This window comes from Zootermopsis nevadensis, unplaced genomic scaffold (genome assembly GCF_977971745.1).
Source record: "Zootermopsis nevadensis isolate Lab colony 2312 unplaced genomic scaffold, Znev_1.0 Znev_ptg000001l, whole genome shotgun sequence".
Lineage (NCBI taxonomy): Eukaryota > Metazoa > Arthropoda > Insecta > Blattodea > Termopsidae > Zootermopsis > Zootermopsis nevadensis.
Window position 1 is genome coordinate 6060244 of NW_028259133.1, and position 144179 is coordinate 6204422.

General features: G+C 37.5%; 4 protein-coding genes and 1 long non-coding RNA gene across 11 annotated transcripts; 2 read left to right on the plus strand and 3 right to left on the minus strand.

The window, feature by feature from the left end:
* Window positions 1–1139: 1139 nt before the first annotated feature.
* On the minus strand, window positions 1140–12899 carry LOC110829274 (uncharacterized). The gene is made up of 3 exons (XM_022062841.2): window positions 12423–12899; window positions 8634–9028; window positions 1140–2276 (listed from the first exon to the last, which is right to left on the minus strand). The coding sequence occupies exons 1-3, from the start codon at window positions 12750–12752 to the stop codon at window positions 1604–1606; spliced, it is 1398 nt and encodes a 465-aa protein (XP_021918533.1). The 5' UTR covers window positions 12753–12899; the 3' UTR covers window positions 1140–1603.
* Window positions 10952–16666, plus strand: LOC110829275 (uncharacterized). Its single transcript, XR_002542932.2, has 2 exons — window positions 10952–11233; window positions 11319–16666. It is a non-coding gene; the product is annotated as an uncharacterized LOC110829275 (long non-coding RNA).
* LOC110829261 (trypsin-1-like) lies at window positions 15378–33514 on the minus strand. The gene is made up of 6 exons (XM_022062816.2): window positions 33332–33514; window positions 27886–27998; window positions 25835–25941; window positions 23766–23911; window positions 21066–21346; window positions 15378–17271 (listed from the first exon to the last, which is right to left on the minus strand). The coding sequence occupies exons 1-6, from the start codon at window positions 33435–33437 to the stop codon at window positions 17107–17109; spliced, it is 918 nt and encodes a 305-aa protein (XP_021918508.1). The 5' UTR covers window positions 33438–33514; the 3' UTR covers window positions 15378–17106.
* Epg5 (ectopic P-granules autophagy protein 5) lies at window positions 27916–110733 on the minus strand. 7 transcript variants are annotated; one of them, XM_087358827.1, is made up of 36 exons: window positions 110532–110733; window positions 108474–110099; window positions 107067–107293; window positions 104946–105140; window positions 104361–104599; window positions 101959–102134; window positions 100100–100240; window positions 97926–98231; window positions 93692–94104; window positions 92200–92343; window positions 90032–90209; window positions 88874–88900; window positions 87657–87896; window positions 84782–84945; window positions 81546–81767; window positions 80588–80711; window positions 79006–79172; window positions 77517–77666; window positions 75075–75255; window positions 74573–74715; window positions 74309–74486; window positions 70469–70666; window positions 69966–70097; window positions 68344–68604; window positions 65835–66018; window positions 64743–64961; window positions 62401–62561; window positions 60017–60196; window positions 58553–58752; window positions 54326–54534; window positions 52181–52432; window positions 49285–49501; window positions 47468–47677; window positions 47121–47249; window positions 45189–45420; window positions 27916–27998 (listed from the first exon to the last, which is right to left on the minus strand). In XM_087358827.1, exons 1-36 carry the CDS (start codon window positions 110553–110555, stop codon window positions 27987–27989), a joined length of 8061 nt encoding a protein of 2686 aa, XP_087214953.1. In that variant the 5' UTR covers window positions 110556–110733; the 3' UTR covers window positions 27916–27986. The 7 variants fall into 7 exon arrangements, with proteins under 7 accessions (XP_087214953.1, XP_087214999.1, XP_021918511.1 ...); XM_087358873.1 differs by lacking the exon at window positions 27916–27998 and adding an exon at window positions 41315–41513; XM_022062819.2 differs by lacking the exon at window positions 27916–27998 and adding an exon at window positions 41315–42561.
* Window positions 39087–40738, plus strand: Lipt2 (Lipoyl(octanoyl) transferase 2). Its single transcript, XM_022062818.2, has 2 exons — window positions 39087–39534; window positions 39754–40738. The coding sequence occupies exon 2, from the start codon at window positions 39884–39886 to the stop codon at window positions 40601–40603; it is 720 nt and encodes a 239-aa protein (XP_021918510.1). The 5' UTR covers window positions 39087–39534; window positions 39754–39883; the 3' UTR covers window positions 40604–40738.
* Window positions 110734–144179: the final 33446 nt, after the last annotated feature.

A 144179-nucleotide genomic window follows, 5' to 3' on the forward strand; every position in this document is an offset into this window, starting at 1 on the left:
TTGCCCGATAAAATCTCAGTTTTACAACATCGTTGTGTTTGCAAATATTAACACGAAAGAGTTCTCGAGCATAATTTGTTGATACCGTCACTCTCCTTAAATTCAAAATTTTACAAACTCGGCCCTAGTAATTCACTGGTCATCGGCGTCAAACCGAAAGCTAAAAAAATACTTCGCTCGGACGTCTCTTTTTTTAAGATTGCATAAAAGAGTTACCTTAACAAAAGCTGAATATTCTTGGAGAATCTATTTTAACATAAAACGTTCATATTAAATTTCGTAAAAAATACATTAAGTGATTCAAAATTTATTTGGGACAGCTTTAGACACACGGAAATAAAGAAACCAAAAAAAACATTTCCACATGATGTAAGGGTTGCAAACTACAGATGGCGCTGAGTAAAATAAGTTTTACAAAATATGTAACAGGATCAAAATACGGGTTTCGTTACACAAATACGAAAAATGTGCCGGAATATCTGCAAAATATCCTTCTGCACTTTAGCAAACAGCAATGTATTTTGAAACATAGTCTCCTTCCAACTAACCATAGGCTTATTATACGAAGAACTCAATATTTGACATACGCAAGGGCAGATTGTTTATATCTTAACCCTGCTAACATTTTGAACACAAAAGTGTTACTTTCGTGGTTCAGTGGTAATCCATACACTGGGACATAGAAGAATCGATCAGGACCAGTCAGCCAAGCGTTGTTAGCCAGCTAATTGAGGCTTACACTCGTCTTCAGGTGACAGGCGAAATTAAGAGAGAAGCTATATAGGCTACTAGGGCTGGGGGAAGAGGAGGGAGGGACCACGTGACATTACAATCTAAGACAAACAAAACCCCACGAAACCCAAATCAGCCCCAATAAAAAAAGATGCTTCTTGTCTTTTGATGCAGTTCGCTGTAATATTTTTCAGGATTTTAACTGCGTAATCTTTGCTGTACGCATGTGCCGTATAATGACATGCGATTTTGAATAACTGAAAATGAAGTACGATGGTATACATCACGATCTCCCCCACCACCTCGTGATTTGGCTAACGCTTTTGAACAATTCACGCTCGGCTATTGCACGTACTTACAATTAGTTTTTAAACCTGTTGGATGAATAAATTTAAATGCAAAGCAAATGCTAGTAATTATGTTTATTTTCGTTTGCTGCTTGGCTATACAGAGAAATAATTGATTAGAATTGTATTTTCATGTAGCTTGGTAGAAGTTTACCATCGTTTTAGAAAAACTTGCTGCTTGCATCATTAGGAATCGCCGTGATGATTGAGGTAGCAAGGACCTAAAATGTGTCGGTTAATTTCTACCGCACTATACGGTTGTGTAACTTAGAAGACAGCCATCTTAAAATCATTGTTGGGCGCTCTTACATGAAGACGTGTTTGCATTACTGAGTTCCTGGACTTTGTCCATCGTCTGGTATCTGAAAATACACAACGTTTCGAGAACCGGATATGTCTTCGTCCGGTTCCCGATTGTTCTGTACATTTAGAATATCAGATGATGGATAAGTCAGCAAACTTAGTCAACCAGATTCCAATACATCATTGTCAGAAGCCTATATAATCGGAGGCGTATTTGTTCATCAACAAACATCACCAGATTTTATTTCATATCGAAACGTGGAAGGCACTAGGTTCTCAGACGACTCAGGACAATTTATAACCATTGTCAAAACAAATTCTGGTTCCTCATTCCGTCTTATTGAGAGATTGGAACTCGGTGACTTCTTCATGCAGTTATAGCGAAACTCAAAATTCGGTACATCAATATTTTCTATATACTCTATTGGAGCCAGCTCTATCGGACAATAAACTTCTATGTCAATACTTAAATCCGTAAGAGAGAGTTCTTGACATGATTCTAGGTCTGCGTAAAGATCATCATCATCGTCGTCGTCATCATCAACTTCATCATCATCATAATAATAATAATCAACAATATCATTGGAGGTCCAACTGTTGTTACGACGGAACTTGAAGTTAAAGGCAGGCTGGTTCATGGTGCCGTAGTAAAAACCACGGCCCGCGTGTTCGCCGTGGCCACGGTACGTGAACGCTTTTAACCTTGTCATGGTGGAAATGTCAGCTTTAGGAAGTATGAGTTCTCGTTCGTAGTGCTTCTGCTCCAGGGATATCTCGTTGTTTCTGGTTATAAGTCTGCGCAAGCGCAGATACATGGTCCTCTGTTCGTTATTCCACGTCGTCTCGCCGTTAGGCTTCGACGTCCCATAGCAGGTAAACCAACTCCGTCTCATCCTGAAAGTCAGAAACGCACAGAATAAACTAAAGACAATGCAGTCCAGCCAAAGGAATTATACTGACTGTGATGAACATATAGATTTGAAGGGCTATAACTCGGACGTGAAGCATTTCCAGACCTTTCTCCATACTTAGTAGAAAACTCTCCCAAAGTTTGGCCAGGCATATAAGGACCAACCTGTATAACCCCTCAAAAGCACAAGAACAAGATGCCAGCACCCAAAATCAGGTGGCCTCAGGAAAGCGGGTTGTCGGATTTGTTCGGACCCTGACAATTACCGTATGCTATTGAAGATTACAAAACGTCATAAATTGGTATAGCGTTGCAAAATAACAGAATATACTAAAACATGTTCAGCGACCCCCCCCCCCCACTTTCCACATAAGAACTGCAGACACGCTGATATATACGCCAATAACAATTAATAAATGGTCTTCTGGTTAAATAACCTTCACTTTCAAAGACATATACAGATGTTTCTCCGAAACGCTGGCATCTACTGACGAGACTACACGACGCCGAAACTCATCAGTGTCATCTAATAGGGCCTTAACAGCGTACCAGGTAAGATGAGAGCCGATGTAAACAAAGTCGCGTAAAGGGAAGGTCTCTTACCGCTTCCTAACCTTGTCCCTCATCCGGTGTCATTTCAAATCACTGTTCTTTTTTTAAAAAACGAATGCAATAGCAATTATATAATTCTTAGCAGTGATAACGGTTTGGAGCGTCATTTTGGTAAGAATTTATTACATAAATAGTGTTAAATGTTACAGTCATACATGCTGCTTAAGTTCTTTCTGTACAAACGATTTGGGGTGGGTGCATACCTATTGGAACAGCGCGTTGAACAGCCAGTTGACGGACTACCCATGAGGAAAACATTCTTTCCTTTTCCTGAGTTCTGTGACTTGTAACAGTGATTTTTGTGAGACCACAGTTATCAAGTAAGAGTTTATTTGTTCGCGAGGCCTAGTGACTGGTGTGTATAATATAAAGTTGCATTATATTTTAATGTAGTAGGCATAGAGCATTACAGTAATAGAGAAAGTACCACAATGATAGCAGCAGATGTTTGCAGGACAGACAGTAACATTGCTACCACGTGTTTCTAAAGGAGTGGGAGGAGAGGGGAATTGTTTTGACCGCCTCTCATCTTAGTTGGAATAGACCATAGTTAATAATATAAGGTCCTGACACCAGTACAAAATACGCGAAAAAGACACGAAAAGATTAAAACGCGTAACCTACTAACCACTTTGCTTTAGAATTAATAAACTGAATTAATCCTCGTCCGCTGGCGGCCATAAAATGGGAGCCAGCGGCTCTATTTGTCCTCTGGATACCTCACTCGGTCCCTGATAGGGACACCGACATAGGTTTAATGTAACGTAATATTACATAGAACAGGACACGTTTATCACCCTCTTGTCGTTAAAGTGCGAACAGTGAGCGATCAGTCGATATTTTTACTGCTAGATACATTATGCCTATCAGTTATCAGCTGAGAATCTTCAAGCACAGAAATGTGTACCCTGCTACTGTGGATAGTCATTCGGCGACGTGACAATTTTACTGGATTTTACGATAATATTGAACTGGAAGAACAAATACCAGCAGAAAGGCTTGACAGGTCCAACACCTAAAAATAAATACGAAAGAAGCTAAAAGTAATGTTATCACTGTACTCAACGTAGACTCCCGATTATCAGGAGGCGAATTTAGCGGGGTCTATCTGCTTTAACCGAAAATTAAAAATTTAGATAATCTGTTATAAAATAACTTTTAAAAAGGGTGGAATAAATACAAGAATGCCACATTATAACAAGTATTAACATAAATTAACTCTTGGTAAAAACTTAAGTTTACACAACAGAACATTATTAGTATCCTTTGGAAACTTTTGCATTTATACCTTCAGCATTATAAGAGGTTTGCGCTCTAAGCACCATCTGCTGGGCTTCACAGTTCTTTTTAATTTTGAAAATAGAGGATTTCAAAAATATTGTTCACTGCTGTGAATTTCCAAAATATCTGATTCGATCATAGGGTCTCGTGGAAACCCAAACATTTCTACCCCACCGTACTGTTGTTTCATAAAATTCGCATTACAAATAACACTGCAATGAAGTTTATCGGTACCATAACTGTACACAGCTTCATTGTAGTAATGAATTCTGGTCTATGGAGGATTCACTATAAAACACACAGATAAAATGGGCGAAGTGTCAGCTACATAAATTTAAGACTCTATACGTACTGATTACCTCTCGAAATGCCTTTTGCTAATAATATTTATAATCACGTTCCCAACTCTAAATTGTTATTGGCTAGACAGACGTTGCGCTCACTGGCGAAATTGCCTTCCTATCGTAAACATTTTTTCAGCTGGAGTCCAAACTGCTCATAAGCCCTGGCTTGTGCACCTTGTGTCTTGCCATTACGACATCGCTTTATTCCTATATACGAACTGAACGCCCTTTTCAAGTCTGTACAGTCAAACTCGGTTATAACGTCATCCAAGGTACCAGAGAAATTACGTAGTTAAAAACGAGTGTCGTACTAAATGATGAAGTGATTAATTAAATCACATTTCAAGAAGAAATACAGAGGATGATTTTTGTACAGAACTGAAGTTGACTCTAAATGTAAACTACATCTTATTTTCCATATGGTATGAATTTTCGAATTATGTAAACTTTATTCCTGGCACACATCAGCTCTTCCTTTCTACTCACAATTCGTTTCATCGCATTAACTTTAGCCTCTACACTGAACACTTATCGTTTCTTTGGCAACTTCAGCCATTCTGTCTCGTTCCGTAGCCTGTTTCTTTACTGTCCGTTTTATTCTTCCTGGGTGAGCCGTGGGTTTGGGCGAGTTCACATTCCGATATTGCTTCACAAAGGGGTTAGTTGTGATGTAGTTCTGCACACGTGAGGTTATATTACTGACACTGCCGAGTTGTGATACCAACGTAGAGACAAACATCTGATGCAGCTTATAGCCCGAGAATCTTTCATCAAACATTCGGTAGCCTCAGATGCCTCCTATTCGAATACTTTGGTGGAGTGAAAATGTCTTCTAGTGGTGTTGTTTTAGTTACATTGTAGTGTTATACAAATCCGGAGTTGTTTTCTGCATGTCTCAAATATTAGGTGCGTATGACAGATGTTTTTCATTGGACCAGTAGTTGCGGACCAGCCCGCTGCAGTGAAGTGCGTTGCTTGTGAGAAAGCTCCCCCATTCTACTTTCCCCTACATTCCCCTAACACGATGGCCAGAGGCCAGGAAGAATAACACGGATTATACTGAAGCTACGGTACCTTTTCCATGCATTTTCTGAGGGAATTGAGAAGTTGGATCACTCAAGGTCACGCGGCATTGTTTAAAACGGGTCGATGGTGATAGGAGAAAGTCCATTTACATTTTTCGCAGAGGTTCAGTGTGCATCCATGCAAAAAATGTTGTTATAAACGAAATGGTTTTTCCACGTATGACAGAAAAACATGCATTTATGGAGGTAAAATTAGTATATTCGGCGCAGTAGTTTTTGGCCGGTGGAGAAGCTGGCGGACGGGCCTTGTCTGTGTACCTGAGGTGGCACGGTCAGTGCATTTCTTTTGTTTGGGCGTTCAGTCCGATAAGCTCCTCCGTGCAGTCAGCATTATACTATCGCACAAGTGACTCGCTCCTAGCCTTCCCCTTGAAAATTCCACCGGCCAAAAACTACTGCGCCGACTATACCACAGAAACTGGCCTGAGTGGTCTAAGGCGTCGCTGTAACCGAAGTCACTATAATCAAGTTCGACTGCATATAAAAACAAAGAAATGTGATAATCGCAAAACACACAGGGGACATGGCGCTTAAGAAAATATTTCAACATAACAGGGATAAAGTGACAGGAGACTGGAGAAAACTGCGTAATGAGGAGCTTCGTCATTTGTACTCTTGATGAAATATTATTATGATGAACCAATCAAGGGGTATGTAGCTAGACGGTTGGAAAGTGTGTAGGAAAGACACCATGCGGAACACCTAAGCGTAAATCGAAGGATAAAAAATTGATCTTGGAAGCTGTAAATTGAATTAATCTAAATTGGGATAAGAACAGGTGTTGGGCTTTTGTGAACGCGGTAATGGACCTTCTGGTTATATAAACTACGGGGGATTTTTGACCAGCTGAGCTTTTCAAAGGCTTAGTTGCATGAGTCAGGTAGACCGTCATATAAACTTGAGGACAAATTTTACGTGAAACGAGTGGATCTGATGGGAAGGGCAGTGTGCTTATGAAGCAATGGAAAGGTGGACTCCAGTTCACAGCGGGGTAGCTAAACATCTTTATGTAGTTCCGAAATGCGTTCTTTGTAATAAAAATTACAGTGCGGTGACTTTTATATATTTTATAAATATTCTTCGTGTTCTTAAATCGCATGATATCGCTTCGAAATAGGTTTCGCCCCTGCACTTCGACAATATTCTTAATTTACCCCCCCCCCAAATGGTTGCTGTAGTTAATCATTTATCGCCAATAGTAGAAGGTATTGAATAAGATTGTCTGTCAATTACCTTTCCACAATTCTCACTTAAAATAATAATATCAGTATTACAATATCATTGGTTTTCCTGTGCTTATCAAGTCACCATTCAACACTCAACAAAATAATTATGTAAAGGCACAATTGAAGAACTGTTCACATAACTTACAATCATCTTCATTAGATGACATTCACCAAATCGAGTAATATTTTAAGTTAAAATTGTAGATGTTATTGAAATCTGTTTTATATACAAAGGAATCTGGAGAGTTCGATTTTAACTTCATATATCGTAGACTTATGACTTATATTTAATCGAACGGAATTTTCTCAGCAATTTATTATTGACTCCAATACCACATTTAATCGAAATCCACTGAGTAATTTTGGAGATGAAATTTACGAACCGACAGGCACCACTTCCTTTGCTGCCTTATGCTGTTTATGCACAGAACACTTAAACAATTAAGATATCTCTTTTCTGCCGATCCAGAAGGTGTCATACTTGAAATACAGTGTTACCGAAACAAAACAAAAATCTCCACACGGATAAAATTTTATTCTGTACGATTATTATCACTGGGGCGTTTTTTACTGGCCATCACATTAAAGATTCTAATATTCACGCGACAAAAGAGCAGCATTTTACGAGGGCAAGATATATTCAGATACCGATTTTCAGCCGGGTTACGCTGCATCATATTGGTAGTAAACAAACAGATCTAAGTTACTAAACAGAGGTTGGGCCAAGCATAGCTGACACAAAATGGCTGCGTGAACAGCGAACTCTGTTTTGATACGTCACATTCAGCAAGCACTCTCGTACAATTTTAATTGTCAACCTTAAAGGTAATTTCAAAGTACCCAATTCCATAACAAATTGTACGTACCAAAAAGTTATCTTCAACATTTAAACAACATATTTTCATAACTCAGACGCTACGTAACAGGTCGTAAGTTGTAAGTTACAAAAACATGATATATTTGCCGCCTACTCTATGATTTTGTGACATTTAACTTTCATTTCTGAAGATGGCCTGTTACGACAGAAACATGTAGCATGAAGTTTACTGCGGTAATAGAAGTTGTGTAGACTGCAGTTATATGCATAGGCCTATACATATAACAACTACACAAAAGGTTACAATCTGAAATTATTTATTTGTGCTTAAATAATAACTACAGATTAATAACAGACTGATTGGAAATTAATAAAAGTCACTGTCCAGTGACAGAGACTAGCTCTATCTAAGGGACCCAACAGAGTAGGTGCAGAACCAGCCTCCGAAACGTCGTGATTTTAAAGAACAGACGATGGAAAAAGTCCTGACAATGAATAATTTTAAGTGTAAGAATACAACTATATTATTTAGTGTTCTGTCTGACGACAGGTACATATGAACAGGATCCTTCCATCCTTTTCTCGGACTGGGACCTGTTCATATACGTTCTTGGCAGATGATCCAGAAGTGGTTTGCCATTGCCTTCTTCTGTGTGTGAATGGAGTAATTGTTGGATGCCACGGAGAAACCGGGGAAGCCCCCGGAGGAAAACTCCGTGTTGTCTAGACCACGGCCTTGCCCAACACAAGTTATAAATTCGGGCAACGACGGGAATCGAACCCGAGACCCCAGGATTACAAGGCCAGCGTTCTAACCGCTAGACCACCGTGGCTTCCTAAGAATACAACTACACAGCCAGAATTATTTTGCGAACCGAAGCAACATTGTTAAAACTCAATGTAGATCTGACGGAGTAGAAAAGTATCAAGAATAAGGGCGAGAAGGCATTTTCTTCATTAATGGACCTGTACGTACCTGTAATGAGCTATGATGTGGCATTTCGAACCGTCCAATGCTACAGCCTTTTCGTATGGCTTCACCGTCTTGTATTCAACTAAACAATCGAACAGGTCAACAATCTTCGACCCAGAGATCGAGTAATTGACGTTAAACTTCGTTTCTGTATTCTTCTCGAAGTCATCCATAAACCTTCTGCAGAGATCACGAAGGTGGCCAAAGTCGGAGAATTCATGATCTCGTTCATGAATGTTGATGGTCAACAGATACAAAGAGCCATGGCCCTGCCGTAACAGCCACATCTGCTGCAGGAACTTATCTATAAGTAATCCGCCGTAGAAGCAGGCGAGAGGTCCTGGGCCTTTGAAAGGGTTGCAGACGTATCGCCACGTGACTGCCCGAAGCATGCGGTACTGCAAGCAAACATGGGAACTGATGGCTATCGATATGAAAAAGCATGCAATTTTATCGATTTAAAATCGACATAGTTGCTAACGTAACGCCAGAAATTAAACCTGATATTAAAAATCAATTAAGCAAAGGCAGTGCTAAATAACCCATTAATTACGGATTGTGTTAAAAAATACTGTAATAGTATGTTTAATTTATTAGGATTTTTAATAAATTGCTATGGTGTTTAAATGATCTGTCCTCAAATAAACCTTGAGGCCCGCGAATCGATATGAAGGGCTGAATGTAGGGCCGTACTTAGACACAGCAGCATGAGGCGCCGGCCTGGGGCCCCGTAGATATAAGGGGACCCCAATAAAGTTAATTTTAACGAAAAGTAAAAGAAACAAGAATTTTACTACGTAAAAATTACAATGATAAATATCAGGGGCATGCAAAGGTACTTGAGGCCCTGGTGCAAGAAGAATTCGGGGCCCCCTTACTTATTTGAGATAAGAAAATATTAAACCAAGTCGGGAGACCGGGGCACGCCAACTACGAGGTGCGATCGAAAGGTTTCCAGACTGCGCGTGTAAAAACCCGTACACTTATCTCAGGTATTAAATTCATCCATCACCCTCGAAGTAGTTCCCCTGGGAGTGAACACAACGATCCCAGCGCCGCTGCCAAGCCTGGAAGCATCCCTGGAAATCTTTCTTTGTCAGCCTGTCAAGCACCATCTGCGATTCTGCCTGAATCTCTTCTATCGTCTCAAATCTCCTTCCCTTTAGCTGAATTTTCATCTTTGGGAAGAGGAAGAAGTCACACGGAGCTAAATCCGGCGATCCGGCAAGATCTTTGAGCTCCTGACAAACGAGAAGTCGATTCTGCTTCTGGTCCTCAGACAGGATGCGTCGCATGTGGAGTTCTTCCTTTAGAATCAGCTGACAGGTCCCATAGCCTATCCCAACAATGTCGCACAAGTCGTTGATGGTACGACGTCGATCTCCGTGAATGGCCTGCCGAATCTTCGTAACATTTTCGGGCGTTGTGCTCGAAGATGGTCGTCCAGAACGCTCGTCATCATCGACAGAGGTTCGGCCATTTTTAAAACGTGAATGCCACACAAAAGTTTGTGCACGACCCATTGCGGACTCCCCAAATGCTTGCTTTAGCATTTCATAGGTTTCCGTAGACGTTTTGGCGAGTCTTTGGCAAAATTTGATGCACACGCCATTCCGAAATCGCAGGAGGGTCGGTGTAATGCACTACCAAAACGACCGTAACTAAGAAACAAATTCTGATTCGATGATGCCGGCTGGCACACAGATTCACTATGAATGTAGGCCGCACCCCCTAGCGGCAGAAGGTCGTACTACATCCTGTTCGCCCTCTATTTACACAGTCTGGAAACTTTCCAATCGCACCTCGTATTTCCTTTCGTCTTATTGTCTGCAGGTTTCTATATTTCTGTGACAACCAATGACAAAATTATATTATTATGTCTAATTAAAAATATTAAACGTTATGTGCTTTATCGATCGGGGACCCCTAGATTCGGGGCCCCAGTGCGCCGCACTCAGCTGACCCCCCATTTTCACAGCCCTGATAAAGACGGTATTTTTTTCTGATTATATTATTTATGCATTTTTTTTACTGTGATATCTCTAAAGGGGGCCCCGCAAGTGCTTAGCGCCTCGGGCCCCGAGACGTGTAAGTACGGTCCTGACTGAATGTCGTCCCAAGTTTGGAAAAACCTGAGAATCGCTGCATGACAGCAGCACATAAATTAAAATGTGTCGAACTGAACAAGTTTCCTTGCCTCGTGCATGAAATGTGTATGACTTCCTACACGGTTATGGTCTCTCACCACAGTAAACCGATCACAAAAGAATTTAGGGATGAAAGGCGTTAAAACATTATATTGAAATCCTTTAAGTTATCACGCAACATGAACCAATCATGTTATCTCCTAATTTTCTTTAACTCTTTGCATTCCAGCCGGCCGATCCGTCGACCGAAGCAGTAGCTGATAAGCCACAAATTCGACTGATCCGTCGTTACCTGCTAAATCTGATGTTTCAATTACATACAAGGCTCCCAGATGGCAAAACAAGGCTGCATCCGATAGTTTATACCTAAGTTCATGTTTTGCTCTACAGATCGATCTTCTAGGCCAACAAAAAATATTTTGTTTGAACAAATGAAATTCGTTGAGCTCGAAAGTGGTGCGTGATTACAATGATTGCTTGGGAATTTCGCTGTATTTTTGTTAAAATGAGTGTTTTGTAAATGTGTGTTTTTTTATATTAGATTTCTCACTTCGGCAATGGCTGGTGCAAGTTCAAGAATGGATGGAGCCGATTATTCCGGAAAGTGTGTCTGAATGTACTGAAAGTGATTATGACTGTGCTGCAGAAAAAAAGGCACATCTGCTGACGCTATGTCCGGCATTGAATTTCCGTGTGCATTGTTTTACAAAAAGTATTGTAGTTCAGGAGCAGATAACAGTACAGGCACCAAACTCATATCTAATTATGCAGAAACAAATGTTCTTTCTTGCAGGACGAGTGGTGAAGGAGGAAGACAAAACACAATTTATGATTTTACCTCCTGAAAATGAATTTTTTTCTGTAAATATTATTTTTAAATTTTTCAAAATCGTTTGTAAGCTAATTATAACATTACGATATATGAGATATTTGTTTTCCTAATCTACAGTATTTAGTGTATAAGTGTGATTTTTTCACATGCATGTGTGTAAAATTCTTATCTTGGTGAATTTCTACATTTTAAGTTGTGAATACGTGAAAATTGGCCTGAGTTTTTTCAATAGGATTTTGCAAATAGGCTTTGGGGTTAAAAGGGTTAATTAGTTGGTTTCATCTGCAATGAATTCAACCTTCCTTCATTGTTGCATAAGGACAGTCTGTAGAGGTGTATAGTAAAAGCAATAGAACTCTAACGTAATTGCCAATTAGTTTTTAAATTACTGACCGTTTTGTTTTATCCACTAAAACGCACAACCTGGCTCCATTGTTGTTATAAACTATATATAGGCTTAAATTTGGGTTATTAATGTGTACAGCAGACCCACGCATAACGCGGTTTTCAAGTATCCGTCGATTTCAATTTGTACTCAGTTTTTTCAACAGTAGCGTTCAGAGGGCAGGTCTGCGATGGAATTCAAAACAAAATCACCAATGTCGCTCATTTTATATTTCCTACTGTGGAACATCAACTCGGTCAGGATGAGAGTCAACAGCGACCCTTGTTCCCCTAACCCCCACCTTACCACGAGGCCTCAGTCACGCTTAACGCGGTGTTTTCAAGAGCGTGACGAAATTTGTGTCGTCTTATAAAACAGGAGATACGTGCATATTTTAGAAACAGAATTGTTCTCCCTCACTCTCTTACCTGTGACTTCAGTGCCTCCAAAGCATTGAAAGCCCGAATCATTTTCACTTGTTCGTTTTCTGTTTGAGCCTTCATCACGCGAAATTCAACATCCACCATAGAGCGGTCGATCCTGGGGCCCAAGGTCGTGAACCCCGAATTAAGAACTATTGTTGCTATGTCACGGAATCGTTCACACGAGGGTCTCAACCGTTTAGCCACTTCATGGTAAGGGCAATACTGGAAGATGTTAACCAGAACTTCGGCTGGTAAATCTGTGATGTGCGGTGCAGAGGAACGCTGTTCCTGTTGACTGGAGGCTCTAGCATTACGACATCTTTCTTTCACCATGATGTACTCACAAGCCTAAAGATCGCGACGAATATTTTCTTCTCAGCAAATTCTTTACGGTAAAATGTAACTTGAGTAAAATAACAACACTTTACAATTAAACGCGTTTAATTATTATTTTCTCACAGGAAGTACGACTAAACTTGTTGAACTTCTTCGCCATACAATATATCAACAAACCGTTGTTACGAAACAGTTAACAACTCCCAACAATATGACACAGTCATCGTAGGTACAACAATGTACTGACGGCATGTCTCGCAGCTCAAACTTCCAACAATCACTATGCTCACCAGGTTTTTCACAGGTGCACCAAGTGTTGCAGTATTTGTCCTAGCAGTGTGCTAAGATTAAGTGTCCCATACGCAGTTATCGGGACAAAAAACCCTTTGCTGTGGTCTAGCGGTTAGAACGCTGGCCTTGTAATTCTGGGGTCCCGGGTTCGATTCCCGGCGGTGCCCGAATTTATAACTTGTGTTGGGCAAGGCCGTGGCCTAGGCAACACGGAGTTTTCCTCCGTGGCATCCCAACAATTACTCCATTCACACACAGAAGAAGGCAATGGCAAACCACTTCTGGATCATCTGCCAAGAACGTATATGAACAGGTCCCAGTCCGAGAAAAGGATGGAAGGATCCTGTTCTTGATCTTTCAAATACAATTAGGAGGAAATGAGTCATCGCCCTGATACTAAGAAATCCTACTTATATGTCACACATCCACCGCAGTGGCCTTGCTTTATTCTCTACCGAACGACAGGAAGCAGAAAGGCACCAATTATTACAGTACTGTGCGAATTAGTTGGGACAAAGGAAGGAATGCTAAGTCCAAGCCCTGCAATGGACACCCGCAAGTTTAGACTTATCTGTTGTGTTACTCTGGTATTATTTACACTTCCACTTTAGTCGGAATTAATATTTCATAGGCTGAGGACGTGATTAAGTAGTTCACAATTTTCATTGGAAACTTTTTTATTAAATACATCATCAGAGCCCGATGATGGAGGCAGTATGACCTCTGAAACGTTGGTAAACATCTACCAGACTACACAGCGCAACAACCCAGAAGACAGAAATCTTCATACTAAGAATCGTCCTGATGACGGAGGCAGTATGACCTCTGAAATGTTAGTAAACATCGACCACACTACACAGCGCACCAACCCAGAAGACAGAAATCTTCATACTAAGAATCGCCCTGATGACGGATTCAGTATGACCTCTGAAACGTTGGTAAACATCTACCAGACTACACAGCGCAACAACCCAGAAGACAGAAATCTTCATACTAAGAATCGCCCTGATGATGGAGGCTAAATGACCTTCAAAATGTTCGTTACCATCGACCAGACTACACAGCGCAACAACCCAGAAGGCGGAAATATTCATACTAAGAATCGCCCTGATGATGGAGGCAGTATGACCTCTGAAACGTTGGTTAACATCGACCAGACTACACAGCGCAACAACCCAGAAATCTTCATACTCACCGCCATGAAAACCTCAAATCTTACGATGAGATTCTTCATTGCCCATAAAATATAATGCTTACAACAGACTTCATCATTCCTTGAAATGTTTGTGACATTTTGGAAATCGTTCTTCTTTCCACATGTTTAGCCACTGCTTGAAAGGAGTAACAAGATATAAGCCTCTTCAAACACTGTACAGAACAGAACAGCTCACTTGCAAGTCCTCCATTTTAAAATACAAGACAGAAGGATGGGACTAGGGTGGAATGGGGCAGGTGCTCCCTTCCCCCATCACAACATTTGGACAGCCTACATGAAGTAGCATCAAAGGGGGTGGGCAAAGTGGGTCACGGCACAGGGCATTTCTGGCCTCACATATGTACTTGTACATATCAGAATTCTTTTATCCTTTCTCCTTATACCGTCTGCCTTACACACAAACTTTTATCTGAAACTGAGAAAGTTAAAGCCTTTGGAAAGTGAATAATAATTGTTGTTCCTTTTGTGTGTACACACATGTGCATGCATGCATGTACACAGTGGTGGCAAGGCAAGTCAGAAGGCTCTAGGCAAGATTGATTAGCAAGGCCCCCTTTTATTAAAAAGAAAAAAGTCATTTCAACTGATTCACGAAAATTTTCCTTTTTTCAGTTATAAACAATAACACAAGTAATTATTGCATTAACGACATATTTCAATAGAGATAATGTTACTGAACAGTGCATAATCACTCTACCGTGGGTTCTGGAGTTCGCAGGTATAGACGACGCAACTATAGCTCGCCGAGACCAGCTACGGCCACCGAACACGGGATCAATAGCTAAGCGCATCCTTTGAATAATAGCATCTACTGCAGTGTCACTTCGAATATTTTGTCAAATACCCTTTTCATTTTAATTCTGAATCCAGTTTGAACCATTTGACTAAATGTATTAATTTCCCTGATGCCACTGATGGTGACCTCTTGAGGTTGAAACGCGTATGGCAATAGTGTCTTATTATAGTGTTAATAGTTGTTGGTTTGCTTACTTTATATTCTAATACACTACACAGTATGCAAAGTTTTAAGATTATGAAGTGTATGACTTAAATTAATCTGATAAAGATAAAGTTTGCAAAGAAAGGACTGTCATTTGGATAAACAAACTCATTAATAAAATGACTCTTATATTATCATATATCTTGGCATTATTTAGCTTAAAGCCACATTATGAATAAGTTTACATACAATAAAGCATATTTTGCCCCATAACACATGGAATAATCACAGATTCAGTACGAACAAGTAATAGTTACTATAAAACAAAAACATAATAAGTCACACGAATGGCTTAAAATAAGCTGTCGTATTTTACAACGTATGCACGACATGCATGTTATAACTAATGTTCTGGAAGTTCATTCCCTGCAGAAACTCTTCCAAGCGTAACTCCTTAACAATAACCTACAAAAATTAGAATAATTACTTTTTATGGAAAAGCTATAAACCATTATCAAATTAGCACCATTATCTTCATCCCGTTCATAAACAGCTGTATACAATATGATGCAAAGGCATTAGAGATTTTGAAATGTGATCGTAACAAAGGCACAGTATGAGTAACAATAAGGATGAGCTATAAACTGAGATGACAGTAGAACTTAAATTTATGTTCAATGTCAGTGTTAAGCTTTACAGTGAGTACAATTTAAACAGTGCAGTTGCACATTTGTATGAATAAATGTGCCTACTAACATCAGATATCATTTTATTTTTATGTATAAAGTTATGTCAGCATGCACACTGAAAATGTGAGATTGCATTCTGGGAAAGATTATCTGCAAACAGAAAATTTTGTTTAAAAATTGTAGAAGAAAAATCAGAGAAGCAAACCGTACAATGTAAGTGTAACAAACTAAATTTCATAATTGTATTCATCTCAGCAAAAATTTTGATCATCAGACTATTCATTACAATTACAAGAATCCTATACAGGAATGCCTATATAAATGTCCTATTCCAACCATATCGACAATGAAAACTTTTCATGAAACTTATTATTACTATCTCAATTTCTAATTATATAAAATATTTAACAAAGTAAACTGAATATTCTTTTAGACATGGTTATTTCAAGGAGTTGTAAGCCCAAAAACAAAACACAAAAATCTATTTTTGTGGTGATAGTTCTCATCATCACCACTGCTGCAGTCTGATAGAGCTGACGGTATCAATCATGTGCAATACTCATTATCATATCACTCTACTGTGTATAAAGCACAGACATGCTGACACTACAGTTTATCCATATGTAGTGCTTATAGCATTTGTATGAAAGTTACAATTTAATGTATATAGAAGTAATGATGATTAATGAATGAAAATCAGAACTATGCAGTATTATTTTATTTGTGAGACAAGACCAAGGAAATGGTTTTTCTCACTGAGAATCAAAAAAAACAATTATTAAAACTTACCTGACAATGTTCCCGCTAATAGAACTAATTTACTTAACTTGTCTTCTGTACTTCTGAGCAGGATATTGACAAATAAAAGGGTATGTATAATAATGCTAAGAACTATCTTAAAGCCATCAATGTGCAATACAATGTTTAAAGGCAATATAGACTAATTGGAGACTTAGGTACAATGTGCTGCAAGTCTTCAGAAACTTCTTAGCCCTAAAAAGTTCATATATGACTTAGAATATGTCAACATCAAATTTAATACACTATATGCAATATTCAGCATTCCCGCTGACTTGGTTATGTCTTAAAAATCGCAAACACATTTCCTCATTATTTGGTACGTCACATATTGAAGGTCGAAGCAACGGTTATAGTCTAAATGACAGAAGTTTAAATTCTTCCTCCTGCTTTTCCTAAAATAGGCAGCCCTGTATGTCACTGTTGTTGAAGTTTATCTTTAATCCATGGTAGGTAAAATGACAGCCTTGTGTATACATCGGGATAACCAGGTTTGGCACAACCAGAACCAAACGAAGTAATGCCTGCAAGGTACCATCGCCCATCCATCATACTACACTGCAGTGGTCCACCCGAGTCGCCCTGATAGACAGAAGAGAAGAGACAGTGCTGGATCAAACAAAACACTTCACGAGCCTGGCATCATGGTCTATTAAGAGGTGTTTACTCAATAAACCATTCAACCATGCCTTAATACACTTAATGTTTCAACCCATTCCATAAGACATGTATGCACACACATGCTCATGCAAGTGCGCACACACAGACAAAAAAATATACCACATTATACTTGCCACAACACAAATTTATGATCACCACTTCAAAAGAACTCAAATAATTAAATTCTTAAATTAATTAATTAAATTCTTTATTTAATGTACTCACCAACAGCTGCTATAGCCAATTACAGGGCAACACAAACAAACAAACAATATACAAAGACAACACAGAAAAGGGAAGAAAAAAAAGACATTAAAAACTTAATAGATAACATAAAAAGCAAATTTAAAGTACAAAAGTAACCAATAAGATCCACTCTAGGTATTATCCCTTATGGAATAAGTGTCATCAAAAGAAACATTGATTATACCAAAAATGTCCAAGAATGTACAAACATAATTAGCAGCAATGACACACCTGGCTGAAGGACTGTGTCTAAGCGCACCGCACACGCAAAACGTAGAAAATTCTCTTATTTGCCTTGACGGCACACGAATACCAACAGTATCCATAATAGAATTGCAATTAATTTTGCCCTTAAAAACATTAATAAGAAATAAAGCATCGAGATGTTGCGCCTGGAATAAAGTGTTCTAAAATTTAACGTAGTTAAAATCAACTCATATTTACCTGAGGTATTAAACTGAAAAAACCGGTAATTGCACAAACTGGCAAATTTCCTTTGAATATTTTCTAATTTATTAGAATCAGTCTGTGTAAGATTATTCCAAGCGACAGAGGCATACTCAAGCTTTGGCCTAACTAAAGCATTATACAAAACAACAAGACTGTCTAAAGAGGACAAATTATATGTAATAAATCGAATAAGCCCTAATGTCCTAAGTGCCTGAGAATAAACAAAATTTACATGAGAGTGAAAGTAAAGTTTACTGTCTAATAGTACACCAAGATCTTTTATACAGTCAGTACGGGAAATTAAAATACCACTTACAAAGTAATTAAAGTAAATACTGTTGGTTTTCCGTGTGAACGATATAATTTTTGTTTTCTCAACATTAAGTTCCATAGAATTATCTTCACACCACTGATGTACAGAATCAATATCGGCTTGAAGAGATTTGCAGTCATCCACAGAATGTATGTCCCGATATAGTTTCAAGTCATCAGCAAATAAGAGAAATTTCGAGAACTTAATTTTGTCATCAATGTCATTGATAAAGATATTAAATAATAGAGGTCCCAAGGTAGAGCCTTGCGGGACTCCAGATAGCACCGAGTAAGGAGAGGAAGACTGCCCTAAAATACGAATAAAGGCCGATCTGGATGATAAATAACTTTGGACCCACTTGACGTACTGAGAGGATAGTCCAAAATGATTAAGCTTTCCTAAAAGAGAGAAATGAGGGACTGAATCAAAGGCCTGTCTGAGATCGAAGTATACAGAGTCAATCTGCCCCTGTGAGCAAACAGAAGGCTGAACATCAGTGAGGTAGGAGACTAAATTAGTTACCGTAGATTTAGATTTGATTACTATTATTAATACATTATTGATTTTTAATATTTAAAAAATAAAGAAAATACATGTTTTTATATGCTACCATTCAGAAGTTACATCTCTACATAAAAATAACAATATTTAAATCAGATTATTTTTAAAATACATAACCTGCTCATTTACATGTACACAGACAATAAAAACATTATTAATTTCCTTTAGCTGGCCACTCTGTGGCTGATACAGAAGAAACTGTCTGGAAAGGTACTGCCAGCATTCTAACATTGGCTTTAAAAGAGGACAAAACTCATACAAAATATGTTAATATACAGGGAGTCCCAGGAGGAAAGGTCAATATTCTGAACGGTTTCCAAGCTACAGCTATTTCACTGTACGGTTGCAAAATTGTTGATAAGAAAGAGATATTACGTACTGTTTCTAATACCAGTATTTATTGTTCAAGTGACAAAGTTGGTACAGTTTACCTAGTATAATACATTTTCGAAAATTCCACCATCAACATCAATGCACTTTGCAACTCGTGTGAGGACATGGTGCGTTGCTCACCTCAGTGCATCTTGACGTTCATAACATCCAATAGGGAAGGACAATATTAGGCGCCAAATCCAAACTACTGTACAGTGAAACAGCTCTGTCTCAGAAACTGTTCGGAATAGGAAACAGGTACATAAACACTTTTTTCTTAGAATGATTGATACTATGACCTCCCAGAATATTGACCTTTCCTCTGGGGACACTCTGTAGAGTGGACCGAACTTAAGATAACAGCATTTTAATAAGACTTGCCCTCCAGAGCTGGTGCATTCATGGGGAACATTCTGCTCATGAATCGAAATAACTTACTCCGTTTGTTTAATTTTAATGAATCTTGGTACAACTTCCTCATCCCACATTTTTTTTAAAATGAATCCTGCTGTGATAACAAAGGCTTGATGTGTGTCAAGTCTCATTAAAATGCTGTTCCCTTAGGTCTGGTCCACTCAGAATAAATGAATGTTCTGACATTCTACTTCCTTGATCACAAAACCAGCTCAGTTTAAGTGAACAGGCAGCCGCATTTCTCAAGCACTGTCGACCTATGTAGGTGCTGGGGTGGCTCAGTCAGTATAGTGACTGACTACGGACTGGACGACGAGGGTTCGATCCCCGATGGGGACAGAGAATTCTTCCTCTAACCTCTGTGTCCAAACCAGCGCTGGGGCCCGCCTAGCCTCCTATCCAGGGTCCTTCCCCAGGGATATTGGTTGGGAAGCCTGAAGGAAGGAGACTGCTGGGAAGTCCTAGGCATAGGTGGGTATATAACTGCCTTTTCAAAAAATTTCCTGCACCATACAGTGAGTGAGTGAGTGAACTAATGTTAAGCATTAACACATAAACATCTACTTTTGTGCACTGTATAATGTATAGTAAGCGACTGTAATCTTGAGACTTGCGGGGTGAGGAAGTGGGGTGAAGGAGGAAAGATAGCGTCTGCTATGCAGTTGCCTTTAACGCTTCGGACTTCCTGCATTCCTTGCAAGTGTCAAGATTACAGTCGCGAACTGTACACAGAAGGCCATGGATAAGTGAATAATCTTTTGTTTCAACGCTTTGCTACCATTCTGTGAATGTTGATAATATATGAGATTAGTGGTTATCATGGAATGTGAATTAATTTAAAGATTTCCACATTGTGTCCAAGAGCTCTTTAATTTGAAATCAACATGGTAACCTACATTAACATCTGATATATCATAGCCTTTTTTACACTGGGTGCATACATATATGTCTCCAAAAAAAATAATATCCTAATGTTGGTAGACTTTCAATTCCCATATAAATTTGTACTCCAACGTATGCATAAATTTCATCAGCACAGGTGTCTCCCAGTTTGAGTCAGGTATACCTGATGTTCTTTAACAAAGGGCAGCAGATTTATTGTTTCTTTTGCCACCATCTCACAGAAAAGTGTACCTACAATCAAACTGAACTAATCGTTTCAACACATTAAGTACATCATAGTACCTCATTTGTAGTCTATCCTGCTTTTACAGTATAGTGTCAGCATACTTGAGAGAAAATTGGTAAAATCTATCTCAACAAGTAAGCATTTTGATAAAGATACAAAGATCAGTATTATATCAATACTGAAGTGAATGCTAAATAAACAGCACAGACACAATTATCAGTTACCACTCACCACACATGTGCCTGTTGATCCATCAAGGTGTCCTGCACACAGATGTCCTGCCCGAATAGGCACTGAATTACCATATTTTGACCGACATACTGAATTCTCATGCAGAGGGATCCTGGCTTCCAGCAGCTTGGCCGTGAGCGAGCCAGTGCGACTGGCATGTCCCCAGCCAGTGGCTATGCACGATCCAGATATAGATGGCAACGCAGCAGCTTGTTCAGGCAGGCATATAGACTGCAATCGACTGCCAGCAGTCCTTGAGGTCTGTGACAGCTTTAGGAGTGCTGTCATAACATTAAAACAAAAAATTAAGATATATTTTACAGTGGTATTTTTCATTTATTGAAATACTCATATTCCCATTAACTGAAGTCAAATTCATGTTTGGAATGCATGAAATTGTGCTGCACATATTTCAAGTCACACAAATCTTCTGTGGTAAATTTCTTCCCAGGACTACTTGAACTTTTTTTGATGTTCTTCACACTTAGGCATATCTAACGGACATGTCCTGTGTGTCTGTTATGTCTTTCCTACATGATGATATCATATCACCCACAATGGGACAGACTTCCCATACATGCAAGGAACACTGATTCTCTGGTCAGTTATCGATCACTTAGCGGCAACAGTTGCGATTGAACCCAAGACCTTTTGAATGCCAGGGTTGTATGCTAACCACCAGAGCACTGGGAGACCATTTCATTACAGCCCTTCCTGTGTCTGTGGGGCAGATTTGACAAAGACCTTGGGCCCCTCTTAAGTGCTGCGACAGGCATGGAGACAGAAACAACAATAGAGGTGCAGGGTTATTCAAAAGTCAAAAAGTGTATGTGAGTTTGTATGCATAGAAACTTGAATCATCAAGTATTTCTAGTGGTAGTGGCAGCAGCAGTAGTATTGGCTTTACATTTCAACATAATCAAAGAATGCCTTTCAGCTAAGCAAGAGAGTATAAGAGCAGGTGAGATATTGGGATTTAAGTCCAAAAGGTGTTAACATATTGATAAAGGTGACACACTGTGTTTTATCTGTTGTACAGACTGAATTTTATGGATTCATCGATGTCAGAACCATGTCTATTCTGGTAAAGGAAGATTAGTGCTATTAATGTCATAACACACCCATCAGATGTGGCGTCAAGAACGCCTTTGGAAATTTTGTGTACACACTTTTCAAATCTTGTTCTCACAGAACACATCACAGCCACACTTTGCTTCTCTCTTCAACCCACTAGGCCTGAGTGCTACTAGCTGATTTTTGTGTGCGGTAATGGGAATCATAAATGTCAATCTACAAGTAAGCAAACAGGATAGAATTTGAGGAGATAATAAGAACAAAACTGAATTAAAGTATTAAAGGAAAGTGGTATTTTGTTACATTGAATGCAAGGAAATTTAACAATTCTACCAAATACAGAAGTTCTGTAGTATCAAATGAGAGATGTTAAGATGATACGAATTATTAGTTGAGATGTAAGGGAGAAATAGCAGTTATGACCTGTTTCAACCAACTATCCTGGATTTCACCTGAGAGGACTGCAGGAAATAATAAAACAAGACATTTAATCAGCAATACTGTGATATGCTGGTGGTAGTCACTACTGATGAACCATATTCTGTGCTACACCTCTTCAGCATAAACAGCCAAAAACCCTGCCACTGAACAACATACCACATCTCTAAATACAGATACCTACTTCACTGCAACTAAACGGGTGGCTATTACCAGTAATGGATATCACCTAATGATATGAAGGTAATTTAAAAATGACTGGTACTTGCCTGAAATACAGACTGTTATATTATGACAGTCACATAAAACACTTCAACATACTCCACATATTCCCCACTGAGGTCAATGCATCATCATTGCCATCTTTTTGCTACCTTCCTAACTAATGCAGAAAACCAGGCTTTGAGATAGTACACAATGTCTAGCAGACACCACTCTGCAAACTGTTGTTAAGGAAGAAATGAGGATGCCACAGTAAACAACACTGTCTTTTGTTGTCTCCCTGGAGAAAGAACTCCGCCATCAGATTTCCTCTGATTCCCAGAAGATCTTAGCCATCCACTCACCAACTGAGGGAGCTGTACAAAACTTCCTGGACCAAGGACTTCCATCATGCTTCCACTGTAAGGACTGCATTTACTTCTTATTGCATTTAAACCATGAACATGACTTATATCCTGTGACAATTCCCTAATAATGACAACTTTCATGATGGTGTCTGCGAGTTGGTGCATACTATCCCAAAGACCGCTCTAGCGAACAGGAAGTTACCAAAAAGATGTCATCAGTACACTGACCTGGGGAGTATGTGGATTGAGCTGAAGTGTGACTGTGTGGTTGTCATCAACTCTCAACAAGTATTCCAGATGAGTCCAAATCATTTCTGAATGACCCTCATACATCATGGGCAAAGAAGTTTCAGCACAGTCCTTAATAAATTGAAATATTTTATGTATGATTTGAGGTTTTCACAGCAGTGAGTATGAAGATTTCTGTCTTCTGGGTTGTTGCACTGTGTAGTCTGGTCGATGTTAACCAACGTTTCAGAGGTTATACTGCCTCCGTCATCAGGGCGGAGGCAGTATGACCTTTGAAACATTGGTAAACATCTACCAGACTACACAGCGCAACAACTCAGAAGACATAAATCTTATAATATTTTAGTTTTAGATTACATTTTATTTTTACCTATATCATGCTGGAAGTTGTGAAAATGCTCATGTACGAACACTTTCTCAATTGGAACTCGAAGTTCTGTATTTTCTTCAACCTCTCGATCCCACTCTCCCAGAACAGCAGTCCATAGAATGGCCAGCGGGAGGTTGAAGATTTCACTGTAACATGATACAGGCTGTGTCGGTGAATGCCAGCAAACTATATTAACAAGCAAGTAACTAACTCACACTGAAACAAAGTGACACCTTATCCTTCATGCAACCAAGCAGTTAAAGATGAGTTGTTTATATTTAGTCTTCCATGGATGGAGTTGGCTCAGGCTCATGTACAGCGGCAGGCTTTGGTTTCATCAGCATTGGACCTGCAGGTTCTGCTACCAGGGAGTTAGTTATGTATGAAGATTAAACCATTCCTAAAGCTGATTTATAATGACTAGAGAAAATATTCAGCCGCAAATAATATTTAAAAGTAAAAAGTAAAGCTGTCCCACTACATGCCTATGCAGGCACTTGGAGGGAGTGGAGGTATAGCTTCTACTCATTCTTGACCTCAGCACTAGATGGGGGTGAGTGGTATGCATCATGCTCTGGCCTCGCTTTACCCCCAGGAAAAGACCCTGGTACCCATTGGATAGGAGGTTGGGTGGCCCCAGAGCCAGTCTGGACGCAGATGCTAGAGGAAAAATCCTCTGCCCCCATTGGGGATTGAACCCCAGTCACTATACTGACTGAGCTATCCCAACTTCCAAATAATGTTTAGAGGATGGATACATTAAACCACATCCTTATCAATGCTTCAGATTACTGTGAAGTTATGTAATTGAAGTCCCTGCAGATTCTGACTGACAGTAAGAAGGGAGTTTATGTCACTGTTTGGGAAGGGTGAATAAGTATGAGCATGTCCGTTGGAACAACAGCTACACCTCTATCTCCATTTATGAACTTCTGATTCATAAGTTTTGTTATAATGTACCACGTATTTTTCAATTTACAAACATCATTCTTTCTAGAACAAAGAATTGACCATCCAAGGGCCGAGCATCCACTTCATAAGTAATGAATGTGAATGAAATACAGCAGTACACAATAAATGGAAAATTTGGGGCTGACTCCCTTCCTCAAGCCTCACTTCTCTTATTAGATGTACAGTAATTAAGCTTTTAATGAAGACAATTGTTTTATTCTTTGTTCACATAAGTTCTGATATTTGTTTTTAACTACAGTAATTGCTGTGCAATGTAAAAATTTGATGTAATACTTCAATATTGCTTCACAGTGTTAAATAGGTAATAGCTATTATAAAAAATAATACAGAGCTAGTCTGAATGATGTTCCCGATTTGAAAGACATGCTACACACGTTTAGTGAAATTCAGATGCACAAAATTGGTACCGATGGAAAGAGAAACTCTCCAAATTTTGTTTCAGTACATCACAGGTGTTCAATGTGAGCCCCCTTGGTAACTTGGCACACATCCAGCCTGCAGTCAAGTTCCTCCCAGACATGTTGCAGCATATCATGATCGACTTTTACAACGGCTGCTGTGATAAGTGCTCGCAGATCAAGCAAGGTCTGTGGTAAGGGTGGTACGAAGACTCTATCTTTGATGAACCCCCACAGAAATGCCGTTGCACACTATTAACGGACCGGTGAACATAGAAATCCAGGACACAAAAGGCTACCGTCTTCGATGGCAGCCATTCTGTCTCATATCGCCCCTGGCAGCGAACAGTGTTATTACGTGGCCGTGAAGTATACCAACATAAACTTGGAGAGTTTCTCTGTATGTGGTTACCAGCATCTAACAGAATTTTCACCTCTGCCTCACCCTGAAGATTGAAGATGAAGGTAAATACCATGACTAAATTCTTCATCATGATGAGAACCTCTAATTTCAGGTAGCATTATCATACTTACAACTTTAAATTGGCTCGCAAAGATCTCTGTATATTACACATGCTTTAAAATTGTTGCATTTTCCTGGACCAGTTTACTATAGCATGTTAGACTGTTCCAGATGATCTAATATTTTACTATAATGTAATAATAAAATGCTGAATCCACCACATGATCATCACTTACTTGTGAATGCAATGAGCTGCAGTAAGGATCCACTGCGGATCTATGAGAACACCTCCACACCAATGACCAATAAAACCAAACTTTGGATGAAGCAACTGCAGTGATACCTGTGACACAAATACACTCTGATATTCCTGAACACAAATAAAAGACCAAATTATATTTAATTGCATGTGTAAAACATCTCAGTTCTTGTAAGATGTGAGGTTTTCACAGCAGTTAGTATGAAGATTTATTCATCGCCCTGATGACGGAGGCAGTATGACCTCTGAAACGTTGGTTAACATCGACCAGACTACACAGCGCAACAACCCAGAAAACAGAAATCTTCATCTCAGTTCTTGCTACAGTGAATGCTAATTTGTTACACAAAACTGACTGGAGTTGTGTAAAATAAATTCAATTCTAAAGATGTGTGACAGCTGTGAAACTTTTTTTGGCATTATAAATTATCTGAACACTTAATTAAGAGTCTGGAAATGTGACCATGTGTGTAATGTGTGAACTAATCAGATAATACACATTTGAAAACATAAAATACTTCATTTTCAAATTCTGATACTTAAAAATACAACTTTTGCTATGCATAGCAGAACACAGTATATTTAAAAACCCTCTGTTGTTTAACATACTAAAACAGACTTTACAATGAGCATTAAACAAAATGTCTAATGTCACAGTGTCTATTGAATTAAAATGGCACTGCCAATGGCTATGTCCTTCCCTTCAGTAATAAACACATAAATGAAAATAAACATTTTGAAGCGTAGTAACAGCACCATAATTCTGAAATACTATGAACAACAAACTCATTACAAGATAAGGGAATCAAAATCATGTTGTTAAGCATGTATCAGATGTCCTATGGATAAGAGACAAATAATCTGACGAGCACATACTATGTAAATTATAAAATATTTTCTTCTACAGTCCTTGTCCCTAACCTATAGAATACCTCACCTACAAGAGTGTACAAGGATTACAAGAGGGACATGAAACATTTTGGACCACACATGATGATAAAGAAAATCTTATATTAACAAATTAAAAATAATAACTTTACTACTCTGACTTTTAATAATTATTGCCCTTAACTCTTAATTAAATTAGTTTTTCCTTTAATGATCCTTATTATATGATTATTTATTTACTCTTAATGTATATATTTCATATTTTTTGTAACTTAAATGCTTTAGTGCAATTCATTCTTTCTTCACCCCTCCATTTTACAACTCAGAAATAATGCATATAATGTTTAATTGGGCACTGGGCTTATTCAAATAAATAAAATCATACAGACATAAATAAAAAACAAATACAGCACTGAAGTGTTTAAATGAACAAATAAAAATTACTAACTTGGAAAAGCTAAAAACCACAGTTCTACATAATTTCCTTGGTTAAATGAATAGCATATAGGACTTGAGGTTTTTATGGCAGTGAGTCTGAAGATTGCTGTCTTCTGAGTTGATGTGCTGTGTAGTCTGGTAGAAGTTTACTGACATTTCAGAGGTCCTTGCTGCCAGGAAGCAAGGACCTCTGAAACGTTGATATACTTATACCAGCCTACATGGCGCAACAACCCAGAAGACGGCAATCTTCATATGAATAGTAATTTTGCTGTCACTACCAATCAGTTTAGTGATTTAATTCAGTTTCAAGCAACATGCACTGTCTTGGAAAAGATTTGTGATAACAGTACTACATAATACAGCACAATTACAATTTACTTTTATGGCAGTAAGACAATAAACCAACACTGCACATCAACATACTTGAATTCTCACAGGCATAATGTAGATTACAACTTTCTGGGTTGTGATGCCCAATAGTTTTCAAGGTATAACCCTGAAGATGGATGTGATATGTTCCTCCTGAACAGTGGTAACCACAAGACTGCATGGCATCACAACCTAGAAGATCATAATCTGTACCAGCAATATTATTTTTCATTTAGATACAGGTACGATAATTTTATTATGATACATTAATGCTATCTGTGTGTGGAGAAAAATACCACATTTATTCAAAATAATTTTTAATAAACTCACCTGCCATGGCCATGCCCCTCTGGGGCTCTCCTTGCCATTAATGATGCGACCCTGCTCGAGCAATGATAAATTCCGAGGCTGCCTATGATTAAAAGCACCACTCACACCACATTCTGAAATAAAAAAGAATCTATGACAATTACAGAGAATTTAAAATAATATTTCAAATAAGAACTGTAATAACATCATAACCATTGCACACAACACGAGCATAAAATATAACTTCATATGGGTGGTACTATTAGCTGTAATAACCCAGAGTCCATTCTCAATGCTGGATTCACCACAGTAAGAAAGAAATTCGTTTTTGTTCACAGATGGCATTACAATGCACTTAAAAATATTGGTATACATAATACACCATTGTTTGGTATGCTATATACATTAATAAACATTTCAGAACAGCATATCATAAAGACATGTTGATATGAGGATGAAAATAAAAAAGCACAGGAGGGACTATGGTCACCGGGAGAACATTCCTGTATTTTAAAGCCTTTTCTGGTTGCAGATACATTAGTCACTGCCAAACAGACATTAAATTTCAATATTAATACTGAATACGCTAACCATGCTTAATGAACAATGTTTTACAGCTTACAACTACTGTGACATAATTATAGAAGTAAATGTTAATTTTAATCTTCAGTTACTGATTGTACTATAGTAACAGTCACTGGATTCTGTGCCCCTGGTCAAAAGTCAAACTGCCATACATGTCAGTGGAAAGGGACTGACAAGTGACGTCAAACTCTCTGATGAGTTTGCAGACTTGAAGAACCATGTTTAAGAAAATTTACAAGACTTGCAATCCAGTGACACTCATACTCATACAGAATGAGGCAATCAGGTCAATGGTAGAAATGTTTCAAGGTGTTCTCAACTTCAGATACCAAGAGTACATACAGCTTTGCAGTGCTTTCAAACAATGCCAATGTTGAATCATTTTACACATACTCTGCGTCAGAAAACTGTATGGTTTCTGATAACTTTGCGATGAAAGATATGACAAGACACTTTTATGGCTATATTCTCACAATGAAAAACCTCTACATTGTCACAGAAGAAAAACTGACTTTCTATGGTTCGACTATAGTGTTCTGGGTTTGACACTGTATTTTTGTATGTGACTACCAATGTTTCAGATAAATTTATTTCCTCTCCATGTACCTAGAATATGGAGTAATAAATTCCTTCAAAATGTTGATAACCACCTAGGAGACTATATGACATCATAAATCTGAACACTGCAACCCAAATCAACACTGCTGTTCGAACCCCAACTCTTATAACACACTAAGAGTGTCAAAATTTTAGTTTAAAAACATACAACATACCATCTTGCAGGACTGGTGAAATCAGTTAACTCTCCTGTACAATGAGGAACAAAATCTATACAACCAATATAGTTTATTATATAAACATCACACACATCAAATCAGTATCAATACTTAATACCTATTGGCACTACTTATTTCCACTAAATATTTCCAGTCAAACCATCACCATGTCAACAGTACAAGGCTTTTAAGATCAAGAGATAAATCCAGTGGTGAACCCATCATTGTATTTACAACATAATAAAAATATTATGAATTTTAAAAATTTTCTTAACTAGCTACTGAGGTGAAAATGCATTTTTAATATAGGAGGAAATATAAAGGTTAGAAAAAATAGTATTATTAGATAAAGTAAACAGTTTTCTGGATATTATCCATCGTCCAATACTAAATAAAACCAATAAAATTCAGAAAACTGTTTACTTCAACAATGCACCATCATCACAAACTTTTAGAATTGTGTATTATTAGATGTCTTCCATGCATAAACGTTAAAAATTATAATTAAGAGTTCCTTCTTATTATATGTTTCATCTTGTATTTATAAACAAGTTTGAAAGTTGAAGTTAAAATTAAAAGATATCTTTTAAATATTAAAAGATATCTTTTAAATATTAAAAGTGTTTAAAGAAGATCAGTGATGGTTTTTGAATGTGGCACTTCAGACAGATTTCTGGAAGAATTATTTTCAGTATGATGGTTATTAACTGTCCAAACTTCATTAAAAACCAGTCATGCCACCAAATGACATCACCACATTCCATTCCTAATGCACATTTTCAAATAGAGGCACCACTTTAGACCTTCCAATGAAACAGGAAAATCCAACATGGGGTTACAAAAAACAACACCTACTACTTTCTACAGTTAAAGCCCCACGTGTAGTATTAAAGACAAAAGAAAAAGAATCCATACAATTCAAGAATAAATGTTATGTCAAAAAATAATTATTATTTTTAGAATCATCAACAGTCTTCCATTTAAAAACTTTTAATGTTCAGAAGATCTCTTAATTTCATATTTAACTTTTAATCATCTGTAAATGCAGAAGACAACATTTCAAATAAGAAGCAACCACTGAATTTTAATGTTAAATGTTTTTCACAGAAGACATTTAATACTACAATTTCTTGTAAAATATCTCTACCTAAATTAGAAATTTGTTTCTATGTCAATAGCTAACTAAGACAAATGTTAAAAAATACACAATATTTTTACTACATCATATATCTGGTGCTGATTCCACCACTGGAAATATCAATCCATTAATCATTAGCAATAATAGTTGTGAGCCTTGTAGTTTATGTACTGGCAGTTCATATGATGGTTTACTTGAACCAAACATGCAACAGAAATTAACAATATTACATATTACTTATTACCAACTATATTTGTGTGTTTGTTATATATTAATCCAACTTGGATATAACTTACATAAATGGAATGCAATCTATGAAAATGTTGGGGGGGAGGGGACAGGTTGGAGGAAATAAAATGATTGAACATTATCATGAACCACCTCAATCCAACCAACACCTAAGACTATTTGTCCCCACTGTCCAAGCTACATGTCCAGCCCACTCTTTGATTTAACTTTTTGCAGCATCTGCTGGAGTATAATCAGTAAAATTAAATAGCCCCTTCATGTACTAAAATGAGCAAGATAAATTTAACTGTTCCAACAGTATCTAGACAAAGTAAATATTAAATGGTATGGCAAATGGTTAACCATCTTAATATAACATCTTAATTTTAAAATTTACAAGTATAATTCATTATCCACTTATAATTTTTGGTACTTTGTATATAAAAATAAAGCAAAATGTTGGTAATTTTCACTCTTGGTAATGAATAACATTTTACTGTTCTTTCACATCAACGTATCAAGGCCACTTGCTTATAAGCCAATTATCCAACCTAACAGACCTTCCAAGAACAATGTTAACATACAATGAAATAATTCCACATATGCAAAATGGCTGGAAATTATACATCACCTAATTTTTGTTTTATACATTTGTTATAACATATCCACACCAATCACAATGGTCGTTCAGGTATTCTTCCTTGAGATCGTGGGTTTGAATCCCAAGCATCAGCCAACACAACTAAAAACTCCTTCACATTACAGTTTCTGTTATCTTCAGGGACTGTTATATTAGTGAAAATGTTTAGTTACATTGTCTGATAGAATATAATTTTATCTGAAGAATAATCATTGTGTACTTTAAGGTACTTAACTTCTGCATCACAAAATAACTGACAAAAACTACTTATACTGTGTGTGTCTCATAGATCAGTGTTGCATTACATAAGATCTTCAGACATGAGATATTCAAAGTAAAATTAGGACTCACAAATGACTGAAATAAAAATGTCATTTCATTGAAAACTCTGCTTATCTGTGCTCCAGAAAACGTCCATTTTGAAAGTCGTGTTACAGAGCGAAAATTCACTCAAGCTTAAAATTGTTCCACTGGAGAAAGGTCGAAACGTGTTAACATTTTACAAGGACAATAGAAATGGTTGGATGAGCAACAGTGAAAATTACAAATACGACATATTCAACGAAATAACGTACACATCTTCCAGATAAAAAAAAGATCCACAGAAAAGGAGTTTGTAAATGTTTTACATTTCAGTTAGGTTAGATTCCAGTACATTTTAGGATGCAATTAATCTCTATAAACAACCCGAAAAAGCGAAAGTGCGATTCGTAGCCTGCACACAACACTTCAACTGGTTCTGAGGCCAAGCTGTCAATGCCTGCGGGAGTCATTAAGAATGACTGAAGATCAGCGTAATCGAAAGTAGCGTGGCTACTCGGCCGCGAGGTACAAAAACGTAACCTTGTTAGAAGATTTTTAAGCCTACCGTTTCGAATTGGGTCATACGTGTTAGAGACGTTTTAGTAACGTAAACAATTTCCCATCACGAGATTATCTCCAAAACATCCTCAGTTATCGCCCAAACACCGAAAGCTTTATTTTTTCACATGTGGAAAAGCTGGCTTAAGTACTATTGCACCAGGCACAGGCAGGAGCTGCTAGTGCTTCCATGATCGTATCACTGGAAGCATGCATTTTAAAACGATTATGGGTGGTCCTCTTCTGGCCGCCTTCCACTCCTGAACAGAAATGTCTTCTAACCTGAACATAGACGCGACGCGTTCCTTTGAAACGACAGTACCAGTTACATCACTGTTCAGAAGAGCACGATCCACATTTCACGACCACGGAAACCTCTGGGTTACTGCAAAACCGCATGAACAATGTACCAAGTTACGAAGGACTATTTCATCCTATAAGGCCTGAAGTTCGTCTTAATAGTATTTACATTTCAGTTATCTCCGCAAAGAAAACACAACACATCTCCATTAAAAGGATAAATTGGTTAATGATATTTAAGTAAATGATTTATTTCCTTTTATAAATCAGGATTAAATAATAATAAATTTTAAAACAATTTTGAAAAGGATAATTTATTTATTAATATATTCCCCCGAGTTGAAATAATGTTATCTATACATTTTGTAGCCAGTGCAGGACCTAGAGATTTGAAAAAAAAATCACCACTTATTAATAATGCGTGCCAATTAACTTCGAAACATTTTACTTTCAATTCCTTGGCACAGAGCTATTCATGTTCTCAGAATATTGTTATCAAAGGTGAAAATATTTTTTAAAAATAATAGAAGACTAAACCACAGATCAATTACGGCCCCATGTTGTGGTCTTCTGTCCATTTCATAGTTCATACGATAAAGACTGACAAAGTTATTAATTATAATATGCCAAAATGAAACCCTTTTTTGTAAGATAATTCGTCATTTTACATATACAGCAGACAATGAACTATCACCTTCGCTATGAAAAGTCTCTGTACCGAATTAAGAATAAACAAATCTAAAAAATGAACGTCTTTATAAGATGAACAATGCTGATTATATGTGCACCAATTATTTTCTAAACAAGATCTCATAAATCATGAATGTGTGTGTATATATATATATATATATATACACATATTCATGATATATATATATACACATACACACACACAAATAATAGACTTTTTCAAGGTCCAAGTAAAGTGCAATTTATTACCTCGACTGCTCTGTGGAGATCCCAAGGGAAAACAGAAAACCGCCAGTAGTAGTACACACACTAAATAATAATTACCGTTACAAATGTCTGCGTCATATGTAATCATAGCGATCACTTCCCGAAAATTAGCAAAAATGAGCGGTACTGAATGAACAGCTCCATCTGTTCATGAACATTTTTGTTCAAACAACGCACACACGGCACAAAAGAAACACTTCTAAGACGTGGGGGGAAAAGGAAAAATGCACGTGTCACGTCAGGAATAAATGTTCACACTTTCATACCAAGTAACTGTCTGTCACAAGTAAGAGACGTACTGGTGATGCCGATGGTCACTTCGGTGCGACTGATCTTAAGATTATGCAGAGTGCACTGCACTCAAAAAGTCACTTGCTACCTAATAAAATTGTACACAACTGAAAATCTAGGGCACTAACCCACATTTAGGTCCTTGGATGAGGGTGGAGTGGGGGAGTAGAAAATCATGTAAGGTACATGACAGAATGTCAACAAATGCAGACGTGATCGTAATATCAGCAGAGCAAGTAGGCCTATCTCGTTTGTGGCTGCCATATATGCATTAGCTTACGATGAAGACGTAAGGGTGCACCCGTTTCTACGATCCTGCACGTAAAGGTATTTTATTTATTTTTGTTCTTTCGTTTCTATGAATCTCTCAGTATCCTAGTTCCACTTTCATCTTAACTTAGAAAACGATTCCATTTTACTTTCACTTCACGTTCTACTACGTGTGTTGAAAAACGAGACAATCTCAGTTTCTACCACAGTGAGTGTCATTTCAATTTGCCGGTCTTCCTTTCTTTTGTAACGTAGTACTGACGACAAATATTGTAATAGTCTGCGTACCTTATTTGTGGAAAATCTTCAGTTGACATATCTAATTATAAATTTAATCTGTACATCTATAATACAAAACAAGCTCGGAAGCCGTATTCCATACCGGAATACACACACCATCTTTATGCATTTCGAGAAATTAAATCGACAGTTCTCATTTTGACCACCAAATCGCAGCCATGTCTACCACACGACTTTCCTCATCCGTCATTTTATCAACGCTCGTGGGATATTTAAAAGTACAATTTTGAGATTGTGGAGAATAGCACATACTCCACATAAATTTTCATCCAAATCCGTCCAGTATTTCACGAGTAGAATCGACTGGGCAGGATAGACACGACCAGTCCATAATGCGTTCTCCCAACGCACTTCAAGCAAACAGCACATAATAAACTGCACTTTATAGTAATAAGTAACCTTTGCATCATTGGTTCTTCTTACGTGAAAGAAAATACAAAATGACTGTTCACGGCAAACCAAGACAACTGAAACTTCCAGCATGAATCTCGTAAACTTCACATCAATTGTATTATTCCACGTTATCAAAGAAAAAAACTTTTATTTTCCTATAATAAAACTGTTCGTATACGTATACAGGTGAATACTGTGCATTCCTTGGTCATTCAAATCGCTAATTTCAATTAAATATTTTGAGTCACCTTTTCAGGTCCTCACGGCAGAGTATAAAGATAACTGTTTTGAATCTGATGTATTAAGTGAAGCTTTGAATCTGTTGGTACAATGGGTACAACATTTACTGTCGGAAACCATGGGCATCTCAGTATTCACGAAGTTTAATTTCTCAACATGTGATTGTGATTTGCGTTACTCTATGTATGTTGTGTATGTTTTGACATGATTTCTGCTAGTGATTCTACCTCCTTCTTCGGTACTTACGAAAGCAGAATTGAAATGTTACCTTCTCCAATGCTATCTTAGGCCGGGCGCAAACGGAGCCACTAGTGGCCGCCACTTGTGGATAAGCACGACCACTAGTGGTCGCCACTTTATGCAGACATTTTCCCCAACCGCGCGTCAGTAGCACAATGGACTCCGATATGGAAGCATTGGTCGCAATACTAATAATACGACAACGCCGACGTAAACGACGACAAAGACAGCGCCGTTTTTGGATACATCCAATATTGCGAACTCGCAGCGAATACGGCCATTTTACTTTTTGAGGAGGTAACGAGGCACGAAGATAATTTTTTTAAGTATTTTCGAATGAGTTTGACAACATTCAATGAATTATTGTCCTTGTTACAAGATCGTTTAAAACGCCAAGATACCATGAGAGAAAGCATACACAGAACAGCAACTGACCTGACTGCCCTGCCAGCTGTGTTGAGGGTAGTGGGTGGGGAGCTAGGGTTTTTATGGCGGACGCTAGTGGCTACGTTTGCGCGGGATAAACAGTGGTCGGAGGCAGCCACAAGTAGCGAGACACGGCCACTACCGCAGCGAGTGGCCCGGTCGGGCCACTACGAACGCCGTGTCTGCGCTGAGTCTATTAAAACTCCATACAAAATACAGTCCGCAGCTTGTGGCGGCCACAAGTGGCTCCGTTTGCGCCCGGCCTTAGTCTTACATGTAGGGGAAGTGGGGGGAATCGCGCCACCTTAAGGGAAAATTCAATTTTCTTTCTTCTGTCAAAGCACGGATGGGATTCCTTACAACTTTAGCACCCTCAGGAAGAGGACGAAAATGGTTCTCGAAAGTGTTTTCTCCATTAAAACACCTTACATGGCTGGTAGCCCGAGAAGAATTCATTATACTTAGTTACCGTGAAAGGCTCAGATCACATTTCATCATGAAGACAACACACGGAGAATTTTGTATTATTTTCTGCTCTACATACGATTTTTTGACAAAATTTTGCAAAAGCACATTTGGTGAACTTTCCCCGATATACGGGGTAATTCTGCCACGTGCCTGGGGCAATACCACCCTATACAAATCCCATGAAGATAAAGACAATGCTTTAAGTTTACATTTTTTATTCATAGTATTTTGTATGGTTCTTTGAAGTTTTACAAAATATTACCACAAAATACAACTAGGAACTTCCATTTAGTTAGGATATATACAGGGAAAAAGAAATATGTGACAGCTCTAATCACATAGGTAACTCATAGCAAATTTCCCTGATAAAATCAACTACAGAATCTGCTTAACAGATCTTAATCCAGGGCTGATGAAGACTTTATGCTGGTACTGGGGCATCACCCTGATGACGGTAGCAGTATGACCTCTGAACGTTGGTAAACATCGACCAGACTACACAGCGCAACAACCCAGAAGACAGAAATCTTCATATTCAATGCTGTGAAAACCTCATATCTCACATTCAAATTCTTGTCACGAAAATCGTTCACAATCATCTTAATGAAAGTCACTAGGTGTCCATTGAAAATGATGTAATAACAACAGGAGTGAAGCAGTATTCAGGAAAGGCACTATGGACAGGAGAGTAGAACAACCAGAGCAGTCTGCTCTGCTCCAGCTCACCTTTTGCGTCTCAGAAACTATGCTCTGACTGGCAAGAGGATACCACTTCTACCTTCAAAATGATTGTCCCAAGTAAGTGGTTAGTACTACTTCATATTCATGTGGTCCCAGCTGTAAATCTTGGCATAGAAACTGCCTATCCTTTCTCACCAAGCAAATTCTGGGATAGTACCTTAAATTAGGCAATGACTGGTTCCTTCCACAACCTTTCCAGTTCATTATTCATGAATAATTTCCCAATCCAATGCTATATAGTTTTAACTACTGACACAGTCATCAAATAAATCACATATCAATTCTTCCCTGCAGTGTTCCACCTATTTATCATTATTGTGAAACAAGTGAAATTCGTTGGGTGATGAAAATTTTTTAAAATCACTATTTGCACTACTTAAACACTTTTAATATTTAATAATTCAGTCCATACTGCAAAGAACACTTCACCATTATAAGGTTAAATGGTTGATGCAGTTTAGGGAAATAATCATATTTTATTCTGAGAATCATACAAAACTACATAATGCAGTGTTACTGACATAGGAGTTGTTGGCCCAGGTCAAGGACCAATGGAGGGCTTTGGTTAATTTGATGATGAACCTTTGGGTTCCATAAGCTATCTAGTTAGTTAGTGTTACTGACTGTTAAATCAGATGGTACATACTGTTACCACTTGGCTGAAAAGGGTTAAACAGTATTATATTGTTTTTAAACAATTTAATAAAAAAGCATCTTTTCCTGTGTTTCTATATGGGGCCTATGAACTGTCCACACATGTTCTGCAGATTGGGTACTACTGTCCAACTTTTCAATCCATGTGATTTCTGGTCAGCATCCTGAGTATCATATACATATGTGTATAAATCTGGCCCTCAACAGTCTGGACATTAATCCTTCTGACTTCCTTCTTAAGGGATTGCATGAAGGTAAAACTATTTCCAAAGACATTGGTCTGACTGATACTGTTGGTCATCCAGCTGTGTCAAGAGATTACAGAAGATGTGCCATCAAGCGATCCACACATACTCATCCAACTTTTAGAAGTTGTACAGCAAAATGGCAATCACACTGAACCTGTACTCCATTAAGGATAAATCTCCATGTCTTGGTGTGTATGTTCATACCCAGATTTATTTATTTACAGTCTATTTAACAATGCTGTCAATAGAACAGACTATATAGTGTTGAATATAAGATGAGTAATTAATTCTAAAGGATTTGGATGTAAGCAATCATGGACTAAATGAAGGTATTATCTCAGAATTTCCCTGAAGGGACTGAGTAAAACCACAAAATCATGACAGCCAATCAATAGCGTGAAATTTTAATCCAGGAACTTCAAAACTTGAAGCAGGAGTGTTAACCACTCAGCTACAATGTCCAGTCATACAAAGATCTGTACCATAAGTAAGTGGGACCCTGTTCACCATGGCATGACATGTTGTCAGATTGTGGATGGAGGAAAAGGCCTCTAGATACAGAGTGTAACTGAGAATATATTGAATAAACAGTTGCAGACAACTGGCATGGGGCAGTCTTCCAGCTATGGGGTTGAGCAGGGGCTAACAAATTCTGAAAAAGCCTTCACGTTTCATAAAGAAGGCATGAATTTTCTCAACTAGCTAATCAGCTATCAGCTTCTCAAGATGTGAAAGTAAATTAATGTTAGTTTAAAAATGGGATCATTTTGTGCACAATCCTGTAGCTACTGCATGGCTCTGCATACTTCAGTGATGAAGCAAATAAATTAACCAAAACTACTATTGTGATAATGTAATGCAAAGAAAGTGAACAAAATACATGTTTTCAGTACTTCAGTATGATGTTTTGTACATTTCTGGGCCCCTTACCAAAATGTTCCTATTGTATATTAGAAAAATTAAGTACTATTAATTTGCCTTGGGTGTGACAACACCATGTGGCTAATACTGATAGTAGCTCTGGCTATATAGAGTTGAATAAAAGAATGAATAATAAATTAACTTAAATTATATGAAATTTAGAGGTTATGGCCTAATTTAATGTATTTGGTCAGGACATGCCTTGAGGGACTGATGAAAACCATGACAAATTAGTCACGACAGATGTTCTGTGGGTCAAAATTTGAGACTTTTATTTAATTAGGAAATGCCTCAGAAATGTGACAGATGGACATATACTTACATTTGTGCATATACAGGTTTCTTCCTTTTCCCTCTAACACAATGGATACCATGATGTTATAATATATATAAAACACGCAATATTTATGAATGCCCAATAGAAAAAATTATAGACAATTAAATTAATAAAATAACACTTTTACACTTTACTTCATATGTTAGAAATGAATCACTTTCAACCTCTAACCTATACACATACTAATGGCCAAAATGTACATTACCTGAAAAGTCAGTAATTATAAAATTTATTGTGAGATTAATTTTATAATGTAACAACCGGAAATACTTTTTAAACTTAAATGTCTTGGTGTAGGGTAAGGTAATATATTTTTACAAACTACGACTAAACACAAAATGGCTGCTTCTAGACTATGACCCAGTATGTAACCGGCCATATTGTGTACCAATCTAGCAGACAACAAACCTGCTGGTTTTATCGCCGATTCAAATCTGTATTGGGCTGCCAGAAATAGACTAATGGCAGAGAGGCTTAAGTCTGGCGTAGGATAAAAAAAACCCTACTGAAGGAAACAAATGGCATTACGAATGTGTAAAACAAACTGTACTGTTCCCAACTGGAAATGAGACTCAGTAAGAATTATCCTGTACGTGAAAGTGATTACAAATGTATCCAACCCAAAAGTTTCCTAACCTCTTCGGCAAGACAGAAATGTATGTAACCTTAAGTTGTATATTTGTATTTGTCTTTATGAAGCATGGTGATATGTTGTGCACTTGAAGTTGTGTAGTGTGATACAAGCTAGACTATTAATGTTAACAAAGTGTTTGTTTTATCAGAACTTGCATAACAAAGAGCTCATAGTCTTTTGTGAGACCTTGAACTATTTTCATGTGCTGTAACTTAATATCTGCATTCACTTTGTCATTCAGGCTTCACTGCTGGTGTATAATTATCTCAAAATGAAACCTCAGTGGCCTGACTAGCAATAAAGACTATCCAAAAGTTTTGTGGATTATTATCTACATCTGTGAAATAAGTTTCAGCAGTTTGTTAAGAAATATGGGTGTTATAGTTAGAGTGCTACAAGCTGGGAGAATGAGTTACATACCTGCCCTGAAACTTCAACAGTTATTGGAAGGTCATCATAAATCATCAAAGGAAGCTACTGCAATTAAAGATACGCTCATTTTGGTTGAACACTTTCCTGTGTACACTGTTGGAATCAGATCAAACGATTACTCCAAGGAAACTGAGGATAAACTAGTGTCACTGGGTGCAGATTTTCATCGTACTAACAGAGGTGGTCTCATAACCTTCCATGGGCCTGGTCAGCTTGTTGTATATCCAATTCTCAACCTCAAGAATTATAAACCTAGTGTACGGTGGTATGTTCATCAAATCGAACAAACTGTCATAGATGTATGCACTGAGATGGGGATAGAAGCAGAGACTTCACCTTATACTGGTGTATGGGTTGGTGGCCGCAAGATATGTGCAATTGGGATCCATGGTAGCAGGTTCATTACAACACATGGATTGGCCTTGAATTGTAACACAAATCTGGAATGGTTTTCACATATTGTGCCCTGTGGTATTAAAGGAAAAGAAGTTACTTCTTTGTCAAGAGAAATGGGAAGGGAATGTACAATTGAAGAAGTGTTACCAATCTTTCTAAATTCTTTTAGTAAATTGTTCGGATGTATTCTTTGTGATTTTAGTAAAGAAGACACTGATAAAATATTTAAAGATATTGGGAAAGATAACAGAACTTTAAATTAATGAAGGTTTAAAAATTCAAAAGTGGAAGTTAAGACAGTCTTCTTACAGGTAATATTATTTGTAATTTTTTGTTTCCTGGTGGAACTCAAGAAATGGGTAACTTAAAGAACATCAATAAATGTAGATTTATATGAATTTTTATGTTCCACATAATTGTTTCATACTCTGCAGATTTGACCTTTAGAATATGTGTGGGTCCATATGCAAATGTGATATGTGTTTAGTTACAATTGTCCCACCTCCGGAATGCTACATTTTTGTACCATTCACTGGGTGGCTGGTGTGTAGGTAGTCTGATACAACAAACACATTCTGTTGATGAAAGACTCTTGGGTCACAAGCCGCGTCAGGTGTCTGAAAGGTGAATAAACCATAACTTCTGCCAATGTTTTGAGAACAATATCTGTTCTCATCCTCAGGGCTGCTGGGTAACCAGTCCATTCCTTTGTTACGGAGCAGCCCTGAGGATGAGTGCAGAGATTGTTTTCAAAACATTGGCAGAAGATATGGTTTATTCACCTTTCAGCCACCTGATGCAACTTGAAACCCAAGAATCTTTCATTAACTTCAGTCGCCACGAAAGCTTCACTTTATAAAACACATTCTGTGTACTTTCAAGGTTAGTCACACAGTGGCAGCAGGAGTTTCACTGCTATGGATGTCACAATATAAACACTGCATGCTTATATTACAAGAACAGAAGAGACAGCCTGATATATTCACAGCTTATATTTGGCATTCAATAACAAAACCCTTATTTTAGTACTATGTCTCTGCATAACAGAAACAGATACAAGCAGGATCTTGATTACTGAGTCATTTGTGTGCAAATGCTTTCCATTCTAGATAGCTACTGACATTTCTGCCTGCCAAAAATGGGAAACATGTCGGCAGCAAGCATTTAATGGTTCTGCAAGAGACAGTGCAAAACCTGAGCTAGAAAACCAAAAACTCATCCATCAGCCAATAAACGAATCTGCACTATATAACAAACATCCAAAGTCACTTCCAAGATCACTCAATAAGACAGCAAACTAGCACTGATCTAAACCACGTGAATGAATGAATGAATGAACGAAGTTTGCTAATTTCTTTAAAAGACTGATTACATGTTCTATATTTACAAGTTTTGAACACAGAACTTCATGATGAATAACACTACAAACGTCACTGAACTTACAGTTAGGTGTCAATACATTTAGTTTATCTTGCAATTTTGTCACAAACGCACCTTTCTTTCTAAGTAATGCAATAGATCCACAAGCTGTTATACATATCAGTCTTGATAAAGAAAGTTCATACTTGTCCAAAAGTTCTTTCACACAGTTAAAGATATCTTTTCTACTTAAAGTATAAAGAAGGGCAATAATTTGAAGAAGTTATTCTGTTATTTTCATCATTTGTGTGACACCACCATTCCTTTCAGTGATGACAATGGAAAAAGTTTTAAAAAAGTTACACTTTTGACTTTAAAAAAGTTACACTTTTGACTTTAAATTGGTCACCTATCATTTGACATCCCATTTATCCTTTTTGCCATTGTTCTTTATGACAATGAAATGTCTAGTGCTTTCACTTTTTCAGGACATAAAACTTCAAATGTTCTTATCATATACTCCATTATAAATTCACCTCCAGTGAAAGGCCAGTTTGAATGCTGCACTATAAATTTTTATAGAATGTAAATGACTTCATCCATAGATTCATTTTCTTTATAAACATGAATAAAAATATGTTGTTTCTTACTACATGTGAACTTCAACACCTGCAGCTTTTCTTCTCCTGCCGTTCCTATCAATAAATTGTATCATGACTCAAATACTTTTATGCCTCTTAAATAATTTTACCTTTCACCTGAAATAAGATAGTTCCCATTTTTCCTAAAATGCACATCTATCCTCTTCAGTTTTCCAATTCTTGCCAGTACCTGGTTTCAATGACATTGTGATTCCATCTGACTTTATAACAGAACAAAACAATTAAGAAAACTGAAAGCAATCTTGTATTTGAGACCATCTGTACAGCAACTGAAATGAATCCATGGCTCACTCACCCTTTTCCAACCTCCAACTCTGTCATAGGTTATAAATCAGATTAAAGCCAGCCTAGATACAGTGAGAGAAGCATTACTGCCCCAAGTTCCCACTGTAATTTGTTACCAATAATCACTTGTAAAACAGACATTCTGCAACAGTGTAACATTTAGCTCATGCAAATCTATTCCTTACCTGAAAATTGGTGTTTATAATTCTTCCACCATAATTTACTATTACATTCATACCCGTGCTGTACGATAAGACATTCTGAGGCCAAACATGTATAATTCAAGAATGAGTTGCACTGCATAAAACATCAGAGAGGGCCACAGGTTTTACATGCAGTAACTAAACAGTTCAAAAGCCTGCACACCTATGGAGCAAAGTTTCCACTCTTATGCTCAGTGGGCATTATTATTTTATAAAGAAATTTGGTCTTTAATTTCTCTGAAGGCAACGTTGTCCCTGGTGGTTAACCTTGCAGACGTATGGGGCAGTGGAGGTAGAGCTTAAGAAAAGATGCATATTTTCTGAAAACCTATTACCACACAAAATTTAGGACCCTACATTATGTGACACTAACATAGCTCCTATCTCATAAATTTACACAACTACATGTTGGTATTATTGATGGCAGAAAATTAAATTAAAATGTACAAAGCTAGATGCCTCGATCCCATGATGTTAACCTTTAAAGACCCAATATGTCTTTTAAGACATGGAAGTGGTATCCCTATGTAGGATTTGAGGTTTTCACAGCTGTGAGTCTGAAGATGGTTGTCTTCTGGGTTGTTGTGCCATGTAGTCTGGTATAAATTTACTGTTTCAGAGGTCATGGAGGCAGCAAGGATGTCTGAAACATCAGTAAACTTCTACCAGACTACATGGCACAACAACCCAGAAGACAACCATCTTCAGTGTTATCCTTAGTTGGCCCATTGACTGTAAGACATGGCACACATTGATGCACATAAGATGGCTTTGTGATCTTTGTATTCGGTTCGAATACACAAAAATAATGTCAGTGTACTCTAGAAGACGACTGTACAAGCTTCATAAATTTTCTTGCCAAATAGACTCCTTTCCTTTCTTTCATAAATATTTTTACACAGCCTCCCTTAACAACACCTAACATTTGTAAGTGGGAATTCCTGCCTTATTTTCAGCTATACTCTGTAAATTTCAAATAAACACTGAGCACAAGGCTGTAAAATAACTCAATCTGAAAGACATAATCAAACTACTGATTTGACAATGATAAATGAACCAAAAATATTTTAATATAAGTTTATATTTAATTGTAGGTTGATTGTAATAAAATTTTTGCAGTGCACTTCCAAAGACATATTTGTGTAATCCATTTAATGATTCTATGCAATTAAATATTTTTGTTAGTAATACTGTACAGCTTTGGGTTTCATAGAAGCAATAAATTATAGAAGGGTTCACATCATTTACTGTCATGCTAATATGTGCCTGCTCAGTTTTCGTGGTTCATTTCATCATACCTTTATCATCGGTGTGGTCTACTGTTATGGTCAGATATTCACTGTATATTTGTGTTGGTCTTCTCATTTACATAACAAAATTTATTATAAAAATAAATAGCAGGTCCCTTGAAAGGTTGCTGTTTGGGTCAAGACAATATGGTACAAGGACTATATCTAGACCAATATTCAGGAGAGAAGCTTGTAGATGAGCCAACTGTTTGGAACATTTTTAATGATTCGAAAAAGAAGTGACCAGAATAGTTTGGAGATGACAGTACATGGAGCAGTAGTAGTAATAATTGGATTTTGTAGGGTTCTGACGGTGTGATAAAGTCGGTTTTATTGGGGTTTTGGACTTGTCCATCATCCAAGGTTTAAATGTATACATCATTTCAAAAACTGGATCTGATTTCATCCAGTGATTGAGACTAGCTCTTTCTATTGGACCCAACAGAGTAGATGCCCCCTGCCCCATACACCTGAAGATGAAAATGCATCCGGTTTTCGAAACGTCGTATACATTTTAACCTTGGACGATGGACAAAGTCTAAAAATCCAATAAAACTGAGTAGTAGTAACAGACAGGTAAAAGGATTTACAGAACCCAGTGTTTGGTTCACTTGTAATGCAGCACCTGATATCAAGGTTCATCCTTCTCCCATTGAATAGTCCAATCTCTTCTTCACATACTTTCTGGTGACATTATTATTGGAGGAATCAAATCTGTACTGCCATCAATAATACATCCTGCAGGCAACTAGCAGCCTACCACCACAGGACATCACAAGTAAAGAGATGAAAGTTTGCAATCTGCCTATTCTCTACTGGGGGGCACAAGAAGAGCTACTGGTGCACAACAAAGAGTACTAGACATCTTTATTGTCTAAAGGAATTATTCATGCTTCAATATTACGCTGTTAATATAACTATGGGTTTTAAATCAGGCCAGCAAGGAATATATAGATTTAAAAGCCTGGTACTTCAAAGGTTAATAGCAACTTATAATTCTGAGAGTTTCTGGCTTAGATAATAAGGTAAATTGAAAATTGTTAGCCTTACCTTTAAAACTGAAAGGTACTGCTCCTGGAACAGGTCTGTAGCCAGGACGCCCAGGACATATGAGGCATTATGGAGAGAGTTGCTTGGATCCGTCACAAGCTTAATAGCAAGGTCCACTGTACTCCGGAGACTTTGGTAATGTTTATTATTTAGAAGTGACTCCAAGTTGCTCAGTGCTTTCACAGCCTCAGTGCTCGGAAAAGGCGGATTTGTTCCATAAGTGGAACTACCCCTAGGCAGATAAAAAATTAGTCAGTAATCAGCACTGTAAGTTATTGAAATATGCATCTTCCTATTCCTAATGAACACATGTAGAGACACGGTGACCCTTGTAATACAATGCTCTAATATGCCGCCATTTTTGTTTTAATAATGATAAATTGGTGGTTGTTAATTTAGAGAACATCTACTGCTCAATCATATCAAAGTCAATGTACATTAACTTCTTCTCTGTGACAAATAGTTTTCAGTTTTGTCCAAGTAACATATTCTTGCTGCATATGAGTAAATAGAATTTAAAATCTGCAGTCTCATTATGCAGACTATATTTAATCTACTTTCCTAAACTTATTAATAATTCTACCTCACAATCCTTAAGAAAAAATATTCACATATCAAGGTTCAGGGCAGTTGTAGTTATTCTACTCAAACCTAAATAAAACAGTCACTGACAACAGTTCAGCACTGGAGGAGCCATTACAGCACTCCCTAATGAGAAAGACTGATACTACAGATGAAGTTTCTGTGTGGTATTAAGAACCAAAGACAAAGGTATAAACAATACAAGAAATGCTGATGAGATTAACTTTTATTGTCTTTGTGACGCAGGTTGTGTGGTCGAGCTGCCCATGGGTCACACTAGCATACCACCAAATTGCTAACCCCTGAGGTAAAGTCTAGCTGGAAATTCTGCAACACAGTGAATTAAATCCCCTGTTCCTGTATGATAAAGGTTAAAGTCTAAAGTCATAAAATGACTACCTTGGTGATAATATAAATGGATGAAGATGATGATGGACATTATTATTACATCAAAAAATTGTTGAGATATATGTCTGTCAAGACAGGATATCAAACTGAATTTTGGTATATAAAACACAATTCAATGTCCAAGTTCTGAGGTCCTATGAACATTTTATAACATGCTTGTTTTTTGTGGTCAGGAGCTCTTAGCTCCCAACCAATCCTCAAGCTGGAGAACCACCCCTCATCAGCTGTCTACAACTGTATATTCAATATATTCACAGCTACTGCACAAATCTTGAAGCGTCCTCCATCTGCAATGTCAAGACATGCCATGTTGTGGTGACAAAAGAGAATTATTTTCTTTATTTGCGGAGCAACTATTAGTTTCTGAATAAAAACTCTGATCCATATGGCTGGCTGGTTAGTTTGTTACTTGTCAGTTGAAACACAATTTAATAATTATTTACTAAATGTTGTGGTTGGCCCTTTGAAAACTAAACAGGTATATTTTAAACAGCACAAACATTCTCATTGTTGTTTCTCGGTTCTACAACCCTGTTGTGGGTTTTCGTCGCCTCCTTTTCGGAGGTTTCTTGGTCTTGGTCGTGAAGTGGTGAGTGACCAGCCCACTGACTCTGCACAATTCCTACTCAATCCTGATTTGACTGCCAGAGCCATCTAGCATTTGGGTGAGAAATGGCCGCTGAATTTTGCTTACAAAACATCTTGTATCATGCTTGTAAGGTTCTTTTACCTGTCATAAATCTACAACATGGGACCGCCAGCTTTAATTCCCCTCCGAAGGAAGTTGTGCTACCGATTTTTATCACCCTTAAAAATCCCTCAGCCGGGATTGAACCCGCGAACCTTGGGTCCACTGGCGAGCACGCTAACCACTAGACCACTGAGGGTGACACAAACATTCTCACACTTGTCTTTATTGCACTGTCTCACTATTATGCTCACCTGTTGGATGAAACTGAAGTCAAAAGTATCTCTCCAGGAGCATTAGGCACTGTTCTAACTTTTGGTGGCTCCCCTTCAGGTAGTTGTGCCATTATAAATACAGCTATGGCACGACTCAATAAGCGACACCTGTAACAAGTAAAGTCAAATGAATCACAAAAAATCAATTTTTTCACCCAAACCATAATACACCTCCTCAAAGATTGGACTATTAAAATATTTTATGATTAAAACTTTAAATATTCACTTATAATAAATTTCAAACCAATACACACATTAATTTCTACTGACAATGTTCATAAATATTTCTATGATTTTATAGCAGCATAATAATTCACTGTCCTAACCTGACAGAAAGAGGAGAAGGTTTGCACAGTCCAATGGCTCCAAGGATTCCCCAACCTCCACCTCTGTCTTCTGCTAACAGCATGAGAGACTGGACCAATTTTCGTAAACACCTCACTGCTGTATCACAATCACCAGAATAATCACACTGCCGCAGCGAAAGAACAAGAACTTTACCCCACAGCAATGGCAGTTTTGGCTCCAGATTCTCACTGCATTCCAGAATATAAACAGAAAGAATAATCAACTTCAACTTCTTGAGAAACAGGCACATTTTTTAAAACATGTTCTACTTGTGTATAAGAGAACATTTCAATGTTAGCATTCTGCTTGCTGTCAACATTAAATATGTGTACATTTGTATTTACAAAAAAATAAACTTGGGATTTTGTCATACACCTGCTCAGACATTTAAATTTACTTATATGATGGACAAACCTAATACTGAACTTCTATAAATTTAAGTCTAAAACAGAAGTTACAGGACATGAAAAGTAGAATTAATTTAGAGGAAAAGGCCTGCTCCCACTTTTCAACTTTCTCTGATACTCCTCATCATTAACAACATGTTTATATTTTTCTTGAACACATCATACTTTATTTATTCTTCAGTACATAACTAAGATTTTCATCACATTTCTGTAACAGGCACTGAGTATGATCATGACCTATGTGGGATTCAAACTCATGACTGAGCTAGCCAAAACTAAAGGTCCCATGGCCAAAACAGCAATTTGCTGTGTAAAGTTTGTAGCTGACTTTTGTTACTAATGTTAAATTACCAGAACATGATTACAGAATTTTAATGAGTTTAATAAATCTGATTTGTATTTGGAAGGTAACAAATTGAAATCCTGTAAGGTATCTGCTATCCTAAGATATGTCATAGTGTTCCTTAGTCATTCCTGGCAAATGCTGGGATAGTACAATGAAACAGCCACAAAGTGCTTCTTTCCCTATTCTTAATTTCTTCATAAATTACACACAGAACACTGGCCACATAGCTAGGATCATGTCTCTCCCATTATCAGAAAGGTCTCCATATTCTTGTTTGTATTATGGCATCCATTTTCATACACTTTTATATGTAGTTATTTTTCTTCTTCATGCTCTGGCATGAGATGTAATCACTTCAACAAGACCACCCGCCCTTCTCACCTACCACTGACTTTGTATTTTCACTTTCACCATCTAGATCAAATTTTGAAGTGAATTTATCATGGAGTTCAAGAACAAATTGTATGAACTGACAGTTTATTAGTACATGACATGTTTAGCCCTCTTTTATATGTTCTTTGGGACACAATTTAAATATCTCTATACTTTATTAAAACAAGTTTATAAAGCTTACAAATAAACCAATTGGAACATAGAGGTCTAGGCATATATTAAAATGGATTGTAAAGACATATGGTCCTATGATGTGGACTTGATTCATACAGTTCAGAACAAAGGCTAATGGACATGGTAATGAAACTTTGGGTTACATGAAAGCTGAGGAATTTATTAATGAGCTCAACAATTATTAGATTCTCAAAAAAGAATGCTCGACTTTTCAGCTGTTCTCATGTTACATAAATCATGCCTGTTTCATTCTCTGGTTATCACAAAGACTTCCTCTGAACAAGCAACTTACAATAACTTCTTATGGTGGAGATATTGGTACATTCAGATATATTTGCTGTCGACATATGGGGTACTCACCAGCTTCAGATATATCCTGTTTCCACTCAGGAATAGTTAAGAACTACTGAAGAATGAAAGATTATAATGTGCTAAATTCATGTTACAGACAAGTTAAAAAAAACACTTAACTTACACTGGCTTTATGTTCATAATCCAGTCCACTAGATTGCAGAGAACACTGGCCTCCTCACGTATATCCCTGCAGGTGGGTAGTCGTTTAAGTAGTAAAGCGTACAGGCTCAAAAGGTGACCATTGGTCAGCAAACACTCCTCTAGTGGGGACTGTTGTGGCACACACAGCTGCAAGAGTGCTACTGCCGTTTGCCATTCCGGAGTTGATCCTGTCGAAACTACAAAACAATCATGTGAATTTCACTCAGAAATGTTCTTGGGAGAATTTATAACATTTCAAATTCTGTCTTCTGAACAGACATAGCAAATTAACGCTTAAATTATTACAGAACCCAGGCATGAGCATCCTCTTTCAACTTTTGAAACACTGACTGATTTTCACAAAATATGGTATGGACGTTATGCCACTGGAGGCCACCTAAATTAAATGTACTATCTATATTCAGTAATAACAACATGTGAGGTTGGAGCAAAATTAGCATTACTTAACATAAGGCCCTGAAATGAAATATGGTGAAAGATATTTGAAAAATGTAACTTTTATTAAGGTATTTTTTAAGAATGTAAAATGACAACATAGCAACTATGCAAAAGTTTCATTTAACTTTCAATTTGACAGTGATAACTACTGGAGTATTTGAACTGTGGACATTAAATGTTGCATACAGTTTATAAATACCCCTACAAATATAGGGAAATTGTCAACTGAAAACAATGGGATATAAGAAATATTAATATTAGTCGTCTGTTTCAAATTAAAACTAAACATGGAAGCAGATTCAGTATGAAAGATAATCTTCAATACAGTCTTGTTTCATCTTAGCTCTAAGATCAAGAAATTGGCAGAAGCAAAACAAATGCAACATTCCCATTCAGCAGGGCCTCCCAGGTGAGTTTTCCATTTTGTATATTGTTGTACTTTCAAAGCCTTGTTATGAATAAGCAGAATATGGATATTATGTCTAGCCACATAACTTTACTTTGTATTGTTTTTTGTAAATATATGAACAAATTCTCACAAGTTTGAAGAACTTGCCATTTTCTTATGCATAGAGTAGCAGATTTAAATAACTATAAAAATAGGGCAACAGTTCAAAAATGGTTGAGAACCAATGCACTAGGGAGAAATAAGTGGTCAGTTTCATACTTTGGCTTACTTTATACCTGGAAAAGGAGTCCCTGAAATCAATTTGAATGGAAGATTGGAAGATGGTGACTGACCGTGCAATAACCAATTACTTGTGGAATTATGATGGAACACTTAGCTATGTATCTTCACTGATGCACAACAAGAACAGTTTAATGAATTTAATATGACATTAACATAGTGACTGGTTTTAATGCTGATATGTAAGGTTCCTTAAAAAGATGTAGATGTATGTGATTTTATCTACAGTTTTCAATCTATTTCAACTAATAATAACATCATGTCTTTTGATGACATGCAGCAAAAGTCACTTAAAACATTTTTAAGGAATGTGCTGTTAGAAACATCTGGAGATGAAAACTTTATATGTGGAAAAAAGAAATATGAATTTCTTTGTCTCTCTTTCATGTTTTGATTTACTGTTTAAGGTATACTTATCAATGTGGAAAAGAATAAAATTAATATTTTATTTCTAGGACTTACATTTACAAGATATAATTCCCTCAAACTAAAAATATGCAGCATCATGCTGAAAGTTAAAATCATATGTTCAACACTATTGAAAGTGCTGGACAAATCTTCCATACTGATTTACATTTTCTTCATTGACATGATAGTTTTTGACAATAATTGTATTTAGAGTTCATACTGATAATCCTGGTTGTTTCAGCAGAAGTTTCTTATTTACGAAATGGTTTTTATTTTCTTTTGTGTTGCCATCATGCCTTACCAAACACACAAATCCAAATAAAACAACTGCTATGCATTCAGCAGACTCAGCAAACAGATTAAATAAGGAGATGATGGAGGCAGCATGGACCTTTGAAACGTTAGTGGACATCTACCAGACTACACAGCACAACAACCCAGAAGACAGCAATCTTCAGACTCACCACTGTGAAAACCTCAAATCCTACATCAGTATTACTGTTCCTGTATTTTTAAAGTGAGACTCTCATGCTAACAGCTAACACCAAGCTAAGCAAGCTGTTGTTTGATGTCAAAGGGAAAAGCCTGTCCCAAGCTGCTCTTCAGTATGTATTTTGATTTCCCATGATAATATGGTCATGCAAGTTTATTCATTGTCTACTGTCCTGTCACTTCATGATATTTTAATAATCATTTATTGAATGACCAATTAGAATGAAATGGGAAGTTACAAATCATTAATTTTGGAAGACAAAACAGGATTTGGGATGTACCATGCAAAGTACGAGGACAGAATATGGAAACAAATCTACATTTCATAAAGTCCAAAGTGATATCTCAAGCTTATTATTAAAGATAGTGGGAGTGACAAAAAGCAAATGAGATAATGCTGTGAAAACTGTGGATATAGATGAAGCTGTATATGAGTAGCACAAGTAACAATGAGCTTTAGGTGTTCCTGTTAGGAAAGTTACAATTCAAGCAGTGTAAAATGATTTGCCAATCAACTGTCCCCACTATACTTATATGGCAAGTGCAAGTTGGTTAATAAGATTTAAGAAACATCATGGCAAACTGTTATAAGTCTCTAGTGAAGATTCAGTCAGTATTCCACCATTTAAAAGTAAGCTTAATAAAGTATTTAAAGATTCCAAACAAAAACAGCAATACAGTAGTACCATTATTCAGATGGAAATATGAGACTTTTTCAACAAAGACAACATGATTGTGTATGGACTATCTAAGTAAAGTAAAGCTCTGTCCCACTATGTGCCATGTAGGTGCTTGTGGGGAGTAACCCAAAATCAACAAAGAAACCTACTTGTTTGTTTGAAGAATGCTTGCAATGCTGCCTCAAGGATGGCTCCAAGGGCTTCAGATGACATAACAGTAGTGCCAACTACCTGTAGGAAAGCTTGCAGTACAACACTTGAGCAGTCTCTTGCTGCTAGCCAATGGACACAGCAGTCTACAGTGAGCTGTGCAATTTGGTTGCCAGTGGGTTGGTTCACAGCCACCAAGATTTCAGTGAGCAGCAGACCTACCTCCCCCACATGCTGTGTTGATGGGGTACCTGAAAACATGTAGCAAACACACAAGTACAGCAATTCTGAAACTATATGAGGAACAAGAAATAACAAGACTATAAAAACAAAAGTTAGGTATTTTACAGAAATCTTGATCCTCTTGAATCCCTTCTCTCATTACTCTAATTACTGAAGTGTTAAGAAGTGTTGGCAAACTTTTTTTAACCTCTGTGTGCGGGTATTTAATTCCACACCCTGTAGCCTGCTGTAGGACTAGTTTGCACTGATGGTGCTTACACTTCATTAGTATGAATGCAATTACCAATGACAAAGCACTCATATCAGAAGTCAGTGGCACAGATGATCCATATAAGAGGATGTCAGTACACAAGTACTTTAGTGGCAGGCCCATAGACTCATGAAAGTTCCTTTGAAACATTTACAAAAATGTAATTTCAACAAATCCATTCACACAGGGTGAAGCCGTTTTATGTACACCAGTGCAAAGTGACAATGTGCATTTTTCCTTAAATTTCAAAACCTATAGCTTATTTGTATTCAGAAAATTTGTGAAAAGAGAAAACTGTTACCCTTCAACACATTTATAAAAGTATTGTTATTATCACTCTATATTTCTGTATCCATCAATCACAATGAAACAATATAAATTTATATCAAATCTAAAAGTTTGTGATGATGGTGAGTTATTTAAATAAAAAGTTCTATGGATATTTTCCATCGTCTAATAAAATTGAACGACGTTTCAGAGATGGAGATATAGCCCCATCTCTGAAGTGTCGTTCAATTTTATTAGACGATGGAAAATATACAAAGAACTTTTTATTTAAATATAAATTTAAAGTGAATATATACAGGTAAACCTCGATTTACGCCGGGGATGCGTTCCTGGACGAACCGGTGTAAATTGAAACTCTTTTTATAATGTAAATCAATGGGAAGTCAATGACATGCGTTCCCGGCTCCCAAACATTGACGACTTAAGATCCTCAAAAACTGACTTTGCCTTATCCGTGATAGCAATTTCAGTCAACGGAATGTTTTTTCGATTCATGTCATCCAACCATAGCAATAGTAATTTCTCCATTCTTTATAAAAGTTTACTTCTGCTATAACTCACTTGCGTTGTACTTACTCTCGTAGCCTGTTGCATCGACTGTTTTATTTTACATGAATTTTTCATTATGGTAGTCACAGTGGAAGGAGGCAACTCCATACTTCTGCACACATTACGACGGGTATCACCACCTTCTATTCTATGAATTACGTCCATCTTATCTTCTAACGTAATAGACCTACGCAACTTTTTAGCAACACATTCACTTCTCTTACCAGACATGGTGGCTCTTCTACAATTTATAAATATAAAACAGTTGCTACTGCAGAATAGTGGTCGATAACAACACAAACACGTTTAGCACACAGTTTTCAGCACATCCAATGTGTCAAGAAGAAGCAAACTGAGCGCATTTTTCCTTATTCCCTTATCAGGCTGAACGCAAATGACTCACCATGAAGAGTGACCAATGCTCACGTGACTGTCGCGCAATGTTGGCGGATTTTTAGGAGATTATCTCGCAACTACTTAGCAATGAGTGCAGAGGTGACTGTATTTATAATATTTATTCAAAATCAGCGATGTAATAATTACGATTTAGTATAAGAATCAGTACAAGAAACATTGTTAAATGTTATAAATAATAGTAAAATAAATTTTATTCACTTTTTGACTTGCTGGTTTCAAAAGCAGCGTTATTCTGAATGGGCGCAAAATTGAAGCAGTGCAAATCGATGTTTACCTTTACAGGGAAAATTAGAGTATGCATTAATTCTCAGTGGTATGAAAGCAAGTAATTCATTATGGAAAGTAAAGGATTTTAACATGAAGTAATACAAGCGTTGCTAAGAGAACAAACACATACTTGCAAGCACAGCAGCTTCAGCATCATTCAGCAGCTTCTGAATTGCTACTCTAAACGCAAGTTCCCGCTTGCTGAGCAGAACCTTGTAGCGACTTGCACATGATATCAGCAACTTGACACAAGCACGTACAAACATTTGTCTCTTACGTGGTGTTGATGGGTGGAAACGCGTTACATGAGGCACGTGTGCACCTGCAACCTGAAGAAGCCTGCAAACACATATTTAACAAAATCATTTTCTAATACACACCTTGAAATTATGGCAACATAATCATACAAAGAACTGATTCCTCACCCTAAAGTTTTTGACAAAAAACATTACCACTACCACTACCAGTAGTCATACACTTTTAGTATCTTTATAGTAACTTCTTCCTTGAGAAGCTAATAGTATTATTGGCTTTGTACTTACTCAATTCTAAAGGGTTTTGACTTAAAATTATTCATTGTCCCTTTTTGCATCGTCTGTTCTTTAAAACAACCAGCCTCCGAAACGTCGTGGTTTTAAAGAACGCACGATGGAAAATGTCCTGACATTGAATAATTTTAAGTTTGTACTTATTGTAATATACCACTGTCAAAACCATTCAGAAGCTAATTATTGTTCAGGAAGTCAAGAAATTACCTTTTATGGAACCTGAAGGTCTGCTGCCATGTACATAACAGCCTGCAATTGGTCCCTAACCATAGTACCATGAATTCAGTCCACACCTTGCACCTGTTGCCTCTAACAACCATTTTAACATTATCCTTCCATCTATATCTAGATCTTTTCATGTCTTTCATGCTCCACCTAATTTATCCTCCTTGCCATTTATTATGTTATACTTAATACTTAAGTTTACTTTATAATTTTACTAACTTCTGTAAGACCTCTTCAAAAACACATTAAAGAAGCTGTTTACTTTCAAATAAACTTGTAAACTTCACCTCAAAATTCATACCCCATATAATGCAGCAGTAGACATGCTTGACTGTACATGCAATTTATATCCGCCTGTTCCAAAAACTGACATTACCCACACTTGTCATGTGAAAAACAGAACTATGAAAGAATACTTCCGTACTGTGACCACAGAAACAAATACTTTGTCCCCCCTCTAAACCAAATTGAAATTATGTACATTCTTCCTGTGCTTATGTAGATATATCTGCACAATTGAATTTTGTTTAATTTACCTACACCTCAAACATTTTACCTACAAGAAATTACACAAAATAATAGTCTCTCATATATTTTATCAAAGTAAGATACTGATGTGTAAATACTTTCCATATCTGCACTAATTTTTTGTATCTGTCCAAAGTAAACAAGGTTTAATCACCTCTAATGTAAATTTTCATTATCATCCTCATCCTGCCAGGTACTAGGCTGTGTGGACTGTTACTATTTCATGCAGTCCCTTCTGCAATGATCTTAACTTCTCTTCCTCCTAGACATGTATGCTATAACTTGTTTTTGTAATCTGTTGTCTTCCATTCTTCTTGAAAGTTGTTTCTAGTTAGTTTGGAAAGTTTTGTATAAATTTTATTGACTGAAATGTATGTGAATAAAAACTCAATAATGACATACACTATTTAATAACACATACCCAGCCTTCTTATGTTCTTAGCCTTGATCAAGAATTTAACTGCACAGAGAAATATATACAGAAATTCAAACATTTGATATTGACATCACTGCAGCCAGGATGTGTGTAATTCATTTAGTAAAAATAACATGCCCACCATAATACAAGTTTTTTTAAATATTTTTATCCATAATTAGGGTGTGACCTTGCATTCATGAGAGAAGAAACATACATAACAAGCTTGGAAAGTATATTCTGTGATGAAATACACATAATATCCTCATGTGTTCTTTGCAACATTCATTTAAAGGTATTAAATCCACCTTGTTTAATAGTTCCCATTTTTGCCATCAGATCACAGTACCTTAATGTCTACCTCACAACTTTACGCATCCTTCATTTTGTTATCACCATTTGTAGGACATATAAAGGTATGATTTTGGGGTCATGCAGAAGCACAACCTCCACATCAATTTTCATTCAAATCTGTCTAGTGGTTCTTGAGTTTAATAAAATGGACAGACAGACATGACCGGCCCATAATGCGTTCTCACCATGCACTTAATACAAAGACCCCATAACAATCATCAAAGTTCTACAGCGCGGTGTACAAAATATTTACCATTTTAAATCCTGCACAAAATCTATATTTCTTACAAAAGTGCTGCATATCACATACACGCCAAAGGATATAACCATGGAAAGTTGCTTTTAGTACAGAACATGTTCAATATGACTCCCATTCTGCCTCATCACTTCTTATAGATGAACTTCTATGTTTGTGATCACCTTATAGCACAAGTCTTCTGAAACTGTGTAGCACGGCTGGATAATCATGGCTCTGAGTTAAATTAATGAATCAGGTTTCCTTGAGTACAGTTTGTGCTTCATGAAGCCCCACAGAAAGAAACCACATGGATTAATGTCTGGGCTGTGGGGTGGTCAGACCTGTCCACAATCATGGCATCCAGGAAGATGATGAGAAATCACTCTGGGACCAAAACAGGATTTAAATGGGTAAACATTTTGTGCACCACTCTGTATGTTTTGGAGATGTGGCTCTGCTCTTCATACATATGCATTGCATTACATATACAGTAGGGACCAGATTACTTGCTAGCTGAGCTCCCTAGTGCTGTGGATAGTTGCATTCGGCACGGCCTGGTCGGTGCATGGAACGGCCGGGTAGAACGGATAGAAAAAACTTGGAGGTGCGCACGCAGTGCTTATCACCTTGCTCTTCACCCCCGCACTAAGAACACGCAAGTGCTCTGGTCCTTACTATACAATGCATTCACATGTCCAACAGCTTTGATGTTACTTAATCAAAGACAAAGCCTGAAGCATACGTATACTTTAGAAATATAGGGTGATTCAAAAAGGACTTTACAACTTTGAAACTGTATAGAAATTTATTCAGAAGGCTTACAGAATCGGTTGAGGTGTTATTTTGTAGCAAAACAAATCAAGTTTTACCTCAAACAGTCATTTTGGTTCAATGTGATTGCCATTGGTGATACTGCAGACATCCCACCTGAAATCAATTTCTTGCCAAACACAATCCAGCATATCCGGTGTCACTTCTGCAACTGCAGCGGTGATTCGAGCTTTGAGCTCAGTGAGATTGGCAGGTAAGGGTGGAACATACACACAATCTTTAATGAAACCCCATAAGAAAAAATCGAGAGGTGTCAAATCTGGAGAACGAGGTGGCCATGCTATCGACCCTGTTCGACCAATCCACCGACCTGGGAAACGGTTATTGAGGAAATCCCGGACTTCTGTGAGGTAGTGAGGTGGTGCGCCATCTTGCTGGAAGTGAATGCGTCCTTTTTGGTCATCTTCGTCTAACTGTGGTATGAGAACATTTTCGAGCCATTTTCAAATGCACTGCCGCTTGCGCTCGCAGTGACGGAATTCGGTACTACAGCACAACGTGAGTCAAACTTGATTTGTTTTGCTACAAAATGACACCTCAACTGATTCTGTAAGCCTTCTGAATAAATTTCTATATACTTTCAAAGTTGTAAAGTCCTTTTTGAATCACCTGGTATATTCAAACTAATAATCTATTGCATACCGAAATTTTGGAGCATACCACAGATGCAAAATTACACCTAATTTGTAGATTTGCAATGATCCTTTATTTTGTTTTGATTTTTAAAAACTTATGTTAAGGTAGAGTATATGGTACAAGTGGTTGAACTGAAAATTGACATATAACTGATGTTATTCATTTTAAAAACCCTACTTCAAGGCATTTATAACACTCAATGTACCTGCTAAACCAAAGTTTAACAATGCATATCATGTCAAAACTGCAGACTCTAGACATGCAAATTCATTCAATTTTTCTTACATACTGCAAATGTTAAATGTTGTGAATGGTGCAGCTGGCCTCCAGATATGGAGGTACATACATGCAATTGTTCTCCAGCTTGGGGGTTGGGCGGGATGCTAACAACTAATCACCATACAAACCAGCTTGTTATAAAATGTTACTGATACTCTTTCAAATAACCTAACCAACAGAACATGCACACAAGATTAGGAATTCAAAATGTCAGGTTCATTTCCACTGAAAAGTGGGAGTTTTCTTATATTTTAAGTTGTGTTATAGCCAGTTAAATAATCCACTGAAATTAACATAACTTACCATACAACAGCACAGTCAATTTGGCTTATTCCATTTTTTTTCTCTGAATTATCTGCTTCAGAAGAATCATCAGACCCTAGAATGACCCTGGGATCACAGCTCATGACAAACCAATTGACGACTTGCTCATATGCCACTGCATCTACAAGGTGCCATGCAAACTGCTGTGAATCCCGCAGAAGTGGAACAATTTTGGGAGACTGAAATTAATGTAACAACAACAAAAAATTAGCTTCAATGTCTCAATGTTAAATAGGCCCCACATTGTAAAGTCCAGTCACATTCCGAGTAAGGAAAAACAACACACAGATTTATGTAAATGGTCTCTCTGATGATGTATTTCAGAAGGCATCCACTTGTAACAAAAATCAGCTTCTCACAACAATGATATTACTGATAAGAGTTCGACAATACATATTTAATTGTATTCTACACAGTGCTGTCTATATAACTATAATGATCAATACCCCAAGTTATCTAAGGTCACTTTCTACTATTTGTAAAAAAAAAACTTCCTCATGATCACAGAACACAAACGACACTGCTGTTAGTGCAGGAACTTATGACATATGCTACAAAACCACAAAAGTCTTCCTAATACATTTGTAATGCTTTCCATAGCATGACTATGATTTTTTACCAACTGAAATAACTGAAGCCACCTTCAGACAGCTATCACACAAAGTAAACATAAGTCTCTATTCGATATTATATTTCTTACTTAGGAAAGTAATCAGCAGCCAAAATCAGAAACAACAAAGATGTTTCATTTTACATTGATGGGCTCAATTAACCTCATACACTATTCCATTACTACCAAATGGTTGAGGCATTAATATCAGTTTTTATTAAACTGTCCAGTAAGCAAGACTTCCTATCAGCACAATAATTTGAAACAGACTAACAAATGTGGATGGAACAACTGAAGGGTCCAGTGCAAAAATGGGGTGGCTCCAATTCTGGCTGATATTTTCTTTTGAACTGTTTCATATATCAAACGAATCACTCGCAGCACTGATGGAAGAATGTGCCTCAAGTCAACAGTGAAACCACAATACTCAAAATGGAGCCAGGCCATGCTGTGATTGAACACAAAAATAAGTTGGCTCCAGGCCTCATTTTTGCAGGAAGTAGATCAGTCTAACACGTGTCCAAATTTAAGAGATTTCACTGCTAAAATGAGGCAGTTCCTATTATTTCTTTGCATTTTTAACAATTAAAAATTACATTAAAATATGTGATGGCATAATTAGCACCTTCAGTTTGTTGTACAAGATATAAAAAATGGAAAAAAATACAATTTATTTATAATTTTTAAACTCCCCCCCCCCCAAAAAAAAAGGTTTGTTACAGTGGAACCATATCCTTTTTTGTAATGAACTTTCAAGTTTTCATATTCTGTATTTTGGCAATTTAGATCAAACTCCACAGACATGGCAATATGTGTAATGAGCTCATATTTACCTGTCTTACATTGGGCTCATTTGCAAGCTTGACCAAAAGGTGCAGTAGGCAGACATGTGTTCGTGAAGCTACTTGAGAAGGATACGATGTGAGGACATGCCCCACCCATGAATGCCAGCTTACTTCAATGAACACTCCACCCAAAAACACATGACAGTCTGGTAGATACTGGTCAACAACCTGAATCACATTAAATATTAGCAGTGTCAATATAATGATGATGGTGTTGGTTGTGATTACAAGTGGAGGGCCCTCACCCCAAAGTAACAAAAGTTTCATCCTTTCTTCAGTGTCACTGATAAATAGAACTGAATTACAAACGGTACAGAGTACAGTCAACACAAGATAATCATGCTCCTTCCAGTGCCATAGTTGCACAAAATGAGTCCCATTTGATGGAAAAGACTGGAAATGTCAGAAGTGGTATTGTTCTGCACAGAACTGGAGGGAATACTCAATTACTAAAAATTCCACAGATGTATAGTGCAATGACCACAAGTGTCAAATATCAGGGTAACTGTGGAAAATTTTCTGCTCATTGGAATAAATACATTTATTCACACCAAATTAACGTATTGTTCTTCAGTCATTCCCTCATGTAAAAGGCATGTTATCAGTACCACTTGAAACACATTATAAATTGAACTCTGATGACATAATGAAAAATTAATAAACAAGTACATTCTGTGCAACCTAAACCAAGCGCCTGAAATTTTATGTCCCAAACTGGAAGTGATGAAAGCATACAACTGACATGATAATTCCAGTCAATGTAATATCCTTGTATTTGTCCATGTACCTTTCCTTCAGAAAATAATGTATAATTGCTATTTGTCTGTAAACCACACACAGTCCTGTAACTATTTGTTAAAAGTAAGCAATTGTATTATCATTCACATTATCACTGTATTATCTGTGGTGCATCTGAGACTTAAGATCCAAAGGGAGGCAGATATTTATTTTATTTTCCCATGATTTATTGTTCATCATCATTTTGACCTAATGTTTCCGTATGGAATCTGATCATTAACAAACAATTTTATTTGCAAAATACATACTTGATAGAAACTTTTTCTTTTGTAAAGTATACCAATGACTTGTAAAAAGTGTTAATTACTGTGTTAGCCCTTAAAGGACTGTTTTCAAGGCATCGTACCTTTAATAATATGTCCTGAATCTTTTAGATTCAGCGCAGCTTTGTACACTGCAACTTTACACAGCTTACACATTGCACATACGTTACATCTGTTTGAAATGGAATGGGTTGCATTGGACTAGGTCAGGTTAGGTTTGGTTAAGTGATTTTTTTTTTGCAAATTTCGAAAATATTTTAATATTTAACATTTTTCTAAATATTTGTTACCTTTTTGCAAAATTTAAACGGTTTTAAGAAATGTTCACATTTAAAATTTTGACAATTTTGACACATTTTAAAAAACATAAAATGTTTATTTTTTTAAAAAAATTGATTTTTTTTTAAAACTTTAAATTTATTAAAAATTATCAAATGCTGATTTTTATTTTTTAATTCTTTACATTTTTTAATTTTAGAAATTTTAATTCTTTCAGTTATGAACACTTTCTGGATTTATTGAAGTTTTCATTTTTTAAATTTTTGAAATGCTTGAAACCTTCGAAATTTCTAAAACTATTTAAAATTTTTGTAATTCAAATTTTTAAATTTTTTTGAAAACACTCTACATCCCACAAAACAGTGGACTGTACAGCCAGTTTTGACTTAATTATCACATGGGGCAAAAATTAATAGACAGACAGGCTGTATTACTGACTGGTGTCTAGAAATCACAGAAATAGTACAGTGCAGAAGAGAGTTGTTACATTCAGTTAACCAGTGATGTAATTTCTGAAGTGTTAGAAAATGATCAGTTATACTCATATTAGCGTGAAATAAATCCACCTTGCATTAAGAACACACTGTATAATAATTTACTGTGTCACACTATGTTAGAACTTGTTGTTCCTACAACATTTAGAAAATGCTTTTATTTTAATTTTGACCCTCTGTTATAGCACACTGAAGAAAGGCAGATCATTCAAGAAATGAATAAGAAAATTTATTTCTTAAAATTGCTAAAATGAGTTAAATAACAGCACAGTATGTTTATGAAGCTGATATACAAAATACTAGTACTGCAATCAGTTTTATTGAAAAAAATATTAATATGAACCAAAACACAAATTTAATAATAGTGAAAAATTATGCAACAAATAAATTCATGTTTTGAGCATTCACTTAGCTGGGTGACATTTAACATACAACAGTAAAATATTTCACTCTCTGCATTATAAGACTACTGAACATGTGTAAATTACTTTATATGACTTTATCCATATCATGCATGCAAGATATAATATACTAGTACCTTTAGCATATATTCGAGATCCTGCATACTTGGCCAGAAGCGGTCCCATGGTAGACCAAGCAGACTGCCATGTACCACTCCAAGGATGTAGTCTTTGACAGATGAGTGAGCAAAATTGGCCACATAAAAGTGCCAAACAAAACACAGGATGTTGCTGCAGGCTGTGATAAAAGAAAAAAGTAATTTATTCATCAAATTAAGGGAAATGCTCAGTTGTTCTTAAGATTATTAGTAAACATTACACAAAAATACCTGTATCTGGTAATTAGTTTGCTAGATACTGACTAGCATTTTTTGTTTGTATTTTTCCAGATTACCAGCATTATAAAATATTTAAGATATAGTAGATTTTGTCCCTTAAATAATTCCACAAATTTCATTGGAAAGATCAATTAATTATCCACACTTTCAATAAATTAATAAATAAGAATAATAATTTGTTAAATGCAAAGGAGGAGATATGCCAAAAATGAGCCAAAAGTAAATATGCTGAAAACTATTGGTGTGAATCTCTCACACCAAATTTCACGTAAACCTATAAAAATAATATACTATATTCTCTGTACTAAATAAGACAGAAATCATCCATCAGTTAGTTCTACAACACATAATATAAATACAACACAAAATACCATAAAGAAATTAATTATGCCCTGATCTAATAAAGAGATATAATTGTCAAACATGAATGAAAATCAAATTCAACCAGTAACTTAAGAGCATGAACCTAAATTCAAAATTTGTTCAAACCCACTCAGAATATTAGGAGACAAAATATGGGCAGAGAGACAGGTGGAAACAATCTACTATACTTTGGGCTCCAAGGACAAGGAATATTAATTTAAAGTATGTTGTTTACACAGTAGCTCAAGTCTGAAAGTTTGTGATGATGGTACATTGTTGAAGCAAATTGTTTCCATTGTCCAAGATTAAATAAAAACCATGACGCTTCAGAGATGGGAGTCTACCTCCGTCTTCAGGTAAAACCTACTCTGTTGGGCCCAGAGATAGGGATTTGCTCTATCGATTGGGCCTGACAGAGATAGATTCCCATCTCTGAAATGTCATGATGTTTACACAGTGTTCACTCAAATAGTGACAGTAATTAACTCTTCCCATGCAAATTTTCTTCTTTCAGTATGACTAAAGGTTCGCACTGCAGTGAGTACAAGGACTATCAGACTACATGGCACTACAACCCAAAAGACAGCCATCATTTTTTTTTTGTCTATAAGTGGAATATTTTTTGTAGAAATTAATATTATAAAACATAAGACTGTTCAAAAGTATCAAAACTAGAAGGTAAGTCAACAGATGAGTTTCACATTGCAGGTGGTCTACCACCAGCACAAAAAAAACCCCTGTTGTAGCATGATGCAAAAATGTTAATGTAATAGTTCAGCGCAAAAACGACACATCTCAGTACACCCATAGCTAACATACTGCATGCAACAGAGTCCTCAAGCAGCTTACAGTCACCTCAGTTGGTCAAGAAATTTCTCACTCTTTACAGACCTCCAAAGGTTCATTACCATGTTCAGAAAAGCCGTCAACATCCCTAATCTGAGGCCGTCTGTAACATTTTGTGGCAAGCTTGATTTTATGGCAAGGAGATGTTAGTTAGCCCATAACCCAACCTCCAAGCTGGAGGACCACCCATTGTTGGCTGCCAGAGACTGCTTATTAACTATATTCGCAGCTACTCTAAATATCTGCAAGGTTTTACTCCATCCACAACCAGAGGACATGCCATGCCATGCCATGGTGACATAGTGATTGCACTCATTACATTAATTTTTTTGCACATAAATTTATCACTGCTTACTTACAAGTCAGCACAATTACTTCATTTCACATTTATAGAAAAGTTTTAAAATTGTAATTAAACTTCATAAGTGAATTCTGATCATTTGATTACGGTGAAAAGACTGAAGGGCACACCATATGCCACTACCCAGCATTACCTCTACTACATATTAAAAAATGCATCTTTTCAGAAGTTCTTCAGAAGCCTTTGGCTGCATAGTACAGTTTAAAGCACTTATATGGTTATATGGGTGTAAAAATAATATTTTACTGCATGTATTGCAAGCGCGTGCACACGTGCACACACACACACACACACACACAGTGATGGGATTCTTGCAATCTCATAATACAAAAATCCAGCCATCTGTTAAAATCTGTGGTACTACAAATACTTCCTATGAACACTAGCATTATCTGCTATGGCTTACAACTTCTTACAACAGAGAAATCTGTTTATTAGAATATTTTGTAAGATATATCCATTTTCCAGTAAGGAAGAGTTAGGTGTCATTTTACTCTGAAAAGGTACTTACCTGGCAACGTGTCGAGAATGAACCGAACACACTCCGTGAACATAGACACCACACGATGAGCGTGAGGGCCATCTGTGGCTATCCAAGGGAGGAGGACTGAACGGTCATCTGTTAACTGTTGTATCCATGCTGCTGTTGGTTCCTTCAGATTCCTAGTCCAGTAAGGAGCCAGCCATGGGGAGAACATTTCACTAAGAGCTGGCCACAGTTGCTCACACACTACAATATAGCACACTTTCATATGCAACCAATGTATTATATATGAATCTTACAATTCACAAGCAAAGAAATGGGACACTGGAACGTAGATAAAACAAACTCAGAATTAATTAAATTTTCATTTCTTTCCAGTTCTCCTATGAACAAACCTCTGATGATGATGATGATGTACAAGGGATGTAAGCTTAATTGGAAATTGATGGAAATGAGTTATCAGTTTCATACACTGACTGTTCTTTTACATGCCGTAAATCTATGACATGGGAAGTTGGGTTAATTACAATACGTTTAAATGCAACCTATAGGAAAGTCCATTTCGGTTAACATTTGTCTTATGCACCTCCTATTCAGAATGATCTGAAACAAAGAGATGTGTTACTGCCATTGATTTTTAACTTTGCTTCAGAATATACAATCAGAAAGGTCCAAGAACACAAAGAGAGGCTGGAACTGAACACGACACATCAACTTCTGGTCTATGTTGATGCTAATATACTGGGAGAAAAAAAAACCCATAAAGAAGGTCACTTCTACTTTGAAGATGGAAGTGGTACGTTCCTCTAAAGCATTGATATCCACCTTCAAGAAGACTACAAAGCATCACAACCCAGAAGAAAATGATCCACACAGACAAAGACACTATTACATGTTAGTAAGTAGTCAAGTATGGAAGCAACTATGGTCATTAACTACCATGCATTATCTGGGAGTAATAAACCCCTACACATAAAATCTCACAACCATCAGGTGAATATTTATTTGAACATTATTCATTCCTTCTTTACGGAAGTATACCAGAAGCATTCAGTGATGGGAGCATATATTAACAGTGATCTAACTAGAAGCAAATGCCATCAAGAGCATGTAACTCACACTTGTTGGAAAGAGTTCCATGGTCATGCTGTAGAGTGCTAACCACTAGTCCATGACCAACCATACCCAGAAATGCTGTAAGTGGCTCTACATACACCCTGTATTTTGGGTACAGTCCGTATAATCCATACTGCAGCCGTTCCTTCATGAAGTGGCCACCCATGAGGGATGCTGTTTCACGTAACTGCACACAAGATGGAATGCAAGAAAACAGTTACGGTCATCACATTAAATATTTTTATAGACAACAGAAACACACATAAATATTAAAACTTTCTTGCTGATATGACTGTCATAGTTTCATTCAAACAGTAAACTTTAACTTTTATGTTATCTAGCATTACTTCCATAAACAGTAATTTGTATCTTGTGTCTTTCATACATTTTATCATTCTTTCATCTATCAAGGATGTGTTCAACAGATATTTAGTATAACCTCTATAAAATATACCTCTCCAAAAACAAAACAAATCCCAAGTTCCCACAACATTCAATTATAGATTGGTCATGTTGCTATGCAGTCTTTTAGGTGGTTACTAATATTTTTCAGGAGCACATCATCTCCATCTTCAGCGTAGTAACCATTTGTAAAACTGCATGGCATCACAACCCAAAGATCACAATCTACAATTTCACAGCTGTAAAAACCACAAATTTCAACATTCAATACTGTTACATATGTTATAACCTGTGAAGATAATGAGGTCCAGGAATATGAATTATTACATGAGGGTTCTTACTCTACACCTCTTCCAATCACCTTCTCTAACTTTGCTTTAGATCAACTGTGCCTATTAACTTCAGAATTTTAATTATAGTGGTAGAGTCAACCTACAAACACAGTGCTTAACACTAGTCATAAGGTTCAATTCTTCTGCTACATAAACGATATTACAAGTTCTGTTATGACAGCTTGGTCTGCAAGCTGAGGCAGTCACTGAGAGTATTTGATTCCATCCAACTGTTTCGCCCTTTTGATGAAGAACACTAAGTTACAAATTTGCAGTCTTACTGTGCAGGTTATAGATACTCTGTACATTTCAAAACTTATCCCCAATATTTATAGTCTGAGCTATGGTAGTTCACATTCTGGCCACAAGATAGTATAAAAATGAGCAACTGTAACCACCAACTCCCAACCTATTGCTCACATCACAGCAGTAGTGATCTATGTAGTTCATATACGTGAAGATATTTTATAGTCTCTTTTATGGAAACAAAGTCAGATGTCAATTTTATGGACAATGATAGTGAACTTAAATATACAAGTGAATCTAAATTGATTAAATGTGAAGAAATTACTAAAAGTAATACATCACTGGGACAGCCATCACAGAACTTACTAATGTTGCAGTGAAAAGCCTAACATTTTACCATTTAAAATATTTCTGATCCAGATAATTTTCATTAAAATTCAACAGACTCACAACTGATGAGAACATCACAAAGCTAAAAATCATATGTTTGAATCAAATACATGTAACATTTACAATTGTTTCTCCACACTTCACTACCATATTTATGCAGATATATGACTGTGTATAGAAGCTGGCATTTATAAGCCGCACCAAAGTTTATCAATTACCCACCCCTCAAGTACCAGTCAGATTTTCAAAATGTTCATGTTCAAAACACACTGGCTTTAACGATTCCACAACAACCAATCACATTGCACACATCGCACCGTATGCTGGTCCTGAGGAAAGTATTATTTCAAGTGAAGTGGTCACACTGTACCTGAACATGAAGACCTTTAAAATGAGAAAGCAAAAAAGAAACTGAAAGATGAAGACGCAACACCAGCTTCTGCTACTACTCATCAAAATGTTATGGTTGAGTGGTTATCACCCCTACTTTGTATTTGGGAGGTCCCAGGTTCAAATCACAGCCCAGGGACTGGCTATCCTGACTGATGTTCTACATAGTTTTCCTCAGTCCCTCCAGGCAACTGCTGAGATAATACCTAAAATTAGGCCATAACTGCTTCCTTCCACACCCTCGCCAATTCATTATTCATAATCATCCTTTCATTTTATGCTACTAAAAAGTGTCACTAAATAAACAACATAAACAAATACTCATCTGAGTAGTATTGCTGAAACACTGACAATGATGCAACCTTCTAAAGAAAGTAATTTTACTTCTTTTTATTTCATGAAGTTTCATTCATCTATTCTTCTGTGAAACAATTACTGTATGTTTACTATTACTGAAATATTTTGTACTGTTTCTCTATGCCAAAAACCATACTGCAACCTTTCCTAAATATGAAGGGAACAGTTCACTTGGAAGATCTAGATGTAGATGGAAGGATAATATTTAAATGGATGTGAGAAAAATAGTGGGAGAATGTGGCCTGGATTCATCTGGCTCAGGATGGTGGCCATTGGTAGGATCCTATAAAAATGATGAACCAGGTTCCATTAAATATGAGGAATTTGATTTGCTGGATGGGTATCATCAGCTTCTTAAGGACTCTGCAGTTAGTCAGCTGGTTTTACTTCCTCACCTCCTGATATGTGAGCATCTTCTGTTCAGTGGCATAATTCCGAGCCTCCTCTTTCACCTTGCCTAGGTTCTGTCCCGATCTCAGCCTTCTTGGTGGAGCCACATTCCCACACTCCCCTGACATGAGGGCATTAAGGATGTCAAACCACACATCTACAGACAAATTCTGGGTTTCACTACCTCGCAGTACCAAGTTAAGCACCTCGCCATAATGTTCAGGAAAGTCATGAAGCAGCAATTGGCGGATATGTCTGCAGAACACCTAAGAAAAAAGTTTAACCTTGTATTAATATCGAGGACATCGTGCCAGAAGGGCATATTGACATATTTGCATAATGACAGATACTTGGTCTAGCAACATAAAATAATGGGCTGTATGTCATGCCAGAAAGGCATAATGCTGATGTTGCTAAACCCAGTGATATGCGTACAGTTACATTTGGGTGTATAAGCACTAATAATGCACATTTGTCAGACCAAATAAGTCTAATCTGTCTTGTGCACTGTGAAATACCATCTTCCCAAATATTCTTCACCTTTCAATGAATTTAGTGAGGTTCTTACCTAAAATATTAATACTTCAGAACTACTATTCATTACTCAGGAAAAAATCTTAGATCTTAGCAGTGCAGACCCACGCAGAGTCCAACTGCAGTAAATCTGTGGCTAGAAATCAATGTATTCCAGTTGGGGGAAAAAAAATCACCGGCATAATCCGGTCAAGTTTCTATATGCAAGTTAATCCAAACAGGATTTCGGGTTTTCACGGCACTGAGTCTGAAGATGGCTGTCTTCTGGGTTGTTGCGCTGTGTAATCTGGTAGAATTTTACCGACATTTCAGAGATCCTTGCTGCCTCCATCATCACAGCAATTGCAATCGCCCTGATGATGGAGCATGATTATGGATGGATATGCAAATTTGGCAGCAAGGACCTCTGAAACGTTGGTAAACTTCTGCCAGATTACACAGTGCAACAACCCAGAAGACAGATATCTACAGTTAATTCAAATTAATTTTCTGTTTTATATTTGTTTGTAGTATAAACTGAACACTTCATAAATGGCCAACAGTCCAAAGAAAGGTGAAATCATCCATGATAAAGCTAGGGAGATAATAAATCATGTGAATCAATAGTGTTAACAAGAAACAGTGGAGAAGAGTCTGACTTCGCCTATTTGACATGCAGATGAAAAAACAGCAAACTGTTATAATGTGCCAGTTGCAACAGCGAAACAGATCAGATGAAACAACAGAGAGAGATATTATGCAAAGTTAAAGCCTTATATTTTTGCAAGCTCCATATTTTCTCCCTACATATGCCTGCAATGCCAAGGTCAAAACTTTTCTCCCGAGTAACAAACATAATCTTCCATGACTTACTAGATAATACAGTGACAGAACAAAGACATTTTCAGCTCATGATAAATATTTTGTTGGCACCAATTAGAAGCAACAAGTAAAAGACTGCCTGAAAAAATCAGTGAACTGAAATCATGGGGTAGCTGCCTGGTGTTTGATCATGCCCATCCATCAGACTTAGTACAAGAACACAAGGAGTTGCCATATCAAGTTATGGCACATATGCAATGTAAACAACTCAGTGACTTCACTTGCCGCTTACCTCATGCAATATGAGCTTCTCATCATCTGGGTTCAGGCCAGCTGTGGTAAGTGCCTTCCCCACAAGTTCAATAAACTGTGATCGCTCACTGAGTCTAGGTTTCCGAGTCAAAAGCCACTGTGCAACATCAAACTAAGAAACAGAAAGTCATATATATACTAAATCACTAACATGTTTCAAGCACAGTAAACCCTTCATACAAAAAAAATTGAAGAGCATACAAATTACTGGCCTCTGGTAAATTAGAGTATACAAAGTTTAACAAGATAAAATTATGACATTATTAGTGTTTATAAGCAACATAAACAGGAGACAAAGATATGCAGATTGACACATTTTTGACCTCATACTTCAATAAAAAGAAGCAAGTTGTTATTTTTAATCTCTATCCCAGAGAACCAGCACTGCCACAATCCCCTTACGCACTAGTAACCATTTAACCGGAGACAACAACTCTACCAGGCCTTCTCTTTATTGTATGCATCATTCGCCAACATACGCACCTTCGATAAAAGGACAAAGCTGAGTTCTGCAGGCTGCTGATATACTGTTTCCACTACAGTCTTGTACATCTGCAGGAATGTTGGTGTGCTAGCAACAGAAGGGGTAAAGTGCGGGCCCAAAATGCCACCTAGATGTGGCTGCTGAATTATTGTTCCCAGTAATCTCATGCATTGACTCTCATCTCCACAAACAAACACCTACAATGACAAACATATAAGGAAATGAAAAGTAGTAAAACCATTTAAATATGCTTTAAATGCTTGATTTATAACAGGAACTAGAAATTATGTACATGTAAAATTTTAATAAATCTTGTTGGATTCACAGTTTGTTTGTGTAATTTATCTTATTATAATATTTCAAACACATTTTCTTTTTTACACAAATTCTGTAATAAAATTTTGGTATGTGGTTTATACAACAAATTATTAAAATGTCCCATCATTGAAAGTATCACTGTCTACTTGGCCTCCAAAACAGTAAAAAAAGTTCTCCATAAAACTGGCTACATCCTACTGGGGAGGGGTTTATTGGTATAATATATTCATTAAATTTTGTTACAAACCATGTTTTCATAAAACACAGGAAAAACCAAGCAAATAAAATACTGATAATAAAATCTACGGGAAAGTTCTTTAATTTCAGATATTTAAACTTCCATGTCAGACCTGTCATGTTTCTGAGACAGTAAAGTGCCTCATCAATTTACCTTGAAAGCCTGCAAGGTTGTGCAGATCACACAATATGTAAGCAAATAACACAGAATTACATTTGATGAACCATGATACTCACTTTCTCACTCACTACTACTGCTGCAACAGTGTGAATATTTGGTGATATACTGCATATTTTTTGTTCTATCAAGAATAATTCCACACAAGTACCAGTTCGTGTAACACAACATACCAACAGTAATTGTTTTAAGGGTCCAGTAAATTATTACAGTGAAACCTCTATCTATCGTTCCCGGAACTATCGTTTTCCCGGATGCATCGTCCGTTTTGTTCGGTCCCGAATACATCCCATATAAAATAATGTTACATTTTCCCGCTTCTATCGTTCCTCGAACTATCGTTTTATCGCATCGATCGTTCAAAAATCTTAGTCCCGGCCAACAATTTTCCCGCAATGATCGTTTCTGAGAAATTAAAATGCTGGGTTTTGAGATAAATTAATACCGAAAGACGCACAATGTTTTTGGAATACACAGTAGCGGTAACCTGTTATGTCGCCCAACCAGCACAGATCCTTTTGGAATGAGGGGTCAGCGGTGCAGGGGTGATAGTTGGAGTGAATGGCGGTGCTCATTGTCAGAAATTTTACGATTTTAATTAGGGTGCACTCATATTTCGTTCCAGCGATGCCAAATGGCATGTGCAGTTTGAATTTCTTCACAAATGCTTTTATTATAAGTACAAAGGAAAGGCTGGCGGCACTTTTCATTCTTCTGGTTTATCTCGTTTCCAGTGGTTCAGTGTCTTCTACGGCTACGTTTCGTCGTGTTCGGCAGTAACAGTACTTCCATTCTTCCTGTTATTGTTCCAGTCTATACTTTTGTTGTTGTTCCCGTAAATATTTTGTTATTCCTCTTACTCCTGTTAATTATTTTGTTATTATTCCTGTACCATGTCTCGCCCACTAAAGCAAGTCAGAACTCTTCAAGAAAGATTAAAAATCATAGAAGAAGTGGAGAAGAATCCATTTGAAAAAAGAATCGACATTGCTAAACGCCTTGGATTAGCACCATCTACTTTAAATTCAATAGTTGCAAAGAAGAAAGAAATCCGAAAACAAACTGACAAGTGCGGTAATTCATGCAAAAAAAGGAAATCCGGAAGAAAATCAACTTTCAGTGAGCTAGAAAGTGTCCTCTTCACTTGGTACCAGCAATCGCGGGCCTCAGGAATTCCTGTTGATGGCAACATCTTGCGGGAAAAAGCCAAGACGATAGCCGCAAGACTGAATATTGAAAATTTTGCAGCGTCGAATGGCTGGATTAGTAGGTTTAAAGAACGACATGGTATGGTCTACAAGAAGTTAGCCGGCGAAAGTGCTGCTGTGGATGTGGAAGTAACGGAGCTGTGGCTCGAGAGACTGCCAACACTGCTGGAGGGATATGAGCCGCGGGACATTTATAATGCGGATGAGACCGGACTTTTCTACAACGCCCTCCCGGATAGGACTCTGGCATTGAAAGGTGAATCTTGCCACGGGGGAATACGTGCAAAACACCGAATTACTGTTCTTCTGTGTGTTAACAGTGACGGTAGTGACAAACGGGTTCCGATTGTAGTTGGAAAATCACGAAAACCGCGTTGTTTCAAAAACATGAAAAAACTTCCGGTGAAATATCACGCCAACAAAAAGGCTTGGATGACAACAGACATCTTTACGGCGTTTTTAAGTTCTCTGGATGCCTCCATGGGCGCACAAGGCAGAAAGATTTTGCTGTTTGTTGATAATTGTGCCGCTCATCCGAAGGACACGACATTTCTACGAAATGTGAAAGTCGTGCAGTATCCAGCAAATTGCACGAGCGTCTTGCAACCGCTTGATTTGGGCATCATAAAATCTTTCAAGCAGTTGTATAGAAAGCGCCTTGTGCAAACAGCTGTATGTGCAATGGATGCTGGGAAGGATGTCAACATGAAAACTGACGTGCTACAAGCAATTCATTTCACAGTGGCAGCTTGGCGGCATGTCTCCCAACCAACTGTTCTGAATTGTTTTCACAAAGGTGGCTACGGGTGTGAACTTCGCGCAGAAGCAGACTCTAACGTCAGTGTGGATGAGCATGATGGCTTTCACGAAGACTGGAATAGATTTGGCGCCGTGAAAGACGTGGTTAAATTTGGTGACTAACGCGGCAGTAGACAGCGAGCTTGCTACATGCGGAGTCGACACGATTGATGAGTTGTGTGACGATCGCGAAGGGGGTGGGAGCGGTGAGGAAGACGAATGCGAGCCCGAAGCTGTGCCGAGTTTTGCCGAAGCACACGCTGCATTGGCAAAAGTGAAGTCGTTCTTTTATGCCCATAATATTAGCGAACGTGACGAGGAAAACATTTTGAACGTGGAAAGTACTCTGTTTGGTCTAAAACGTAAAGTTTCGACAAACCAGTTGTCCATTAAAGACTTTTTTGGTAAAAAGAAGTAACTTTGAAAGAGAAACATTGTTTTTTTTTTAAATTTTTAATGCTTTCCCGCATCTATCGTTTTTATTTCCCACCCCCGCCGAAAACGATGCATCGAGGTTTCACTGTATTTGTAATTACAATAACTCTCCTACTTCCTTCCCTCTTGCTTTTGAAAAGAACAAAAGTTCACTGTAGCTTGCAGTAGTTTATTTACATTTACAGCCATCAACTACAATAAGTGATTTAAGAAGAAACATTTATATGTTGGAGTTGAAGTTTTCATGGTGGTGAGTCTGAAGATGGTTATCTTCTGGGTTGTTTTGTGGTGCAGTCTGGTAGAAGTTTACTGACGTTTCAGAGGTCCTTGCTGCTACCACATCATCGCCCTGATGATGGGGGCAGCAAGGACCTCTGAAATGTCAGTAAACTTCTACCAGATTACAAGGCGCAACAACCCAGAAAACAGCCAACATTTACATGGCATGCAAATATTTATTCTAGCATTAAAATACAGTCTGTCTTGATTGTGAATTTGTATTAAACGTACGGAATGTCTCAATCTGGGATAACAAATGACCATAAAATATTCATCAGTAAGCTGAATTATCCTGATTATGAAATGAGAAAAAAATAGATGTAAAGAACTGTTTCTTTCAAGGTTCTTGTATTCTAGTCATCCACTCTGAAACACATTATACTCACCTGACCCAGAGTTTCAATGCATGTTGTAAGCAGCTGTTTCGATGGTGGATAAAATGCTGATTCATCATTGTAAAGCATAATAATGAGATAAAAAAGTGAAACACCTACATCATGAAGTTTCATTGCACTGCCTGTATTCCTATTTGATTCATGCTTCTGAAATTCACTTTCCAGGAGCCTGAAACATTCATAAGTATAAGTAGCAAGATATAATGTAGTAAACTTAATCTGTAATAAAGAGCTGTGATAACTGGCAGTACATACATTATAACATGTTCGATGTAAACACTGCCGGCACAAACTTTCTGAGGTGGGGGCTGCATAGCACGACACAGCAGACCCTCAAATTCTTCACGATTCTGCTCAATGAGATGGTCAGTGCCTACATTTATTCGCGCTTCACACACCTAATGGAAAAAAATATGCACTGATGTTACCACAAGGCTAAATTTGATGCAGGGTTAAAAATGGAGGACTAGAGTATAAAATACCTCTCATTACAGGTCAATGGGACAGGGTGATGTAAATATTACACACAAAAGGAGAACATTTACAGGAATCAAGAAAGATTATAAAATTCCTGGAAAAGGATAACCACATATGAAATTAGCACTAAGTTTTGGCCTATTCAGAATGAGATCAAAGGCAGTATTATGATCCAATAAAGTGATAGATAAAGTTACTTCTGCTTTAGAGTCACAACTAATCATTCTATCTCCCTATCTCCATGCCTTGAATGAATTACAAGAAAGAAGTCCTGCCTCACCTTGAGTCGAATAGCTGCAGGACCAGCGCAGTTGGTTGTGTTTCCTCTCCTTGTATGAGGCTCACTATCACAGGCTGCATGCAGTACAACCTCTAGTTCAACATCTCGATATAACAGGGGCACCAGCTCCAGAAAGTTGCAGTCTAAAGCTGTGTGTTCTGACACACGCAAGGAGTAGATTCTGCAATACAAATGTGCATATATTTCCCAATCTCTCAGTAACGCATTCACTTTAGAACTGTTAAGCACAAATGCCTAAAAAGAAAACATATACACCCAGTATGCCTCATACTAACATCAAGTGAACCACGATAAATTCTTCTTGGGCTACCAGCTATGTAAGATGGTTTAATGGAGAAAACACCAACGTTTCAAGAACCATCTTCATCCTTGTCCTCACGATACTGTAGTTTAATTATGGTTTATTTAACACTGTCAGAAGCTAACAGTATGGTGATATTACTTTTCCCAGTTTTATTTATTATTTGGCCACAGTCTACTAATGCAATCAGTCACTGAAATCTGTATAATACCTCTGCATATCTTACAGATGAATTTAAATTATATATATATATCCAAGAGTCAAGCATTTGATTTTCTTTTGTTTCAATACAATCAGTATCATAAACCATACATTTAACCAGAGTTTCAACTACAGAAGAGCTACAGCAAGAATGCTCTCAGGGGACTGAGCCCAAGATATATGATGATACTGTGTTGTTTCACTACAAATTAGTATTATATAAAAGCGGGGTTCAACAATTTAAGAAATACATCCAATATAAATTATTAACAAAATCAATCCAGTAGTTCTCAAATTACAACATGGCACAGTATAAAAAACCTTGTTTAAACATCCCAAAAATTGTATGACTTACAAAGTGTGCTGGGCATAAAATGTTTTATTTTTCTCTACAACTTGTTTGATTCATTTTTCACTACAACGAATATTTTGAGAGCTGTGTACAGAAATGCATGCAAGTCTTCATGTAAACTGTGAGTTATTGTTGTGTGATTTGAACTGAAAGTGGAATCTGACTACAGGTTTTACTAAAACTATCCAATATCAAATTTAAAGAAAACCCATTTAGCGATTCTCATGTTGTTACATGTGGACAGGCATAACGACCCTAATAAGCAACAGATGCAATTTGCAACTTTCATTGTGAATGCACCATAAATGGATATAAGTTATTAAAATTGACTCAGTTCTTTCAAAATTTGACAATGTCTTTCAAAAAGGGATTTGAGCACAGAAAAAACATGCATTCTTTTATTTTACCATTAACCATTACTAAGCAGACACATATTTTAAAAATAAATTCAGGGAACTGAAATTCATACATTACTGCTGACATTTTCTTACACAAAAGGGATGTGAATCTAACAAAAGTATAATAATTTCAGATTCAACATAAAACAATAACACAGTCACATGACCTAACACAACTGAGTCAATGAAGTTGATGTGCTAGTTACATTGTTCCAACAGATACTCTCAAAAACAAATGACTTCAAGAAAATTATAACACTCTTGTTTTACCAGTAAACAGTATTTAGAAAGATGTGTTTTAAAAGTGTCTATATTAATGGAATCCATTTATTTCAATAATTAGTGCTTGTTTTAAATATGAAATCTATTATATGTGCACCTCCTACCTGACATTCAATAACTATGCATTTTGCCCACAGAAAGGAATATATAAAAATACTCAGCTTCCCCGTAAATTAACCCTACTTCCAATACATACACTGAAAGAAAATATATTTCTTGTCATCATTGCTGCTGCTGCTGCTGCTGATGTGGATTTCATCCTCAACCATGGATTAGGAATACATCAGTGTATGATGGATGGAACCTTCTACTGACTTTCATTTATACATCAAAAGTATTTTTGTAAGCAGGGGCAGTTCAAGTGCATTGTAATTATTCACTGTATACAGTGATATCTGACAAGGTTATATATAAAATGAAGCTTTCATGGCAACTGAAGTTGATGAAAGACTCTTGGGTTACAAGCCGTGTCAGGTGGCTGAATGGTGAATAAACCATATCTTCTTCCAACGTTTCGAGAACGATCTCTGCTCTCATTCTCAGGGCTGCTGCATAGGTACTATCTGCCGTCCACCACCAGTTCCCATCGGCGAGCGCAATACAAAGGATCAGATTTGCTACGCAGCAGCCCTGAGGATGAGAGCAGAGATTGTTCTCGAAACATTGGCAGAAGATATGGTTTATTCACCATTCAGCCACCTGACGCAGCTTGTAACACAAGAGTCTTTCATCAAGGATATATATATATTAAACTACATTTGAATCATTTGTCCACAGGGAAAGTGAAGAAGTGTTGAGTGAAACAAAACAAAAATACATCCTTCACCTCCTGAAATAAATATAAAATATAAATTACTGTGAAACTAAATGCTACAGTATAAACTTACTGGGCATATTCCAGAAGAGCTTTGAAGGAAGTTTTAATACCATCAAGTAATGCACTCCTATTGTATAACATGTCATTTGTGACAAGAGGCATAACTGGCTTCACAGCCCACAGGGGTGGGGCAGGTACAGGTGAATCATATGACTGCAGACTGAAAAAAAGTTAAGTCAAACAAATAAATTATCATTCGACACTTAATTCTGAAAGAAATTTTAAGTGAATTCTTCTACTATCTCAAACATTTATTCTTACATCAATAAGTCTTAATACATCTAACATTTTAAGTACTTATGGCAGTGATCTAGGATATCACAATGTGGTCTTGTAGGTAGTTACACATATTCTTGAGGAATGCATCACATCCATCTTCAGGGTAGGGGGATGCAGTATAATCCTCTGACATGTCAGTAACTATCTATATGACTATACAGCATCATGACCCAGAAAACCACCATTAACATAGTATCTAACCACACCACACAGAGTGAGACAAAAGTACCAATGCACATAAAATGCAAGTGACCACTGTATAAACTGTAGTGATCTTACTATAAATACTGAAAGTAGTTTATATCACCTTTGACATATGTGATATCGTTGGCAGCAATCTGATAACCGAATCAAAACAAATGTCTTGCCACGTTTCTTTATGTGCAAAAATTAGATACTAACAAATGACTCTCTTTTGAGGCTTGAGAATTTTTACAGAACAAATGTTCCATAACATAGGTGATATGCAGAAGAGGTAGAAGGGAGGTTTGCAGAAATGAGTCCACAACATATAGTTACAAAAACACAGTGAAATATTTCAATGTTAAGTATTGTGACTGTACTAAAGTATTATTCATTCTCTACTTCTATAATGGAAAAAAATAAAGAAATATCTTTTCATAAAATGCTTTCTATATCAAATCTAAAAGTTTGTGATGATGATGAGTTATTTGAATAAAAATTTCCTAGGATATTTTCCATCGTCTAGTAAAATAATAAAATAGAAAACTATCTCTAGTCCGGAGATAGGGATTAGCTCTATCTATTGGGCCCAACAGAGTAGGTACCTGAAGACGGAGATAGAGCCCCATCTCTGAAATGTTGTTTTCTATTTTATTATTTTACTAGACGATAGAAAATATACAAGGAAATTTTTATTCAAATGCTTTCTACTGAATCAATATTTTTCAGATACATGAAACATAAAACAGAGATATGATAAACTTGCACATGTTAAAGAAACCAATATGAGATAATAAAAATTATATAAGGAAAGATTATGAACAATATTTATCATCTAAAGTGTACAAAGAGAGACTCATAACCCACTTTGAACACTATATAAACAAAGTAGAACAGAATGTTTAAGTAAATATGTCTTCAGAATATTTCCTTAAAACCTCTTGAATTCTTTCCCTTAATACTACCCCAAAACAAAGGCTGTTACACTAAGTAACACATTAAAGACACATCTTTTGTTGCTTAGTTATAATACTGACCGTTTCAAAATTCTGTCATTAGGCTCGCTGGTATCTTCCGGATTAGTGAACAATGGAATCTTCATCCTGGGATCGTCAGTTCTAAAATGGGTCATTTCCCATTCCAGAGATGCTGCCTGTTGGTCTTCCCTGACCTTAAGATAATCCATATACTCTAACCACAGAGTCTATAAAAAGCAGATGCACCACACAAAGTTAAAGCAGTGTATGAATTTACTCAGATTACTAAACTACATGTAATTCAAAATATTCGTAAGTTTAAATTCATATATAAAAGAAACAAAACCTAAATATGGATAATAAATGCCATTACAATGCCAACAAATTAACAGATTTACAAACAAATGCCCATTTTCCAAATTCCTCCCAGTTCTATCATTAGGTTAACACCAAATTTGTAATACCAAACTTCTATAACTGGCTACCTAATCTTACTGCAGCTTTCTCTTCTGAAGCCTTTTGTTTTGTTTTGTTTTGTTTTGTTTTATTTCAGGGATTTGAGAAAATGGGGTCAATTTTGATGGGTATTAGGGCAACAGGTTACAAAGACTCTTCAACAGTACATATGGTTCAGATACTTTATATGACATACAAATGATGATATGCAGGTGGTTATATTCCATTATGTTCACTTAGAACTGATTACATTGGGTCAGGTAGGGTTCAACTTGGTTCAGTTCGGTTAGTTTGCAATAGGATGTGTTACATTTAGTTACAATGGGTTAGGTTTGGATGGCTAGGGATGGGTTACAATACACTGGTTTAGGCTAGGTTAGTTTGAATTGTGTTATGTTCACATAGATTACATTTTAGCAAGTTGGGCTGGGTTAAGTTGGGATAGCTTAGGTTGGACTGTGTTGGATTAGGTTGGTCTGAGTTAGGATAAGTTGGGTCATGTTGGGTTTAGTCAGGTTGAGTTACTTCAGGTTAGCTTAGGATAGGATGGTTTGGGAAAGTAAAGCTGGGTTAGCTTAGGTTATGCTGGAATGGATTAGATTAGGTAATCTTTAGTTAGTTTAGGTCAAGTTAGGGTGGGTTCAGTAAGGTTAGTCTGGGCCAGAATAGGATAAATTGAGTCAGGTTGCTTGTGGCATCTGGTGCACATTTAAAACACTAATTTAATGAAAACAGCAGTATTTTTACATTTCTGAAACACTACTTGCACTGCCAGTACAGGTTCTGCTTGGGAAGGGTTACCACATTCTAAATAATACTTTGAAAGAATTTTGTTGAACTGAACAAATTTGTTTTGAATGGGGACAAGACTTTACTGTGTACACTGAAATATTCATTATTATGAAATATTTTTCTATGGCAGTATGTGATACTTGATATTTTTATTGAAACAAACATTTTTAATAGTACAGAGCAATTCACATTTAAAATTCCCTTGAGGAACAATAACACTGTACACTAAACTGTAATACACCTTCAATGCCACAGATGTAACAGTGAAATGATGTGGATGAAGCCAAATAAATGCACCACGAAATGAGAAAAAACTTCTAGTGATAATATTAAAATTGGGGTTCCACAATATAGATAAAAACAAATAAAGATCTGAAGTATCATTCACTCATACCGTATTTCCTTGCAACAATGCTGCTAACTTGCTGGAGTTATACTGAGGAGGCAAAGCAGGAAGAAATAGGCTCGGTTCATGAAGTCGTGGCTCTTCCAACCAAAGGCTAAAGGTTCGAAAAAGCCTGTTTCCAGAAAAAACAACAAAACTTAATAACTCAATACCAAACACTGTACTTATGAATGAATACAGAAGAAAGACAGCACACTATACATGATTAAAATTTGCTGGACACAAGTATTAGGATCTCAAAGTAATCGCACACATACGAAGAAGACTAAAAGTAAATACCATATATCCTCAATTTTAGGATGCACATTTTAAAATTTCTGATATCGGGGTGAGTTTTGCGTGTCTTACATTTAATGTTGTCTAGGAATTGATATAGCATCTCTTTCCTGAAAACTTATTACTGAACCAAAGGTATCTCCCAATTGATGGCATCTTAAAATAGAGAAAATCCACTACCTGTAGAGTCTAACATCACAAAGTACTCTTGGTTTTCAAACACTATTACAATTTTACAGTTACGTACATAAAAAAAAAAAACAGAGAAAAATCAAAACACAAAAACAGATGACAGCAGAAATTAAGAACACTACAATGCTTTGTTCTGACACTATTTTCAACAAGGTTATTAGAAGCTGCTGCTGCTGCCACAAACCTAGCTCATATTTTTTTCCATGTAAGGCACTATTACCTTCATGTGAACAATTGTATTTTTAAAACAAAACCCTTGCTGCTATACAGAGTAAAATCTAAATAATTATAAATGTGGAGGGACCAGTTTGACTAATCCTGGCATCAGAACAGACCAAAAGGCCCAACCCCTGAAGATGATGATGATGATGATTATAAATGTATAGAAATTTTGGAGATGGAAGTCTGTACTCAGGCTAAATAGAAAATATATTATTTTCAGTTAATGAAAACTCTATAAAGTTCATACTGTACTTACCTTGAACATTCAGCATACCAACTCCTCTTCTCTGTGTTTATCTCCTGCTGTTTGTCTACCAGCTGATCCTCCACGCCTTCTTCTACCTGTGTTTGATCACCAATGCTCTTAGCTCGGTAATGTTCTGTAGCATCCTGAAGTCGTTTTTTCAGTTTCTTGTGAAAACTCAGATTGATCATACCTTCAAAGAACTTATCTCCCACACCACCTCTGTCTGGAACACTGTTAACAACACCCAGTCAAAGAAGAAGTATAAATATTTGTAGAAAAACAATATATAAAATTAAAGCACACAGTATATACACCTTAAACAACAATTTTGCCTGTTGCTTTGTATGGGTGTGAAACATGGTCTTTCACTCTGAAGGAGGAATATAGATTGCAGATGTTTCAGAATAGGGCATTGAGTAGGATATTTGGGCCTAGAAAAGAAGATGATGGGATATGGAGAAAGCTGCACAATAATGAGATTAACAATTTATACTCCTCCCCAAGTATTGTCAGGTTGATTAAGTTAAGAAGAATGATACAGGTGGGGCATGTGGCACATGGAGGGGCAAGAGGTGTACACCGGGTATTGGTCGGGAAGCCTGAGGGGAACAGACCTCTGGGGAGACCTAGACATAGATGGGAGGATAATCTAAGACATGATCTATGGGAGATAGGAGTTGAAGGAGAATGGATTTTGTTTGCCCAGGACAGGGTCTGGTGGAGGGCTTTGGTTAATTCGGTGATGAACCCTTGGGTTTGGTAAGCCATCTAGTTAGAATATACATCTTATGCAATAAAATAATTAAGTTGTTGATACCTGGGTTAATGATACATCAACTGAATAGTTCATGTAGAATCAAACTGTAATCACTACAACTCTAACGATCTATGCCAGCATCTACCTGGAATGACTGAGAAAATCTTTCTAGACACTCGTATCAGGGCCAAAATTGCAACTAATAAACAAGAAAAAATAAACTATGGACAAGGAGCCAGTCTGGAAATATCACACTGAAACCTATGGCTATGTTCATGCCACATCACCACACTGCAAAACAAAATAATTATATAAAGATGGCTAACAGATACTTTGGTAAGTGGCAAAGTTCAATTTCTTTGGAACAGTAACATTCACAAATCACAAGGAATAAAACAGAATTGTTTGCTACCGTCTTGTTCACAATCTTGATCTCCTATCATTTATCTAAAAATGTAAAGATTAAAAAACAATGTACCTGTTGCCATCTTAGAGTATTGGGCACTATTAAATTACAAACTAAAATGAAAAGTGGGTTTTTCACATCCCATATACTAAAAATATGGGTTCATCTCATGAACAAAATGTGATAGCTAAGTGGTCAGTACTCATGCCTTGTGTTCAAATCTCAGTCCACAGTTCAGCTGTCATGACTGAGGTTTATCTTGGTTTTTCTCAGTTCTTAAGGAAAATATTGGGGGTATTACCATCTTTTATGCCATGACCATTTCTTCCACATCCTTTCCAGTTCATTACCAATCATCCTATCATCGGATGCAATAACCTAAGCAAATGAAAATGTGTTCTTCGATAAACCACAAATCAATAAAAATTTCAGTCAAAAAATGGATGTGCAACTTACATGTAGGTTAGGAAAATTACACTGCTGAAACTTCATAAAAATGCTGCAAATTATTACAGATAATTCAAAATACATTCTCTGTTACAAAATACGGGCATAACTTATGTTCAATAATAACCTGTCTTTTGGAAAATACACTATTTACACGCGTTTCTAAGTATGTGGTGCCCCAGTGACTTGGAAGACATACATATGATCATTCCATGTGTTTTCAAGTACAGTGAAACCTCGATGCATCGTTTTCGGCGGGGGTGGGAAATAAAAACGATGAATGCGGGAAAACGATAGATGCGGGAAAGCATTAAAAATTTAAAAAAAAACAATGTTTCTCTTTCAAAGTTACTTCTTTTTACCAAAAAAGTCTTTAATGGACAACTGGTTTGTCGAAACTTTACGTTTTAGGCCAAACAGAGCCCTTTCCACGTTCAAAATGTTTTCCTCGTCACGTTCACTAATATTAAGCGCATAAAAGAACGACTTCACTTTCGCCAATGCAGCGTGCGCTTCGGCAAAACTCGGCAAAGCTTCGGGCTCGCATTCGTCGTCTTCCTCTTCCTCACCACTCCAACCCCCTTTGCGGACAATAACAGGAAGAATGGAAATACTATTACTGCCGAAATCAACGAAACGTAGCTGTAGAAGACCCTGAACCGCTGGAAACGAGATGAACCAGAAGAATGAAAAGTGCCGCCAGCCTTTCCTTTGTACTTATAATAAAAGCATTTGTGAAGAAATTCACACTGCACATGCCATCTGGCATCGCTGGAACGAAATATGAGTGCACCCAAATTAAAATCGTAAAATTTCTGACAATGGGCACCGCCATTCTCTCCAACTATCACCCCTGCACTGCTGACCCCTCATTCCAAAAGAATCTGTGCTGGTTGGGCGACATAACAGGTTACCGCTACTGCGTATTCCAAAAACATTGTGCGTCTTTCGGTAATAATTTATCTCAAAACCCAGCATTTTAAATTCTCAGAAACGATCATTGCGGGAAAATTGTGGGCCGGGACTAAGATTTTTGAACGATCGATGCGATAAAACGATAGTTCGAGGAACTATAGAAGCGGGAAAATGTAACATTATTTTATATGGGATGTATTCGGGACTGAACAAAACGGACGATGCATCTGGGAAAACGATAGTTCCGGGAACGATGGATAGAGGTTTCACTGTATTCGGTAATTGTGAAGTTCATATGATGATAAATACAGTGAGCACATTTTGAACATAAACATACTATTGCAGCAAAGTACATTTTACAGAGTTCCTTAACATTGCATATTTACAGTTTAATGTACTGATCATAAATATGCATTATGAAAACATGGTATATGTGTTAAAATAAAAGTTCGCAAAATTTATTCTTATAATAATGAAATTAAATGCAATATGTTTATTTCACAACTTAAACTTTTAGGCTTTACCCGTGTCATGCGTTAAAGTGTTTCAATGTTTCAACAAACACTACATTTGTCATCTTTAGGGTGAATGTGTGGTGTAGGATTGAGAATGAAAATATTTTGTAAAGCAGGATGTTTCAGAACATTTGTCTTCTCCATCAATACTACTATTTATATGATAAATAAGGCATTAGCACAGAAATATTTACTGGATTATTACCCTGATGCTGATGGCACTCTTGCTAGAAAGAGGCTGAAGAATTTTTGCCACAGAAGGGGAAGAAGTGGATGATCAAGAGGTGTATCCAAAGCTTGCTGTGACCACCGATAAAGAGCAAGGCTGGCTGATGGTAAAGCTGGGATCTTCAAATTGTGAGCTGCCTTCTACACAGAGAAATACAAAATTATTATTAAAGTCGGTAAATTTGTCACTCAGTTTGTCCTTAGAATTCTGCTCATGAAGTTATATAATTAATCAAACTCATTTATAACCACCAAAATATCTATATCTGTCCTCTTTAAGGCATGGACAAAATACTGAAAAAAATCATTAAACACAAATTGCCATATATTTCAAACTGTAAGATGTACTCATACTTTACAGAATAAATTCTACAGGGAAGAAATTCGCCACACCTTCAGACTAAAAGATGTATCCAAATTTCAGACACCATTTTGAAGGGGAGAGGATGTTGTATTGGTGACAGGTAATGAGACAGGCAAAACTACTTCAACTGTCTGAGGCATTAGGCTACTGCTGGGTCGACTGTGCATCCTGATCTTGCTATAGCCCTACAAAAGCCCTGCTCACACTGCTAGAGCCAGAATCAAACTGAGGCGTTCCTAATATCTATCTACTCTATCTATGCAGAGGCAAAGATCTCTAATCTTGGACACTAACAAAGTAAGTGGTAAGAGAATTCTTCCTCCCATCCTCATTTCCTCCATCCTGGCACTTCCAACACATGGTGAGACTGAAATTGCTCCATCCCTCCCTAGCCAAGACATCCAAATCCTCATTACTTGGAATTCCACAGTGACTAGTGATCTGGAAGAGCATAACCTTGTTCCTGCCGACATTTCCAGAGAAGCTACAACATTTTTCTTAACGTCTCAAGAGCCTGCAAGTCTGCCTGGATATTGAAACACGTATAAATGTGCTCACCTGTACAGGCCCTTCTTATACATTCCTTTGCACAGTCTAAAATCGCAATACTTTCTGCCGGCAACACTGTATCGTGTGTAGGATTTGAGGTTTTCATGGCGGTGAGTCTGAATATGGCTGTCATCTCATCTGCACCAAGTTAAAAGTATAGTATCTTCCCTGGTCTAACCAAATACACATACCTGCTCCAGGCCTGACAGCCATCCTGGACCTGTCAGTTATCAAACTACAGAGTGTTTCATAAATATGGTAATCAGTGTAATGTTCTCCTTACAAGAATGTGAAGAGCATGAGGACTTTCTTTCAATTGTTTAGACTGTTTACATAAACCACATCTGGGCTAGCACATGGAAATTTGTATTAGTTTTCTGGGAAGACGCAGACAGCCTGCCAACCTCTTACTTCAAAGCCATCAGTCTCATGATAAACTGGAGTCCCTGCATATATGGATAAAAGCAGGCTACAGTTAAGATACTTAAAACATATTAAACTACGACATACTTGCCTCACCTTGTCACAAAGACCAACTTACATTTCTTCATGATGCAACAATTTATTTTTATTAAGACCAAATTTAGATCATATTCCTGAATGAATAAAGATACTGTTTTCTTTCGGTCCAGCATTTCAAAATTATATGGAGTTTTCTGCAGCAGAATTGATTCTAGTTCCAGTGGAATTTGAAACCTGCTCCAAAGTGTTGCTTGTACAGCAGATTCCCTTTAATTGGGCCATCGGTTAACCGGGGCAGCCGTTTATTTGGGACAAATCTTAAAGAACAAACCTTTTTAACTCTTTACATGGAACATCGCATAATTGGGCCAAAGTGTTCATGTCCTGATGTGTCCCAATTAACCGGAATCCACTGTATTTGTTTTACTGTTTACATATGTGTTATGATACGCATTTAATCTTTTTTGGTAGGAATTAAATACTACAGAATATTATGCTATCTCATTACAAAACAGGAACAAGTCTGCATTCATTTTTACTCCTAGTGCTCACATGGGTCAGCTAGAAGATCAGTGAGTTAAGGTTAAGGTACTCATAATGGTGAGGATGTTAAATGGAATTCTGGGTTATGATGCCATGTAAATTTTTAAGTGGTGACCAACATTATGGAGGAATGTATCACCTACCTCTTCATGATAGAATATAAAGGTGGGATGTTCCTACAAAATGTTGGTGACTACCTACAAGATTACACAGCACCACAATCCAGAAAACCATAATTAACATAACAAATAAGGAAAGTAAAGTAAAGTAAAGTTTGTCCCACTATACGCCATGTAGGCGTTTGGGGTGAGAGGAGGTATAGCTCCTCTCTTCCTTGACCCCGGCACTAGATGGGGGTGAGTGGTCAGCATCACGCCCCGGCCGGCTTTATCCCCGGGAAAGGACCCCGGTACCCATTTTAGAGGAGGCTGGGTGGGCCCCAGAGCCGGTCTGGACGCAGAGGCTAGAGGAAAAATCCTCTGCCCCCGTCGGGGATCGAACCCCGGTCGTCCAGCCCGTAGCTAGTCACTATACTGACTGAGCTATAGGAAAACCTGAAATATGTAACCAACTTGCGCCAATGTTACACAGTCTTTCGTCTTACAGTCTATAAGGAGCTAGGGTAGCTCAGTTAGTATAGTGATTGACTACAGTCCGTATGACCGGAGTTTGATACCCGATAGGGGCAGAGGATTTTTCTTCTAATCTCTGCATCCAGACTGGCTCTGGGGCCCACCCAGCCTCCTGTCCAATCAGTACCAGGTGCCCCTTCCCAGGGTAAAGCATGGCTGGTGTGTGACGCTGACTACTCACCCCTGTCTAGTGCAGAGGTTATGAATGAGTAGGAGCTATAGTTTTTACTTTTTACTTTATAGTCCTTTACAGTCTATCGAACAAAATAACGCTGAAGTGTGTTATATCATCAGCAGCTTACCTTGAGTGTTTGATCAACATTCACTTTCCCACTTGTAGCTGCCAGTTCCCGCAGAACTTCTCTCCAAAGTCCTGTTCTCTCTTCAATCAATTCTTGTTCCATTTCAAGCACAAAATATGCAAACCAAGGACTCTCAAGACTAGAAGCTCGTGGAAGTAAAGACACTGCATGTGCTGAACCAGATGCAACCCAACTAATAAAAGATGAAATAGTACCTCCATGTTTGTTTCCTGTGACACTCTGAAACAAAATAAATATTCAGGACTCCATAAACACTTACAATAGTCCCATAAAAATTTATTTTTTGAGAACTGTTTTGCTAATTATAGTACTAATAATAACTACAATTCCTTTTTCTATGGAAAATAAACAACTGAATGGACAAAACTGTCTCTCATATTTCAAAATTTTGCAACAAATTACCCAAATTTTTTATGATTTGAAGCTTTTGTGGTGATATAACTCAATAAAATATTCTCGGTGATCAGCCCCATCAGATGATTAAACGATGATGGGGACAGAGATGGTCCCTGAAAAGTCAGTTTCATTGTTTAACCATCTGACATGGCTGATCAGCCGAGATAATTGTTTTGTTAAAAATGGAAAATAAATAATTATAAAACAATAATTCTATGCAGCAGTGGTCCAGAAGTCAAAGACTTCATTAACAATTCTTATGCAATGCAATGGTAAAGTAATCTGTAGCCCGTGATGACCTAATCACCCAAGTAATTTCTGGCTAATGTTAAAATAACCAGGCTAACAACACTACACCAAGGTTGAAAATTTGACTCTAAATGTATTATCCTGAATTAACTCATAGCTGCTGGAATTCTGTGGCTGTGAATTATTATCCTGATTTTTTTGTTCCCAGCAATAACTTGCGCTTCTTGCTAGATGAAACCACTGTTCAGTAGTTCACTGATAGGTACTGGTTTTGTATGCATTTATCACCTACCCACGAATCCTACAGTGCTATGAAATAAAAATAACAGAAAAATCACCTCACCTCATAAACAGTCAGTCTGAATTTGCATGTACAAGACACAATAAATTATGTCGATGTGATTATATTTCTAAATAATTAAATTTCAAAACACAGCAGTTATCAGTTCCACATTATTTGTGATTCGTATCTGCTATATAGTATCTCACATTTTGCTTGTATTATATACAACATGCAGAATCAATTTTTAATAAAACTTTAAGCTACCAACCTCTTCAGTCATTGACTCCAATGCTTGCTACGTAAGAAAGATAAACTGTGTTACACTCCAATACAAAATATAAATTGACAAACAAGTATTTCTGTTGATAAAACCAAGAAGTAATTAGTTCACATAGTTTCAACACCTATTATGACAGTAGAATAAAAACATACCTTCAGGATTTAAAAAATGTAGCCTGAACACAGAAGTGATACAATTTCTCCTCATGGTAACCATCTACAACACTGTGAGGTGGTATACGATATAACACCACAATTGTCAAGCATGTTTTATTGTCACAACCTCATGCACTTAAACTGTCTTCAGCACCACCAGCACTAACGTTTTGGCATGTCTTTCACAAACAATTTTCACAGAATTCAAAATGTGATTGTATATATTGAAGGTTGACATTCTTAACTTTCAATTTTTGTTTGAATCACAACAAATAGTTACTGACAAATCAAATGCACTTCTTTTCTATTTTTGTGGACCTTATTGTTCAACTATAAAATAATCTGAACTAGACTGGTCATCTACTAGTTTCAACAAATAATTCTATTTATTATTATTATTAATTACAGATTTCTGCACTTAACAATGCTGTGCCCAGTTGCAAAGGTTGTACAGTAATGAATGAAAAATGTCAAAATAAAGTTTAATAGCAAGCGGCAAAGCAGATGCGAGGAAGGAGGCATTGCCTGCTTTAAGGCACCATCACAGTATCTGCCTTGAAGGCGGATGGAAATCAGTCAGAATAGCCAAAAACCCAGCACAGATTCAATTGAGGGACATTCCAAACATGAAGCAGAAATATTAAACACTATACCATTATAGGATATTTGAGGTTCTCACAGTGGTGAAGATGTCAATGTTCGTCATCTGGGTTTTAATGCCATGTGGACTTACAGATTGATACTAACATTTAAGAGAAACATACTGTCTCCATCAGCCCATAAGATGGAGACAGTATATTCAAGGCTAAAGATGAAGACAGCATGTTTCTCTAAAACGTTGGTATCAACCTACAAGTCCACACAGCATTAAAGCCCACAAGATCAACATCAACATACCACCACAATATTAAAAAAAGTCTGATAGTAAGCAAAACATTCTACAATAAAATGAAACTTACAACAGACACTAAAATTTAAACAGCTTCATTACCTGATGGAACTGCTGTAGGATCTGGAATGCCATTTCCCTGGCATCTGAATAAAAGAATGCTCTACGCAACACAATATCCATAAGGTATGAAACAGCCGGTTCTCTGGTCCAGTCAGGCACCTGATTCAGGCTCAGTAACCAAAGCCGAACAAATGGGCATGGACTCACCAGACTATATCTGAAAGCATATTCTTTAATAATGCTCTGTTCCACTCTGATATTATCATTAATCCTTTAAAGTCCAACATCAATTATGTGTACCACCTGCTTCAATAATTAATAACTCTGCACTTTGCCCATACAGTGCATTTATGGGTTTTGTTTGATTCTCAGAATAAACAGCAATTATTTTCTCAAAACAGCATTAAATAACTGGTCTTTGTAATGGTAACTCTTTGTGTTATCATTGTGGTAAGTAACAAATTTTTAGATGGGATTCAGCTTAAAATTGTTTGTAAGAAGATGGCTGTCTACTGGGTTGTTGCTCTGCGTAGCCAACAACCCAGAAGACAGCAAACTTCAAACTCACTGCCATGAAAAACTCAAATCCTATGTTTATAACTGTGATGTGTATAACAGAACAATAATGACCTTAACATTTTCCATATAGGCTTTTATATGAATAACCTTCTTCTATTAACATATTAAGAACAAACTCTGATTGTTTTAAAGCAATAAATTGTTAGCTTTAATTGGTGACAAACAGTGGGATATATTTCCTTCACTGATATTATCAAACATCAAAAGAAATCAAACCAGGAAATATGTCTTTAAGCAACTTATCTCATGCACAGAATACATGAAAGGGGTTAATCAGCATATAGATGCAACAAGCAAAATACTTCATACTATGGCTAAGAACAAGTACCAGTATAAACAACCAATCCCCAAATATTCAAAACCTTGTCTCTTACAATAAGTTTAACTAACAAACTAACTAATTAGGTAGTTTACGGAACTTAAAGGTTCATCACTGAACTAACCAAAGCCCTCCACTGGACTCTGTCCTGGGCCAACAAAATCCAGTCTCCTTCAACTCCTATCTCCCATAGATCCCGCCTGACAATATCCTCCCATACAATAAATTTACTTGTATATTATAACATAAAAGCTTGCATTATTAACTGAAAAATCCAGCAGTACAACGTATCATGTCCTAATATGAACCACTTACACCTTCAAAGAATTAATAAAGACTGTACAAACTACAGTGAAACCTCGATGCATCGTTTTCGGCGGGGGTGGGAAATAAAAACGATGAATGCGGGAAAACGATAGATGCGGGAAAGCATTAAATTTTTTTAAAAAAAACTGTTTCTCTTTCAAAGTTACTTCTTTCTACCAAAAAAGTCTTTAATGGACAACTGGTTTGTTGAAACTTTACGTTTTAGACCAAACAGAGCACTTTCCACGTTCAAAATGTTTTCTTCGTCACGTTCACTAATATTAAGCGCATAAAAGAACGACTTCACTTTCGCCAATGCAGCGTGTGCTTCGGCAAAACTCGGCAAAGCTTCGGGCTCGCATTCGTCGTCTTCCTCTTCCTCACCACTCCAACCCCCTTTGCGGACAATAACAGGAAGAATGGAAATACTATTACTGCTGAACTCAACGAAGACCCTGAACCGCTGGAAACGAGATGAACCAGAAGAATGAAAAGTGCCGCCAGCCTTTCCTTTGTACTTGTAATAAAAGCATTTGTGAAGAAATTCACACTGCACATGCCATCTGGCATCGCTGGAACGAAATATGAGTGCACCCTAATTAAAATCGTAAAATTTCTGGCAATGAGCACCGCCATTCACTCCAACTATCACCCCTGCACCGCTGACCCTCATTCCAAAAGAATGTGCTGGTTGGGCGACATAACAGGTTATCGCTACTGTGTATTCCAAAAACATTGTGCGTCTTTCGGTATTAATTTATCTCAAAACCCAGCATTTTAAATTCTCAGAAACGATCATTGCGGGAAAATTGTGGGACGGGACTAAGATTTTTGAACGATCGATGCGATAAAACGATAGTTCGAGGAACGATAGAAGCGGGAAAATGTAACATTATTTTATATGGGATGTATTCGGGACCGAACAAAACGGACGATGCATCCGGGAAAACGATAGTTCCGGGAACGATGGATAGAGGTTTCACTGTATTGTCATATGGCATACCTTCTATAGTTCTCCATTTGCGATTCAATCATAGTTCCAAACTGCTTTAGTATTGGCCCAGGAAATTCTGGTGCTATGAGGTTCTTTGCCATCTTCATGTAAGTCCGATCAGCCATTATAAGTGAGATCAACACTGAGACAAATCTGAAAACATTCATTGCAGAAATAAGAGAGAATCTGATAGAAGAAACACTCAATCATTCTTACATTATGTACCATAATTACTAATCAACAAACAATTTCCAGAACAGTTAGTAAATTAACTCTGAAGTTGGCTTGGCTATGAAGTAAAAACTATTTCAGCCTTTTTCTGATCTTACAAGAATGTTCACAAGAAACATTATTCCAAAATCTTATTTTTCATTTTTATGATATTTTCCCCTTCTTTTATAAAGAAAGATTGGTTAAAGATATTATTGTGAACACACTTCTACATGTATATCAGCAACATGTGCACCCCAATAATGTATGAATCCAGAAAACAATCTTCATAAAACTGTAAGAACATCATGCCAGTTCAGACATGATCACATATCAAAGTTACAATAGCCGTGCTGCATTGTACATAGCAGGCCATGGATAAGTAATCATTAGTCATAAATGCTAGCCAACAGAGCCCAAAATTCATTACCAGCATTACCATGGAACCAGTTACAACCATATACACATTCATAAATATTACCACATAAGGTCCAAAATCCCTCAACAGTCAAGCAACCAACAATGCTTATTAAGAATTCTTTGTATAACATGTATGAAATTAAATATGTAAAACTTGTCATGTCTGGACAGATTTGGATGAAATATGGTATGTATGTTATACCATGGGGACTACCCTAAAATCATATTTCACAATTTTCTATAATCAGTAACAGAAACATGGTGGACAAATAAACTTGCGAAGTGGGATCATCACTAGTACCATTTGCAACAGGGCTATACATTGATGTATGGTTATGGATTTTTAGAAAATACAAAATTTTGCTATTGTAATTCTTTGTATAATGCAAAATTCAACATGGCAGCTGCATAAAAGAAAGAAAAAATATTCTGATTTAACCTGAATTCAATCCTACATCCAGTACTCTACCACAGTGTTAATTTGCATTACGACTGATTTATATGACTTGAAGAAGACCACATGATTTGTACAGATGGAAACTAAAGTTATACGAGTAAGATAACTGATTAATAATTCATAATTTGCAAATATATCACGTACATATTCCGGAACGGATTAAGCCTTTCCAATCTTGTTATGTACTTAATGTTACATCAGTTATGAAATAACATTCTTGAAACTGTTCAAAATTCTATACAAACAGAATTTTTGGTATGTATATTAGCGGTATAATCACAAAAGACGAAAACTCTCTAAATGCTTTACTTATAACAGAAGCAAAATTTATACATCCATTTCATGTATTACATTTTACTCATCTATTTATTTGGTCAAATGCATAACAACATATGCAATAATATAATTCCTTACCTATCACACTTGATCAGCGACTCCTCACAATTCAGGAACAATGGGATAGTATATTGCAGAACAGTCAGTATGGCATCATACTTGTAATAGCACAAGAGTATCTGAAGTTGATTGAAGCCCTTAGTACAAATCAGAGGCACACTATGACCCCATGTGGTAGCCAATACAGCTATATAGGATGCTATTGGTTGCCTCTCTTTTACCCCACGAGCAATCACCTCCAGTCTAATGTCTGAATCCATGTCAGGAACATTAGATAATGCATCAGCGGGACTGGCCATAGCTGTCCACACTACATGGTCTGGTTGATCCAAGATATGCAACCGTAGTCGAGTAACTGTTTCCCAAGCCCACAAACTGAAAGCTTGTTCAGCAGACTGAGGGCGCACCAAAGAAGTTGCTAAGTTTGATACCTGTAAAAATCATTTATTTCATGTACAGGCTGTCACACTTTCACTTTCCCACTTCACTTATATTAAAGTACAAATCTCTGCAGAATTTCCCTGCCTGACAAGATGGTATGTTAAATTACATCCAGGCCTGTCTATAACATGGGAGAATTCATGTCAACTAAATGCATTAGATCAATATGAATAAAATATGACACTGACTGTCTTCTGCATGCTGACTGAAACAAACAATTGACAATGTTGAGGGTTTGCAAGCATTGTTTCATGATCCAGACACAGCTGCCTTCACTTAGGTATTTATAACTACAAGAAATGGCTCACAGATTTTAGAGCTTGAATTTGACCCTTGATCTTGAATCACAAGGGTGTGACGGAAGATTTCCAGCCATGTAGGAACACACATCTGCATATAAATGCTTCTGCTGTACAGTACCCTTTGCTCTATACACATGCATCATGCAGTTAGCATGTAGATGCTATGGCATCTACAAGCAGGAAGCAAATATGAAGAAAGTTCATCAAATTTGCATTTTGATATTGAGAATAAACTGGATGACTGTGCCATTCTTGTTGTTGTGGTGGGTAATAATTGTGATGAAGATGATACTATTCAAGACTTTTTATGGGACATGAACAATTACAAGGGACACAGAGAACATGGGTATTGTTGAAAACCAAGGTACCGCAAAACAGATTGCAGATATTGTAGATGTTTTAAAAAAAATTCAGATATAAAATCATTAAAAAGGTTAATACATACGCCAAACAGTTTCTATGCAGGCATAAATAATAATGCAAGTTAACTAACAGGGTATGGAATCCAGCGACACAGAAAAATTTATGTTGTAATGGGACCCTTCATACTGACAAGCATTATTAAAGACCTACCCTAAGATTATTCACAACAAAAGGCAATTTCCACACCAGGATTTGGGGACATTATAAAAAAGACAGATTCAAATTAATTTGTAAGTTTCTGCATTTCACTAACAGTGAAACCATAAACATTTTTCAAGGACCAAAAACAATTCAAAATTTTCCCTGTAGTTTCACAAATAAAAAAAATGCATTTCAGTATCTATATTTACCAAAACAGGGCATTTTGACTGATAAATCACAGATGCTTTGGAAAGGCCGTCTGTCTTTCAAACACCACCACCCTCTCACGGCAACAAAATTTGGAATTAAAACTTATGAGCTGTGTGACATTACCAATGGGAACTTGTTTACTTTCTTATAAACACAGGTAAGAATACAAAACTCAACTACCCTGTGATCACAGCTGAAACTAATAAAACAACAGCCATTGTTCTAAAACTGGTACAGCCTTCATTAAAACAGATTGTATGGATGGATAATTTCTATAACTCATGATGTCTAGCCACAGAATTGATGATGGACTGTGCACGTACATACTGAATGAAAGAAAGTTCCCACAAAAGTGAAAGACTAAACTGAAAAAAGGCAAAATAGTAGCACAGCATTGTCACAGAGTGGAGTGACAACAAATCATCACTATAATTCCACATATCACAGTCACAACACCATGTCTGTTACAATTGGAGAAAGAAAATGGTCAAATCCATATCAGCGTTGGAATACAATAAATGCATGGGTGAGTTTATTTGAAAGAAAAATGTCTGCAATTGACTGAGGGAAAGTGGATAAACAAGTGATAAATGAAGCTACTTCACAGGCTCCTAAACACCTCAATTCTGTTCTGAAAGTTTGTGATGACAGTGCATTGTTGAAGTAAACTGTTTTCTGGATATTATCCACTGTCCAAGACTAAATAAAATCAACAAAAACCATGACGTTCCAGAGATGGGAGTCTACCTCCGTCTTCAGGTAAAAACTACACTACTGGGCCATAACGACAGAGCTAGTCCCTATCTACTATGATTTCCACTTCTGCCATGTCTGGAGATAGGGATCAGGTCCATCGATTGGGCCCAACAGAGTAGGTTTTACCTAAAGATGGAGATAGACTCCCATCTCTGAAACGTCATGGTTTTTATTGATTGTATTTAGTCTTGGATGATGGATAATATTCAGGAAACAGTTTACTTCACCTCAATTGTGATTGCCATAATAAATATACAGGAACAACATGGAGATATGAACTAATCAGTTGTCATTCAGAATTCAGTTAGTTGAAGGACTATCTGTAAAGTATGATGCAAATGTTCCAGAATGCCAAGTGCAAGGCTTACATTCTTTCTACACAATGCCACAACTAACGGAAAGAAAGAAAGCTTCCAACATCTGAGAAGAAATAAAGACCAGAGATAGTGTGCTATTTGTCAGAAGTCTGGGAAGAGGGAAGAGGCTGTGTGATGCATATGACATTAGACTCTGCATGAAATGTGTTCAAGACTACCACACCAAGTTCAATTTCTAGGGTAATAAAATACTATTCCTTCATAATTTCTATATGTTTACAGAACCAAAATTAATTTTAAAATGGTTTGGTATCAATATTCTGATTCTATGTACTACTCTCAAAAGCGTCCAAATTATTCAACACAAATTATTTCTTCCAGATTTATCACAGTTCAAATTAAAAACATTAATGTTTAATGTTTATGTATCCTCTATCCCCAGGACTGAGTAAGAATTAAATGTCCTACAGCACTGAGAGGTTAATCTAAAGTTTTGGGGGGCATTCGTTTGCATAGGAAATGTTTCATTTGTATTTATGCCATAGTTGCCCATGCAAAGAACATGACTTGAGAGAGAGGGAATTACAATTATATGAAATTACATTGAAAATATAAGATATAAGAATGTAAATTTACCCAACAAATCACCTGTCAGTAAGGAAATACACTTGTCACACCACCCTCAAAAAACATAATTTTATGAACTTACTTCTGACAGGACATAAACTCACAATGAATACCTTAAAAAGAAGAAATGATTAATCCCTTGAACATACCTAGTGATCAGAACAGTCTTGGTTTTATGCTTTGGTTCCAGGCAACGAAAACCACGGATAATATGATTACATGCAAGTCCTGTCAAACTTCATTATTATAGCTATTGTTTCTTCCAAAATTCATATATACATTTGTTATACAAAAAAAGTAATACTCCATTATTCTCTTATTCTTATGAAATTTCCACTATAAGTGGGTTGTCTCACTCTATTCATTCTTTCCTTTCTATGGCGCAACAGCCCAAACAGAGCCTTGGCCTCCTGCCATGTGGGAGGTTTTTGTCTTTGAAATGTGCATTTATGAGTATTGTGTGACAAGCCCACTGCCTCTGCACAATTTCTACTCAATCATGATTTCTGTCTGCTAGAGCCATTAAGTAGAGAATCAGGAGAGACATGGGTGAGAAATGGCTGCTGAATTTTGCTTACGAAACATCTCGTTCATGCTCATGAGGTACTTTTACATGCCGTAAATCTATGACATGGGACCGGCAGCTTTACTTCCCCTCCAAAGGAAGTTGTGCTAAGGATTTTTATCACCCTTAAAAATCGATTGATCTAGGCTGTGTATGAACCTGCAAACCTTGGGTCCAGTGGTGAGCACACTAACCACTACTTTATTGAGGGTGACTCACTCTATTCATTACTACAGCATAATTTCTCTACATTTATCATTATAAAACCAACATTGTACTATCACAAATTTTTCAATATATAACAACAAACATTCAAAACATATAATATCTTCACATGGTATTCTTAAGGAAAACTTTACACTTCGCCTTCATATATTGAAAATAGGGGTGCATGAACTGTGACATGGCAAAAATTACCCTATAAAATATAGCAATAAAAACAGAAACATAACATTTTCCTAATTTCATACCTGTTTCACACTTTCAGTAATCATTCCTGCACCAGCCGCGCTAACTGTGTCTGGTGTAAAGCGCAGTGCAGCCTCCACCACTAGTATAGCTACACACTGGTGTAATTCCAGTGGAAGAGACAATATACCTCCATGAGGGCCTCGACCCTCACATCCCCAGTTCAGATTGGTGAGGATCTGGCGAGCCAACTGGTTTTCTATGGAGCTTATTGGGCACTCAAGAAGCCAGTGAGAAATGATGGAGAGATCTTGTTCAATTGGTTTCCATAGTTGCAAGGGTAACTCCTTGAAGAGGTACAGACTCAGCTGTGGACAATATGCAGTATTTCTAAAGTAAAATTCATAAAACCAGCCTTTGAATTCAGAGTCAGTTCCAGAATTTTTGTAGCTCACAAGCAAATTAAGAAAGCACAGTTTTTTTTCCCTTACTTTATAAAGAGAAAACTCCACTTTGTGAATTTTAGGGTTCCAGAATATCAGCACGTATGTGTTAAAAATATTATAATACCTCTATCTGTGCAATTATTCCCTAAAATTAACATTTTTAATATGAAACTTTCTTTTCTACAACAAACTGTTCAGAAGATAAAAAGAACAATGGTAAATCCAAACTCAGACAAAAGCCACATTTCCAGTACTTCATATTTTTGCAATCAAAAGAGTATGGTAAAACACACACAAAATGTTTCATACATATTACACAACATTTCATATTGTTGTGACGTTTTCTTTCATTTTCTCCAAGAAAATAATAAGATATTAAACAGAAAATGAGAAGCTGTTTAACCATCCTGAATATCTTTAATTCATTGATTAACTGTATCATTTCGCTATATGTCTGCAAATTTCTACTTGTGTTATCCAACTTCTTTTTATAGTATTATTTGTTTCATATGGGTCAATGGACAAAAAGTCTCCAATTACTTCTACCTTCCTACAATCTTTCATTTTCAGTGTCTTGCCATCTCTTCACTCTCTTTGATGTCTTCCATTACCTGGCTACTGCATCTTGTGCACAGTTATCCAAATACTTATTCTAACAAGTATAACCCTTTTTCCTCTACCTCTACAGATCACCACTAAAATCGTTTTCAGCTGAATTGGCGGCAGGAGCGTGCACCAATCACATGTACTGTGCCATGGTAGGTGGAGGGGCAAGATAGTGAGGAAACAACATAGAGTGGTGCCAGATGTAGCATCACGGAACACTGGATTCCAGTGAATGGTTACAACACTATGCAAAGAACATGTAAGAATTGGCAACAACACAGTGTGGCTGCTGATGCTTCTACCACAGGGTTTCTGAACAGACTGAGGTCTCCCTGCTTGCCAACAGACCTTTGTGCTGATTGGTCACTCACAAAGAGCAGAACTCGACTCAGCCGCCAATTCCGCTGAAAAACATAATAGGGGACAATAAAGGCTGATGTGCCTGATTTGGATACAATGAAACAAATTTATTAAACATCTCTACTGAACTGTCTTGTAAGTTCCACTGCTTAGTTCTTAACCCTGTGAAGCCAAAGAACATGTCAATAATATTTACAAATTCAGTTCTTACCTGAAAGGAAACAAACACTTCTCCATTTCAAAGATCAGCTGGCTAATTCTGTTTAGGGAAATAATTTGTTTATTCTGACAGAGTCATACAATTTCATATACATTGTATGGCCAACATACGTATTTAGTGACTGTTAAAAAGATGTTACATATAGGTACTAATGAGTTCAAGAAAGAGTTAAATTTTTAAAACTTAAGCTTGACTACTTCTTAGCCCCTCACACCAGACTGACACACAACTAAATGTAAGTAGCTGCAGTACTGGGTTCCCATCCATCCTGCCTTTACAATAACTGTCCTAATTTTACTGACTCAGCCCCACTATCCTGATGGATTCCTAAAGTAAAGGCCTTGCAATGACAAACTATACATTGTGGGTGAAACATGAATTTCAATAAGAGGCTTTGGTACAGTAACTGCTCCTCTTCCTTTTGTCTGTATGAAACATAATCACACTCAAAAATAATTATTAACTGCTTTTCAATCTGAGGAGTCATAATTATGTGTGTGCACGCATGTTTGTGTGTGTGTGGGTGGAAGGATAATAAATTTCAATTAATACTGAAATGAGACCAATCTTGCCATACCAAACCATCAGTACTGAGCATACGTACCTTTCCAGTCTGTGTAAAGTTGTCCCGTAGCTTGAAAAGGATATCAGATAACAACGCAGGATGTCGGGATGTGATATTTGCCAGCAATACTCGTGATGTTTTAGAACAACTGTCTTGTGTAGCAGTACTCATGAATCCAACCTAAATTAGATATGTGAAGCAAAAGGAATTAATAAATTACAGAAAGAAGAATTTCCCTGTTTTATGAACTAAATCCACTGGGAAGAGTGTGATTTCTTTGGATATATAAATTCATAATGCAGAATAAAAGTCCTGCAATATTTATTTATGAAAAACTGTAGAGGCAAAATAAGATTTGTAAAGTAAGACAAGAATGATAATTTAAGAAATATATCATCTATAAACATAGTTTATGAAGACAAGAATAATTGCAGATTCTTTACACAAAACTAAAAATTAATATACACGGAGCAAAAATTCTCTTTACGTAGTATTGTTGTGATAATTAAATCAAGAAAACTTCTGATGGGTAACACATGTAGCATGCATGGGGAAATAAATCATGCAGCATTTTGGTTAGAAAATACCTGTAGATAAAGACCACTTTAACTTAAGTAAATGTTGGGATGATAACATTAAGCTGGTCTAGAGGGAAACAGGTTCCAAACACAAGTAGTAAAATTAACTGACAAAGGACAGGGTCCGTTCCACAACAGTGGTTAACTTTCAGTTTTCAAAGAACAGAATATTTACTGAACAGTTACTTTTTTGACAACTACAAAAATACTCTCTTTTATTACAGAATGAATTCACATTTGTTTAGTAAAAGTTTCCTAAGTAAGACACCCCTTTTATCCGCTGTCAATATAATGGGTTATGTTGTAACAGCATGAGGTTCTACACTTTCAGTAATAAACTACATCCAGACACAGAGTTAATTTACCATAGATAACATACATTAAAAAGTACAGCTAATAATGAAAAGGGAGACTATAATAAGTGCAGGTTTTTGCACATGAATATGTGCAGATGATATCTAATTCCTTCATTTAATAAATATGAACTGTATAACAACTAGTTGATAAAATTTTAAATAACATGGTGTTTGTTCATGAGAGGGAAGATGAATAAATGTTTCACTGTTGAACCAAATTACATGAGATCATCAGACAAGTACAGTAGATGTTTCAACACTGGTATTCGTTTTATGACCAGAAAATACTAAAAATGCTGTTTGTCAAGGTGCACTGGCATGATTCAAAATCAACATGTCTAGCGAAAGGGTTGTTCTCCTTTGATGAATATTGTGCAATCAACATTCAAAAACTTGAAGGCATAATATTAGTTAATTATTTGTTACAGAAAAAGTAATCCATATTCAATAAAAGAAAAACCTTATCGCCACATGTCATGTAGGTCATTTGGGGGGGGGGGGGGGGGGTAAATATCCTACTCAATCTTGACCTCGGCACTAGATTGGGGTGAGTGGACAGCATCATTCCCCGGCCACGCTTTACCCCTGGGAAACGTCCCCAGTACCCATTGGATAGAAGGCTGGGTAGGCCCCAGAGCCGGTCTGGAAGCAGAGGTTAGACGAAAAATCCTCTGCCCCCATCGAGGATTGAACACCAGTTGTCTAGCCCATAGCTAGTCAATATATTGACTGAGCTATCCCGGCTCCACAATCCATATTCAGTAATTACTTTAATATAAAAAACAAACAACTAAACATGGTTTCAACTTGTAATTTTTTTTTACATTCACAAATTTTCCAGTCTCAAAAACTCTGAATCTCTCCATCTGAGACTAACGTTGCTCCCATTTACAAGTTCACACAGTTGGTATTAACATTTAAAACAGATAGGATAACTTTTAACAAAATGTGGTGGTTTACTCACCTGAAAAAGATCAAGAGTTGCAGCACGCACAAAACTCTTGTCTGCAGGATCTGACCTAGCCATTGCCATATTGGCAAATGTTGTCAACAGATAAAAGGATTCTGCGTCAGGCATGGATGTCAATTTCTCTTCAAACTGCTGCCGCATTTGTGGAGACATCAGCTTCTTCTCCCAGTCTGGGAAAAAATTAAGCACTTGTTCATAGCATGTTACATTCAAAAAGCCCAAACTAAAAGATTATGAACTGATTTATTTCTGGAGAAATAAATGTGTGGTCCCCACTTAATGGTACCTGCACCTTATCGTGGTGGTGGGGCTTGAGTACCTCAGTGACCCCAAGAGCTATGCTGGCGGTAGCATAGCTACTGGTAGGGCCTCCCTAGCCAGATTGGTCGAGGGGGAGAGGTCAGACAAAGACAGGTACCCTGGTCCTCCAGGTTGGGGGTTGGTCGCAAGGCTAACAACCTTGCACCGTAAAAAGGAAGATGTTTCGAAAACCTCGATCAAAGCCTCGGACAGACAGACCTAACAGACCGAATGGAAGAGGAGAATTGAGGAGGCCGTGGACCGAATACGGACCAGAGAGCCACAGAAGAAGAAGAATAAATGTATGGTAGTGCTGATGGCTGACAGTAATGGAAAACATTTCTATGATTGACTACCGACTCAACAAAAAGACACTGGACTCATGCAGGCAGTTCTTTCTTTCTTTCTTTATTTCTCTTTCTCTCTATTGGCGGTTTCTGATTATTCATCATAAAAATGAACAAAAAGTTTTAGAATAAAGGACTGATCTTGAATTATGTACAAGACTTGAAAAAACCTATACAGAATCATAGAAGATGTTGAAAGTAACATAAGGTGACACCATTTGTTAGAAAACAGAGTTTTATCTTGCCACAAACATTTGAGTAATATGATATTTCAGGTTGTCAAGGCAGCGAGTATGAAGAGGGTTGTCTTCTTCCGCCATGTTAGACAACCCAGATGATGGCCATCTTCAAACAAGTAATCTTCTAGACCAGTGGTATTCAGCCTTTTTTGTTCGCGTACCCCCAGATATAATTTCTCTTCAACTTTGTACCCCCAAAGTTGTTGGTGCATAATTCAAGTTATACATAGTATATAATCTACATCTAAAATAAATTAAATAATTATTCAGTGTTTAACATAAAATAATATATATATTTTTAAATTTCACGTACCCCCCTAAGATGTCTTCACGTATCCCCAGAAGTACGTGTACCCCAGGTTGAATACCACTGTTCTAAACCATCCAATAGCAGCTGAATGACTGACTACTTTCCTCAAACTTAACACTGCTTTTCCAGCCTCATTTTTTGTATTTACGCCACCTGGCCTTTTCAGTCACAATCTTATGACCAGGGATTGTAGCATAATCTTCAAACTTCTCTCAGTGTCAAAATTCTTATAACACTGTATATGGTTCAAGATGGCTACTAATTCAGCTACAGAAACAGTGTCCTCAACAAAATCTAAGCACACCTTTTGCTCATTGTCCAGAAATATCTTTTTCCATAAACAACTCATGGTAATTCCCAGCCTAATAGAACAACATTCATTTTCAGAAAACTTTATGGTCACACTTGGAAGAAATGTCATTCAGTATTACCTCTTCGTTTTAAGATTAGTAATCTTCGTTATATTTCTTTGCATTTTACAGTATGCTACACAGTAAGATAGGAGCACTGAAAAATTGTAAAATTCAAAATATTTAAACAAAATATATAGTTTATGCACAATACTGTTGAACCTGAGTATACAATGAGTAGTTGTCACACTCTTATGTAAAGCAGCTGCTTCTATAAATGTATGGAGCATGACAGCAAGACCTGAAGATAACAGAAAATAAAGTGTGAAAGAGTGTTTTGATGTATCAGTATGGAGGCTAGAGTCCACAGTGCTGACAACTGAAATTTAGAACACCTGAAGTAATCATATGGATAGTATGCAAATAATAATGTATATGATAAAAGTGAAGTAAAAGTAAAGCTGTCCCACTATATGCCACGTAGGCACAGGGGGAGAGGAAGTATAGCTCCTACTCATTCTTATCTTCGGCACTAGGTGGGAGTGAGTGGTCAGGGTCACGCCCCAGCAGCACTTTACCCCCCAGGAAAGGACCCCGATACCCACTGGACAGAAGACTGGTTGGTCCCAGAGCCAGTCTGGATGCAGAGGCTAGAGAAAAAACACCAGTCGTCCAGTCCATAGCCAGTTACTACACTGAATGAACTATCCTGGTTCATAATGTATATGATACACAAACTAAAATGCCACATGTAACAGCAGAGTAACTGATCTTGCAAATCAGACAATTTGCTCATAATATTCTGACAAATGTTGATTTTCAAAAAACATCAGTCTGTGTAAATGCTCACCTATCTTTGTATCAGTCCAGGTTGCAAGTAAATCCTCTTCCTGATATTCTTCATGCAGACTGTAGAATAATCTCCACAGCATTGATATGGAGACTGTGTTGTAAGGAATAACAGCCAGAAACTGCCATGCCCCTAGACGTTGTGATGAGAAAATGCAACGTGTAGCACGAAGGAAAAAAGCATCATACTCTGTCTGCAGACGTCTCAGCATGGCTGGATCACTTAGCTGACCATACATCCTGCATGTAAGGCAATAATAAATCCCAAGCTTGAAACAAAAAATGTTAATGTGCAATACATAATCTCAAACATTCATGGTGACAAAATTTGACAAACTACACTCAGATGAGCATGTGTAAAAATATGACATTTCAGAGACTGATCATCCAAGATGTTTATTCCAGTTATTGCACCAAATTAAACAATGAAACAATTCAATGTTTATGTTACAAACCAAAATCTCATCAAAAACAAATTACACCCATACTTTGTAACAGCACTACAGACAACAAAAATTATACTGCAAATTTTTCAATTAATACACATTAGCACATTAACTGAAACAGGTGACTGAAAGTATTGTACCTGAAGCCTTCCCAGAGATCAGAGGCATATTGGACAGTGTGCCTTATAAGTCGACCCAGCCTCTTGGCAAACTGCCTGTACCTTGGAGTATCATATGTACGGAGGCCTTGCCTCAGCAAGCGAACAAACACCGTTGAGAAAGCAAACAGACGCAGAACATGATGGTCACTCACTCTTCTAATATCAAACAAATCCCTGACAAAAACAAACATGGTCCACATGATTTCACTAATCATACTGCAAAATTAACATCAGTAATATATTAAAATATCTGCAGTGTAGGTCCTTATGCCACTGTGATCCTTCATCAGACATACTTAAATAGACATCCGTATCCTCAACAGGTTACAATATAAATATCAAGCGCTTATACTATATCAAACACAGAAAACTGCACATAAATGAAATTAATAAATCTCTTAAATAAATAGTGTATCATTAATAAATAAAAGGAATTTGAATTAGTATGCAATGGGTACAATAGTGTGACTTATACATAAGTCAACCAACAAACAGACGCATGTCTGGAAGTGGCCTAATACAAACAGGTTAATTTATGAAATTTATCAAAAAAGAAGCATATGAAAGAAAGAGATGCATAATTACACCAACTAGACTCTTTTTAAATATGATGGTAATTGGTGACATCAAAGAACGCAGTACTAACCAGACCACTGACACGGCCCATTTCAGGGCCCTGATCCATCAAACCGAACTCACCCTTTCTCTCTTTACTTTCTCTCCCTCTCCCACACTCGCCCACGCGCTACCATTGGTCCACTCCCACGCCTGCTCCCATTGGCTCGGGGCAGGCTACACCTTTCACTTTCTGGCCCTATAAACCTAGCACCTCACACCCTATTGGCATTTTCATCGCCCTGATGACGGAGGCAGTATGACCTCTGAAACGTTGGTTAACATCGACCAGACTACACAGCGCAACAACCCAGAAGACAGGAATCTTCATACTCACTGCTGTGAAAACCTCAAATCCTACAATGGCACGATCAACATCCATTGCCACATGGCTGGAAAAGTTTCATGTAAATGAGGTTATGACAATGTGGACAGAAATGTATTTAAGATATAAATTAATTTCATCATGTTGCCTTTTAATATTCACCTTCAAAAACTGTAGAATACTATACTACAGAGGTTAATTCTTGCCTTGTGTTCGATATCCATTTCTAAATGCTAGTTTCCACAAAGACATAATCTAGTGACTTAGCCAATAAATAAATAAATAAATTTCCTTATAAATTTCTCTACAGTAAACACTAAAGAAAATATTGGGTCCCTGCAAAACAATATACATTCCATTATACAGACAACAATCACTTTTTCATAAACCCCCATACAACAAACAGAAAATGTTTGTATCGTTTAACTTTACTATAAGAAGGTTTAATGAAATCTTTGTGTTTACATAATACCTTCCCCTCATAAGTGCTTCTCTTGTACTCAAATCCGTTTTAAAAATGGGCAACATTTGTTATTCACATGCAGAATATACCTAGTTGAAATCTAAGTCAAGGAATCATTTATAAATTGCTTAATGATTTTACTCCGTCCCCCTAGACAAATGCTATGGTTGTACCTAAAACAGCCATGAACATGTTTTCTGATAACCTCAAGTCACCACATACTCGTACTCAACCTATGGTTTCTCATTAACAATAAACACGTGACCTTGGTACAGATTTGAAAAATGTTTTCAAACACACATGTAATTTTATTTTGGCATTCAAATAAAGTGAAACATATGGCAATTTTGTTCAAAATAATATCTTTCTGATAATCATCATTAATGTTACCTTCCTTTACTAAGTTTTATCTAAGTCTACTCAAGACTCAACAGCCAGAATACAAACAAGTGCAATGAAATAGATACAGCAAGCAATAATGGATTCTTTATATTATTTGGTCATTAAAAACTGGAAAAATTGAAGCAGTTATTATGAACCTGGTGAAAAAAACTTCATTGGTTTGATACATTATAATGAAATAACTTAGGTTTTCTTTATATAAATTCCTTCCAGAAAACTGTATGAATTCCAGCCACGAGTGAAACATTACTTAAACTTTATAACAGCACAGCTGTGGACTACACCAGGTATTTACCGATCATCACGCCTCTCTACCAGTAGAATGTGTCGATACAGGCAATCCATAGGGATCTGGTTTAGAAGTGTGACAAGATCATTTTCACGCAAATGAGTGGCCCAACCTGTGTATCGACAACCTGTAAGATCATCTTCTTCTCCATCTGAATCAACCAAAACCCATAGTCCACTTGGTCCATCACTTTCTGAGTCATGAGAATATGACTCCCTCATTGATGTCTGAACCTGCAAAATAAATATGTTCAACAACAACTTTCAAGATATAAACACCTACCTTCACCTTCAAACATTTCAGTACACTGTTTCTTTGTTAACAGTCTGAAATTACAAGAAAGTAAAATGAAGATTATGAATTGGTGACCACGTGACTCACAACAGCACAAGTTGTCAACAGACCACCATGAAGAATAAAGATTTCCATTAATTAAAATACGGTTCCTTAGAGTAATGTTTTATATGTTATTACTGAACACCAGGCTAATGATGACAAGAAATAAGAAGTGTTGCAAGTTGAAGATCATGTGATGTTTAAAAGAAGAAATACAGTTGAGAGTCAGTTTATCTTATAATGACCCTGCCAAGTAAGTAAAGTGACTGAAAATGGGCAGGACGATCAGGATTTGATCCCCAACAAGGGCAGATACTTTTCTTGTAGCCTCTCAGTCCAGACCAGCTCTGTAGCCCACCCAGTCAACTATCCAATGGGTAATGGGGGTCCTTTCCCCAGGTGTAAAGCATGGCTGAGGTATGACACTGATCACTACCCCCAACCCCCATTCAGTGCAGAAGCTGAGAATGAGTAGGAGCTATTCCACCTCTCCCCCCTGAGCACCTAAATGGCATGTACCGGATAGCTATTTTTACAGTAAAACTTTGGAAATGTAGGAATTTAACATAAAATTTGTATACTTGTGTGAAACCTTTATTTATGTGAAATCTTTACAGTATCTTGACATATATTTATCTGCATGTTTTGTATTTTTATGAATTATTCCACATCCTATCAACATTTCAGCTCATGTTTGGATCCATGGAATGTATATTTAAAAAAAATTATGTGTGTATATGTACTGAACTGTTAAGAATTCTGTAAAAGGTGTTGTTTACACATCAACAGTTACAGAAATGGTGGCAGTAGGAAACACAGGGTTAAAATCTGATAAATTCAACTTAGTTGGAATCTGTACTAGTGGAAATTATGTACAAATGTGGATCACTAAATAATATAATCATTAAATTTTAAATCTTACTAGTCTCACCATATAGAATGATACAAATAAAAGAAAGTGGGAATACTGTGACAAAAATATCAACCCTCCTATACAATATAACACACTAATGCTCAAAGTTAACTTAACATACAAATCAATTCAAAATCTGAACTCAAAAAGTCTGAAAACAGTACCTGTTCCAGGAAATGTTCCCTCTCTCGAACTGGCAAAAGGATGGTTGCCAACATTGTCACCATATGGTCCAGGTGAAAATTTGAGAATGGAGAAGGGTAGGAACTATACTGACCACTGTCAACAAAAGACAGAGGTGCTGGAGGAGGAGCCTGAACATAACCAACAGCCCATGATCCTATATCGGCAGGGCATCTCAGCACATGATTCAGTAGGAACAAGTGATCCCTCCATGATGCCACACGGAGCAGGACAGCCACCAAGCGAGACAGCCAATCTCTTGTGTCTGACACAAACTGAGCATCCTTCACGAAACGTCTCTGGAATGTAAAGAGGATTGCTATGCACATCCGCAGCTCTGAGATGCATGATGCAATATGAGGTGCAGGTTCACCCACGTAAAGATTCACTGGTGCATTGTGAGGCAGTCGCAGTAATTCAGGACACGAATATGCAACACTCTGTATGTAATGCTCTATCTGAAGCCTGAGAACCTCGGAAGAATACGAGTTTAGTGAATGCATTTCATTGACAAGTTCCTTGATAGATGACAATGATCGAGTCAAAGAAGATAAGGCCATTTTGCTGAATCGGGACACTTTGTACTCATGCGATGCTGAAACTGGATTGCCATCTTGACATTCTCCATTTTCAGACACTACACTTGTCTCAACCATCCATAGATTATTCTGGTGCTCTTTGCATTCTTTCTTCAGTGCTTCAAGATCCATTGAATTGACTATGAGTCTGTTTCTGGCACGAAAGTAGCTCACCAAGAGTTCATATAGATGATGCTGCTGTCGACCACCACGCAGATAGTTCTCCACAAATTCTGACACAAATTCAGCATTCAATTCCAGTTCTTGATTGCTATAAAGAGATGACAACTGTGCTTCAGTAAAAGGCCTTATTTCATCTACCGCAGCTTCTGAATAAATTATATTATTACTATACCAAGATGTAGATGGTTTAACAACTATAACATCTTCTTTTGGTAATGTGGTTATATTTATTTCACCGATCTCTTCCACTGATGTTGCTGATGGCACTATAATTTTGGGAATGTTAATATGACTCAGTTCCACTGTGGGTATTTCAATAGGAGCAGAAGGCTGCAATGATGAATTTTCTTGTTTCTTATGAGAATCATGTCTGTTCTGTGAGTCAGCCATGGAACGTCTTGGAGATTCTAATTTAGTGTCAGCTTCTATATTCCTAGATTCGATCACAGCTAATGTGTATGAATAAATTTCCTGCAACTCAGTTCCAACCGCTGTGTCTGATTTTCTGCAACTGTGTGATTCCTGTAATTCCTTTAGGTTATCAACAACACATGTAGACAAATCAATCTTAATATCTGCCAATGATACATTCTCCAGTTGCTTCTGAACAGTATTTGGGTCAGTACAATGGATATCACGTTGGCTTTCTTCTTCCTTCTGCATACACTCCCCATCATCCTTAACTGCATCAAGTATTTCACTTTCAATATTTTTGGAATCTTCTGAACAGATACAACTGGAAACCACGTTTGTATCATCACAAAGGAAGTCTCCTAAGAGTGGAGCATCTGGAACTGATCCTGCAATGGCTTCTTCTTCTATTTGGTATGGCTCTTTCTTCTTGTTCTAAAAATAAAAGTCAGAATTTAAAATAAAGTGAATTGACCAACAGCCAAACAGTTGTTAAAAGTTGGACACCCCTTATTCACTTGTGCCCTAGCTTGCTTTATCAGCCGAAAAGATTGTCATTAACATGCAGTATTATCAACATTCACAGTTGTAGATTTTACATACTTAAATTTAATGGTTTATTTGACCTACATCAAAATCTATATTTCAAAAATTCAAATGTGAATGACAATGACAAGGGAAAAAAGTGACCTACTGTTTCTTACCAAACAGCATTTGACAGCAAATGGAAGTAAAACAAGGTTATGGGTTTAAGATAGCATTTACAGTCACTGCAGACATCTAGTAATAAATACATGATTTAGAAGCTCAAACCTTGTATTTCATGGTTTAATAAAAAAACAGAAGCCCATAATTGAATGTCATTACCTGTTTTGATTTAACTTTCTCCATTGCCTCTCTAATTCTCTTATTCACTGATGCACAATTGTCTTACTTTTACGCACAGTTAATACCATGTTTGTAAATCTTACCACTCTCTGCCGCCACTGTCACTGTTTACCACAGATAATTCATGTCAGGGCTTCTTAAATTGCTGTTGGTTGTAACACAATAGGATTTTGTTGGGAAATGCAGAAAGCGGTGTACGAAGTGTGACAATTAGGTTTCCTGACTGCCGGTATATTACGTCGCATCGAGTAGCGAGTGAGCAACAACTAAGTAGTGACGTGTTATGATGTGTCTACAGTTGCGTCTTTTGCGCTGGTAAACCAAATGAAGCAGTGGCAGAGTTACACAAGCGTGTGTTTTCGTCCCGGCGGAAACATGCGTGAAGATTCATTGAGCAACGCATTCAAATCAATTTATGTGCAAAGCGCGAGTGAAACTTTACAGAGGTTTAAGATGCTGATGCTGTGAAAAAGTTGAGTGCCTTTGAGTGGTATAAAAGTTTTAAAGAGGGTCAGGAAGATATGAAAGACGACGACAGACAGAATTGGACTTTGCTTTTCTATCACGAAAACATTGTTCATTTTTAGTTAAGTTTGTTGAATAAGGTCGAAAAGTGAACCAGCATTGTTATTTAAAAATACAGTGGAACATCGACGTTATGCAGCGGACTTGGATATACCGCGGCTGTGATCATGTCCCCCAAAACGATTACATATGTTTTACGTCGTAAAAATTTCTATTAAATGTTTTGGTTACATTATAAGACTGTATTGCAACATTCTTTGCTGTTAGGGTAAAGTCCATAGTCAGCTATGAATAGGTATGTTTCTAGTTTCTCTAACCTTGGGGTTATTTGTTCAAACTTCAAAATTTAGTGAGCATCACTTTTGATTGTTCTGATGCTAATTATTTTACCTGCTCGAATGTTGATGGTTGGAAATCCCGCAGAGCTGGAGAGGGAAGTTACAAAAACTACCTGTACCTCATTGTGGGTGTATTAAGAGGTGAGTAGTGCTACAGTGAAAACCGTCGTTAAACAAACCAAGAAACAAAACGAGCTACGGTGATGTCGACCAAAAGAAAAAAATATATACAGTCGTAGATGAGGAAACACAGCATCTTAGTGAAGAGGACATCGCAGTTTCTGTGAAAAATGGGAAGACAACTGACGAACTTGTAGCCAGTGAATAAAAAAAACAATGGTGGTGATCCCTGTGAAATATTGTTACCAAAATTGAGCAAAGTGTTAGAAAATATTAATGAAGTGATGACATGGTTAGAACGACAGACTGATAGTGCATATCTTCTTATGCGGCATCTGGTTAATGTTAAGTAACATGTTCCGAAAATACTCAAGTCATCAGCTCCAACAAACTACATTACGTGACTATTTACGTAATGAGGCATAAATGTTAAGTAATTTAGAGTGGTCTGTGCTAATAGTATTGGTGAAATATAAGTTTGTTGTTCCTTAAATGTCATGTATTTTAGTCACTGGATAATAATACATTATATCAGGGTTTCCAAAATTATATAAATGTCAATTTCACATATAACGCGGGTACTGAAGTTGTTTCCCGAAACCCGCGTTATATCCAAATTCCACTGTACTGGCAAGGTTACGTGAGGCTGTTCGTCAGAGAAGACCTGTTCTTTGGCCTGATGCTTGGATAAATTATCGTGACACTGTCCACACTCATGATGAGCTCGCTCACCAAGAGTTCTTGGCCATAAAATCCATATTGAATTTGAACCATCCGCCTGTTCACAAGATTTGGCCCCGTGCGAATTTGGGCTGTTCTCAAAACTGAAGACCGCTTTGAACGGCTACAGATTTTCATACATTGCCGATATTCAGGAACATACGACGACCATCCTGAAGAGCATTCCAAAAAATAAGTTCCAGAAATGTTTTAATCAGTGGAAACTCTGACTCACTAAGTGTACTGGTGTGAAGAGAGACTACTTCAAAGGCGACTGGAACCATTTGTGTGTAAGTAATTAAATACAGCTTTTACGGGGTCATTCCGGGAGCTTAATAGCCTCACCTCTTATACAAGATAAGAAGCTCATATAATCTAGTGTCGAATATGTTGTTTTTAAATTTAACAGACTGTAAACACAGGCAAGTATGGATCATCTACGATTTAGGCAGTTTTTACATGCAAAACACAACTAACTGAGGAGTTAGAGAGTTTGAACCGACAGCTTTCCCGACAAAATTCAGATGAAAAAATCCCTGGTAGACGCTGGCAAAGACAGATTAGTTGAGTTGCCTTTTGAGATTCATTTCCACAGTATCTGAAAGTCATTCCATTGTTTCACCGACAAAGCAATCATGGAGACACCTTTGCGTCCTCAAAAATGCAAGGTCTGGAATTGACGGGCCAATATTCCTTGACGACAGAGTTAATGCCGAACGTTACCTGAAATTCTTCATGACCACTGTTCTGACTCTTCAAGAAATTGGGGTGGACATGGAAGAAACATCGTATACCAATATGACGGGGCAAAACCACGTACTGCGAGTGTAGTTCGTCATTTTTTGAGAGAACATACTCGTGATACGGCCAACTCAATCGATATCCTGGACGATTGGGAATCGAATGGTCTTGGCTACTGTGATCGCTAAATTTGGATCCGTCTCATTATCTCTTATGGGTATTCCTGCAGGGACATTGACATGGATTGAATGATTTAAGGTAGAAATCAGTTATTTTGGAGAGCATCATAAAATAAAAACTGCTTGCACATACGGAAAGTTTCAGTTCACGTCAGCAGATGATATTGGACGCACAGGGATCACATACTGAATATCATTTTACTTTAATAAGAAACCCCACCCCCACCCCGTCCCGCGCCTTAGCCGCGCGGTCTGAGGCATCATGCTTCGGACCGGCGATACGGGACGCGCGCTGGTTCGAGTCTCTAGGGAGAAGAAATTTTCTCAGGAGCTTTCGACCGGTGTATGGGACCGGTGCCAACCCAGCATCGTGAGGAAATTGGGGAGCTAAAATGAGTAGCGTAATCCGGTCAGGAAAGCTAGCAATGGCTGGGGGTTCGTCGTGCTGACCACACGTCACCATATATCTGGTTGGATGATCGTTCACCTCTGCTTAGGCATGTGAACGTGAGGCCAGCAGTCAAGCTAGTCGGCTTTGGCTCTCAGAGGGCTGTTACGCCACGGATTTAATTTTAATTTAAGAACCCCTCCCCCTTGTTATGTGCTCAATGACACCAATTTAATTTATGTCAGTGAAATACATCAATAAATGCAGGCATTTAAAACTATCGCGACTTGTTTTGATGACCTTGTACATTTATGTCTGCAACAACAGAATTGTGTCAGCAATAAACGAAGGTCAGTCAGAGGTCAATACAAAACAACGAAGTGTTATGCGTACTTTTCTGCAGCTACTAAGTGCCAGATTCATCAAATGTCATTTGCGATCAGCCCGAAGTGTGGCAATGGTGATATAATTCGGTGCTCACCAACTTTCAACTGATAATTACACAGCCTTAACAAAGACAAGTAATTTTAAACTAATGCAGTTCTATTGCTGCACCTCTCCTCATTTTTACAGCACTGTACAAAGGTTACTGGGACTTCTGACCAAGGGATAGATCGGTTAGAGCAGTGGTATTCAACCTTTTTTGTTCGCGTACACCCAGATATAATTTCTCTTCAACTTTGTACCCCCAAAGTTGTTGGTGTATAATTCAGGTTATACATAGTATATAATCTACATCTAAAATAAATAACATTACTGATTATTCAGTGTTTATCATAATTTTTTTAAAAAATTTCACGTACCCCCTAAGATGTCTTCGCGTACCTCCGGGGGTACGCGTACCCCAGGTTTGATAACCACTGGGTTAGAGAGTGAAGCTGACCGCTTACCCACAATCAGTGCCGAAATTAAGAATACGTGTATCTTTACTTATGCTCCCCCATGCATTTTCTTGGTGTGGAACATGAACACTGGGGGAAGTTCATCTTGTCCAGAGAAGGGCTTAGCCCTCCTTATCACAGGGCTATACCTTGGGACTTATTTTACGTTCTAGGGCTTATTTGTAGGTCTATTGCATATAATTTCTCTTATTTAGATAATTTAATTGTTTAATGTAATAATTGGGGTCCGCAGTGGCCGCGCGGTCCGAGGCGTGGGCCTTGTGCCGCTTGGTGGCAGGGACCGTGGGTTCGAAACCCACTCAAGCCATGGATATTTGTTTTCTGTGATGTGCTGTCCTGTGTACAGGTAGAGGCCTTGCGACGGGCCGATCCCTCGTCCAGGGTGTCCTACCGAGTGTCTATAGATCAAGCCAACAAAAAAGTTGGGACCCGCAGTGCTCAGGCACTTGAAGAACGGGTCGTTCCCAGTATCCCAGTAATGTAATAATTGTACGTTATGGGAAAACGCTGGAATGCAGGCCACGTTTGTCATATGGGGAAATATTTCATTGACAGAGTCTAATAAAACAGAAGATATAGCGGCAAAGGAAAGCTGTTAATTTGTGTCATTGCCGTTATAAGTTTAATATTTTAAGTAATCACAATCCCATTTTGAATTGTTTAAATTCTCGAACACTTCACTCCAGACGACGACACCTCGATGCTTCAGTACTTATTAATTTCCTGAATTGTCATCCCATCATGGACACTGTAATATTTGTGTGTCCAATAGGAGAATAAGTGAATTTTCTACTTTCACCGTAAGCAGTGCACGGAGACATGATGATTCTTTATCTGCTGTGAACCATTGCTGCAAAATGGCATAGGCGTATACAGATTCGTGGACAGTTTTAGCATAAAGAGAATGCTGGAAAATGTTTAGATTGAAAGTCTGCGAGATGTTTGTACTGAATATTAGATAGCATTGTCGAAAATATCCCGGGCCTAGATTTATATTTGCAGTGACTAACACCCTGCGAGCTGTAGATCAACAAATCGTCATATAGCCTATAACTATTTGGAAAGTGTTCTCAGAATCGTAGTGAGCCTAGCTCACACCTTCCCATTGTTTTATAAACTGATGCAGATTTCCTGTACTAGATATACGGTAGTTCTCCTCAAGAACCTGACAGTCAATAAATTTCCGCCCTTTATGAAAGCAAAGGTTTATTGCTGTGTTCACTAGAGGTCGCCACTGGATCCTATCCGGAGAAGTTGAATCTAATATACATCACATACCCTCTATTTATTTAACATTTATTTTAACATTATTCACCCATCTGTGACTGATCGACAGCTAATGACTGTGCACACAAAGGACAGAACAATGTAGTTATTTTGCGGTGATATTTAAAGAGAACGTTAGATAAAGAGATAATATTATCAGGATATCGTAGCTAAGCACCCCCTTTTCGGTCAACACCCGCGCTGCGTTGTTATCACCCAGTTAACAAAAGACGGTAGATTGGTAGTAAAATTACGTCACGTGCCCATCTGAGGAGGTTTCCGATTGGTTATTGCATCTCGCGTACAGTTTCTGTCCCGTACACAAACGCAATTATATCGATTTGCTGACAGTGAATAAAGGGGGAAGGACTCGAGAGCATGCTACGTTCTGATTGGACAGTCGCCTGCTATGCAATTATGCTAATTTCGACGATTATTACGGGCTTAGAGTACGTATTCATCTACATGATGACCAGGGGGGAGAGGGGAGGGAGTTGTCACTTTGCCTTTTCGGCTCTGAACCATCGTCCCATTGCTATCACAAACAGAACAAATTTATTGCTGTAATTTGCAAAATATGATCATGATTACTAAACAGTGTGGTCATTATCGACAGAGACTCCTAAGTCGAGAGTTGAAATACCAAACGAGAGATGAACGCGCTTTCTGTGACATCTTACGGCAGTAGGGGCTTAAAATTTACTGGCACATCGACTCAAGAGTCTATTTTGTTTACTTAGGCGTCTATAATTTATTTAGCAACGATGTCAGTACCTCAGACTAAAGTAAGTGTGTTGAATTATAGGATGATTGATTAATGAACTGAAAGGCTATGGAAGGAAAGGGTAGTGATCTAATTTCAGGTGCAATTCTGACGTGAGAATTCATGTTCTTATGGCGACAAGTATGAAGATGGCTGTCTTCTGGAATGTTGCTTCGTATAGTATGATAGAAACTGATCAACGTTTCAGAGGTCCTTACTGTCTCAATTATCAAGGTCATTGTAGTAAGCACCTTTAAACGTCGGTCAGGTCCAGCCAGTAATTATTACGTCATGACTCGCTGACCATAAAAATGAATAGGTCTAACTGATTTACTCATAACTACACAGAGTGCTGAGGCGCACGACGAAATAACAAAAAAAAGGTGCAATTAACAGCTAATAGACCACCTATAATAGCCACGGTGGTCTAGCGGTTAGAACGCTGGCCTTGTAATCCTGGGGTCCCGGGTTCGATTCCCGGCGGTGCCCGAATTTATAACTTGTGTTGGGCAAGGCCGTGGTCTAGGCAACACGGAGTTTTCCTCCGGGGGCTTCCCCGGTTTCTCCGTGGCATCCCAACAATTACTTCATTCACACACAGAAGAAGGCAATGGCAAACCACTTCTGGATCATCTGCCAAGAACGTATATGAACAGGTCCCAGTCCGAGAAAAGGATGGAAGGATCCTGTTCATATGGACCTGTCGTCAGACAGAACACTAAATAAAAGACCACCTATAGTCGCCTATTGTGAGGGCAGTGACATCTTGGAAATAAAGACGGACACGTGAAGGCGAGGGGGCACATAAGAAATGCATCAGGAGGACGAAGCAATACGCAGCGAACAAAATTTCGGTCAGCGTTCGCCTTAGATCCACCAGCTCTTCTACAGCCAATTAAAACAAATGTTTAAAGTATTAACTAATGGGGATATGATCCGCCTCCTTTGAATAACTACCCTTCTTAATGCTTACTCAGGTGAAGGAGTGACAGGGTTGCAGCCTATTCACATTCAGAGGAAAATGGGTGTCACGAAAGTTATTACAATAATCAGTCGAATAATTTTCCCCTTGCCTGAACGAGATTACAGGGCATTCACACATGATCTCCCTAACATTCTAAACATACTGTAAGTTCTATAAAATCTGTGGAGAATGCAAAAAGATAAGAAGTAAGATAAAGACAGAGAAACGTTGATAATTATGTTCTTCATAATGTGTAGGTTAATCTTCATAATATATCATTAAGGCCATGAAACTAGGAAGAATGGAATGGGAGAGATGAATCCACTTGGGTGTAGATCGGATTATAATATTGCAATGAATCTTTAATTAATATTGTTTTAAGATGAGGATTAGTTCATAATGGGGCCGGCCACTTGTAAACGCGACAGTAAATAATGGTTTCTATACAAGACGGTTAATTTATAGACCAGATGAGTGACTATCAGCTTCTCAAGGCCTCTGATGCATGGAGTTGTTTAACAATACAATCTGGCAATCTAATCAGCAAGAATCTTAAATTCCTCTTGGAATTTAGACACCTACGTGATTGCACAGACCATCTTTCAAGCCGAATGCGAATACATTTCCAGAAATAAGTCCCGGTACATAACCAAGTCTGTTATTGAACTTGAGGTCTGATCATATCACAGAATGTTTTTAGAAAAAACTTTTTGACTGAGTGTCATTTCTTGTAAGCTGAAGACCTTCTTAACGTCTCATCTGAAGCCTGCCGTTTGTAAGAGACTGACCTTCCTCAGCAGGTGATGTGATTTTATCACACGTCCGTGACAACGCCCTTCCTTCATGTAGACAACAATAGTAGGCCTATCTGCACGTCTATTACATACTGTTAAGTTCATATCGAGACATATACATAATAATATTTTATATTTAAAATATTTACTTTTGACCGAGGATGAAACAGCAAATTGTCGAACATCTTTGTTAGTAGGATATAATGTAACCTAACCTAACCTAATCCAATACGAGTATAATAAAATATAGGTATTACAGGCCTAAATATGGGTAGAATATAACATAATACATGACGATTTCAGGTTATGACGTCGGCGATTATAAGCATAACTGTCTTCTGATGTTGCGCTGTGTTGTGTGACAGAAGTTGACTGACCTTTCATAGGTGCCTTCCAGAAGACAGTAATGTTCATAACTCAGTGAGATAACTGACACTTCCCTGCTAGAACTTATGTCACCGTCAAGTCAAGTATCACTCCGCGAAAGCAACTTGTCCATGTTACAGCTTTCCCGCCGGGAGATGGAAAGTGAAAGTTGTATTCAATTTTATCAGTGAACGCACTGTAGAATGTAATGTAACATAACAATTGTTGGGCGTAATTATGTCCATATAAAACTGCATGAAGACATTTTAAAATGGGCATTATGCGGAGGTTGAACTCAAAATTTTTCTTCAGCGTAACAATTAAAACATGTTTTGATCACATGTTTGAATTTTAAAACATCCTACATAAAGAAAACATTAGTTCTGAGAAAGGAATTTATTTGCTAAACACTAATAATTTACGGCTTGTAATTGTTCCATTAATTAATTATTCTGCCGTGTTCCTGTGTTTATCATGCTATTGTGAGTGACAGGCCTGTGGACTCTGCTCGATTTCCGTTCCACACGCAGTTATGTCTGTATGTGCCAGCTGTTGATGCACGGCGCAGAAACTCAAACTCCTATTGGTTAGCTTTACGTTTCGCGCTTCCCTCTCAGGTGAAGAGTCCAATCACCCCTCCCTTTACACCCCTTGTGCATCATCCCTAAACAATTGTTGTGGGATGGGGGTGAAGTGAAACTGCGGAGGGGGGAAGAGAGTTCTAATATTGTTCAATGAACGAAATGATATATGCATATAGGAGAGAGAGGCTTTATTAAGGGGTCAGTTTGTTAAGAAGAAGGAATTCGGCAACCCCGTTCGAGATCGCCACTGCGAAGCAATATCCATCTTCATGTTGGGCCGACAAGTCCAGACTCGTGGTGGACGTGTGTTTAGTTAAAGTCAAACATTGTTGACTGCTTTACAAACCACGTGGCTCAGAATACAACGAGTTTTAAAAAAAATACAGGTTGCAGACAAGTGAATTCTGTGTGCTATAAAGAAAGTACTTCATTGAAGTGTTTTGCCTCTAAACACAAGCGTTAAAACCACGTTTCCTGGTGATCACATCGGATATGTTTTAAATATGCACTGTACTTTATGTGAAAACACTAATTTATTAAAGTGAATTAATATGCATATAACTCAGTGTTTATACATAGTGACACTTTCATAAATAACTGGTGCATCATTAAAGTTAACAGGCATATATACAACGATATAATTTTGAAGTTCAGATGTTGATAATATTGATTTAGACGAAAACCCAAATATGTAAGCTTCCTTTTCGTATCAAATAAGCCTACTAACTGTAGTCTTCGTATGCAAACAATCGCCATCTGAAATTCGACTAGAAGACAATAGGACCACATTTTTTTTTAACCTGAATCGATATGTTACCTTCTACAGTGGACAAAATGTCGACAGTTTCTGAGATCGAAGAAGTTTCTAACGACAAAACTGTTATAACCGTTCAGACTTCCAGCAACAGAACAATAAAAAAGTCTTCTTTTCTTACCAACATCACAAGACCTTCTTCTCCAAGGGAGTTCTTTGCCCGTCTATACGGAAATCTGGAAACGTCGGGTTCCAACGCCACCACAACAGAAACTCCGCGGTAAGTACCACAGTTACTGCTCGTCCCATGAAAACTGCCCGCCCTCCTAGTACGTTACGTTATAAACAAGACGACGACGTCTTACAGTCTGAATTTCTGTTTGTCTCGGTTTCTTTAACTGAAACCCTTCAGACGCGAAGAAACATCTATAAAATTTCAATACAAAGTTCTCTGATATTAAATATAGCTTTGAATTAAACTAAACCGTGTGTGTGAAAGATAGTTACCGTTTGGAACACAGCTAACCAGTTCCCCGTTCAGTCTACTCTGACACTCTTAGAAAATTAGAAGCAGAGACGAGCCCTAGGCACCCAGTGGATCACAACTTTTACCTCTCACTCAAAACTCGTTAACATTTTTCATGTACAAATGAAAGTGTACAATGTAACTTTACTTATTTTAACAGATACAAATTCATTAAGTATATAATAAAAATAAATAGTTTTTGCGATATTGTACTCACTACTATAAAGACAACTGTCCATTGAAAGGATCTTGCCATCTGTTCTAAGTCTGTGAATTAACGTATCAGAGAAAATTTATTCTACAGAGTGAGGAAGTTACTGATATTAAAAATATTGTTACTAGTCGGTGCGCCATAGGCTGCTATAATACTTGCCTAACGGCTCTGATTAGAAGTAACAAAACAGGGTTCTTGAGTTGATTTTCAGTCAATCTGATCAACCTAATTACATACGGGCCGACGTTTAGGCTGTTTGGATGGGAACGGAATTAGATAACTTAAAGTCTTCAAGATGGCTGTCGTCTGGGTAGTCTAGAAGAAGTTTACTTTGCTGCCTCCTTCATAAGGCAATGATCACCCTGATGATGGAGGATGCAAATACTCTGAAACGTCTGTAAACGCCTACCAGACTTCAAAACGCAAAAACCGAAACCACAGCCATCTTAATCTATTCGCCGCCTAAAAATATAAAATAATAATAATAATAAATATATTTGCACTATATTATATGTACTATGCCCTCTGAGAAAAAGGGTAAAGGTCTTCTTGAAAACAGCCGTTTTATCAGTTCATCAGTCAGAAAAATTTAGAATCATTGCCAGCGATTTCCAGTCAGGATTAAGTAGTTTCATCATACATTTTCGTGGTTGTTTACTAACCTCAGCAATTAGCAGAGCATGTATTAACTTTAACCAAACTGTTAACGATTTAACCATAGGCTGATAATCAAGTTTTACAGTTTATTTTATGACATTAACATCCTGTTTGCATCCTGAGCGCAAAAACACGCTATGTTACAGCACGTAAGACGTCCACTGCCAAGAGTGGCTCACATACTCATTCACAAACTTCGAGGCGTCGGGCGATATTCTGTACAAATTCTTGTTCTAGTTTAGATCTGAAGATAATTTTAATCTGTGAAGAACCAGAGTCGTACTGAAACCCAAGAGACGGCAACCGAAATTTAAGTACAGTCTTATTGGCATCATGATAGCCTTTTCATCAATTCTGTAACTGGAACCTGCGTTGTTAACCTTTCAAATGCCTCTGCAATGTATAACTAAAATTATTATTATTAATTTTGCACTTTTAATTACATACAACTTGTGGATATGTGTTAAATTACTTGTATATACGGTAGGCCTACATTTTACAATTACCTAAATTTATCGCTGTCGGCATCATTACTAATTATCCATTACAAATAGACATGGGATATATATGCCTACTGAGTGCCTTAAAAGAACCTACAAAAAACGTTATAATGACAATTTAAAACTTTGCATAAATACAAAATATTGCACATATTATATTTATAATTTATTTAACACCGATTTTTCAGTGATTCAGATTATATAGCGTCGAATGAGAGGATTACAGTAAATTGTAAAGGATTTGGAAGGACGCTGTCGTGGCCTAATTTAAGATACTATCCCAGCATTTATCTTTAGGTACTGAGAAAAACCACAGGAAAAAACAGTCAGGATAGGTGGTCTCCCGACCGAGATTTGAACCCAGGAACTCAATAATACAAAGCAGTAGTGTTAACCACTCGACCACATTTGTATGTATTTATTATTTGTTGATTTGGCTGTAGTAGCAAATAGCTTCATTGTAACATAATATTGTCATTCGCGTGCTATGAGACACTGTCATATAATCGGAGTATCTAAAACAGTCATTAAATAAATCAAGAAATAATTAAGCTATAGGCCAACAGAACTACTGACGTTTGAAGCAGAATTTATGATCGATCGTTGCTATGGAGATGCTTAGGGCTGATTAACGATTAGGCCTGCGGCAGAAAGCATACAGACATACTCCAACTACGCATAGTTAATTTTGGGACCGAACTTGCTTCATGCCTTTTTCTACGGGAATCGGTAGCCTTTTGACGGTACTCTTACAGTTTGTTTTGCGGCACAGAAATTCATATAATAATGGCGGTATTTCATATTATTATTATTTAATTTATATATTTAGTTTATATATTTAGTTTATTATTTGTTTGTTTGTTTTTGTATTGTTATTTTTAGTACTTGGCTGTTATTGGCCTCTTTTGGCTGTTGCCAAGCACTCTAATAAATGAATTGAATTATTATTATTATTATTATTCCATCTATTCACCAATTTATAGGGTATTTACTTCCATGTACCCGAGACAAACCCTGTCCCTAAGGTACATAGTGCAGCAGCTATTTCCGAAATTCATTTTGTTTTTAATACGTGTTACATATATTATATAGTTTTATTGTTAGAGATGACTACATATTTTACAACAGCGTCTTTCGAATGATGTATGAAGATCCTAAAATGGCAGTTTTCTGCAGTTCTCTGATGTCGTGTTCGCCTGGGATGTTGGCAAAATATTTTCTATATGACCTGGAGACAGTTCCAGTTGCTCCTATAATTATTGGAATTAATTTTGTTTTAACTTTCCACATTCGTTGTATTTCAATGAGAAGGTCCTTGTATTTCAAGATCTTCTCTGCTTCCTTCTTAATAACATTCCTGTCAGTCGGTATTGCTATATCAATTAAGAGACAAGTTCCGTTTTTGTTTCGGATTATAATATCTGATTTGTTATTTGGGATGGTTCTATCTGTTCTGACTTGTTGGTTCCACAAAATAGTTATTTGGTTATCCTGACTTGTCTCAACTGCCTTCGGGATGTGTTCATACCAATGTTTCTTTTCTAGCTTTACTCCAGTTTTCCTGTATATGTTAAAATGTAACTGAGTACAGACACGATCATGTAGTTGTACGCAGGGTGATTCAAAAAGTTAGGGCCAAACTAAAGGAGCGTATAGAGGGACTCAGAGAGAAAAAATTTCGAATAGGAATCCATGTCCTCCGAAGTTATCCTGAGTCAGTCGAGGCCACTGAAGGTAGGGAAGTCTGACAACATACCGCTGAAATAATCGTACTTTGCTATTCTGCTACTAGCTTAGTTTTGTTTTTTATTAATGTAAAAGGATTACATTAGCAATCTTACAAACCAAATTATTTCAGACTTCCCTACCTTCAATGGCCTCGACTGACTCAGGATAACTTCGGAGGACATGGATTCCTGTTCGAAAGTTGTTCTCTCTGAGTCCCTCTATATGCTCCTCCAGTTTGGCCCTAACCTTTTGAATCATCCTGTGTATTGCTCTTTTGCCAGCACTGGTTACCCAGACACAACGTGATCTGTCGTTTCATCATATTGCTGACATAATCTATATTTGCTGTCTTTCCCTGTTTTCAACATTTTTGTTGCATAATATTTTGTGTTTAGTGCCTGGTCTTGTGCTGCTATAATCTGACTTTCAGTTTCCCCTTTCAGATCTCCTCTTGTTAGCCACAGAAACGTGCCATCTTTGCTCATAAATTGTTTATCCAAACTTCAGATGTACTGTCCATGCATTATTTTATTCTAGCATTTTTTCTTTATACTTTCTTGAATAAATGTCTTAATTTGGTTTATTATTATTATTATTATTATCCCATCTCTTCACCACTTTATGGGGTATGTAATTCTATGTACCCGAGACAGACCTCGTCCCTAAGGTACACAGGGCAGCAGCTATTTCCGGGATCCATATTGTTTTTAGCAAGTGCCACATGTATTATATAATTTTATTTTATGAAAGCGTCTTTAGGATGATGTATGATTATTATTATTATTATTATTAAATGATTATTGTATTTACTTTATTTTTTGTGCTGTATCTGTAATTGGCCGTCTGGCTGTTGATGCAGCACTCTAATAAAAAGAACTTAATTGAATTATTATTATTAAATTATATTTGGCTTATAATAATTTTGTTGTAAGTGCGTATTTCTGAACTCCAACACGCCAGCCTTTTCCAAGATAGTTTGTCTTAAATATTCACGACTTTCGATGCATCTGACCGGTAAGTGGCATTCTAGTGCTAGCTGCTGTTGAATCTGGCTACATTAATTGCTATTATGGCGGAGCGCGGCGACCGAGTGATTAGCTCCCATACTTCGTATTCTGGGGGGTACTGCCCTCAAATTCCTGTCCGGATGACGGATATTGTGAGGTTTCTCGTCATTTCTTCACTCCTTATAGGCAAATGCCGAAGTAGATTCTTAAATTATGTCATGACCATTTCTTCGCGTATTATTTCCAGTTCGTTATTCATTAATCGTCCCACAGACCTGGTATGAGATACAGACAGCATTAAACAGATCACAAAATATATAATTATTTATTTTCTTATATTTTTTTTCCTTGTACGTCTCCTCTTAAACCAAAGGTGAAACCCACCACTTAGGCTTCCAGTTTCTGATTGTAACACTTTATAATGTGCGATGTTCCTAGTATGGCCATATATATATATATATATATATATATATATATATATATATATATATATATTCATTTATTTAGAATCTATTGAATGATTTCCTGGCACTGTTTCCAGGTCCCAGTGATTAGAGGTTTGACAAAGCATTTTCACATTCCAAATTCGCTGAATTTCTATGCTTAAGTGTTAGTGGAACATAACAGCTTAAATAATAATCAATGTTTTATCAAAGGACATAATGTAGCTATCTGCCGTATTGTTTGATATACTTATATTGATGATTAACACAATTAATGGCGATCAACGTTATTACTGAACAGTGATTTAGTATACCGATGCATATCTGTTGCCATGGTAACTGACGCGGTTCGCAGTTATCCTTATAATTAAGACTCAGAACGAAACCGAAAAGTAGACATTTTAAAATTTATATTTTATATCGATATATGATACTTGTCATTCGATAACGAGTTAAGAGTATCGATATAGAGTAAGCGTACTGTTTAATTTCTAAATGCCATAAAATCAATATTATTTATTCAAAAAATAAAATGAAAACACGAATTTCGTTCATTGTCATAAGTTTGGGGGATATTTAAGTTGGTTATTAGGAAAGAAGAACTTTATGAATAACCATGACTAGTTATAGTCTAAAATGTTCACGACAGCATTAATTTAAAAATGTTTAATTGAAAGTAAAATTAACACCACAATTTACGTTTAATCTTTTTTGTAAAGAGAGAAGGAAAATTGGAAGGGACTGGCGAAATACATTTGTTACGAGAAATGAAACGATATTACATTTTTCCTACTATGAAGGTCACCAAGAAGTGCCCACTCATCTTCTGTTACGGGCATTACATAACAGGATCCTTCCATTTTGTGAGGGATCGGCCCAAACATCTGTTTCCTTTTGGATGGCATCCTAAAATCATTTTTGGTATCCTGCCCGAGATAATTCTGTGTAAATTTTCTTTCCCGTTTTCTGGTACTGTTTTGTAACCATTCATATTACTGGTAAAGGTAAGTTACAAAGAAGCGAAAACTTTGAAAAGTGATCTACTTTGTGGAGGGGCAACCAACAACTGTTTTAATTATTATCTTTATTAATTGTACGTTACAGAGAAAAGTGTGAAGAGAATATTCGCTTCAGTGGGGTGTAATTTCTATATTTACACCCGGGGGTGGGGGTAACAGGTCTAACGTGCAGGTTGGTTTCCAACTAATCATTCGCTTGAGCAGAAAAATTAACGAAAACCTCAGCCGAGCTGGCCTTCCTGAAGGATCCGTGCAGGTCTATAAAAATTCGGTTCGTACCTCGAAGAAAACACAACACTTTTCCATTACAAAGGTCAACTGGTCAATTCTTTTTAAGTAAATAATCGCATAAATACATCCTGTGGGTAAAATGCAGTGTCACATGTTTAAGCAAGCGGTTAATACAGTTACCATTGTACTTTAAACTGTGTAGTAAGACAATTCGTAATACAAATAAAGACATGTTTAAGACTGAATTTAGGTCGCTACATGTGCAATAAAGAAAGTCCTAAAATGGCTGAAGGATTCGAAATCGATATTAACCTATCCAATATCGACACGGGATTGAATATCGACTGATACATTTACGATTGTTATGTGTACCGTTATTACTATTCTAGTTCAGAGTGTGTCTGAAAAAGTCTCAAAAACGTATTTCAACGACAATTAACCGAGAATGTGTGGAAATAAAACCAGAAATATTGCCACTATTTGTGCTGCCACAATACAATCTCCGGTGATCTTAATCAAATTCCATTACCTAGAGGAACGCAATGCCGGTCACAGTGGCCGCCTTATTCCGCTTCGATACTGGGACCGTGGGTTTGAATCCCACCCAAGGCATAGATGTTTGTCTGCATCTTTCTGTGTTGTGTCTTTCGGCAGGCTGACCACTCGTCCGAGGAGTCCTACCAAATGTGTAAACAGATTAAGTAACCTCCAAAAGAGACGGCCTAAATCACACTGGATTATAAAGAGCTAGATGATGATGAAAAAAACATTCTTTTTTCCATATTATATCAATAAATGCTTCGCAAAATGGCGTGCTTAATCAGGCAACCTTTCACTTAGCACAGGGTCTCCTGTGAATGTCATGAACATGTGAAAGAAAGTGGCGAGAAATACATAGAAAGAGAAGCCAAAGATAATCCAATTATTCCACCATTTACACCTTTTAAAGTCATCAACTTTACTAGACGGGTGACACATTAAGGGTTGGAAGTGTGTAGCAACAGACCGCTGCTGATTTTCCGAGACCTCTGAGGTCCCACTCGGGTGGCTAGATAACGAAATCAATGGGGATGAGATGGGCGAGGCATGTAACACGCATGTGTAGATAATAAATGCGTACAAGACTTTGGCTGGACAGCCTGAAGGAAAGAGACCACACAGATGGCCTAGATGTAAATGAATCTGAGAGAAATAATTTGTGGGGTCGTGGATTTAGTGAAGCCGTTATGACACGGTAATGAATCTTCGAGTTCCTTAAAAGGCGATGAATTTAGTGTAAAGTTAAGCGACTATCAGCTTCTTAAGGACTATGCTCTATAGAGTAAGGTACTATTAGTCCTAAATATAAAAGCGTCGGGCAGTCTGGCACGCAGTTTCAGGTTAAAGGAAATGGGCATGAGTTGTGAAATGTGGCTGACTTCCTGGCGACAGTGTTACACATTTAAGTGCACAAATGAACGACAAACGATCTGTACACTAAAGGATTAAAACTAGAGTACACAATTCCAAATTTTGTCTCACTTCTGTGCACTATATTTTTAAAAGGAAGAACCACACACACTTTCTTAGGCTGTAACGCTTGAGTTTCCTATCAATGACTTAAAGAAATGTGCAATGACGGCTACTTAGCAACCAAAATAGCACATGCCTTGGACCTCCGTGTCTCGAAAACAGACCTGTGTATTTGTTATATCACATATACTTTTCGAAACAATATTAAGAGACTTCAGGCCTCACAGCATTGACTAAATATGAAGTTGAAGATTTCTATCTTCTGGGTTGTTGCGCTGTGTAGTATGTTCGTTGGTAAACATCTACCAGACTACACAGCACAACAACTCAGAAGACAGAAATCTTCATACTCACCGCTGTGAAAACCTCAAATCATATATAAATATGAAGTTACTTCTGGGAAGCTGCGCCATGTAATCTGATAGAAATTTGCCGACGTTTCAGAGGAGCTTACTGCCTCCATTATCAGAGCAGAAAGTACCTTTCTACCGATCTGCACAGCGGCGCAGTGTCCCAGAAGACAGTCATCTTCAACAAATTATCCTAGTCAATAAGAGCACAAATCCTCCCCACAGGGTAACCAAGTCATCGTCGCCCATATTAACATCCGGGGCAAAGTCGCCGAAGACTCCGCCTCCGGGTGCCCGGGAGTCCCCGCGACAGATGCCCGCTGCCTCCCGGCTGTTCAGCCCCGCAGTTCCTCTGCCCGTGTTCCCCCTGCAGATACCGGGGTTCTCCTTCCTCCACGGAGCTCCGTCGACAGCTGAGGCCTTTCCAAGCTCGGTGAGCGGGCTGCATACCCGAGTAGAGGACATTTCGACACTGCGGCCGCTCCTCACACCTGAGGGACACTTTCCGGCAGGATTTTCAGCCTTCCGTAAGTATTCCTGCTATGTTGACTCGCTGAACACGGTCTGAAGGCGAGATGCTCCGCCACAGGGCCGTTGTATTCAGAAGGAAAGCGGGCAGCTGGCCACAATCCCCTGATTTTATGACCACCTACCGCTTGAGCGATGTCCTTAAACTTTCACCAAACTATTTTCGAATATCTCAAGAATATATACGGACATCTTAGTCCATGTGATTATCAGTTTCCAACAATTACGGCGGATATCTGCAGCATGCAGACTTCCAGTGAATTCGACGTTGTTTTCAGATGCTACAAAGAAATCTGCAGGCCTGAACGGGAGAAATAGATCTTTTTAATTTGTTCTTGTTATTTTTGATTTTATTATCATAAACAATTTATACTGGTATGAACTTGTGACGTCTTTACCTCTTAAGAATTATAGGGAGCGCCTGATCATATTTTGCACAGGGCCCACCATTGCCAGGAAGTCCCGGATTCGAATTCCGATCAACATATCGACAACACTATTCGAGGTTTCACGTAATTTGTCTGTGCTTCTCCAGTCAGATACCAGGAAGTTGCTATGCTGGACCCCAGCTTCATTTTACTGTATCCCCAATTTATTCGCGACCACGCGATTGAAAAGTAGTCATTAAACAAACACAAGCTTAGATACAGGTACAAAGCTAAATTCAATTCTATAGTTTAAAATCTCGTATCTGTTTTTAGCTTGAAAGACGGAAGATTACGTGATACGGGTAATGGTCTTAGTTGTAAAATGTGGTTTTGCTGACTTGCTATAGGTCTTGTCTCATCTTTAGTAACCTCATTCAGTAACCGGATCCTGAGACCAAAATCTTCGCTTCTTCAAAGCAGGCAGCACTAAACACTATATCACACTGCAAGGTGCATACTTGAAGGCAAGGTACTTGTCGCCTTAAACATCCTGGTATCGTGAGTTTTTGTAACACACTCGTTTTCATGAACGAAAATCCAGTACCCGAGTCCACTTCTGTAATGCAGGAAATGCTACTTACAAAGTTATGTTAGTTTTGGTTCAGCTTTTAAGATACGTATTTAATTCCTTGTTCGATGTACTGGCCGTAAAATTTACTTACAAATCCAGTATCAGTCCCATAGCTGACTGGGTCCAGTGGATGGACTCGTCCATGGTAAAGACACAATTGCTGTGGCCGGTTAGAAGTTTTACCACTTTCATTTAATTTTGATCTCAACTTATGGATGTCACCGTATTGTGGCAGGCTAGTTTCAGAGAACACAGTGTCTCCATCTTGGCACTGAAAATGATAATAACTAAGAACTACGGATTACAGAGGTCTCGACATTGTCGACAAAACATTCCATAATATCGTGAGGCCATTCCTCAAGAACGAAAATATTTTAATTTAAAAGTTCGATGATTCCTCCATCGTGAACATATTTTACACTCAAGAGAATCTGTAAGGTCAGAATTAGTGCGGACACTGGGTATTGGATGGGATGTGGGCAATGCTGAGTGGATTAATCTGACTCAGGATAGAGACCAAAGGCGGGCTCATGTAATCACGGCAATCAAACTTCGACAGAGACAAATTTATTAGTAATCAAAATGAAATGATGGAAGTTGAAAGATTGCTGTCTTCTGGGTTGTTACGCCGTATAATCTCTTAGAAGTTTACCGATGTTTCAGAGGACCTCGCTACCGCCATCATCATGGCAATGAATATTCCCATGTTATAGTTAAAACGGTAATGTGCAATAATTTTTTTCACATGCCTGCATTCTAATTTGATAAATATTTATGTCTAGATACATATTTATGATCATGTAGAGTACTGTATGGCGTTCATGTGTTTTTGACAAATTAGAGTTTGCAGCAGATTAGAAAAGTTTGTGGACACTGCTCTACACCAGAGTAGGACAATTATTATTTCTACTTGCGAGGTGGTTGGGATTATTTTAAAGTGACGCGAAATAAAATCTCTAACTAAAAGTGTGTTCGCACTGAACGGACAAACGTCATTGATATGTTATATGATCAAAGTTTATAATTTTATTGATTGGTCTATTTTTTAAAGACAAATCTACAACGAAAGTCATACAGTGTTTATGACATAGATGACCATGTGATATCAATCAGAGCTTTGATGCCCCAACTCTGCAACAGATGGATGAATCACGTGTGTTAACTGAACCTACTCATTGACAAATTTAATGTGTTATATAGCAGTAAAAATCTTAAAAATCTGTACTCCTCCCCCAATATTGTCAGGGTGATTAAGTCAAGAAGAATGAGATGGGCGGGTCATGCAGCGCGCATGGATGGGGCAAGAGTTGTACACCGAGTTTTGGTCGGGGAGCCTGAGGGGAAGAGACCGCTGGGGAGACCTAGACGTAGATGGGAGGATAATGTCAGGCGGGATCTATGGGAGATAGGAGTTAAAGGAGACTGGATTTTATTGGCCTAGGACAAGGTCCGGTGGAGGGCATTGGTGAATTCGGTGATGAGCCTTCGGGTTCCGTAAGCCTTCAAGTTAGTTAGTTGTTACGTAGCAGTGAAAATTTTGGTTCACAGGTCACATGGAGGGGGGTACTGATTGGCTCTGAACTGTAAGAATTAAAAAATTAATTAAATTACCGATAAAATTTCTAATATAAATTACTTTGACAAAACATGCTGGCCGTTTCCTGTTGAATCATTCCTCCAATTTTGCCACAAATGCGCATGTCCTCAAGACAAACAGGGCAGGTGTTCTTAACAGTTAATGCAATACTAAGTTACACTATTAATGGGATTCCTTGAATGTTGTCACAATGTTACGAAGTTATGATGACTGTCTTCTAGGTTGTTGCGTCGCGTAGTCTGGTAGAAGTTTGCCGACGTTTCAGAAGTGCTTGGAACATCCATCCTCAGGGCAATTATTCAATCTGGCAGGTCTTATCGCCCTCATGATGGAGGCAACAAGAATTTCTGAAACGTAGGTAAACATCTACCAGACCACGACGCAACAACCCAATAGACAGCCATCTTCATACTCGGCGCTGCGAGAGGTTGAAGACTCATATGTTACAAGGTGTTTTACAGCCAGCCTTATGGAAATTTCCGTCTTAGAGAATAAGCTGAAAGTGAGTGATAACAAGAGATGGAGAGTCCTTGGAGATGCTTCGAAAACCCACATACTGTACACATAAAAATAAAACATTCCGTAAGCTCTCTTGACGGACTTCCACAGGATTATCTTTTCATAACAAGATGTTTTCATACTACATATCATAAAGGACACATTGGGGTGTCTCGGTGTAAGATATTTCCATACTTGAGGGGAAAATGGGAATAAAACCTGTACAAAAACAGCCCAGATGACTGTCGCCTTTAGCTTAACTGGAGGAAACAGCGAAATCAATGCACTTTTTCATTTCCACTGGTCACACCATTCACAAAATAATAACAACCAAAGGTAAACATCGCTGGTACAAAAGCCGGCCGCAGAACACGATCCTAGTTCAATCCCATACTCACAACCCATCTCCTTCATATCCATCTTAATGTTATCTTCCCATCTCCTTTGTGGTCTTGAGAGTGGACGTTTTCAAAATGGTTTCCCGAACAAACGTCTGTTGCATTTATTATCTGCCCCACTTTAATCGCATGATCAAAATACTGATTTTTAGTACAGCGATCAAACTAACTTAGCAGTGTTTTACATGACATGCATCCGAGACAACCACGGATCGACACCTGGAAAGCTTTAGACTTCCTCATCTTCTAAACGATTCACAACCGACAATGGTTGTTAATACCCAGCATTAGTCAAAAGTCTTGTAACAGAAGTGTGGGACGTAAGAATACAAAGAAAGTGAGCGCTAGATGCAATGCTGTGGATAGGATTTCATTTATCCTATCTGCAAGCTGTCTTGAAAAATCACTTCAGAATTACACTGCATAAATTTACATAAAACCTATGCAGTTGATATAATTTCCTCTTAGTTGTCATGTCTTTGTTTCATTTTGGTAAAGATTTTCTTATTTGTAATTTTCAAGAGAAGTTCAAATCTGTAGATTTTATTCGTTGAATGTAGCTTGCGAGTTAATCGAATCTAGATAGTTAAGAGGTGTTTGTAATTTGGTTTCATGATGATTGAATACCATGGTAGTATCTCTATTAATATCACTGGGATGTAGCCAGATTTCCATGGCCTCCTTTGCCTGGTGAGGTTAGATTAGGTTAGGTTAATTTAGGTCAGGTTAGAAAGGTCCACCTACATGTATAAATTAAATTATATATCCACTGACCAATCTGTGTCACCCATCACATCAGTCCTTGATGATGGAATAGAGACAGCCTTCGAAACGTCAGATTTCTACTCTAATCGATACAGCAGATAACCCTAAAAGACTACTTGAAACTAGCAGTTAGATGTGAATGTTTATTTAGTGAGTTCTTACAGGAAATTGTGGTCTTCGAATTCATTTATTTATCTGCGTGACAATTTGGAATAAAAATGTTTGTTTCTGAAAACGCAGGTCTTAACACTTCCCGATATTAAAGATTTCTGTTAAGAAGTATTTTACATCTTTTGTAGATGACCAAAGCAAAGAAGTATTTTTGGTTCTTACACAGTTCCTAGGAAAGAGATTTAAGTTAAGGGGCAATATCATAATAGGGTTGCTAGGTAATGCTAGTAGCGTTGTGGTTTCATCTTTACGGACCCTACTCTTTGTAGGTCTATAATCTGTCCTTTATGATGAATGTCCGGTTTTAAACGTACCAGTAGGAGAATGCATGTTTTTATACCTTATTCTTGTTTGTAATATTAAAGTCCACTACAACCGACTTATTCTTTATATTTTTCCTTTAGAAATTTGTTTTATAAAATTATTTGGAATACAAGAACGGAATAAGTTCACTTTCAGTTGAACGCAGAACGTATTAACATTGGGAAAAGAATTGTTTGACATTGAACACCGGTGATACCAACTGGTGTCTAGGATGAAGCCTTAGTTACCAAAGTCAACATTTCAGAATTAAAACCAGCATAAACATAACTATGCCAGTGAAGGTACTTAATTAGGCCATACAGACGCAATGGAGTAAAATGGAAGTGAACTCCACGTAATTTTAACATTGGCACTAGATGGACGCGAGAGGTTACTTATACAAACAGCACATGTCTTAGCTGACAAGTTTTAGTCAACATTTTTTTAAACTGATAAGTGCGGAAAACAGTAAAGTTTTCCCTTATGCTTAACTAAGCACCGCATCATAAATACGCCGGAGTAAATGAATGTAAAGCTCCATGCATTCTTATCTTCGGCACGAGATGGACGTGGATGGTCAGCTTCACCCTCAACGAATGTACCCCATTAGCCCCTGGACAGGTTAGGTTAGGTTAGGCCCCAAATCCAGTCTGGGCGCAAAGAGAAACTAAGCCTTGTCGTGAATCGAACCACGGTCGTCCATCCCGTAGCCTAGCTACTGTACTGACTTAGTTGTCCCGATCCACTGATTATTGCAGGCGTGGGAAATAGTTTTCGTTCATGAAAGCGGCGATGGGAAGTTTTCACTTAAATACTGGTACCACTGATTTAGCTGCAAAGTGAAGGCAGAAATTCGAAATATAAGCCTCACTCTGTTACGGGTTTTGTCCTTCATCTCTTCACACCCATCTTAAAGTCCTGGACGTTGTCTAACCACATTTCTTGATCTAATCTTCCTTCCAGTGCCATTTTTGGTCCCGTTTGACTGTTCATTCTATCCACGCGAACGGCCGAGCCATTTTAATCTTGAACGACTTATTGTTGTTACTAAGCCCAGATCTTGATACATACATATTAGCTGTTCGTTACTACCTGTCCTACACAATCATTTCTTTCGTTTACTGGCTCAGAAATTTTACCTCGGACTTTAAAATATAGACCTAGTGCATTAAATTAAGATCGAATTTACCTCAGAGTACATTTGTTGTTTTCTGGCTCCAGCATAAACAAAACGTTTGTAGGATCTGACCACTAAACCTCAGTGTCCGGTCAGACCTTCAAAGATTTTTGTCGTTCTACGTACATTCCCGGCATTAGCCGGCGTGGCTTAGTCAGTATAGTGACTAGCTACTGACTCGACGACCGGGGTTAGGTCCCCGACGAAGATGGCACCTTATACTCACAACGGTATAGCTGAAACTGCACCTATTCAACCACGCCGCTCGTCTGAGTGGTAATGGGATTGCAAAGCACATCACGTCACGCTCCGTCCACTCAAAAACAACAGCTAAAAAGCCCCCCCCCCCCCCCATAGACCGTCTACATTCCCAAAACATTCGTAGGAAGAAAACACGTAAGACAAAATTAACGCAAACTTGAAACCTGTACGAAAAGTATCCTCAGAAATAAACTAGCAGCATAAAACACCGATATTTTTAATTTTCTCGTAGAATGTCTGAGTATTAATTCATGATGATTTTCAGTTTAACGTCAAATTCCTTTTCCATTCAACTTTATATTATGATCCGCCGTAGATCAGTCAGTATAGTGACTGGCTATGGACTTGGCGACCGGGGTTCGATCCCCGACGGGGGCAGAGGATTATTCCTATAGTCTCTGGGTCCAGAATGGTTCTCGGACCCACCCAGCCTCCTATCCAATGGGTACCGGGGCCCTTTCCCAGGGGTAAAGCACGGCCGGGGCGTGATGCTGACCACTCACCCCCCATCAAGCGCCTACATGGCGTGTAGTGGGACAACTTTGTTTTTTGCTTTACTTACTTCAACTTTATAATGTATTGTCGCTCAAACCCAGATTCCTTTCGGGATTTTATTATCTTACCTGCTGTATGTCACATTCAACCCATTCTTCTTTGTTTGATCTCGTAATAATATTAATTACAAATTACAATTATATTTAAAATATCTGACTGCGTAATCTTCTCAATCCGTCTGTAATTTCTCTCTCGGGTCCAGGTATTCTTACCTTCTTTTTAATCTCAAATACCCACAAACTATTGCCTACCTATCCAAAGGGAGAGATTCTGCACTAAGGTTACGCCCATATAGCACTGCAGGTAAAATTATGGTGCATATGCTTTAATCTTTCGGTTTTTGAGACACAAAAACTCATGGGTAACGTAAGAGCAAGAAGATGGCTGTCTTCTGGAATATTTCGCCGTGTAATCTCGTAGACTTTTACAGATGTTTTAGAGGTTCCTGCTGCCTCCATCATAAGAATTCTCTTTTCCTGATGATGGAGGCAGCTAGCACCTCTAAAACTTCGGCAAATTTCTACGAGACTACACGGTGCAATATCCCAGAAGCCATTTACAGAGTAAGGGCAACTTTATAATTTCGTGTTGGCATATGATGACATATGATTGATGCCATGGATACAAGACCGATGACCTTGATATATTAATTGTTGTTTTAAATATCAGAGATAAAAATTTTGACTGTTTTCAAATATGTATAATTCTGTTTAAAGGATTCAATAAAAATGAATTGGACAAAGCTATTTCGAAAACATACCGCACATAACGCATAGCAGAGTGCTCTGATATTCATGAGATTACGTCGTAGCATTTAAAATCATTTAAAAATTGAAGAAAATAACGAAACTTTATGAATTACATTTAGAAAGACACTTTCAAATACATCACATATGATTTAAATTGTGTACCCTGCAACAAAAGGGAACTCAATGGCTGCATCAGCGTTTCAGATTCCGGGATCTGTGATGTGAACAATGTCATATCAGCACCCCCACCCCCGCACCCCGTACAGTCTGAGAGAAGTGCTTCCATTCGAATACGAAATAAATGTTTTAATGAAGCCACAACTAGGAATAATAATCAGTTTGTGGTACAGTCACCAGATGTTTAAACACATCCACAGAGAACACAGATTCATTTACAGAGTCAATACTGAAATATATGGGAGCTCAATATTCATGGTTCTTATATTGGAAAGGGTTACCGTTCATATTTCCCGATTTTCAGCATGATTAATATCGGGATCCAACTTCCAAGTCACTGTAAGATCTTCTAACAAATCAACCTTCTGAATCTCCAATGTCCTGGGTCGTAACAAGGAAATGCTAGAAAATATCCAAGTGTTGCTGTCCTCTAGTCCAGTGGTTTCAACCTGGGGTACGCGTACCCCCGGGGGTACGCGAAGACATCTTATTGGGTACGTGAAATTTAAAAAAAATATATTATCTTATGATAAACACTGAATAATGAGTAATGTAATTTATTTAATTTATTTTAGATGTAGATTATATACTATGTATAACTTCAATTATACACCAACAACTTTAGGGGTACACAGTTGAAGAAAAATTATATCTTGGGGTACGCGAACAAAAAAAAGTTGAATACCACTGCTCTAGTCAACATGGCACCTCAAGGTGAGACGATAATGCAAGTGACCGAGTTCGGCCTTTCCCTGTGAATTAGCGTGGGATTTATTCTTTATTAAGCTCACGTGTTCACCCAAACATTCATAGAATCTTCTGGATACCTTTATAAAGTCGACCGTTCGTTACGAGAATCAGCTGACCAATGAAAAACATTAGAAATTTCAAATGACGTTAACGGACACTGAAACATGACAACAGTGTTTTTAGAAATTCCGTTATTCGCTATGAGTGAGTCTGGTCACGCACACTGTTAACGCTATAACGTTTGTTTCCTGTAAGACTTATTTATAGGACTATTAATTTAGGGTATTTCACATCCGCAAATTCTTAAATATCACAGGTGCAATAATTTGGAAGAACAGTGCAGCAAATTTATTTCATGTAAATCGCGACTAGACGATCTGTAAGTTGTGAGTAATTGTGACGTTTAGAATCATCACTTGCTTATTTGTGTTAGTATCTTCAAAATGTTGACAAACGTCGTATCAGTGAGGAACATAGACTGATCCCATGTAAACAGTCTGCACCTTCTCAGAAATCCTATCGTCTGTCCAACGATGTGTTCAGAGCCCCCTGTTTTTGTCCAGAGATCAGAGAAGTCTGTTTGAAATTAACCGGAACACCCACTTTACTATAACCAAATCTAATACGTTACCTGTGTTGACCACAAGGACGCCTACAAACAAGAAATTCGAAGCAAGCCTGGTCGAGAAAGTTTTCACATTCGCACTCTAGATATATTGTCCGTAGTTACGCATTTACAGTGACTTGTCGACACAAACGTGGAGAATTAACTGTCGCCAGCAATTACCCATAAAGTGTTAACAGCGATCCTATCTTATCAATTGGAAGATCTGTGGACCTGTGACAACGCGTGGACCTACAATACGTATGTAAATCTAGAATTTCCACAGAAAGAGACACTTGGTAAACCAAGGCGTAGATAGAAGGTTAATATTAAAGCTGATCTTTCTGAGGACACTCAGGGCAGGATCCAGTATTAATCCCTTGTTCACATGGCAGTTGCCTTTCGTGTTTGATAAAGGCAGCTGATAAAGGTAGAATTCTGGACGAAACCGTGCATTTTGCCTGCGTCACCAGTCTGACGGTAGAAGGAAAACAATCTCTTCTACTACGTAAACCAAAATAATTCCATGAAGCAGGAAGCTACAAAGTATTGCCGTTGGGAAACAATGTTTTTTGTGCGGACAGTATGTGCCTCCTTAATTCCCATCCTTCCGACCATCTTGTCTTTTATTTCTAACGGAAGTGGAATCCACGGTCTCGTCCCGACTACGTACTTGTCATGACGCATCCTGTAACATGAGACATTAGTCGGTCCGTATGCTAATCGCAGTGCATTATTGAACACATTTGTCCGTTTTGGTGAAATGTGATGCTGGAGTGAAAGTCAGCCCCTTCGTGGTTACGCACGACAGTTCTTGCACAGCTCTGGAAATCAGAACGTCGTGGTGGAATGATTGGCACTCCTGCTTTATAATCTGAAGACTCCGGGTTCGCATTTAGGTCCGTAGATCAGCTGTACTGGCTGAGAAGTTTCGTTATTTTCGTCTCCTTCCCGCGCAAATAATCGATAGCCTTCTTCCTAATTTCTGATCGACTTACACGAGATGCTAAGCAAATAGTTCAAGTCGATAAAAGCAGTAAAATTAGTCAATAAAGAACCAAACTCGATGAATGCACAAGTTTATGTTATTTAAGGACAGGAATCAAAAATTACGAAACGAAATCAAGTGATTTAGCGTTGTATTGAGAGAGTGTGTGCTGTGACAAGCATTCATATTGGCTGCTTGCTTAAACTGAACGTTCCGAGACAAACACTGAGAGCAAAACTATATTTGCGTAAACATACCTTAATTCAGGGATCACAGTTGATTTATCTTATCCGAAATAAATTTGTTATTCTAAAATTAAGGATATATTCGCCCATAGAGTTAAGCCAAGACTTTTATAAAAGGAAGGACACAAGAATAGTGACAAAATGCAAAGACACGGGTCACTACAATTAATGAACTTAGTATTGAACTATTACCATTTGATTTACAAACGTAAACACGAAAGTCAACTTCCAACACAGTATTTGTGAATAAAATGACTTGTTAAAAAAAGAGAGAATTCTAAGGTACATTATTAGACTTGTAAAGTTGTAATGACTCTACAACCCAGAAGACCATCATCGACTGGGATTCATTTCTGTCTCGTGGAAACTTCACTTGCCCCTTTTCAATGGGGGACTACCTCAAGTCGCAATCATACAAAGACATTTTCGTATTAAAGGAATTTCAAATTCAAATCGAAGTATTTAGGCCATTTTGCCATGTGTTTTGCAGTACCTTCACGTCCCCCCTTGTGAGTACAAGTACCCTAGGTTCAGAACCACCAGATTTCTGGATGGACAATCGAGGTTCACCAACAGAGGCAGGAATGTTTCTCCTTGCCACCCACCATCTTCAGACAGGCTTTGGTGTCCATTAATGGGAAAAGGTGGGGTTTCCCGTGGTAAATCTGCCAAAGCATGAAGCTGATACAGAGGTTAAGAGTGTATACAACACTTCCACTACTCGCCTTCATGGCATTGTGTCTTGTCACTGGAAAAGATTTACATTTTACAGTAAGAGCTTTGTAATGAATTGTAACTTTGAATGCATTTATCAGAACTTTAAGAAACAACTTCCCTCATTCATTCTAATCACACAGTAAGCATACCTACTGTACATATAAAGAATGTTGACTTGTTTATATTGTGTGTCATACAGCCCCTCTGTCACAAAACAGCACCGATGTACAGTCTAATATTCTGAGAGCGACACAACAAACACACAAGCCTACATTTTGAGTTGTTACGAGATTGTTGAATTGAGCGGATCAAAGGCGTGAGTCTTGGCCGCTCAGGCACTGAGATCCTGGCTTCGAATCCCACTCTAGGCAAAAGTTAGATGTATGACCGCATTTTTATGTGTTATATTGTCTTGTGTAGGTAGACGCCTTGAGACGGGACGACTCGTAATCCAAGGAGTCCTATCAACTGTCAAGAACCCGTTAGAAAATTACCCGGATACTTACAAATTTTTAATCGGATAAAGATTTGGAAGGAGACGAACGTAACCTCTTTAAAGATATTCCGACATTTGTCTAGAGACAGAGAGTAAGACGACGAAAAGGCTACCCAGTAGATCTATGGCGGTAGGTTGGAATGCTAACCTCCCGAATACAAATTAGAGCCCTACAACTGCACTAACCTGTATAAGATTTGAGGTTTTCACTGCGGTGAGTTTGAAGTTGGTTGTCTTCTGGATTGTTGCGCCGTAGACTCTGGTAGAAGCTGGTAAACTTCTACCAGACTACACCGCGCAACAGCCCAGAAGACAGCCATCTGCACTAACGTTTTCGATAACACACTGTAATAGTCTTCAAAATAAACATTCTACACCGAACGGTTGTTCCAGAAGATATCTCTTACAGGAAATGGGGTGACATGCCACTCGTGCCTGAAAATAGAAATTAATTTCAAATAAAGTTGTTACAGTCAAAGGTCAACCTAAAGCACGGGGTCGCCGTAACCCTGTTAAAAGCTCCTCCTTGTTTACTGGAAGTGTGTTGAATTATCTTCGTAGCTCAGGCTTCATGTGTCAGAGTTCTGATCCGTGGCGGATGAGGTTGAGCGGAGAACAAATGGACCTTTCTGTGGCGCGTTTGGCAACACCTCGGCGAAGTTTCTGTTGTTGAACTTTAAATTTTAGTGTTAACCCTTTGAAGCCAACGCTTGTCTAAATAATAGTTAAGGATTCAGTCCGTGTCGCAAAGAAAATGTAATGTTTCATCATGACAAATATCAACCAGTTAACGCTGTTTCAAGACATAATCGCTGCTTACGGTAATAATCATATGAAACTCATTACTATAAAATGCAGGGTTACTTAATCTTAAAGCAGGTGGTACGTTTAGTTACCGTTGGTCTTTAAACTCTCCCGGTTTCGTTGAAACTGCAAAATCCGATGTTCTTTTTCATACTAACGAGATAAATCAGTAACTCAAATTCTGCATAAGTAGTTATATGTACACAGTTGGCAGAATTCCCGCAGTGTTATTGATGTAACATCGACAATTACATTTCTAATCAATCTTTGTTGCCCGAAAGCATTTAATGTACCTAATGATTTGGTACGAATCGTTTAATATCATATGAAAAGTTGTCCCTGAACTCAATATACTATTCACCGGAAGTCTAAACACAGAAAGATTTTGGTCTTGTAATTTTCGTTCCCGTAAACTTGTCGCCGAAATAATTTTTATGTATACGCAATTTTTCTATCGCGCTTAGTTTTCGAGTAAAAAAACGTATTCTCACCGGGACTCGAACCCAGTAAAGACTTTCATGCTTGTGGCCTTTGTGCCTGTAATTTCCTCGCCAAGATAAACAACTTTGATTAGGACGCCGTTCTTCCAACGTGTTTATTTTCCGAACTACATGAACCGCCCTTACCGGAACTCAAACTCAGGGTAATATTCGGGACTGTGGTCTCTCTTTCTTCAATATCGAGACAAATCGAGACAAATAAATCGATCTTTGCGCCGTTCTTCTATCACGCTTAGTTTCTGTGCTACAAAGACAAATCTTACCGGGACCCAAACTCAGGATAATTTTTAGGATTTTTTATTTTCGTAAAATGTCTTCCTCGGTTCGAGAAATAATTGTGCTAAGTAGATTTATCTGTTCTAGAGCTGCGAGAGAACAAACACATTCAATTCAATTCAATTCAATTTTATATGTAAGATTGACACCTCAGGTTTCCGCACGAAACAATTTGTGATCACTGATCTACACTTACAGTAAAAGGATTTTTCTTTTCAGTGAGACAACTTTATTCTATACGAGTCCACACGAAATAAAAATTACGTTAATATCAAACTACGACTAGCTCTGTAGATGTATCTGTCTTGTTCAAATGAGAGTTATTTCCTTACCGTATTGCGCTAGTTCTCAGTAGCTGTGACAATGACAATAATACTTCGAATTTCATCATCCCTCATCGCGGCACGTACGGTATTATAGCAATGGGATTGAGGTAAAATGGTGAGGAAAACGCGATTCGGTTTCAGTGTTGAGTGAGTTTGTTATTGTCGACATGTCTATCTATCTGTCTGTCGTGATTCTGTTCTAACACGGTACAGAAGCAGCAAATGTAACTGAAGCAAGCAATGCAGACTGAATAAACCCCTGTATTGTTACATGTACAGTACCGCTCATATTTCCACCGATTCTACGTGGCTGCTGACAACAAACACTACTACTTCCGAATCTAGATGTGACGAAAGCGTATACTGGATAACCTTAATGAGGGTTTCGTGGTTTTTCTCAGTATCGGCGGGTAAACTCTAAGGTAGAGAGAGAACCTTGAAATTGGTCACGACCTCTTCACCGATTGTCTTTAGTGAAAGGTGTTGTGTTTCGTCTCGCCAGGAAACACTCAGACAGATCCTTAAAATTGGCTACGACCAGTTCCTTCACAGTATTTCCAAATCGTCTTTTACTCCCATCCTCCCATTCTATTTTATAAACAAGTTAGAAAATGTATGCATAGCTTATGAATTCTGGCGCATTAGCTCTGTTGTTGTCTCCAAATTTTCGGTTTGTTAATGATGACTTGGGTGTTATTTCATAAGCAGCTTAAAACAGCAATGGCCGGCAAGCAGGGACCTCCAATATAATATTTGTTCAAAATCAGGTCTACGGTTCTCGAGCTGAGATGATACAGTATAAAAATTAATTTTCTTTAAATATATCGATAAATGCATAAATTTATGGAAAAAGTTTATTGAACACAGAGATTCTGTTAAAAACATTTTTAATCTCGCGATATGGACAGACAAGCGTGCATTTATTTACGTATTTTATTTAGCTGTGGTTAATTTAACGACGATACTTCCAAGTGACAGGGTGATTAATAAACAATGAGTTAAAAATCGCATGCAAGAAAGCGGATGCGGCCTAATTTAAGACACTATCCTAAAGTCTTTCTATAGGGACTGAGAAAAACCAAGAAATACTCTGTAGAGGTACTACGGAGCCATTCAGCACAACCGGTACTCTGACTGGATTTCAAAATGAGGTACCAACCTGATCTGCGGTTCATTCAATGGATTTATTGTGATATTTAACCCTTTCGAGGTCCTTCGTGGGGTTAAGTCTGACTTAAGTTACTTTCTGCTCATGTCGGACTCAGGCGAAAAAATTAGAAAGAAATAAATACGTTTGGTCCTGATGGTTTGCTATTTGTATAAAAATAAACTTTAAATTTCAGGTTCTCACGAAATCGAGAATGAAGGTAACTGTCTACTGGGATGTTGTGGCGTGTAGTTTGGTAGAAGTTTACCAACGTTTCAGAGGTTCGCGTCAGAAGACAGTCTTCTTACCTATAAATAACTGAAGTGTGGAAGATATTAGATTCTGTTACAAACAGAATCGCGCGTGTGTGTGTGTGTGCGATTGTTTCGAAACCCAAAGTAAATTACGTATGTTGGAGAAGCAAATGCGAAATTAATATGAATCTCAAACGAAAAACAATATTGCTACGAGCCTGAGTGTTGCAGCACAAATTTTCGAACACTGTACATCTCCCCACAGCAGCCAAAGCCTGCCTCCATCTTTGTCTCTCGCCGAATCCCACTCCATTGTATCCAGGTATTTAAATTTGTTCAACTAGAATACACGTAATCGCATCATAATAATATTTTCGACGTCTGCGTTAGGCTACACCGCTGAGTGTAACACGGCGACATCACAATTGGTATGATATGAGGCGTCATTCAACATTATTACTATTATGTAACAAACAGCGGATTATATCACTCTGAATAACAAAATATTTGAGCTTAAAAGTGTAATGAACATGTTAATCAGTATTTCAGATTGATTTAAATCGCGTCTGTATATTAGGTAGGTGAATCAGGAGTGCCTATGGTCAAACTACATCCGCTTTATTTCAATCGCCAGGCATAAATAAACTACTCAGATGATACAAATCTGCAATGCAAGAAAGATATCACACAGTCTCCAGTAGATGACAGGCAGAACACGCAGCACGAACGACACATGAACATAGCCGTTGCA

Excerpts from the sequence above, each read along its gene's own strand:
- LOC110829274 (XM_022062841.2), bottom strand. The coding sequence starts at position 12,752 with ATGGTGAAAGAAAGATGTCGTAATGCTAGAGCCTCCAGTCAACAGGAA. Across the intron at positions 9,029-12,422 it reads TGGAGGCACTGAAGTCACAG|TACCGCATGCTTCGGGCAGT; the intron begins GTAAGAGAGTGA and ends GTTTGCTTGCAG. Across the intron at positions 2,277-8,633 it reads CACATCATAGCTCATTACAG|GATGAGACGGAGTTGGTTTA; the intron begins GTACGTACAGGT and ends TCTGACTTTCAG.
- LOC110829261 (XM_022062816.2), bottom strand. The coding sequence starts at position 33,437 with ATGATTACATATGACGCAGACATTTGTAACGGTAATTATTATTTAGTG. Across the intron at positions 27,999-33,331 it reads ATCTCCACAGAGCAGTCGAG|AATGTGGTGTGAGTGGTGCT; the intron begins GTAATAAATTGC and ends TTTTTATTTCAG. Across the intron at positions 21,347-23,765 it reads CAACTTCCAGCATGATATAG|CACTCCTAAAGCTGTCACAG; the intron begins GTAAAAATAAAA and ends ATGTTATGACAG.
- Lipt2 (XM_022062818.2), top strand. The coding sequence starts at position 39,884 with ATGGGTGTTATAGTTAGAGTGCTACAAGCTGGGAGAATGAGTTACATA.
- Epg5 (XM_022062819.2), bottom strand. The coding sequence starts at position 110,555 with ATGGAGAAAGTTAAATCAAAACAG. Across the intron at positions 81,768-84,781 it reads AGAGTGCCATCAGCATCAGG|TGTTCCAGACAGAGGTGGTG; the intron begins GTAATAATCCAG and ends TGTTGTTAACAG. Across the intron at positions 74,487-74,572 it reads TACATCGAACATGTTATAAT|GCTCCTGGAAAGTGAATTTC; the intron begins GTATGTACTGCC and ends TGAATGTTTCAG.